Source organism: Camelus bactrianus, chromosome 15, assembly GCF_048773025.1.
Source record: "Camelus bactrianus isolate YW-2024 breed Bactrian camel chromosome 15, ASM4877302v1, whole genome shotgun sequence".
Lineage (NCBI taxonomy): Eukaryota > Metazoa > Chordata > Mammalia > Artiodactyla > Camelidae > Camelus > Camelus bactrianus.
In genome coordinates, this window is record NC_133553.1 from 63,037,411 (window position 1) to 63,181,589 (window position 144,179).

The window sequence follows — 144,179 nt, forward strand, 5'->3', positions numbered from 1 at the left end:
ATTTTGCCTAATTAATAATTAAAGAAAAATCCACTCACAAAAACAGAATCCACAATCAAATCTGTATTGATCATTCGTCAAGACAGGCAATATTCATAATAAAATTAAAAGGATTCAAATTACATAAAGTGTATTCTCCGAACAAATAAAAAAAAAACTTGTCTGAAATATCTTCATATAATCAAAAATTAAACAGTATAATTTACCTGTAATTTTCCTGTTTTTGTGATGTCTTTGTCTGGTTTTGGTATCAGGATAATGGAGACCTCATAGAATAAGGCTGGGAGTGTTCTGTCCTCTTCAGTTGTTTGAAAGAGTTTGAGAAGGATAGATATTAACTCTTTTTTACATTTTTTTTAAATAGTTTTACCTGTGAAGCCATCTGGTCCTGGACTTTTGTTTGCTGGGAGTTTTTTTGATTACAAATTCAACTTTATTATTAGTGTCTGGTCTGTTCAGATTGTGTATTTCTTCCTAATTCAGTCTTGGAAGATTGTATGTTTCTAGAAATGTATTCTTTTCTTTGGTGGTGTTCAGTTTGTTGGCATATATCTCTTCATAGTGTCCTCTTATGGTTATTTGTATCTCTGTGATATCAGTTCTTATTTCTCCTCTTTTACGTCTTATTTTGTTTATTTGGGTCCTCTCTCTCTTTTTTTCTTCTTCATGGGCCTGCCTAAACACGTATCAATTTAATCTGTCTTTTCAAATATCAGCTCTTGGTTTCATTGATCTTTTCTATTGTTTTTCTGTGTGTGTGTGTGTTGGTGGGGGGTGGTCTATATTTTATTTCCTCTCTGATTTTTATACTTTCCCTCTGCCGACTTTGAGCTTTGTTTTGCTTTTTCTAATTCCTTTAGGTTGTTTATCTGAGATTTTTCTTGTTTCTTGAGGTAGTCCTGTATCTCTATAAATTTCTGTCTTAGAACGGCTTTTGCTTCATCCCAATTTTTTTTAATATATTTTTATTGAAGCATAATCAGTTTACAATGTTGTGTCAATTTCTGGTGTACAGCACAATACTTCAGTCATATAGGTACATACATATATTTGTTTCCATATTCTTTTTAACCATAAATGACTACAAGATATTGAATATAGTTCCCTGTGCTGTACAGTAGAAACTTGTTGTTTACCAAATTTTGCGAGACTCCTGTATTTCAAAATGAGAGACACTTGGCCAGAGTCCAGTAGGTGTTCTGTGCAATTTTCTGGGTTTGTAGATGAAATTCTTGGTGTATTTGTGGGAGAGGGCGAGCTGTGAGTCTCTTTGCTCCACCATCCTGGCTCCTCCCCTCCATTCCATAGGTTTTGAAAGTTGTATTTTTACTTTCATTTGTCTTGATGTATTTTCTGATTTCCACTTTGATTTCTTCATTGAGCCACTGGTTTTTTTAGTAACATGTTGTATAGTTTCCACGTGCTTGTGTTTTTCCCATTTTTTTCTTCCCATAATTGATTTCTAGTTTCATACTGTTGTGATTGGAAAAAATGCTTGGGATCATTTCTATCCACTTAAATTTGTTGAAACTTGTTTTGTGGCCTGGTATGTGATCTATCCTGGAGAACATTCCATGTGCACTTGAAACGAATGTATGTTCTGCTCTTTTTGGATGGAATGTCTTCTAGGTATCTAGTAAGTCCAACTTGTCTAACGTGTCATTTAAAGCTAGTTTCCATATTGATTTGCTGCCTGAGGGATTTGTTTATTGATGTAAGTGGGGTATCAGAGTCCCCTACTATTATTGTATTATTGTCAATTTCTCCCTTTATGTATGTTAATATTTACTTTATATGTTTAGGTGCTCCTCTGTTAAGGTCACATATGTTAATGAGTGTTATAACCTTTTCTTGTATTGATCCCTTTATCATTATATAATGCCCTTCTTTGTCTTTTGTCACAGACTTTGTTTTAAAGTCTATTTTGTCTGATATGAGTATTGCAACTCCTGCTTTCTTGTCGCTTCCATTTGCATGAAATAACTTTTCTATCTCCTCACTTCCGGTTTGTGTGTGTCTTTAGCTGTGAAGGGAGTCTCTTGTAAGCAGCATAGAGATGGATCTTGTTTCTTTCTCCAATCAGCTACCCTCTGTGCTTTGATTGGAGCACTTAGTCCATTGACATTTAAAGAGATTACTGATAGGTGTGTACTGATTGCCCTTTTGTTACTTGATTTATGATTGTTTTTATAGTTCTTTCCTGTTAGTGTCGTCCCTTGGGGTTTGATGATTTTCGTTAGTGGTATGCTTGTGTACCTTTCTCTCTAGTTTTTGTGCATCTGTTGTAAGTTTTTGATTTGTGGCTACCATGGGATTTATATATGTTGACCTCTAACTATACATCCTATTTCAAACCGATAGTCATTAAAATTCAAACACATTCCGAAAAATCTGCCTTATACTCCTCTCGATGACATTTTGTGGTTTTGGTGTCATATTTTACATCTTCATGTTTATCCCTTTACTGATTATTATCATTATAGTTGATTTTACAAGTTTTTGTCTTTTACTATTTGTACTAGCTTATTTAAGTGGTTAATCTTCAGCCTTTACTATATATTTGCATTTACTAGTGGGATTTTTCCTTTCCTATGAGATACTTACTTTTCACTATAGACTTTTCTTTTCTACTTAGAGAAGACCCTTTAACATTTCTTACAGGGTCACTTTAATACTGATGAACTCTTCTAGTTTTTGCTTGTCTGAGAAATTCCTTATCTCTCCTTCAATTCTAAATAATAATCTTGCTGGGTAGATATCCTAGGTTGTAAGTTTTCCACTTTTAGCACTTTAAATATATCATGCCACTCCCTTCTGGCCTGAAAATTTTCTGCAGAAAAATCAGCTGACAGCCTTATGGGGGTGTCAGTGTGTATAACTCTTTGTTTTTCTCTTGTTGTCTTTAGAATTCTCTATCTTTTAATATTGCTATTTAAATTAAGTTTTGTCTTGATGTGAGTCTGTTTGGGTTCATCTTGTTTGGGATCTTCTGTGCTTCCTATACTTGTATATCTGTTTCCTTCTTCTGGTTCAGGAGATTTGCAGCCATAATTGCATCAAATATATCTTTAACCTTTTTTTCCCCTCTCTTCTTCTTCTCGGAACCTTATAATACAAATGCTGGTATGCTTGATGTTGTCCCACAGATCCCTTTTAATTTGTTTTTCTGTTTGCTATTTTGATTGGTTAATTTCCTTTATTCTACCTTCCAGCTCAATTTTGCCTTCTTTTTACCACCCAGTCTGCTGTTAGTTCCTTCTGCTGTATTTTTCATCTCAGTTATGTTACTCTTCAGTTCTGACTGGTCCTTTTTTATATTATGTGTGCATATTTTCCTAGATAGAGCAAATTATGGATGTGTTTTACTCTCTTGTCTTGTGTGTACTTTGACTAACTCATGGTTATTTGGACAGATTTTGAGTTATTTTCCTTGGTAGGAAACAACTAAGACCAAAATATAAGACCTGGTAGTTTGGGGACAAATGGTTTTCTGAAAGGCCAGTGGAGGGAGCTGAGAAACAAGTTTTCCTCTTGCCAAATATTCCCGTGGCTAAGGGTGTAGAAAAATAAACTATTCTCTACTAGGTTATAATTTGGACAGATTAAAGCAAGATCCTAACATCCCAGAATTTGGCAAGTGAGTGTGTGTGTTGTTTCAGTACCACTTTGCTTTTCTGAGCCTACTATGTGGTCCTTTGAGTGATGGGAGGACAAATACAACACTGTGTGCCGATGCGGAAGTTTATGCTTCATTATGGTCCTCTTCTGGGTGGAGACAAAGAGAGCAGACTCAAATTGGATTACAAAACAAAATGGTCAATACATTTCTCTCCAGATTTTTTTCTAATATAGGGTTAAAGAATGACTTTCCTTAAAGTAATAGTGTTATTTATTCTTTTTGAGAGATGCCACATTGAAGAGTCTGATGACAAGCCCTTCCATTTGATCCATTTAAAGAACAGCTAATTACTCAGGACAGATAGCATGACGTTGATTTTATGCTAGATCTGCAAATGAGCCAAATAGTTAATTTATAAATGAAAAGGACAATCAGCCATAGAAAGAGAGAAAACAATATTAATTCAACCTAGTCTTGCAATTACGAAGAGAAATGAAAATGCTTAAGAGAAAAAAAAAATTCAAACTTGAATTCTAAAAGACATGTATTGATGGATAGAGCCCATTAAGTCCTTGAGTGGATGGAATAATGACAGTAATTTTGTACTAGTGGCAGAACCTCAGATTATTTCCTGGATATTAGTGGGGAAAGATGACCAGAACCAAATGGAACGTAAGTATTATTTGAATCAGAGTCCCTATTCTTTAGATGGTGAATGAAATAATGACTATAGAGTAAAACAGGCTAAAACTAGCTCTAGGACTGTTACTTACTTATTTACTTAGAGAGGCCGTGTGGTAAGTTAGACTTGGCTTTTCTGGTGTCTGCCTAGATGAACACCAGCCTAGGAGCTCTAAGAGCTGTTCCATTTGAAGGACATGTTCGGTTTTTGGTCCTTTGCTCCCAGCCCAGGTGGCTCTGGATACTTCTGGACCGAAACACCACCGCCCTGTCCCTGCCTCTTTCAGGAAGATGCTTCTGCAGCAGGTGAGTGAGTTTGTTCTCAAGAGTTCAAAGCCCTCCGTCATCTTGTGATTTCACAGGGTTGAAATATTTGCCCCCTGATATGAACTTGGTGGCTTTTTCTAATTCTTATATAACTAAGGGATGTCACCTGGGGGCTGCCCTGCCCCTTGAGATGGAGGTGAGATTACCTTCCACTCTCTAATAACTGGGCCTGGGGGAAGTGAAACAAGATTCCTGCTACATTTCTCTAAGGCAGAGCAATCTCACATTGTTCTCTGATTCTCCTCTGCCTCTTTGGTTTTCTGCTTCCTCCTGGGTTGTCTGGGTGAACCCTTGTCAAATGTGAAACAAAGCCACTTCATTTCCACCACAAAAACTCACTCAAGCAAGCAGGTATGAGACTCCTTAACAGAAGAGGGTCCTGGGGAAATAAAGGATGTTCAGGTAAGAGGTTACAGCTCAAAATGCAGCTCTTCCCTCTCAAGGGCACCCATCTCTCTCTCTTTCTCCTCTCCTCACTCTCCTAAGAGGCGCAGTGACTTCTCCTTTTATTTGCACAGCACTTCTGTCCTTTTCTCTTGAACCTTGGCTCTGGCCTTCATGGTGGGCTGTGGTGGAGTTGGTGGCCGAGGCAGAGTGGAGGTGAACTTTTTCCCTGGGTTCTTTTCAAATTATTTTTCCAAAGGGGACAAGTGTTCTTCCTAAGATGAATTTTGGTGCCAGCCATAGGTTAGTATTTTGTCAACTTCATTATGATGATTTTAACTCAATTACTGGTATCCCTGAAAAAAGAGCTACTCCCACCTACGTTCAGCTCCATTCACCATCTTGATCTTGACACATAAAAACAGCTGGTTGGAAAAAGGAAGGAAGCTGAAAGTGTTCTTTAGTAAGAAAACTGCGCTACAAAAGCATTTGTATCAAAGCAATAACAGAGATGAAAAGAAAAATCCAATCCGTTCAGATGGGCACGTTATCATAATAAAATTTCTCATTACTTCCTTCCGCCCCCTGCTCTCCCACCTGCTCCCCAGAGGCAGCCACTTTTGACCATTTCTGCTTTTAGTTCTTCTGATGGTTACAATCATAACTTCCCTGAACGAGAGAGATGACTAAGCTCTGAGCACGAGGGTGGGCCCTGGGCCCTGGAAGGCTTTAACGTGAAACGTGTGGGCAGGAAGTCAGGTTAGAGCTACTTAAAATGCCGAAAGAGGATGGGCCCTTTCACTGTTGGTTGCCTCCTCAAACCCAGTGATCACCATCAGCACCTCCTGGGAGTCCTGCCGAAAAGCAGCTTCTCTGGCCCCGCCTGGAAACCTACTGAATCAGAACCTATGGGGTGGTGCCCAGTGATGGGTGTTTTAACAAATTCTCTGGGCAATTCTGACGCATTACTCAGCTTTGAGAAATGCTGCTCTAAATCCGCCCCAGAAATCCCATTTCTCTTGCCATTGATTGGTTTAGAGTGGACACGTGACTCTGTTCTGGCTAATGAGATGTGACGGGAGGTTTGTTGGGGGCATTTCTGGGAAAAGAGTTCTCACTCTTAAAAGAGATGCAAAGAAGAATGAGGGCCATTCTTGCTGCTTCCCCCAGATGTTGTCACGTCTAGGTGAGAGGATGGAGCTGCTGCGGCATCTTGTGGGGGTGGGATGAAGTGACACAGTGAGCAGGGTGGGACTGAGAGGTGGAAAGGATCTGGTGCCCAGGGGTATCCCAGAGCCCTGAAATTAACCACCCTGGAATCATCCTCCCATGGACTTCTTGTTGTGTGCATGGTTGAGGAGAGGGGATGAGACAGTGAACCTACCCCACTGTTGATACCGTAGGCATTTGTTCAGTCATTTTCACACCTGCATCCCTGAGTCCAGGGCCCCTGCCATCCCTGAGTCCTGCTGCAGCCTTCTCTTGGGCATGTGCTGAGCTGACGTCCCTTCTGCCAGTGTGTATCCCTCCGTGTCATTCTACCCATTGACTGGCTGCCAGAGAGTCATGAAAATCCTTCATCCGCTAATCTTCTATGAGCTCCATTCTTCCTTGTCTTTCTTTAGTGTCATTTACATGGGATTTGGGGAAGGCAGAGAGAGAAAGGCATATACGTAGTTTGCCAACTTGAATCAGAAGGCCCAGTTTGTTTGTTGGTTTGCTCTTATTGAGTCTTTGTTCCCATTGTCCCTTGTAACCCATTTCAAAAGAAGGAGTTCCCTTGTGTCCTTTTTTTTTTTTTTTAGATATCCACATATAAGTGATAGCATATGATATTTTTCTTTCTCTTTCCGGCTTCCTTCACTTAGTATGACTTCACATAGTATGACAATCTCCAGGTCCATCCAAGTTGCTGCACATGGATGTATTCCATTCTTTTTTATGGATGAAAAACATTTCATTGTACATATGTACAATGTGTGTGTTGTATATATATATATATAACACACACACACATATATACATACACACACATATATACATACACACACATATATACATAGCACAATTTCTTTATCAAACAGACTCACAGACAGACAAAGCAAAGTTACGGTTCCTGGTGGGGAAGGGGGTGGGGAGGGATAAATTGGGAGTTCGGGATTTGCAGATACTAACTACTGTATATAAAATAGATAAACAACTAGGTCCTACTGTATAGCACAGGGAACTATATTCCATACTTAGTAATAGGCTGTAATGAAAAAGAACATGAAAAGGAATCTATCTATCTATCTGTCTGTCTATCTATCTATCTATCTATCTATCTATCTATCTATCTTTCTATCTGAATCACTATGCTGTATACCAGAAACTAACACATTGTAAATCGACTATACTTCAATAAAAAATAAAAATAAACAAAAAAATTAAAAAAAGCAAAAGGAAAGATGAAATACATAGAAGAGGAGCAGAGCTGTTCAGCGAGGTCTCCTCTGGAACACCCACGGAACCTTGTGGGACATCTCCATACATGGAAATTGTGCTTAACTCTTATGTCCTGTGGCTTCTCCCCAGATGTACATCCTTTACGATGGACAGGAATACTGTGGTGAGTCAGTGTGGCTGGAGAGAAGGCTGGCAGGGGTCCTGGGCTTATTTGCTTCTGGAAGCCTTATTTGCATCTAGCCTTTCCTGGAGCTTAGGCCAACATCCTTCCTGCCCAGAAGTAACTTCATAATCATATGAAACTGCAGTTTCAACCATCGAGCACAAAAAGATCGAAAATGTATATATAGTTTTATTCAAACTCTCAACCACATGATGTCATCTTGAGGTAGCTCTTGCATTGATGAGAAACCACGCTAGGGTCAAGGACCATCTCAGATAGGCATCTATATCCTACGTTACAGAATAATTTTCCAACCCAGACTTCCTTCAACCTGGTGTGGTTTTGCCCCAGCTGATATTTCAATTTACTCTTTGATCCTGGTTGAATAATACATGTGGCTGTTTTCCTCTCTTTAAATGTCAGAACATGACATTCTGTTGTTCAGCAGAACGACCCTGGGTCGCTGAGGCTGGCCCAGGATGGAGAGGCTTTTCCTGCCTTTAGAACTGAGTCAATTCACCCCTTTCTTTTTGAGCTGCAGATTCATCCCCCGCGAAAGACAGAGATTAATCACAGCTTCTGACAGGCTTGTGGTGCTGATGCTTGACAGGGGTGGCAGGTAATACTGAAGTTTTGTGCAAGAAAGGCCAAAGGTCTGAAATGTCAGTAAGTATGCCATCACCGCCATTGAGAGTGACAGCATCACTGTCCTTTTAAGTTTCCACTGAAAAATCAGGTGCATATCCCCATAGCTTTTCTGGTCTAATCTTACCTGCAATGCCCTGGCAGGAAAGTTTTGGTTTTCTTACAATGGGAGTGAAATTTTAAAGGCATGGTTTAAAGCATTCTGAGTGCAGAGATTTTTATGATTCCCCCTTATTCTTACCCCCACGTTATTTGACATATTTTATAGCGATATACATTTATTCTCTCTTCCCAAAGCCATTAACTTAATTTTCAGAGAAAAAGCTCTTTTTTTTCCTTTGCATTCATATTGCATGGTTTAGGTAATCAGCTTCATCCTATAATTAGAATAATAAGGACAGATTTTATTACCGTGGGATGCATTCACTTGGGAACAGATCCAACTGAGTTATTATGTACAGCTCACTTGGTGGGAGTAAAAGTGAATGATGTGCTACCAGTCCTGGGTTCTCGGTGGACCTTGGAAGCCTACCAAGGATTTTTATAGGGACTGGACAGAGTTGGGAAGATGGTTAAAAGCAGGCCCATTAAAGGAGTCTCTTGTGTGACAATCAGATGTGTTCCCTCGCCTTCCTACACCGTCATTGGGAATTTATATTGGTGCAGCCATTGTGGAAAAAAGTATGGAGGTTCCTTAAAAAACTAATAATAGACTTACCATATGATCCAGCAATCCTACTCCTTGATATATATCCAGAAAAGACAAAAACTCTAATTTGAAAAGATACGTGCACTCAAATGGTCATAGCAGCACTATTTAAAATAGCTAAGACATGGAAGCAATAGATGATTGCTTAAGAAGGTATGTATATATTCATATACACACAATGGAATATTACTCGGCCATAAAAAAGAATGGAATCTTGCCATCTACAGAAACATGAATGGACCTACAGAATATTATACTTAGTGAAGTAAGTCAGAGAAAGACAAATATTGTATATCACTTGTATGTGGAATCTAAAAAAATAATACAAATGAATCTATACACAAAACAGAAACAGACTCAGACATAGAAAACAAATTTATAGTTACCAAAGGGGAAAAGGAGTGGGGAGGGATAAATTAGGAGTATGGGATTAACACATATAAACTACTATATATCAAAAAGATAAGCAATAAGGATTTACTGTACAGCACAGGAAACTATATTCAATATCTTGTAATAAACTATTAGAAAATAACCTGAAAAATATATATAACTGAATCGTTGTATACTTGAAACTAACACGGTATTGTAAATTCACTATACTTCAATTAAGAAAAAAGTGTGTTCCCTTTGAGTTGGTCCTCTAGAGCCTGGCTACTCAAAGAGTGATCTGGGGACCACCATTGAACCATCTGGAACAAGTTAGGGATGCACTGTCTCAGGCCTCAGCACAGACCTCCTGAATCAGAATGTTCATTTTAACAAGAACCCTAATAATTCAAAACCACAGAAGAGACTGAGAATCACCACCCCTGGGTCTGCTTTCTAGGGCCTCGTTCTTCCCACTCTACACCCTGGAATAGGCACGTCATGAATATGTGATAATCTTGTTCTGAAAAAATGGGAGAATTATTTTGTTGAGAATTGCCTCCAGAGCCAGCTCATGAACCACCCAAGAAAGTCAGTTTTATAACTTTTGTATGAGTTTTGACCTGCTACTGTAATGGAGCAGGACCCTGTGGGGCCTTCCCAGGACAGATCCCCCACCGCCATCCTCTGCTGTAGCTCCTCTCTGAAGTACCCAGATAATAGTATCTCATTATATTATCTCCTGAGTTGTTCAGATGCTAAAAGTCACCAGCAAAGGGAAGAAATTAACTACTAGATGATCATGAGCACGTGGCCCCAGACCTTCTGATGCTTATGGACTGATAGTTTTGACCACCCTGTTCCCTCAACATCAACCAATCAGAGGATTGTGCACGAGCTGATCGCATGCCTTGTGACCCCCCCTCACTTGGCCTTTAAATAAGCTTTGCTGAAACCCTTCAGGGGGTTCAGGGTTTTCTTGGGCATGAGCCACCCCGTCCTCCTTGCTGGGCCCTGCAATAAATCTTCCTCTGTTCCAAACTCTGACATTTTGGCTTCTTGGCCTCATGGTACATTGGGCACACAAACTTGAATTTGGTAACATGACTGTAACAAATTACCACAAACACAGTGGCTTGAAACAACCTGGATGTATTCTCCGATAGTACTGGAGATCAGAACTCCAAAACTGGTCTCACTGGGCGAAAGTCAAGGTGTCAGCAAGGCTGTTTCCTCTGGGGGCTCTGACGGGAGGATCTGACCCCTTACTTTTTCCAGCTTCTGGAGGTCATCTTCTCTCCTTGGCTCAAGGCCCCTTTCTTGTCTTATTCTGACCTCTGATTCCTCACTTACATCATTTCCCTCTGCTTCCTTCTTATCAGGACTGGTGTGATTACACTGAGCCCGCCTGGAATAGTCCAGGATGGTGCTCCCATCTCAAGATCCTTAACTTAATCACATCTGCAAAGTCCTTTTCCACATTCTCAAGTTCTGCAGATTAAGACGTGGACCTCTTTGCAGGGAGGGCAATATTCTGCCTTCCACATCCTTGTTGGATATTGTTTTAAGGAAAGTTAGCATTGTGTCCCAGCGCTGTACCCACATGAAACCTAATCCTCACAAGAATAGCTCATGGTGGATATTATCACCTGGTGCTTGTAGATGAGAAGCCTGAGCTTCAGAAATCACAGTGACACAGGGCAGGGATTGGTGTCCAGCCACCATCAGTCCGGGCCTACGGAGCACCCCTTGGCCCCTGGCTCACTGACTCAGCCCCAGTGAGGTCAGACAGTCCAGGGCTGACCTGTTAGGTCCGCTGATCTTAAGTCCATGCTTACTGTGAGAAGGCACCTTGAAATGTTATTCAAAGATCAAAGTGATGACTTTGGTGAAAAGCCCAAGTGACTTCCTGTGTGCTATCAGCTGACTGATCAGGACCCGTTTCTAGAAATCACCCACCTAGACAGGAAAGTTCCCATCATTAAAACTGCAGGAATCAGACAGAAATGCTGTCCCTTGGCCACTCTGATGAGCTTCCACAGTAAACTGGGGGTCCAGATTTGATGGGGCAGAGAAATGAAGCTGAGCCAGAACAGTTTGAAGACACGGACACATTTCAAACTGTTTTTGTTGGTTTGTTTGTTTAAATAAAAACAGCTCTTACACTGCTTTGGAAGCTTTGCTATGGACAGAGATCGAATTCCTCCCAGTAGGGGCCATAATCACCTCGTTATTGGAATCATGTAAAAAGGGCAAGTTCTTGGTGCATGAGGACCACAGTCTGCTCTCAGCATTGTCCCACCTCCCAGATTCAAATGTCCTTTAGCAAAATAGGTGAAATCTCTGTGGCTCTACAACACCTGGGCTATTTTCTGATACACTTACCTCGGTGCCCCACCAGACGTTTTGGATTATTTAGAGACGATCCCGCTAGACTCCTCTACCTCACCAACATTATCTTTCAAACCTGAAACAAGATTTTAGAGAAAGCCAGCTGTGCTCACAGACTTGAGTGCAGAAACGCTTAAGACATCCTGAGGCTCCAAAGTCTGGTTTTTTTTTCACTTGAAGTATAGTCGATTTACAATATTGTGTTAATTTCTGGTACATGCAAAGTCTTCTTGTGGATTAAAGTCTTCATTCTTTTTTCCTGCCCCAAATGTCACATGGAACTTCTCTGTGACAACTTTAACTACTACGAACTCTATATTTACTTCGGAAAAAGTTATATCTTCAAATGTGTACAAGTTTTACTTTGTACTGGATACTTAAATGTGTTTCAAAATGTGTACAAGTTTTACTTTGTAACCATTACTTAAATTTCCTAAACAAAACTTTTGTTTTGAGTAATATGTAAAGTGTGGCCTTTAGGAAACTGGCTAAAATTCATTTCCTCTATTCACCATCAGAATTAACAATCAGAAATTAATTCTTTGTTTTATTTTGAATTTTATACTTCATTTTAAGGATTATAGTGTATATTTTCAACTATTAAGGGTTGTAACATGGGCAGAAGATAGATTGCTGACCTGATCCTTATGTAAGTTACTTCTCCAGTCCATGCCTCAGTTTTCTTATCTGTAAAATGGGATGAGTAATACAAGGTTGTGATGAAAATCATGCGGGGAAAATGGAATTGCAATGTGTATGAAAGTCACATGTCCTCTTTGCCAACGTGTGGAATTGATTTAAAGTGCAGTTATGTGCTCGCACAAACTCTTCCCTTCCCCCAGCAGGGACTGGCTGTTTTATGTGTGAACACTCAACGTGAGGCGTGGGTTTCATATCACTGATGAAATCAGCTGCCTTTGTCGCTTCCTGGTCTGACTGTGCCCTGCTGAGCGTCTCGTGATTGTCAGGGAGTAGAAGCTGGCTGACAGAGCAGTCCAGGGTGGGCTTAACGACACAGTTCTAGGACCATCGGATTGGATTTCCTTGTAGCAAAACCCCAGGTAGACAGAAGACTACAAGTTTGCCTTTCTGCAGCTTGACTCCCTTTCTCTGGTCTCTGTGTCAGGATTGTAACACTACCCCTCCCACAATACCACTTCCTTCCCCCAGTTCGTCCAAGCTGATAAAATGGGCGTGTCATTGTTTGCCCACGTGCTGGGCCCCTGGCTGGGCAAGAGGGGCTCTTCCAACCACACCACACCACTGGTTTGTGGTCCCGAGTTCGTCACCGCCCTCAGCATCTCAGTCCTGCACTGCTTTGCGGACAGATAGCGCCCTTCCTTACTCCGGTCCATGCCCCTCCCCAGCCGGCCCAACTTTGCAGCCTCATAGGCCTTTTAAACAAAGAATGGCAGGTCCCTCCTGTTCCCCTAGTTGAAGCCGACATTGGCCACGTTAACTTATTAGCTATCTGCTTACTTTCTTATTAAGTCGTGTGAAATAGAGCATCAAGGGCTATTCAGGGCACATCATCTCACCGGTGAAAATTACATTCTTCTTGTAACTGAGCAGGATCCTTCTGTGGGGCCTTCCGGGGACAGACCCCTCCCCTGCATCCCCTGCGGCAGCTCCTCTCTGAAGCACCCAGATCATAGTATCTCATGTATATTTTCTGAGTTTTTCAGATGCTGAAAACCACCACCAAAGGGAAGACATTAACTACTTGATGATGGAGAGCACGTGGCTCCCAGACCTTCTGGCGCCTAGGGGTTGAGAGTATTGACCGCCCTGTTCCCTCAACATCAGCTAATCAGAGAACTGTGTACCTTGCTGATCACGGACCCTGTAACCCACCACCCCTCCCTTACCTGGTCTTTAAATACGCTTTGTTGAACTCATTTGAGGAGTTCAGGGTTTTCTCGGGCATGAGCCACCGCATCGTCCTTGCCTACCCATAAGGCTGTTGCTTCTGCAATGTGTCAACTGCAGAGCCGTGGGTGGTGTGCCGGCCGGTCCACACGGGTCCAACCCACCATCCCCTCTCGCTGGCACCGTTGCAGTCAGCCTCTGAAGTCTCTGTTCCTGCCCTTCCTTCTTCACCCTTCAGTTTGCCCTTTTTTTCTCCTTTCTGCCTACTTGAGCTGGGACCTCTTATCTCATCTTCCTTGGCCCTCAATGTGGATGCCAAAGTGATCTTTTATTTTTGCATTGAAGTATAGCTGATGTTCAATAATATGTAAGTTACAGTTGTGCAATACAGTGATTTACAATTTTTAAAAGTTATGCTCCATTTATAGTTATTATAAAATATTGGCTATTTTCCCTGTATTGTACCATATATCCTTGTAGCTTATTTTATACCTAATAGTTTGTACCTTTTAATCCCTTACTTCCCTACTGCCCGTCCCCAACCCCCTCTCCCACTGGCAACCACTAGTTTGTTCTCTACATCTGTGAGTCGTCTCCTTTTTGTTACATTCGCTAGTTGTATTTTTTAAATTCCACATATAAGTGATATCAAACAGTATTTGTGTTTCTCTGTCAGACTTGTTTCACTTAGTGTAATGCTGTCTAAGTCCATCTACGCTGCTGCGAATGGCAACATTTGGCTCGGAGCCTCTTTCCTCCAGGCCTGAGCCGGGAGGTGGACGTGCCCTGCTCATAACTGATCTCACTTCTGCCAGGTTCTCTGATGTTGGTTCTGATGGTTGGTCACAGTTTGAGAGTCTGCTAACTTGTATTTTTCCCATAGCCAAAGAAAAAAAAATTATCAGTAGATAGATGATAGATGGATAGATAGTTAGATAAGAGGAAGTCCTGAATCCCTTAGCCAAAGGGAAAAAAATTATCGGTAGACAGATAGATAGATAGATGGATGGACAGATGGATGGTGTTGGGGATGGTGTTGATATTTGCAGGTGGGTTGTGCAGTCAGTCAAAATACACAAGCCCCGGGCAGATTCCACAGCAAGGAGGGAATTCTTAGGTGGCTGAAGTGGGATCATAACCAGCAGGGGTTGCAAGGACGGACCAAGGTGGGGGCTGAAAGTAGTCCAGCTGAGGGGGGAGGAGTGTTTTAGCACAGACATTATTTAAAATTATCATGTGTGTTAATAATAATAATAATGATAATAATAATAATAATAATAAGAAGAAGAAGAAGAAGAAGAAGAAGAAGAAGAAGAAGAAGAAGAAGAAGAAGAAGAAGAAGAAGAAGAAGAAGAAGAAGAAGAAGGAGGAGAGGGAGGGAGGAGGGGGAGGAGGGGGAGGAGGGGGAGGAGGAGAGGGAGGGAGGAGGGGGAGGAGGGGGAGGAGGGGGAGGAGGGGGAGGAGAAGATGGCTTTTAGTTTTGTTATAGTTTTCAAATTCTTTACGGACAATGACTTTGATCGCCTACTTAGGAAAGGTCTCTCCCACTGCCCTCTTTCCTCCCTGACTCCTCACTCACTGCTGAGAAAAAAAGAGGTTAGATTCGGGGATCTGCCACCAGGGGCAACGCCTTCACATTTCAACAAGCAACTCTTCAAGGGTGGTGGGAGATGCAGCAGATGGAGGCCGATCCTCGGCCACCTCTCTATAACCTAAGATTTTCTTGTTGTTGTTGTTACACAGTGAAATGGAAAGCCTCTTTAGTTTCAGCTCCAATGCCAAGATGCTCCAGACTTCTCTTTGTTTATCTTCCGTCTTCCATCGTACAGTGAATTCTGTTAAGAACAACAACAGCAAAGCCATCTGGCCAACGCTAGCAGCAAAGCTCCGCTCTGTAACTCATAAGGAGACGCTTACTGATCAGCAGGGTTCTGTCCTGCTGCACAAGGACCTGGGTTCAGAGAAACCTCCCTGGCTTTGTCTCAGAGACAGAGACCTCACGACGTAGGTGGACACCCACGTTGTGTCTCTTCTGGAGTCTGTTCTTCACTCAGAGACTCGAACTGTGGAGAACCCAGAATCCCCCTTCTTCACCGTACGTTTCTCTGATGCTCATCAGTGAAGTAGCTAGTGTAGGGCAGAGCACTGCTATAAACCCCTGCAAAAAAGGTCTGCTACAGTAGTGATCATGATGTGGATGATGCTGGCCGCCACAACTTGGAGCATGCGATGGGGAAAGAGAGAGCGAGATCCGGCAGCAAATGATCCTCTCCAGCAGATCCGATCACTACTGGTAAGACGTGACTTAGGTTTTCCTGACCAGCATCAAGCAAACGTTTGCCACGCAGGGGATAGGAGAAGGTGGCATCAGTGGAGCAGAAGTATAGGGGAAAAAACTGCTGAAAAACTTGGAATGATATCTGGCACAATGTGACTCAGTTTCCCCTTAAAGAAGGGCTTAAAGGAACCAAAGCAAAGTAATAGAATTCAAGTTAAAATTGAAGGCTTAAGGTTTAGGTGAATGTGGTCTTGTAGAAATGCAGGTTCCCTGTGGCTACATCTTTGGATGTTTCAAGAAGCAGAACTTACGCTTTGGAAAACCAAACCAGCCATTAAGCACATGGAAAGATACTCAACATCATTAGCCATCAGGGGAATGCAAATCAAGACCACCATGAAGTACCCACTCCACACCCACTAGGATGGCTAAAATAAAAAAGTGAGATGATAACAAGTATTGGGGAGCATGCAGAAGAATGGAAACCTCCCACATTGCTGGGGGAATATAAAACGGTGTAGCCCCTTTGGAAAACATTCTGGTGGTTCCTCAGAAGTTTAAACATGAGTCACCATATGATCCAGAAATCCCACTGCTAAGTTCAGACCCAAGAGAAACAAAAGCATATGTCCACATAAAAACTGTGCATGAATGCTCATAGCAGCATTATCCCTAATAGCCAAAAAGCAGAAAAAATCCAAATGTCTGTCTACTGATGAATAGGTAAATAAAATGTGCTATCCCCACACAATGGAATATTATTTGGTGCTAAAAAGAAATAAAGTTCTGATATATGGTACCACATGGGTGAACCTTCAAAACAAGGGAAAGAAGCCAGTCACATAAGACCATATATTATAGGGTTCCATTTATATGAAATGTCTAGAATAGGCAAATATATAGAGTCAGAAAGTAGATTAATGGTTGCTTCGGCTTGGGTAGCGGGATGCGAAGGGACTGCCAAAAGGAATGGGGTTTCTTTTGGGGGTGATCAAAATGTTAACATTTGTGGTCGTGGTTGCACAACTTTGTAAGTAGAGTAAAAATCATTGAATTTTACACTTTAGATGGGTAAATTGTAGGGTATATAAATTATACCTCAATAAAGCTGTTTAAAAAAAAAGAAACAGTGAGATGAAGAACAAACATGAGAACTGTCTTGAAATGCAGAGGAGACGAAATGCAAGACAGAGAGGCAACAAACCAGGGAGCTCGCGGGCAGCTAACCGGAGCTTATGAAGGAGACCCTAGAGTGAGTGGGATGAAAGCCACAGATAAAGATATGCGATAACCCCCGTTTTGAACCCTCTTACAATATTGGTGGGAATGTAAATTGGTGCTGCCACTATGGAAAACAGTATGGACATTTCTTAAAAAACTAAAACTAGAGTTTTCATGTGATCCAGCAACCCCACTCCTGGGCATATATTTGGAGAAAACTTCAATTCAAAAAATACATGCACCCCAATCTTCATAGCAGCACTATTTACAACAGCCAAGACATGGGAACAACCTAAATGTCCATGGACAGATGACTAGATAAAGATGTGGTGTACGTACACAATGGGATACTACTCAGCCATAAAAAAGAATGAAATAATGCCATTTGCAGCAACATGGATGGACCTAGAGATTATCATAATAAGTGATGTAAGTTAGACAGAGAAAGACAAATATTATATGATATCCTTTATATGTGGAATCTAAAATAGGATACAAATGAACTTACTTATGAAACAGAAACAGACACACAGACATACATAGAAAACAAACTTGAGGTTGCCAAAAGGGAAAACGGGATGAGGGAGGGATAAATTAGGAGTTTGGGATTAGTGGATACAAATAACTACATACAAAACAAACAACAAGTTTCTGCTGTATAGCAGGGGGAACTATTCAATATCCTATAATAAACCATAGTGGAAAAGAATATACATATATATATTTATAACTGAATCACTTTGTTGTACACCAGAAACTAACATAACATTGTCCACTATACTTCAATTAAAAAAAAAAAATAACCCCGTTTGCAAGATCACTCAGACACATAGACACATCCAACCCCTGCAAACAGCCAATAAGCACATTCAAAACTAATTTGAGTTTCACTATTAATAAAAAAAACTTGTTTGTTTGAATAATTGGCAGTAATTAAAAAAAACAATACTAACTATTAGCGAGGCCATGAGGGAACTGGGAGCATCGACTGGCAGAACCTTCAGGAGGACAGTTCGGAAATACATTCAAGTCTTAATAGTCTCTTATCCATCCTCACAGCACATCCACCTCTGAGAATTCACCTGGGGGTGAAGGGTGAGGGTGGGAGAATGGATTTTCCTAGATATTTAGCTACAAGAAGATTATAAAAATGTGTGCCCATATCAACTGTTCTGTGAGACAGGGATTTGTTGAATAAATTTGGCTCTCACCATATAATTAAAAACTGTGAGGCCATTCATTAATAATGATGTTTTGGGAAAATGCTAAGGATAGATAACTGTTCTTTTTTTTTTTTTTTTTTTTTGGTCAGTGGATGATAGCAATTTATAAAGCAGCGTGCACACTAATTTTTTAATTAAATAAATATATATAATACATAAATACACAGGATCTAATGTACAGCATGGTGACTATAGCTAATAATACGATATTATAGATTTGAAAGTTGCTGAGAGTAGATCTTAAGCATTCTCACCACATACACACAAAAAGAGTAACCTTGTTGACTGTGTGATGTGATGGATGTGTTAATAATCTTAATCTTGGTAATCACACATCTCCGATGTATGTGTGTATCAAATCATCATGTTGTACACTTTTAATATATACAATGGTATTTGTCAATTTTTTCTTAATCAAGTTAAAAAGACATATATACATACACTACACACACAGAGAAAACAGGATGAGAAAAAGTCTCATTATATCTTAAATGGCACCAATGATTTTTATTTTCTTTTATGCTGATTTAAAACTTGCGTAGACTTCTATATGGTAAAAATAACCATAATAGGAATGTGGAAAAGGTCCTCCAATGGCTGTGACCTCAGGGTGGTGTCCAACCCCCTCCCCACCTCCCCCATCCCCACAGCGATCCTGCCCCCTCTGGCCATCCGTCTCCCCCTCCTCCAGCCTCACCCCCCGCAGCCGTGCACCATTCCTGGTACATCCCTAAGTGGGTTTCCTTTTTTCAGCAGCTATCTGCGGTTTCATCTGCCTGGAGCATCTGTCTCCCGCTCCACATGCCGGCTCTCTCTCGTGGGTCCCCTTTCCTGGGAAGCCGTCCCTGGCCACCCAAGCAGAGCTCACGCTGCCTGCTCTCACCCTACCCCATGTGTGCACTATTTTTATGCCTCAAGCAGCACTGCCCTTCTGTTTACACTTCTCTCTCATGAGTCATTTGAGGATTAGGCCAAGTTCTTAATCATCCTGTTTACTCAGCATCCATCCAGCACAGTCCTGGGTAAATGTTTATGGAGTGAATGAGGGAACGAGCGAATGTGAGCTCTAGGCTCCCACACCTGCAGGACGTCTGCGCTGAGTGCCCCGTAGGTTTCTAAATGCAACCTCCCCAGGTGGGGCGGAGCCCACCATCTTCTCCCTGGGGTACCTCAACTTCCCCAACTCATCAACAACCCTCACTCCTTCTGTCCCCTCCCCATCTCTGTGATTGGAGCCTCCACCTCCGCAAGGACTAGGTCCAGGACCAAGAGTATCTTTTCCTTGCATAACAGCTCCCTGGGGCCATCAATCCTACTAGCCGGTGGTTCTTGCATTGTGTGCCTTCTTCCCCGGAGCACTGTGGCTGACCACTCCCCTACTCTTACCTGGATGCCTGTCACAGCCTCATCCCAAGCCCAAGAAAAACCCCTCAATGGCTTCTGTTTCCTCCAGGGTAAAGTCAAAATGCTTTACCAAGGCTTCCCAGGGATCCAGCCCTGATCCAGCCCTCGTCTCTCTCTCCAGCTTTAACTCTCCTCCATACCCTCCCACAACATCTTTTTCAGGAGCAACCTGGTGAGTTCTTTCGTGGCTCTGTGCCTTCTGCAGGTTGCTTGTTTCATCTGGAAAGTTTTTCCAATCCTTTCCCTTCCTTAATTCACTCATGAAGCCTTAATTTAAGAGACACTTCCTCCAGGAAGCCTTCTGTCACCCCCCCCACGTCCCAGTTAGTCCCCTCCAATATAAAGTCCCATAGCTCCCCAAACTTCTCCCAGCAGTCCCCTTCTTGTGTCATATTTAATCAGTTACTTAACTGTTCTGTTTCAACAGCCTGTAAGTTAAATGGGGACGGAAACAAAGTCAGCTTGTTCAGGAACATCCCTCCAATGTCCAGTAAAAAAATTAAGTCCTTGCTCAATAAATGGTTAGCATTCAATAAGCAAATAGACAAGTGAATTTTTGCTTTTCCTTTTGCCATGGAAGATGCCGATTCAAACTCTGGAACCAGAGCAGACATCTAGTTCTTCAATTTCTGAAGCTCAGGAAGAGGGGAGCAGCCCTGCAGTGACACTGCCCCTTCCCAGGCTGCTGGCTGCCCCCGAGCAGCTCGTCGGGGGGAAGGCAGCTGTGCTGGGCCTTTCCAGGGGTGCTTTTCTTCTGACTGCCTTTCCAAGTATTCACAAGCAACTTCCCCATCAGTCATGAGTTTTTCCAAGACTTACAGGAACCTACTCTAAAGAGTAAAGGAAGTTCTCTGTATGTTGATAAAGGCTACCTTCAAGATGTTTTCAGAGTTCTTGAGTAAAGGTCCCAGAACTGAAACTTTAGATGATGTCAAGAGATGCTGCTGGGCTGGGGTCCGAGATGGCTACCCACCCCTTGCCCCCAAGTCAGGAGAGAAAAAAGAGTCGTCCGTTTGGGTTGGGAAGGGAGAAATGCAGAATGGGGGCTCCAAAGTCTTCAACTGGCTGAGTCAAGTTCAGAGGAATCCAGCACCCCTTGGGGAAGTTGGAGGATGGCCGGGCAAATTGGGTTGGTGTGATGGGCTGGAGTCTTTTTTTTTTTTTTGAGCCTATGATGAATCAGGTTTTTATTTTATAATTTTCCTTTTTTCTCCTAGAGCATGGTCAGTTTACAGTGTTGTGTTAATTTCTGGTGTACAGCCTAGTGAATCATACATATGTGTGTGTGTGTGTGTATATATATATATATATCTTTTCCCTATTCCTTTTCATTACAAGCTATTGAATATAGTTCCCTGTGCTATACAGTAGGACCCGGTTGTTCATCTATTTTTTTATATGGTAGTTAGTATCTGTCTTGCTCAGCAAACATTCACTCCCTTCTCCCTTCCCCCTCCCCCTCAGGGTTGTGTGTACTTCCTGTCTCGCTGACTTTGGACGTGGTCACGTGGTATGTGTTGGCCACTGGAGTGGGAGCGGATAAAATAAGAGCAGAGGCTTTAAATATACTTGTGTGGTTCTTCTCTCTAATGCCCTTCTCGCTCACAATGAGAAGAATATGCCCCAGGGCACCACTGCTCCCACAGCCTGGTCCTCTGATTATAAGTTTTGGCTGTATTTAGTTTGAGATGGCTATTTGTTATATAAGCAGAGATGTGTATGATTTGGGGCTCAGGGGACAGTCTGGGCTGGAAATCTCCATTGGAGGGATCAGCAGATGCATGGCATTGAAAGCTTGAAACAGCTGAGCTCACCAAGGTGTGGGTATCGATGGAAAAGACGTCCACTGAGCGAGTCCTGGTTTCCTCCAGTGTTTAGAGGTCAGGGAGACACAGAATCAGCGAGGAAATGGAGATGGGACAGGAAGGCAGGTAGACAATCAGGCCAGTGAGGGGGTCCTGAGAGCCAAGAGGAGACAGGGTTTGGAGTTGGAGAAAGTAATCAAACGTGTCCAACGTTAGAGGAGATGCATAATTAACCAGTGCGTTTCGTGACAGGGATGCTGTCAGTGTCCTCGATAAGAATATATTCAGTGGGGTCATGGCAGCAAAAAATCAACAGAAGAGACTTGGGAGAGAATTACAGGATGGGCATTTGCAAGTGTAGGTAATTCTTATGAAAGCTTGGCTCAGAAAAATGAAAGAGAGAGATGGAGCTGTAGCCAAAGGAGGAAGTGGCATCAAGAGAGATTTTTTTTTTTTAAACTATGGGATAAAAAATAGTAAGTCTGAGTACTTGTGGGAATGATCCAGGAGAGGGAAGACATGGAGGCTGCAGTAAAGATGGAGGAGTGATGACATGGTTCATTCATTGTAACTGGGAGAAGGTTGTGTGTTACATGCGTGGAGGTGAGCAGAGGCAGCGGTGGGAGCTTGCAGACATTCTCCTGCAGTTGCACCGACTTTCTCAATGAAACAGGAAGCCAGGTCATCAACAGAGTGAGCATGTGGGAGGCAAAGAAGAAAGTATGACAGAGTCATCCAGGAGAGTTGAAGGATGAATGGACCAAGGATGGGCAGCTTGTATGCCAGCCAGCACTGACTCTTGTGAGCACTCTTACCGACTCTCTTACTGGCCTCGTTACCTTATAGCCTCATTACTTACAATCTTTATTAAGCCTCATGACAGCCCTCTAAATTAGGGCCTATTATTTGCCTCATTTATGGATCAGGATATTAAAACACAGGGCAGTCAAGAAACTTGAGCATCCTCCTACACTGTTGGTAGGAATGTAAATTGATGCAGCCACTATGGAGGACAGTATGGAGGTTCCTTAGAAAACTAAAAATAGACTTACCATCTGATCCAGCAATCCTACTCATGGGCACATGTCTGGAGAAAACTACCATTTGAGAAAGACACATGCAACCCCATGTTCATAGCAGCACTGTTTACAATAGCCAAGACATGGAAACAACTAGATGCCCATCTACAGATGACTGGAGAAAGATGTGGTATACATACCCAATGAAATATTACTCAGCCACAGAAAAGAATGAAATAATGTCCTTTGCAGCAACATGGATGGACCTGGAGATCATCATACTAAGTGAAGTAAGTTAGACAGAGAAAGACAAATGTCATATGATATCACTTATATGTGGAATCTAAAAAAATGATACAAATTCTATTTACAAACCCAAACCAGATACACAGACATGAAAAATAAACTATGGTTACCAAAGGGGAAAGGGCCGGGGAGGAATAAATTAGGAGTTGGGGATTAACAGATACACACGACTGTATATAAAATAGATAAACAGCATGGGCCTACTGTAAAGCACAGGGAATTCATCATCTTGTAATAACCTATAATGGAAAAGAATCTGAAAAGAAAAAATATATATGTAGGTATATGTGTGACTGAATTGTTTTGATATACACCTGAAACTAACATTGCAAATCAACTACACTTCAATTTTTAAAAAATTTAAAAAAAGAAACTTGTCCAAAGTCACGCAGCGAAAAGGTGGTAGAGCCAGGGTTTGAACACAGGCAGGCTGGCTCTGAGGCCCAAACACTCAATCACTAGGTTAGTCCAGCCCAGCGGAACATACGGAAGCCTGTCACAGAACCGAACTAAATGGAATAAGGGTTGAATGAATGTTTGTGGTACAACCACTAGGTGCCAAGCTCTGTATTGGATGCCTTCACAACTCTGTGCAATCATGGTTATTATCCACACATTTCACTGCCGAGGAGACTGAGGCCCAGAGAGATTCAGTTGCTCGTTAACAGCTGCAGAGCTACGAAATGGAAGAATTGAGTTTTGGCTCCAAGCCCACGTCCTGTTCACAAGGCCAGAGAACCATCATAACCCGTGAGTGGCTCTACGCAGTGAAAGCTGCCTTACTAGCTCAGGACATCGGAACCCTCCTGACGTCAGGCTGAGATCACGTGGAACCGTTATCCTGAGCAGGTGCACAACTTACCATTGAGCCTTAGAGCCGGAAGAATTGAAAGAAGGTAACTTGGGGGGAATGCTGTTTGTCTGACTGACCATTTTTGGAAGCCTGATCCATTCAGCGAGAAGGGAGATTAGAGGTGTATGGCCGAAGCCTTGGAATTTTCTTTTTTCTTTTAATCAAAGCTATAGGCTTATATCACAAGAGCACCCACTCTCCTATATAAGCACTTCCAAAAAAGCATTTTCTCAAGAAAGAGCTCATAATGTATCATCTGCACTGAATAGCCACCCACTTCCTCAAATGCAAGGAAGCAGACAGTTAAAAAAAAAAAAAAGCCAAGAGGCAGTCGTTGTTTATCACGACCTCACCTCAGTGAGGCCTGAGATTCTCTCGAACAGGAGCTCTGCTTCCCATGACGCAGAGCGAAGTGTCAGCTGGGATATTTCTGGTAAGACTGAAAGCAAGAAAAGCAGGGGGCACGGTTCACGAGGCACCAGCCCCTCAGGGGACTGTGGGAGGATTTGGGCGCGATCCCCAGTGACAGATGGATGGACCTTTCATCTGCGAGAAAGGAGAAGATATGCCAGCAGATCAACCTCAAACCCAAGATTGCTTGTGAAGCAATCAGAAAGGGGAAAACACACACACACACACACACACACACACACAAGCTCGGGAGGCAAGGAGATCAAAAGACCAAGAAGGGCGCGAACTGTGACCGACTCCTCACTCCTGTAGCTTACTCACAGGAACCAGAAGCAAAATGTCCCTGAAGCTGCCAAGAAACTGGGATTTCAACCTGCGAGGCGAGGCCAGCAAAATCGGTAAGGTCAATGTCTTTCTGTTGCCTTTGTGGTTCTACTACATAAGTCCCCACCATTTGCATGTTGCTCTGCGACTTAAAAGTGAATCTCTGGGGCCAAGCTGGGTTTGGGGTCGAATTTGCATTCAAATTGACATGTTGGTTCAAAGTTCCCAAACGCCGGGGGAGGGGCTCTCTTTTACTGGGAGGTGGCACAGAATGGAGCTCCCTGCTGTGTGGTATCCGGGGTACTTCGGATGGACTAAAGCTACAGATCACATGAAACACTGTGAGTTTTTCTCTGTTTATCACGGAACGAGTCTTTGGACACTTGTCCACGTTTTGAGTGGTTTTGATAGGAGCGCCGACCGTAGTCTTTGGAAGTGCTTGATCTGTAAGCGAATGCAGGGTGTTCTGTCTTAATGAGCCCACTGGGTCTCCAGACCCTATTTGTGGACTCAGGGCTGAAAGGATGTTACTTATAGCAAAAGGTAAACAACGTGGACAAGACAGGAACATAGAGACATTTGAAGATATAATGAAGATACTTTTCATCAGGAACAGAATGGAAGTTTTTTAAACTCAGACGAGTTTAAAAAAAAAAGAGATGCATTTGAGGTTAAATATCTTAAGGGACTCTGGCATGTTTTCTGAGATATTCTGGCCCTTTATCCATTCCTTTTCTCATGAATGATGATGCTGATATACTGATTTTAATCTGTTTTATAACTGTTGCTATGAGTTTCTTTTCAATTGATCGCAGTAATAGTTGAGCAGTTGGGCTGAAAATGATTATACCTGTAATAGTGAGGTAACTTCCTTGATATTTGACATAGGGAAAGGAAGTGTGAAAGTGTTTCTAATGACTGGGGAAAGTTTTGCTTGGAACAAGGTTTAGACTTGGGCTTCTGACAGTGGTTACTGTGCTACTAAACTAAGGCGTCCATTGCAAAGTCGAATAACTGAGTATTAATGATGTAGGTCTGAGAAAGGATTTGAAACAGAACTGAGTAATCAGAGAAGCCATTTATCTTGGTAACCGGGGGAGGATTAGCGGTCCTGAATCAAGTCGGAAATCATCGCAGGCTGAGGTCGGTTCAGAGAGTAAGGAGTGTTGATACCTCTTACATAAGCAGAGATTTTCCTCCGAGCTACTGTTGATACCGGCGAACGTGGCTAATGCTCATTCCGTTGTATGTCATACAAATTTGTTTTCACAAGTAAAACTTCTGTCGTTCTGTTCCTCTGAAAGTGTCTTGCTTCTGTTCATGTGGGGTCATTCTACCCTCTCATCATCTGTTTGAATAGCTCTTACCCTCCTTCGGTTTACAAAAGGGAAGCCTGAGACAATTAATGGCAAAATGCTTAATTGATGAAATGGTCAAATGACTTTTTTTCAGGGGTATAGGACATTACCACATGAGAGCGCCGGCCTTCATATTCTCAGGCCTGGGATCGATTTCATGGTTTCTGCCAGCGTTTCTCAAACCATGATCCCATGGTTAGCTTGTCTCAGAGTCACCTCAAGTGCTTGTGAAAAACGCAGATTTCTGGGCATCACCCTGGCTTGTGAAGTCAGACTCTCCGGAGGGAGACCCAGGCACCTGCAGTTTCATAAGCCCCCAGCCCTCCACCCACCTGATGAGGAAGTCGCGCTGTAGGGACTGCGGTCTAAGTTAGCAGACTCGGAGAGCTGCTTACCATTCATCCAGTGTAGAGCATGGTGCTCGGTCCTCGTGGGCACACCACAGATATGTGTTGCCCAAATGAATGACTGACTACAAGTAGATGATATTATTTAGCATTATTTCATGAAAAACTCATAATTACATAATAAAATGTAGAGGAACCCTCGTCGTTACCCACACCATTTACAAGTTTGTCACCCCAAGAGGTTGGTCTGCAGACAGAACACCTTTCATGAGTGTCATGTTGAATTCAGATCACAAGCCGAGTCCTCTGAGGGCAGATTGTGACTGCCTCAGCCATGGGACCTCTGGTCCCCTCTCCGGCATCCTGCCTCCAGGTGTGACTGTAGGAACTGGCTGAACAATAACCAAAGAAGCTCACATCTAGGAAGAAGATGTACGGACCTAGGAGTCCTGTCAGGGAATCAATGCCTTGTGGTTCTTCCAGCCTGGGCTCATGAGGAGTAGGTCAGGGTTTCTCAGCCTGGACGCTATGGATATTCTGGGCCGGTTAATCCTTAGTGATGGGGCCCCCTGCGCATTACAGGATGTTAGCAGCATCTTCAGACTCTGTCCACTAGGTGATGGTAGTACCCCACCTCCCAACACCAGTTGTGATAACCAAAAATATCTCTAGACGTTACCGAATGTCTGGGAAGAGACATCTTTCCTAGTTGAGAACCACTAGAGTAGGTCATCACGGAAAGGGTGTGAATGACAAGGTCACTTGGGACTGGAACCCAAGTATTTCCTCATGACTGATTGCCTAGATCGATTTTCAGGAGGCTTTTATTAAGATGCAACTTCAGGGGGTGGGCAGCCCTTGCTTAGAGAAATAGGAAGACACTGACCCATGATGTGGTCCAGGAAGGGGCCCCAGTGTTTTTTCTGGTGAGTGACATTTCCAGTTCCTTCTAAATCTTGTGAGTGCTGAGCTGGGGCTGAGCGAAAGTGGAAGTCTCTGAGAGAGATGGTGGGCGCCTCGCCTCTGTTCATCCACTGCAGAGAGCTGGGGAGGGCCCCAGTGGACCGTGGGCCAACCGAGACCACACCATGTGCCTGGAAGTGATGGGAGAGCGTGACCCAGGCCACCCTGCATCTGACCCGGGGGGCCTGGTGGGAACAGAGTTTCGGGGAAAGGGAAATGCAGAGCAAACAGGCTTACCTTCAGGTGGAGCCAAGAGCAGAGCACACATTTCTTCCTTTGATCCTCCGTCATCTTCAGTTTCAGTCCAACAATTAAAATCGTGGCAACCTCCCATTGCTTTCAAGCAGCGTTGCTCACATCTTTCACTCTTCACCGTATTTGTCTTTCTAACTGAACAGCAAGTCCTGGAGGGCAGGTGCTAGGATGCAGTGACATTTCTCGTTTACTGTTGGGGTCTGGTGCCCGGCACACAGGTGCTCTACGGAGAGGATATGGACCATCCTGGGAAAGCCCCTTCGGCCCGGTGGTCAGCACGAGCTTAGTTAAAAGATGCTGAGTGAATTTCAGGACTTACCCATACTGCATCCAGCCGCAGGCTCATCTTATGTTTTTCTCAGTTTTCCTAAGCCAAACGAGGGGAGAATGCGCCCTAGAGAGCATATGACTCTGAGATACATTTAAAAAGTGACCGTGGAGGGGGGATTGTTTTCAACTTTTCTTTCCCCTCTGAAATGTAATGATGGAAAAAAAATTATCCAGAAGCAAAATTCATCGTTCTAATCTCCCAAGTAGTAACGTGAATAACGACAATGGTGGAGAGTTTCTTTTCCACGTGATAAATCATTATTTGTCTGATATGGGGTATAGTTTTGTCCTTTATAAAATCAGAGTAAACGGGATAAAAATATTTGTGACTTAAGACCCTTGCAATTGGTCCAATTTATAAAACCATAAGGCTTTATGCAATGTAGATTATTATTCTTGTTAAAAGAAGTCAGATTTGAAAGCATAGTTTTAGATACTTAGTTGCATAGATACAGAGATACATAGAGAGAGAGAATTGGATCTATAAAAAAGTCCTATAAATCCATAAACATGATTAAAAAATGAACAAACAACATGAATAGGCATTTTACAGGTTAGGAATAATAATGCCAATAAACAGATGGAAATACGCTTAATCACAATAATCAGGAAATGTAAAGCAAAAGCAAAATTAGCTAAAATGAAAAAAAAAATTCCCAAAACTCTGACAATACCAAGTGTTGTCTAGGTCATGGAGCAATAGGAACTCTCAGCCATGAAGAATATACCCATTTTGGAAAACAGTTTGGCATTGCTCAGTTGGCATAAATCTTTCGAAGCAGCCGTTTCGCTCTGGAAACTGTCCCGTGGAGAAGCTATTGTGTGTATGAACCAGAACAGATGTACACAAGTTCCATAGCAGGGTTGCTTGAAATAACCCAAATGCCCATCCCTAACAGAATGGAAAAATGAACTGGTATCTTCGTAAAACAAAACGCTACTCAAGAAGCGAGAAGTAATTAATTTTAGTTACCCATTCAAATGAGATTGAATAGAGAAAACTGACAATTGGCCAGAAAAGGGAAGTCCCAGAAGAGCAGAATGGGCTTCACTTATATTAAGGGTGAAAATCGTATTTGTACGTGGCCAAACTGTAAAGCCAAGCAAGGAGCTGACGAATATAAAATCCAAGGCAGCTGTGACATCTGGAGGGGAAAGCAAAAGAAATGCATTTGGGAAGGGCCGAAGGTTCTGACCAACAACCTTAGTTGTGGGTCCATGAGAGTTTGTTGTATTATTGTATGTAAAGTGAACGAAGAAATGAATATGTAAATAAACCCTCAGAAATTCGGAAGGATCTGGAAGGAGGCACATGGTTTGTTAATACAGGTGATCCTTGAACGGTGTCAGGGTCAGGGCCCCTCCGCCCTCCCCAGTCTGTGCAGCTGGAAATCTGAGCACGACTCTCTCTCCGCCTCCAAAACAAAGGAATTGTTAAATGACTCACCCAAGGGCAGGATGTTGAAATAGCAAAAGAATCCCCAGTTGAACACAAACTTTCCCCCGCGCCTAGTTAATTTACACATCTGTACCATGAAAATACAGGTACTGTAGTTCTCAAAAAAACCAAACCCTACTTAATAAGTAGACCTGTGCAGTTCAAACCTGTGTTATGCAAGGGCCAAATGCAGTAGTTAACAACAGGAGAAGGATTTATGGGTGAGATACACCCACACACGTTTGTATTATTACTTTATAAGTATTTCCCAGAGTTTCTATAGTGAACAGGTATTAGCTATGCTATTAAGGACACTCACAGCTAAAACCACTTCCAGAGCGCTTGGCCAGGCATGTTGGCGCAGGTCTCACAGGCGGCATGTCCTCCTTGGTGACTGGCAGTCAACTTGCAAAGCCCTCCTTCCAGCTGCAGAGGCTGGAACAAGCCGGGACCCACGGGTAGTCATCTGCAGACTTTCAGGACCTCTAGATCCGGGACGCAGGGTTTTCTTGGAAGAGCTACACAGCCGCACATGACCAGGCCAGCCTGCCGAAGCATATTTCTTGCTGAATCTGAACCTGGAAACGCTGGCTCCCCAGATGGGGACTCCCAGACCACGCAGATCTGTGTTTGTGCCGTTCAGCTCTGGTGAACACTTTCTTTACAATTCATTGCCAAACTTCCAAGGCGCTAATCCGGACCAGCCTGGGTTCTGGCTCAAAGGTACAAGGCTATTTGCTGTGGCTGATGCCTTTGCACACCCTGAGCCGCCTCCTGGCTACCTGAGGGAACAGGGACTGACATCATCCGAAACAGGAGCAAAGTGAGGACCAACTTGAGAGGCTTGAGAGGTGACGGGAAGTCAAAATCTTGTCTTCTGCTCGCTCATGGACAAAGTGCTCCCTGCAGACGCTAGGCAAGGTTGACTAAGGCTCTGTACTTTTGTTAGATCGGGAGCCAAGTGCACTTGGATTGGCAGAGGTGGGCTCAGTGGCTTTTGGTGCACGTGTCTCTGAAAATGGGTCTAGGGTGAGATGCGCCAGGGTCCCAGCATGGTGATAACCATAGGTACCTTTCAGGGGTGCTGCCGTCTCCGACTGCTGTTTATAAAGCAGCTGCAGGGGGCATCCAATGGGAGCGCTCTAGGGAGACTCCGCTTGTCCTCTTCAGAGCTGACGCGTGGTCCTTTGAGTAGAGGATGCCCACTGAGGGGCGTGTGTGGAACGATCCTGGGACTGACTGAGAAGAATAAGTTGGTGATGATGGTCCCATCACACACAAGACAGCTTGAAAGGAAAAAAAGGTGTAACCTCTCATGAGGCAGCTGTGGTTGATTGATTGGATCCAAGAGAAGAGAGTGTGGAAAAAGCTAATGTGCAGAGAAATGCAAATCCTTGAGTGTTTGCAAATGCGTTTCCCTGATAGATCCCTGAGTCTTTAAGGGTGCTGTTTGGGTTCAATGCTGTGGCCTCAGCTGGGGCTGCTCATTGGATCTTTCCACAAAACTACAATGAGGTGTCACCTCACACCAGTCAAAATGGCCATCACTCAAAAGTCCACAAATGATAAATGCTGGAGATGGTGTGGAGAAAAGGGAACCCTCCTACACTGTTAGTGGGAATGCAGTTTAGTGCAGCCATTGTGGAAAACAGTATGGAGATTTCTCAAAAGACTAAAAATAAATTTACCATATGATCCAGCAATCCCACTCTTGGGCATATGTCTAGAGGGATCCTTAATTCAAAGAGAACCTGCACCCAAGTGTTCATGGCAGCACTATTTACAGTAGCCAAGACATGGAAACAATTTAAATGTCCATTGACAGATAATTGGATAAAGAAGCTGTGGTATATTTATACAATGGAATACTACTCAGCCATAAAAATAATAAAATAATGCCATTTGCAGCAACACGGATGGCTCTGGAGAATGTCATTCTAAGTGAAATAAGCCAGAAAGAGAAAGAAAAATACCATATGATATCACTCATATGTGGAATCTAAAAAAAATGACAAATGAACTTATATATAAAACAGAAACAGACTCACAGACATAGAAAACAAATTTATGGTTACTGGGGGGAAGGGGAGAAGAAAGGATAAATTGGGAGTCTGAGATTTGCAGATACTGACTGGTATATATAAAATAGATAAACAAGTTTATACTGTATAGCACAGGGAACTATATTTGATAGTTTGTAGTAGCTTACAGTGAAAAAGAATATGAAAATGAATATATGTATATTCATATATGACGGAAGCACTGTGCTGTACACCAGAAATTGATACAACACTGTAAACTGACTATGCTTCAATAAAAAAAAATTAAATGGTTTAAAAAAAAAAAAAACTCAAGGAAACACCACAGGAAGAGCCAGGGTGAGGCTCAGGCCAAGTGGCCAAGTGGAGGGATTCCAGCTGGGGCTGGTATGTAAATTTTGCATAGTCCCCAGACGGGAACTGAGATGTGCAAGTTACAAAGAGAGACAATAATTTACATTTCTTGTCTTATGCTTTACTCATCACTGTTTTTCTCCCTGAAAGGCTTTTTTTTTTTTCCTTTGAAAATGTTCTGAAAAACCAAAATCACTTTACAAAAAAAAAAAAAAGTACCCATAGGTCTGGCAGCCAAATATAAAGGCAGTCCCGCTCTCTGCTCCTGCAGGGCTCATAGGCTAGTGGGGCACAGATAAGGAAACCATTACGGGCATTAAGACAAGTCTTGTGATGAGAGTAGCTGTGGGAACCATAGGAGGGCACCTCCCAGTCAGCATTCTGGTCCTGCCACCTCTCTCCCCATCATGGCTGTTCCTTTTCTTTAAGATGTAGAAGCATATGCTCTTCAGTGCGTCCCAGATTTGCCATCCTTCTCACACTGATTCTCCTGTACGTGGTCTCGGTTCCTTTGGAGAAGAAAAAAGCTCTATAATTTTGTATAGCCCCTCCTTGTGAAAGGATTAAACTGGGAGCCCTGACGATCTGACCCTGCTCACCTGCCCACTTGTCTCTTGCCACACCCACTTACCCAAGTGTGCCCATGCGTGTGCACAAACACACACACTGTAGACCCAACCCACATCCTTTTCAGTTCTCTGCCCTTTCTCATCTGCCTGGAGCCTTCTCTACTTGGGGGCCCCTTAATACCACCCGATTCCTGCCCAGGCTAAGGCTCATGCTTTGTCTCTTTTGAGGGACTGCTATGCTGCCTCCTTTCTATTAAGAAAGCTGTGAAACCTATTGTATTTCTCTTTTTGTCTTGGCTGCCAGGAAGCTCAGAGCTAAACTGAAGCTCAATTATGCTTTAGTCAAAGTGTAGACTTGTACCCTGGGAGACTCTGAGTCTGCAAATCACTGGAAGAAGGGTATAGAATCCCTTCCCAGGCCATTTAAACAGGGAGGCTTACAACTCTAGAAATTGTGGACTTCCTTTGTGGTGAGCTCAGTGAAGGCTCCCAAACTTGCATGAGTCAAATTACCAACTGATTGCTGGGTTTTTAAACAAAGAAATTTCTCTTTAATCACTAATATGCAACCCCATCACTCCAGGCTCTCCTTGGAGAGAATTAACTCGAATTGCCTGTAAAAAGTGGCATTGACAGAAGTTTGTCTAAGGGATGAACGGCCCATTGGCTCTTCTTGAAAGGGGTGTATGAGGGCAGGAGGTTGGGAGGCACAGGAAAAAGTACATGGGTTTGGAACCCCTCTGCTGATTTTCAATAAACCTGGTTAAAAACATTCACTTCATTATTAAACAGAATTAGTAGTATGTATGTTGAGAGGAAGAAAATATTTCATGCACATAACACGTTACATGTTCAGAAAACACCTGTTTCCTTTCTTTATAGATACTCTCCTTTCTAACCGCAACTCAAATTAGAGGACGTATTTGGGCTCCATTACCTTGGCACCCTCACAGGTGGGCTCACGGCCTTGTGCTTTAATGTCATACCGTCAGTTTTGATCATCACCCGGGTAACGATTTCATGAATCTGCTTTTGACGATTATTGTGAAAATGAGAACAAGAGATGAACAACGCAGGTGCCTCGTACGTGTAACTCTGTGTGAGAACATTTGCTCACACTTTGTCTTCTTTGAGGGACGGGCATGCTGCCTCCTTTCTGCTAAGACAGTTGTGAAACTTACTGTATTTCTCTTTTTGTCTTGGCTTCCAGGAAGCTCAGAGCTAAACTGAAGCTCAGTCACTACTTTCACCCATTAAATTAGCACACTGATATTTTCCTTTGTCTTTGTTATAAATTTATGTGCTCGCTGCAAATGAGTTTTCTATTTGAGTAGGAAAAACCCATTAAAGCTTTTAAGAAGAGAGTGTAGGCATATGCAGTATATCAGTACACAACTCCTCAGGTAGCCTGTGGGTAGATTTCATACTTAGAAATGACTACTGGGTATTATAATTTTTCTAGAAGCAATGTTCCAAGAACATCGGTGCTGAGAATTCTTTTAGTTCATAAATGAAAACACAACTCTATAACCACTCATATTTTTTTGCTGGTTATGTAAAACGATGGTATCTTTAGCACCTAGAGGCCAGTCATTTTCATTTCATTCATTCATTCATTTATACGTTTATTTTCTCACCTCTATATGATAGATCCTTTTCAAGGAGCGTTCTCAATGTCGTGCCTCTCACACCAACAGCACCCCCCTCACCCACACCTTCATCTTTCTTAAAAAAGTGTCTTTCAACTCTGATACCACCACTTACTCTCTGTAAATGATAGATGAAGTGTCCACCCAGGACTGTGACAGCCCAGGTCACGGCTGCTTCACTTCCTCGTTTCCTCCCTATGCTACCCACTCACCCCCAAAATGTGTCCACATGCATCTTAGTTCCAGATGGGGCTGGAGATATGTTACTGCTAGAACCCTGGCCTGTGGCTTCGAAGCCATCTGTATGCTTCCTTGTTGGCTTGGGAGTTTCAAAGTGAAAGAGGAAGTGGTACTGTGTGAAGTTTCTGATACTGATAGAAATTTTTTTTAATGTGTTAAAATAATTTTATAAAGTTTACCAAAAAACTTCTAAGAAAGTCTGAACTAGCCACAGTGAAAAGTGCCAACTGTGTACAGTATGGTAGTTAGAAAGTTACCGTGGAGTCACACTGTCTAAATTTAAATGCCACCATCACTAATTGCTAGTCATGTGACCTTGGTCCTCAGTTTCTTTATCTGTAAAATGGGCATAATCACAGTGCTAACCCATATGGCTATTTTGATGATTAAAGGAGACGGTCTTTGTAAAACCCTTGGCGTAATAGCAGGCATCGCCACGTGCTTCATAAATGTCACTTGTCATCACCATCGCCCAAGGGCTTTACTACAATGGAGATGTAATATCAACTCCTTCTGGGCAAGTCATTGGTCAGAGCCACAGCCAGCAGTGCTAGGGTCCAGTTTAGTTTGTCTTGGTCCAGTTTAGTTCTTCTGTCTTCTCTTTAGACAAATGGGCTTTACAACATGTGCTGATGCACTTTCCTGCCCAGTGTCGACCCCTGGCCCATCACACCCCTGCTGCTCTGGGGTTGCCTGGCACGCCTTGTCTCTGAGTCCTTCACCTTCAGTCTTTGCATCTGCAGCCCTTCCTTAAGGCATATAAATTTTATCTATTATGTTTACACAGCTAGATCAGTTTTCATCATTTTTCTTTTTCCCTTCTTCTTGCTTTTCTTTTTTATTTTGTTTATCTTTGCTGTTTCTTTCCCACGTCAGTAAAGTGCCCTAGTTGTGACATTCCCTTAAGGATGAGGAAGAGCTTCAGGTAAGTCTCCTGCAGGATGCCTGCTGTAGAAAGGTCACTGTCTCCGTGTTGTTGGGGTAGTGGCCGTTCCTCACCCTTCTCTTACTCTGGGTGGGAAAAGAGTGGCTCTGGGTCATGCACCACCTGGGACACCCTCCCCGACAACTGAAGAGCCACTCCCTCCCGAGCTGCAGCGGATCCCACTGTCTCAGGCACCCCTGGCTTCTGAGGTGAAGTTGTGAGTCATTTGTTTGGACCTCACTGGGGTCAGTGTTTAATGTCTGTGATCACTTACATGTGAGTTACAGCAGCGGCAGACTCGTTTCTCCAGTCCTGTAAGAACTGGTCTACTGTTCATTTCCAGATCACCATTTTTAGGTATAATTGTGAAGAAACAGCAGGACCTTCAAAATGAGATGCCGGTCTTCCTTGGCCTCCATCCTGCTGTTGCAATCCAACGGCTCTTGTTAGTGCTTTCCTCCTCAACTGTCCTTCTGTATTTCCCTCCGTGCACTTGGCCTTTAGAGCCCGGAAACCCATTTTTCTGGAAGGTGAGGAATCTCCCTGTGTCCACAGCCCAGAGTTATGATGACCACAGGTAAAAAGTGTAGTTATCACCTCCAGTCTCGTCTCTGTCCTGAGACCAAGGCATCAGTCTTCTCCATTCGAGCCATTCTGAGGTCTCCCGCTCAGTGAGGGTGACCAGCTGTCTGGATTTGCCCCAGACTCAGGGGGCTCCTGAGATATGAAGTGTTTAGTATGGAAACCAGGAAAGCCATCCTGGTCCCAGCATTCTGTGTATGAGAAAACAAGGTATTTTGAGAAAAGAATGCCATCATTGTGGCAGACGCTCTGTATATCTACTAACTTGAATTTCCAAGTGAGGTCACACAATTTAGGGGAAGAACAAAATTATGGGGAAACTTCTTTAAATCTTGAGTTGTTGTTCTTTTTTTTTTTTTTTTTTTTTTAGTACTCATGGTCAGAAGTTCTTCCAAAATCTGTCTTCAGCCAGCTTGAATCTGCTCTACTGCTAACTTCCTCCAAATGGTTTTATAAAAATTTAAAATTCTTGCCCATACATTCTGTGGAAGGATTGGGAACCACATCTGTCAGTCACACGGCAGGATATTTCTTTCCAGAATCACCCAAAAATCCCTGCTCTTGTGGAACCTATATCTGGCTCCTAGGTTTGCCATTCTGTTCCTTCTAGGTTGTCCAATTTGCCGACATCTAATTGTTCATAGTATTCTCTTATGGTTTTTTGTATTTCTGTGGCATTGATTGTGATTTATCCTTTTTCATTTCTTATTTTGGTTTTATTGGGTCCTCTCTTCTTTCTTCTTGGTGAGCTTGGCCAGAAGTTTGTTGATTTATTTATTTATTTTTTTACTCTTTCAAAACAACCAGCTCTTGGTTTTATTGATTTTTTTCTGTTGTTTTTTTTTAAATCTCTATTTTTGTTTATTTCCTCTCTGGTCTTTATTATTTATTTCCTCCTGCTAATTTTAGGTTTTATTTGTTCTTCTTTTTCTCATTTTTTAGGTGGTAGGTTAGGGTTTTTTATTTGAGATTTTTCTGGTTTTTTTGAGGAAGGCCTGTATTGTTATGAACTTCCCCCTTAGGACTGCTTTTGCTGAATCCCATAGATTTTATGTGGTTGTGTTTTCATTGTCATTTGTCTCAAGGTATTTTAAAATTTCTTCTTTGATTTCACTGTTGACCCATTGGTGTTTTGGTTTGTTTGTCACTCTACTTTCCGGATTTTTTTCAACTCCACCCCTCCTCCCCATCACCATGGCCACCACCTATTTCCTCCTGGAAGCCTTCTTGGATTGCCTAAATAGGATGAATCTTTCCGTCTTCTGTGAGATTGTACCACTTTGCTCATTTTCCTTCTATTCTGATTGACACATATTTATCAGACACCTACTATGTTTGGAGCACTGTACTAGGCTCAGGAAGTAAGAAAATAAAAATAGTAAGATCTTGACTTCAAGTAGCTCACCATCTCATGACACTCAGGGGGAAGCAGTGTTCTCCCACTAAAGAGAAGGTCATAAGTGACGTATCTGCGATTGTGACATTTAAAAGAGCTGACGTAGGGTTTGTTCTGTAACTAAAGTTTCCTTGAACCATAGCCCCTAAATATCTACAAGGAACAAGTTCTTACTCGTTAAACGCCCCCCTGCCCTTTGCCAAAATACTTCCAACCCCAGGTTGCTATTCTGATTAAATGCCAATAGAGGGCGCTCGAAGACAATGCAGTTAAATTTTTACCAATACACGGGCGTTTCCGTTGTTGTTCTCCAGAAAGCTTTGGATTTAACCAGACTCTGATCAGCACAAAGTTATCCCCATATCTCATCCTTCTGTGGCCTAAAATGCCCAGCATTACAATGAAAGCGACTGATGATTTAGTCACCTCTGTGTCTACAGATACAAAGTGAGGTTCCAGATAAAAAGTGTTTCTTGAGAGAAAAAACACACACAAACCGTCTCCACTTAACTAAGAAAACAAGCTTGAGTGTAGGGGAGAAGGGCAGGTGGTGGTGGAGTCTTTAAGAACACAGTCCATGAAGTCAGATAAGCTTGGGTTTGACTTCCAGCTCAGCCTTTTATCAAAGGTGACTCTTTGACTTTGGTCAAGTACCTTTTTTCTCTCTGTGCCTCCGTTTTCTCATCTGAAAAATGAGGGCATGTCCATCAACAGATGAGTGGATAAAGAAGACGTGGTATATAATATACAATGGAATATTACTCAGCCATAAAAAGAATGAAATGATGCCATTTGCAGCAATATGGATGGGCCCTAGAAATGATCATACTAAGTGAAATAAGTCAGAAAGAGAAAGACAAATATATGATATCACTTATGTGGAATCTTAAAAAATGACACAAATGAACTTATTTACAAAACAGAAGGAGACTCACAGACATAGAGAGCAAATTCTGGTTACCAAAGGGGAAGCAGGGGGAGGGATAAATTAGGAGCTGGGATTAGCAGATGAAAACTACTGTATATAAAATAGATAAACAATAATGTCTTAATACAGAGAACAGGGAACTACATTCAATATCTTGTAATAATCTATAATGGAAAAGAATATGAAAAAGAATATATACACACACATATATGTATATAACTGAATCATTATGCAGTACACCAGAAACTAACACAACATTGTAAATCAACTATACTTCAGTTAAAAAAAATGGGAGCATTAATCCTGCTCACTTTATAGAGTTGTTATAAGACTCAAATACTGTGTGTACAAGTCACTCAGCATAGTGTCTGACAGTAGGTTGTGAACACCATCATTTATTTCTTTTAAAAAAAAAATTTCTTTGGGGGGGTAATTAGGTTTATTTATTTATTTTTAGAGGAGGTGTTGGGGATTGAACCCAGGACCCTGTGCATAGTAAGTATGTGCTCTGTTACTTGAGCTATACCCTCCCCCCCCCATCATTTCTTGCCTAGTCTTCTGCCACTGTTTGCAGACCTAGTCTTCCTGCCTCCACGCTTGCCCTGAACCATGTATGCTCTGCACCATGGTCAGATTCGATATCTTTTAAACGCAGAAATCAAGTTATGTCATGTCTTTTTTAAAACCTTCGGTGTGTGTAGAATGAGATTCCGAGGCTAGCGATCCCTGCCGATGGGGTCTGACCCCAGCCCTTGTCCCCAGCCCGTCTGCCGGTCCCGCTCCTCTCACACCACCCCTCAGCCACTCCCACCTCCTGGTTCCGTAAACACTTGGTGCTCAAGGCTGCCTCAGGGCCCGGCTGCGGTTACCTCCCTGACGCATCCTTCCCCAGGTCTCACCACTCCATTCAGCTTCAGTTCGAATATTAGCTCTTCAGAGAGGTATTCCCTGACCACAGTATCTAGAATAGCCCCCACTACCCCAGTCTTCTTTTATCCCATGACCTTATTTTATTTTCTTGCATGTCTGTGGCCTCCAACCCCCACCTCCACCCCAGACCGGACGCTCCTTGAAGGCAGGGCTTGTCTGTCTCCTTCACTTTTAGGTCAGCGCTGCCAAGAACAGGGGCTGGCATACAGCTGGCGATCAAGATTTTTGTGGACTAGCTGGGGGTTGCCCTGTGGCCTCCGCAAACTTTCCTCCACCCCAGGGAAATCAGTAAGTTAAAATAAAACCAATGCTTGTTTTTCTCTGCTGCCCTTCCTGGTGTGGAGCCATGGTTTGATCCAGAGAGACACTGCTGACTTTCTTTTGGAGCAGGAAGTAGGACTTTTGGTTTCTGAAACTAATTTGGGACAGCATGTAGGTGACCGAGGGTTAGCTGTTCTCGGGGAAAGGTCAGGATTTAAGTCACAGGGCTGAGGCTGCTGAACAGGGTGATAAGGATGGCTTCTTGCCCCTATAATCAGAGTCTTTAAAAAAACTGAATTATAGTTGATGTACAATATGACATACATCGCCAGTGTACAGTATAATGATTCACAATTTTAAAAGTTTATACTCCATTTACAGTGACTATGAAGCACTGGCTACATTTCCCATGTTGTACAATATTTCCTTGTAACTTATTTTATACCTAGCCGTTTGCACCTCTTAATTCCCAGGGTCTTCCTGATGTCTGAGACTAACCTGTGGCCAAGAAATTAATTCCTCCACGTCAGACTCAGGGACTGGGGAGCCGTGTTCACCAGCCCCACTCCATTCACCTCCTCTCTTTAGCTGGACACCAGTCCCTTCTTCAGCATCCGGGGAGCTCCTAACTCAGGTGCAAAGCAGTTTTTCTCAGGAAATGGAAACATGAAGATTGCACATCCGTGTTGTCACAAGGTCAGTGAGTACAGGTGGGCAGCTGAGATGAGGGATGAGAGAGAGCAGGGGAGAGGAGAAAGGAGGACAGAGATTGGGAGCCACCCCATAAAGGCAGGTGGAGGGAGGAGCAGGAGGGGAAACTGGGGAATGTGAGGTGAGTGGAGGCTGTGGGGGAGGATGCTCTGCAAAGCCCCTCAAGCTGCCTTTCACCGGCCACCAACCAGCAGCCAGACTGAGCTTATCAGCCACAACTTCGGAAAGTAATTACGCTGTCAGGCAATTCCTGATAACAAAACAGGCTGTGATGGCTACTGTGGACTGTTGCACTGAAACGTTATTCAGCCTTCCCTCTCTTTGGAGAGACTGAAAAGCCCAAGCCAAGATTTCTCAGACTCCCTTGTAGCCAGGATTCTACAAATCGATTACATTCTGCCTGATGGATTCACTCGGAGATCTGGAAGATGGAAGTCAAGTGAGGGCGTCTCTCTGTGGCTCCCTCCCGGCTGTTACTGGCAACCAAGATAGGATCACATGAGGCTTGTGGGCAGATCTCCAGGGCCCGCTCTCCAGCGTCTTGGGCACAAAGGCAGGGGGAGGGACCTTACATGTGGAATTTCCCCAGAGATGGTAAGTCTCTGAGGGAATCAGGTCTGGTTTGCTCCGGGGCCTGGAGCCAGTTCCTCCAAATACTATGTAAGCACCTGAATCCTAATACGGCCGTTCCTACTTTGCACACTGCACGCTGATGGATACATTGTCGTGTGTCACCACTGTGGTTTGCACACAACTCTTATCATCTTATCCACCCAGAAATGCCCATTTCATAGACTCTTCTACCAAATACATCTCCCCAGTCCCCAGTGCCATTGACTTCCCAGCAGCTAATTAGTGCCCGAGCAAACTATAGCCCTCGGGACACTCCTGCCATTCAAAAAGTTACAAGAGGTTCACCGACCAGTAGGAAAATCACCTGCAGTATACCCAGCTAGCACTTCTGTGGGTCCTTCGGGGAGAGAGGGTCACCATCCAGTGGCCTTCCATTTCTAGATGTCTCTCTCCGTTCACTCCCGCCATTGTCCACGCCCCTCCCTGCTCTACCGAGTGGCCAAGATCCTCTACCCAGGGTTGGCTGCTTGGGTGTGTGGCCTGGGCAGCCACTCAGGGCCCTCAGCTCAGAAGGGTCCTGCACTTTGTTAAACCCTCTGCTGTCGCCATCTTGAAATTCTTAATTACTTTAGAACAAGGACACCACATTTTTATGCCGTACTGGGGGCCACAAATTATATAGTTGACTCTCGTGTTCTTCCATCTTGTGCCCCAGGACTGGGGTCGTTGTTGAGCCAGACCTTGACCTGTTGACCAGGACCTCTTCCTCCCCCGAGCAGAGCACATGAGTCCTGTCCGCTCTCTCTTCTACTTGCCTCTCAATTCCTCCTACTGGTCTTACCTCCATTTCATGCTCAGGTTACTGGGAACCTCCTCACCACTGTCCAGCCTCCAGTTCTCACTGTCTGTAACTTACTGTCCCCAGTGCTTGCACGTGTTGGTAGTTTCATCGATCAGGAGATCACCCCAGAGCTCCAGGGAATCCCAGGAAGGTGGCATTAGGTTCTTGAGCTGAAACGTCCCTACCCCTCTTCCAAATCATTGGTTCTCAACTTGGAATTTTTAAAGGTTTTAAAGGTTTGGGGTGTCCTAGAAGGGCTTACTTTTGGAATAAGTCTGTAGACTCCTGAATTTGAAGACCACGTCTCTTTCCATGTGTTTTACCTGTTCACATTGTCCATTTCATCCCCAAAGGGATTAAGGAAAGCTCATTGCCAGTGAGAGCCCAGAGACAGGTAGGATTTGCACATTCACTGGGTGAGGTGGGGCTGCTGACCTTGTCCCATCCCATCTTCTCCTCACTCCCAACTCAAGCCTCTTGGCTGGTCTGCCAGCGACTCTGGATGGAAACCAGAGGGGAAGGGGAAACTCTCAGGGACCCAGTGCTAAGGGCGAAAAGAGAAGACGAAAGGTGCATAGCATAAAGTGATCCTCACTGTCTTCTTTATCCAAAGTAGCCATCCGTACCCAGGTGTAGCCCAGATACAGCATAAAAATAGACAATTAGAAAGGATGGTTGTGAAGCAAGGACAAATTATTTTGTATTTTCCCTCCTTATTAATTTTTTTTTTTTTTTAGTTTAAGATCATTTTATTGAGAAGGGAGAGGCAGGGAGAGGTGGGGGGGGAGCTCCCCCAGCCCCACCAGGGGGAAAAGACCCCCTCCCCACCTCCCACCCCCCAAATGGCTCCCCCTGTACTACGGGGGAACTCTGTGCAAACTCTGCCCCGGGAGGGTAAAGGGTGGGTGTGAATTGGCAGCAGCTGGGGCTGGTGTTGGTGCTACTGGGCACTGGGGGGCTAGTAGGGCTCCAGGAGGAGAGCAGAGAAGGTGTTGACCTTGTCTGCCCCCCGAACCTCATGGGGCAGCAATGGCAGCTTCACAATGTGGAAGTCTTCGTACAGGTCCTCCATCTGGTCCAGGTACTTGGCCTGGATCTTGTGGCGAGCCTCACACATCTTGCAGGGTTTCTTGGGATCAGGGAAGACGAGCTGGTTGACGATGATGTTGTGTGTGTCAATCTTGCACTTGGCCAGCTCCTGGATCAGCCGCTCCGTCTCATACAGGGAGAGGAACTCGGCGATACACACACAGATGAAGGTTGTCTGCTCAGGGTCCTTGAACTGCTCGCTGACGGAACGGATGACAGGCAGCGTCTCCTCCAGCTTGGAGGCCAGCTGGTCTGCGTTCACGTCTCCCAGGCCCAGCATGTTGCACATCTGTGAGATGAATGGGCTGATCTGGTTCTTGATCTGCATGAGGCGGCCGAGTCCCCGCTCAACAATGGTGGGGAAGTTGAGCAGCCTTAGCGTGTGGCCTGTGGGCGCCGTGTCAAACACCACCACTGAGAAGTTCATGCCCTTCACCAGCCTCATGACCTCTGCATAGCTCATGGCCTCGTCGATGCCTGGGAAGGCGCTCATCGCTTCCTGCATCATCTTCTTGCCCATGCTCAGCATGTTGTCCTCCTCAAAGAACTCGTCTGTCAGCTCTGCCACGCCCAGGCTGGGGTCAATCTCCATGGCAAAGAGGTTGTCATAGCCTTTGACCTTGGTAGGCACCTTGGAGAACTTCTGGTCAAATGCATCGGAGATGTTGTGGGCTGGGTCGGTGGAGATGATCAGAACACTCTCCCGCCCCTTGGACAGCTGGACTGCTAGGCTGCAGCAGGGAGGTATAGCCACAGGGTACTCTCACTGCCATCAAAGTGTTGAAGATTAAACTGCAAAAAAGTTCAAAAAAAAAAAAAATACACAGCATGAATAACTATGAGTAAGGAGACATCCGGGCATTTGGCGCCTCCGGGAGGACAGTCAGGGACTTATGATCCTCGAATTGGCATAGATTTCCTCTTCCTTGTCTCTTGCCCACGTGGGCTTGATATTTTTCCTTCCTGTTCCAAATGGCTTCAGAGTGGCTCAGGGCTATACCTGTGTTACCCAACAAACATGTTTGTCAGGCTTTTATTCCGTGTCCTTCCCTTTGTGTCTCGTCCTGGGATGGCTTCCAGAAGCCCAATACCCTCCCAAAATTGTATGAAAAACTGTATGTGTACGTGCAGATTCTCAAAGGGGTCTGTAATCGTACAAAGGCGCCAACCGCTGCTTTATGTTTCGAAGCACAAAGGAACCCTCAATAAGGAGCCTGTGATCATTAGACACAACGGGTGGGCACAAGGCTCCCGTCATCGGTCCTGCCCAAACGTGTTTTCTGGGTGTCGTGTGTACAGAGAGGTGGCGTCAGAGGAGGCTGAATGGAGCAAAAACACTCCCAAGGCCCCTTAGTCCACAGCTTTTTCCTGGTCCAGTGTTCCTGGGACAATGTGAGGGTGACAAGGAGACGATTAAGTGGGAAATTCCTGGAATTGCTTCTTGTTGCTGACCCCCAGGCCCCGGCCAGGCACCGGACGGCAGTCCGGTCGTTGATGTGGAAGCTGACTGCGGCCACCAGAGGGCAGCACACTCAGCTGCCGCCGGGATGGGTCAGCGGGCCCCGCCAGACCTCTGATGCTTCGCCAGAGGCTGAGCAGGTGCCCTGGGGAGGCCATTTCATTAGCTTCAAAATAACATGAGCTTGTGCTGGAGATGCTTGATTTGGGCCCCCACTTACTGCATCCGGGTTAAGAATTTACTGCCCTTTTTTTTTTTATCTCACTTGGGCCTGATATCATCAAGTTCAGGGAGCCGAATTCCCTTGCACATCCTGCCAGCTCTAAGGGGGTAAAACGTAGGACCAACCTAAGTCCGCAAAACTCATTACAGTTCGTGGAATCAACAGTGCAAACCGTAGCCTGTATGTTATGGTTCCATTTGTTCTGTAGTCGTATAAAAGCCTCAAACTCTGGGGAGGGTACAGCTCAAGAGGTAGAGACATGCTTAGCATGCATGGGGCCCTGGGTTCAATCCCCAGTACCTCCTCTAAAAATAAAATAAGCAAATAAGCCTAATTACCTCCCCCCACCTCCCAAAACAAAAACAAATAAAAATCCCCACAGACTCTTCAAGCTAAAAAGGGAAGAAGAGAATTCCATTCTGAGGAGACACCTGCCATTATTTCCACCTCCAAGGGACTTGAGGCCCATGGTCATTTATTTAATGGTCATCACTTTACAGGTACGTTTATGACCCTCTTTGGGAGCAGTTTTCCCAGCTCCCCGCCTCAGAGGGCTTCCAGTCCATCTCCATGGGTGGCCACAGGCCTGGCCTCTGAAAGCCTGCCCCTGGACAGAGTTGCCTGGGGCAGGGTGAACAGCAGACTCGAGCTACAGCTCGCTGGTTTTCTCTCAGCCTGAGGTTCACAGAGAACGGGCACCTGGAACTGAGCCCTGCAAATCGCAGGGCACTAAGAGGGAGGCCCTTGAACTTCGTCAAGAGCTCAAAACTTGCAAAATCGACCTGGATTTCGAATTGTCCCGAGCCATGATAAGTTTCCCCTAGATTTCCTTAGTTTTTTGAAATAACATGTTAGCCTTAAGAATTACACACTCATGCACATATGCGCATTATTTTTACATAGGTACGTGTGTGTCTATATTTATAGCAGGGTTTCTCAGCCTCTGCACAATTGCAGTTTTGGGCCAGAAAACTGTGCTGTGGGCGCTGCCCTGTGCACCGTAGGGCATTTAGCCATGACCCTGGACTCCTCCACCTCATGGCCATAGCAGCCCTCCTAGCTGTAACAACCGAAATATCTTTAGATATTTGTGAATATCCCCGAAGGGGTTAAGAACCATTGATTGACGTACCTATTGGTCTATCTGTCTATGTGTCTGTCTATCTATCTATCTATCTGTTTTCTATCTATATTAAACCAGCTTGATCCAGAATCTGCTTTCTGCAGCTGCCCCCATTCGACTAAGACAATGAGAAAACATGGATGCGTTATGTAAATTGCTCAAATATGAACACAGCAAGTTAACAGCAGAATCAGGCCGGGGTAATTAGGTCTCCTGGACACCACCCAGTTGGCTTTGTACTACTTGCCACAGGAGAATTCCTTTTCGGGGTCTCTAACCCCATCAGCTTGCCTGTCATTGCCCTCTCCCTTGTGCTAAAACCCAGTACCATCGGAAGGAGGACGTTGCGCTGATGGAAGGAAACACCCTGGCGACATCCTCTTATTAGTCTGGGACTCCAAACTGAATCATCTGGGTGGGGGTCATGGCCAGACTTTTTTCATAGGCGTGTGGGCCTGTTGCTGCGGATGGCGTGCCACGAGGAAGACAGGCTTTGGAAGGGGCGCCACAGCCCACTCTGGGGCCCTGGTCCCCTGCCATCGGGGGGAGATTTAGCGAGGTGTTTTCATCTTCCTTACATTCCCATGTTTTCTGAGGGCACTCACCTCGCCCAAGTCACTGTGGGGTGGCAGAAGTCACTTTTATTTCCACTTAGAACTTACATTAGCTATGGAAAATTTCGAAGGTCAGGAGGAAGTGAGGATGTCAGATGGTTCTGTGTAACAAACGTGCAACACATGTGAGCAGATGAAAAAATTATTTTGAAATTGATGTCTAGTAAAATGTATTTGCTTTGGTCTTCAGTTATATGAGTTTTGGCAAATGCTGAGAGTCACGTGATAACCACAACACTCAAGATAGACAACAAGTCCATCGTCATCTTTTTTTTTTTTTTTTGAGTTTCATGTTTAAGAGCAGTTTTGGGTTCACAGCAAAATTGAGTAGAAGATTTCCCATATACTCCATGCCCCTACTCATGCATGGCCTACCCCATTATCAGTATCTTCACCAAAGTGGGATTCTTTTTTTTTGGCGTATGGTGGGGCTCCCAATTTCTTTTATTTATCTATTTATTTATTTTTATTGAGGTACAGTCAGTTTACAATGTTGTGTCAATTTCTCGTGTACAGCACAATGCTTCCATCCTACGTGAATATACATATATATTCATTTTCATGTTCTTTTTCACCATAAGCTACTACAAGATAACAGATATACTTCCCTGTGCTATACAGTATAAACTTGTTTATCTACTTCATCATCGTCTGTTTTTGTCAACCTCTCTTTGCCAACCCTAACCCTGGGCAACCCCTCATCTGTTCTCTGTCCATACAGTTTTGCTTATTCCAAAATGTCATATAAATGGAATTGTACAGTGTGAAACCTGTCGGGTTGGAGTCTGATTTATTTTATGCAGCAGAATACATTTGAGATTCATCCTTGTTACTGCCTGTGTCAACAGTTATGTCCTTTTCTTTTGCTGAGTAGTATTCCATTGTATGGATTAGCCATTCATCAGTCGAAAGAGACTGGGGCTGCTTCTGATTTTGGGAGATCATGAATCAGCTGCTCTAAATATGTGCTTACAGGTTTTGGTGTGGATATAATATCTTACTTCTCTTGGATAAATTTTGAGTAGGCAAGGGTAAGGGTACATTTAACTTTGTAAGAAACTGCCAAATTGTTTTCCAAAGTAGCTGCACCATTTTGTATTCCCATCTGCCATGTTCTAAAGTTCTCGTTGCTTCTCATCCTTACCAGTCCTGGATACTATCAGTTGGCTTTTAAGTTTCACTTTCAGTCCTTCTAATACGTTTGTAGAGGTACCTCATTGTGGTTTTATTGTACGTTTTCCTAAGGGTTGATGATGTTTGGCATCTATTCACTTGGCGAAGTTGCTGTTCAGTATTTTGCCCATTTAAAAAAAATTGATTTGTTTGTCTATTTGTAGCTGAGTTTTCAGAGGTTTTTTTTTTTTTTTTTTTTTTTTTTTTTATGGTCTGGGTACAATTCCTTTGTCAGATAGTGATTTTCAATGATTTTCTTCCAATCTGTGGCTTGCTTTTCATTCTCTGAGTGCCTTTCAAAGAGCAAAAAGGTTTAATTTTGACAAAAGCTAGTATCGGTTTCTTCTCTTATAGACTGTGCTTTTGGTGTAAGAGTAGTTTTTGATAATCCCAACCCAGGAGAGTCCCTGGATCTCAAATATGTTTTGTAAGTTTTGGAGACTCTCTGAGTCTCCCATTCAGCTCCTGCCCGCCGTGCTTCGCACACATTGTCTTTCATATTTCCTCTGCAGTGCTGCCCACGTGAACACACCCACACACCGAAGCCTTACAAACACAGATTTCCTGTGTCACCCTGAACCCTCAGCCCTCCCTCTCCAGGCCTCCTCCCAGAGATCACGGAAGTCACATTTTCCAAAGTATTTTGTATCATGAGGGGGAATGTGCTGCAACATTGGAACGGTCAGTGCTATTTTTATGGTCAAACACTCTGGAATGTCATTGTGGAGGCTCGCTCTCAAAATTTTGTGAGTAGAAGTGGTGCTCTGGAAACTCATCCCCCTCAAACACATCCATCCCTCATACGACAAAACTCATGCTATTTATCAATGGATTTCTAACGTTCAAGTGAATTAATTAGCGATGTTTATCCATTTGCACTTTGAAACATCTTTCCATATATAAAAAGGAACAGACGTTTCCCGGGGCTGTTCTTAAGTCTGGGTATGACTTCCTCCCACTTCTCTTAGGTCTGATTTGAAGCCCTCCCGTTTCGCAGTCGTTGCAATTAAAGACATGCCAGAAAAGTGAAGGAGAGGGGAAGGGTGGTGTGAAAGATTTGAAGGAGAAAAAAATATATATATGATCAGTTCTTGAGCATATGCAGTAAATCCTGTCTTCCAATTTTTAAATTCCATATTAAAATGTTTACTGTTTCTTTTCTGAGTGTGGCCCATGCTTGTTCATTAAACATGTCAGTGATTTTATGTCCATTTAGTGCATATGTTGAGTTTAGGGGAATTATTTCCTTTCGATAAAACCCAACACAAATATTATTAGTGATTTTTCATCTTAAAAAGGTCTTTTATGCTATAAGATGTGCCAGACCGCAGGGACTCGGAACCAGGAGCAAATCCTGCATGTCAGGGTATCGGTCACCAAGTCGCCCACGCGTAGTTCCCCTTCTTCCGCATCCTGTTTGTCCGTCCGTGCTTCCTGCCGCTTCAACTTCTGCACCGACGACTTCAAGCCTTCGTTTGTCCTTCAGCAGCCATCGGCTCAAAGCAAACAGGTGGATAAAGACCCAGGAAAGAAGAATGATTCTTCTCATTCTTCTATGAGCAACAGGAGACTCCGTGCAGAGGCTGCCAGGGGTGGCCGGCCACAAAGAGAGGTGTCAGGCAGAGGTCTGTGTCCGCCCGCCGAGACAGCCCCCTTCAGACAGAGGCACCGCGCTGCTCACAGATGCTTCCAAAAGAAATCCTAACATTTTTGCGACGACCTTGGGCGATAATAGGGAAACCCCCTAGAGCATTTTTTTTCAGATAGCTGATAAAGTTTGACAGCTTTGAAGAGCAAACAGACCTGCAGGATGTCAGTGGCAGAGTCACAGGGGAAATGCTGCCTTCTGCAAAGCCTCACTCGAGTACCATGAAGCAGTAGCCTGAAATGAGTAGAAATGTGGTAAATAACACTATTTTATGAAAAAATAAAATCTCAGTGATTTCCCCCATCAGTAGCTCTGAGCAAGACTTTTTTTTTTCTATTGATTTATGTTTCATGAATTTTATTTTAATTTTTTATTTTTGGTATTTCAAAATTTATTTTGATCTTATGTTTATACTTTTTCCTTATGAACAAGTAGAAAGGAATAGTATTTTTTCTTGCCAGCAAAGATGCAATTCCACTGTGATATAAAATGATGTATTTCACTCTAAAAATGTAGCTCCAGTTGTAAAACTAATTATGTTCTTTTTTCTAATCTTGTTTTTTTTTTTTTTTGATGAGAGGAAGGTAATTTGGTTTATTTATTTATATTTGGAAGGAGTACTGGGGATCGAACCCTGGACCTCGTGCATGCTAAGCATGCACTCTACCGCTTGAGCTATACCCTCCCCTAATTATGTTCTTTTTTTATGGATCATAGATCCATGGAAGACAGATGTTCATCAAACTTTTGGTTATGATTTGTGTTCACCAAACCTCAGGCTCACACATACTGAAAGGAGTTGATAAGTCACATTATGCAATGGGAATGTAAAATTCAGTTTTATCCATGTAAAAAGCACTCAAGGAATATTTGCTGGGTGAGAAAAATACAGACAGCAAATTTTTCTATACTGTTCGGGTGGTGTATCTGAATATCATAATACATTCTAATATGCTACATACATCACAAACCCAGCCATAAGAACACACTTAAGATCTCCAAAATCAACCTCTGAAGGGAACACCAAGGCCAAATACTTCTTAGACTTTCATTTCACTACATTAGTAAAAATGTCCTGTGGGAATGGAAAGTCCCCAGCTCATTTTGCATTTCCAATTGTTTCATGAATTTTGGAATGTTTTCTTCTGTCAGTCCTCAAAATATGTTTCACTGAATTGCAAAATGTCACAGCAACGGAAATTCTCACACGTTCCTCAGCCCTCAATTTTATCACACAGTAGAAGTGTCAGAAATTTTCTGCCGCATCATTTTCTGGTTTTTTTTTTGCAGCGTCTCACCCGTACTCCATCACTTTTCTTTACACAATGAGAACACCAAACACTTGACCTTGCTCCTAAGAACTTCTTTCTTGAAGTTTTCAATAGTTGAATTTTCAGCAACATAGAGCATTTTCTCAGTTCCCGCCCTTTGGTTTGAAACAGACATTCTTCACCACCTAAGAAAGTAGTCTGTCCTTGATAATTAATTTTGTGGTATAAATCGATACTGAAACTTATCAAACGTAAATCCTTTGAAAACGTATGGCTTTTCAATTCTTTCACCCATTGCTGTAATAAACCATTTAATAGTTTCCCTAATACGGAAGTATCCTTGACATTTCTGGAGTATTCTAGACACTTGAGCTACCTGAGTGACAAAACAGGAAAATCTCTAACTTTGTGGAGTTTATGATCTATTTAAAATGATCTTTATAAGATGAGTTAGGATTTGTTCCTTGCACAGCGATCAACACCATTTGGTTTTAGAACAATTTCATCTTTCCAGAAAGTTCCCTTCTGCCCATTTGCAGTCAACCCCTGTCCTCATCCTCAGCTCCAAGCAACCGCTGATCTGCTTTCTGTCTCTGTTATGTTGCCCTTTCTGGGTGCTTCTTATAAATGGATTTGCAATAGGCTGTCTTTTGCATTCAGCATCTTTCACTTAGCGTAACGTCCTTGAGGGTCACCATGTTGCAGCATCATTACTCCGTTCCTTCTTATTTGGGGGCAGTGTTGTGTTGTACGGCTTTGCCGCATTGTGTCCATCCATCCAGCGGCTGGTGGACTCTGGATCGTTTCCAGTTTGACCATTATGAAGAACGCTGCTGGGAACGCTTGCTTACAAAAATCTGTGGACATATGCTTTCGTTTCCCAGGAGTACATTCCTAGAACTGGGGTTGCTGGGTGGCACAGTGAGCTTACACCTAACTTTTAAAGAAGCATTCAATTTATGGAGCACAGATCCCCTTCTGTTATGGGGAGTCTCTTTTTTTCTCCTCAGGGCAGCCCCAGGTCAGCTGGGAAAGTGCCCCCTGCTCTCATTGGTTCGGTGGCCCAGGTTAGGAGCCAGCAAGACTGGACACCGACTGATCTTCCCGTGGGACTTCCAGCCCCTGGAGAAGGGTGGAGGTGGTGCCCAGCCAGGCCTCTGTCCTGGGAGCACTCTGGGCGCCTCCCTCTGTCCCCCCACGACCCCCAATGCTGCTGTTCTTCTGTAGGAGTTGGTCCAGGTTCTTTTGGCTTTCAGTCTCCCACCATGGATGACTGCTTCTCCACATACACGGAACTGAGGTTTGGTCGGCTCTACTCTCAGTTTAGCCCTGCGCAGCCTCCAGCTTATAGAAATCCTCCGCCCCACAAATAGCATGTACATAGCATCCTTCTTTACTTTCGCTTTCATTTTACATTTCCTCCTATTATTACTAGAGTAATTCTTTGATCATGTCCATGGAAATTTGGAAATGGGGCTGTTACATCATGGGATCAAACCAACCAGAATTCCAGGGGCTCTTTCCTTCTCAGGCTCCCTCAGGCATTCCCGCTGCCTCCTCTCTCTCCTCCGTCTGCCTCTTCTTCATCCCAAAGGGCTCATTCAGGTTCTATGGTTTCTGTGATGTCTTGGCTGATAGCTCCAAACCATACTGATCACTCCCACTTCCCTGAGCACTTGCTCTCTCATTTTGTTTCCCAAATAATGAGTCCCTCATTTCTGCTCCCCCTTACCCTAATTGTATACCTATGCGTACCTCATGCATTAGTAGAAACTATCCAACTGCAGAAAGTAGAAAAATTTGGGGGCTGAGAAGGACCTCAGCATGCATCTTGTTCAACCATCTTATTTTATGTATGTAGAAACTAAGACCTGTCGAAGTTATTCTTGTTAATGACAATAATATTATCTATACCTGCTTTATGTTTCATAAAGAACATTGTGATCCCATCAGATAGGGAAGGGCGATTTGCCCAAGATGACATAGCTAGCTTTGGAAATGCTCGATTTCAAAACGTCCGGAATTCACTTGGGTGTAGATTATGGAAATTCTTCCTTACATTGTTCCTAACAGGTTCCCCTCTGTCATTTCTTTCTTGATTGACTTAAGTCTTAAAAACTTTAAATTGGGAGACTCAGCCTGCAGATCCTTGAAGAAAAAGCTGACATAGAGCTTTTATAAATAACTTTTGTTTTCTTTATGAGAAAAAGCAGGTCGAAGACATAAAAATTACCCAGAATCCCACCTCTCAGGAGAATGACCTATAACCCTACACCAGTCTGGCGTGAATTTTGACATTATATTTTTCTTTGCAACACCACACATGATTTTCCTACGCTGGAATATGTGTGGATACATATGCATGTGCACTTTTTTTTTTTTAAAACAAAATGGAGTCACCCTGTATATATGATTTTAGAATAAACAGTTTTTAACCTAAATACATAAATTCAGTGTTTCGCCATGTCATTGTAACCCAGTAAAGCAACATCTTCAAGGCTACGTAAGTTTTGACTTTATGGGCATACCATACTTCATTCAACCAATTCCATGTTGTTGGACATTTATTTGTTTCTATTTTTGAAGCAATATGCTGCAGTGAATATCCTTGTAAATAAACTTAAGATACATACCTTATTATCTCCTTAACTAAATTAGTAGAAGGCTTCTTGGTCAAAAGGGCATGGATGTGTTTGCAGTTGTTGATATATAAAGCCTGGTTTAGAGTTAGAGAGATACATCCAGAAAGATGATGGGTCTGTCATGTCTGGGAGCTAAGGTATCATTCAGAATAAATTGACCATGCAGCCAGTTGAACTGTCAGCCCTTGAGTAAGAGTCATAGTGGCTTTTGCCTACCTCCGAGATGGGAGGGAAGGGGCGCAGGGTGCAACCATTCAAAGAATGACATAGTAATTGAGGATAGGACCTAACTAGTTAGAACCGACCCTGCCCAAGATGGTGGAAGATTCGACTTCCAGTAGACCTTGAGCCTCTTGCTAGGCTCATTGTAACACATCAGCTTCCTAAATGACACACCCACAGGGGCCATGACTGTTCCCAGGCTGACCATAAAAGGCCAAAAAGTGAGCAGGGCCCAGTTCCTGAAAATCCTTGCCCCTCTGCGAGAGACAAGAACCTATTCTCCGGCAACACCTCCAACCCCGTATTATCTGGGACTTCTCAGGGGATCTTCTCTAGCCTAATATTGAATTCACAATCTAACCAGGGTGTGCCAAACCATCCGTGTTTGATTAAAAGCACCCTGATTACGTCTTTTGCCAAATTCATTTTTCTTTATCAGTTAAGTAAACACATCACTAGAGACCTGTGGTCTTGGTATAGAACTGAAGTCCCACGTGAGTTGGCAAATTACGTTAGATGTGTCACACCCCAACAGGATAACACACAAGTGGTTGGCCGAAAGATGTTCAATAGGTCTTTCAAAAGAACTTAGTGTTGGAAATGCATTCAAGATGATTTATTTCCATTCTTTTATTTTACAAATGAGGAAATGAAGGCTTAGAAAGGCCAAGAGGATTACACAGCTGGTTTGTGTCTGAGCTGGAATTTGACCCATCTCTTGATGTCCATGCAGATACAGCTTCCACTGCTCCAGGCCGCCTGCCTGCCTGCCTACGTAATGCAGGGCTGGGGGGCTACCATCAGGTGTCGGCCATCTACCAGGGTCCAGCAGACCACAGACTAGCACTTCCTCCAACTTTTATCATCGTAAACGTTGATCGTCTGTCACTCTGTTCTTTCCATTGAGCTTGAACTAGGCTTCAGCCATACATTATTTCCGGTCAGAAAGAATTGCCACACAAGATGAAGCCTCTTTGCCTTCCTAGCAGCAGCTGTTTTTTCAAGATGGGGCTGTCCACTGCTCCTTTTCCGTCCCTGGGGGGGACTATATTGTGTGTGTGTGTGTGTGTGTGTGTGTATGTGTGTCTGGACATGTACACACACACATACACACACAGACCATCGCCACCACTAACAGTTGGAGTAAAAGCTGACTTTACAGGAAATATTATCCGTAACTGGAAGTGTCAGGAGTCCCCCAGTTCCTCCCCTTCATTAACTGATAAAGTGACAGCGCTGGGGAAATGGAAGGGCAGGCTCTGTCCGGGAGGGACTGTGTACGTGTGTGGTAAAGCATCTGTGGAACATCATTCCGCTGGGCTCAGAGGAATAACTAACAGGTCTGGAAATGCAGGCCTGGGAAAATGAGCAAGTTGAAGTTCAGGGCAAGAGCTGATGTGTGAAAAAAAAAATTAAGCCTAATAGAACTTATTTTTTAAAGCCAAGTAGAATTCTGAAAAATGTATTTTTTTATTACACATATATTTCAAACACCAACATGGAGAATGAGTGTAATGAACCACCATGTATATCCATTACTGAAATGCAAAATTATCAAGGTTTTTTTCACATTTGCTTTATCGATCCCTTCCTTTTTTTTTCTTTTCTTTCCGTTGCTAAAATATTTTAGAGCAAATCCCAGATGCTATGTAATTTTATTCTGCATACTTAACTATACATCTTTAGAAATATGGACATTTTATTTTCTAACCACATAGCCTGATCACACCTAAATGAAACTAATTAATAATTTATTGGTATCCTCTATCCATAATCTAATTGCCTCAATTTTTTTTTCAAAAAAGCAAAGTGAGATTTATTAAGCAATAGTACACTTTCAAGGGGAGAGCCGGCAGACTCAGGTGAGCAGCTGCTGTCTCAATTTTTAATAGAATCTTTTTATCAGGTTGTAGAGTAAGAGAAGCATATTATGACTTATACACGGGGCTCATCCCTCTTCAAGAATGATTCATTGTTCACACTCTTTTTCTTTATTGAAATATACAGTTTACAATATTGTGTCAATTTCTGGTGTACAGCCCAATGCTTCAGTCATACATGAATGTACATGTATTCATTTTCATATTCTTTTTCACCATAAGCCACCACTAGATATTGAATATATTTCCCTGTGCCATACAGTGTAAGCTTGTTTTTCTATTTTATGTGTACCTGTCAGTATCTGCAAATCTTGAACTCCCAGTTTACCCCTTCCCACCCCACTCCCTCCAGTAACCACAAGTCTGTATTCTAAGTCTGAGTCTGTTTCTGTTTTAGATATAAGTTCTTTGTCTTTTTTTTTTTTTTAATTCCACATATGAGTGATATCATACGGCATTTTTCTTTCTCTTTCTGGCTTACTTCACTTAGAATGACACTCTCCAGGGCCATCCATGTTGCTGCACATGTCGTTATTTTATCATTTTTTATGGCTGAGTAGTATTCCATTGTATAAATACACAACTCCTTTATCCAGTCATCTGTCGATGGACATTTAGGTTGTTTCCATGTCTTGGCTATTGTGAATAGTGCTGCTATGTGTTCACACTCTTGATAGAATTGTAAGGTTAACAATCACTCTTCCCGAGGACCAGAGAAGGCCCTGGGAACAGGCTGGAGTGACATCTGTCAGCTGGGTAACGGTTTGTAGCTGCATCAAAGCCCAGTGCTGGGTCACTAGTGCCAGCCCCGGAGCACTGGCTGGGTCACTGCTGTGAGATCCTGGAGCCACAGAATGTACCTGGGCTTATAAATACAAATACTTCGAGCATTCTAAGGCACTGTTTATTTATAAATACTAGTGATTAAGCAGAAGCCCTTCACCAAGAACAAATGATTGGCTTTGACAACAGAAGGGTCAACACTTCTTCGAATGCCGTCTGGCTTTAGCCCCCCATGTGAGCAGGGAGTGGAGCTCACTGTGCTAATGTCCCACCATCCTCTATGATGCACAGCCCGTCCTGACATCCATGTCTAGGAAGCCAGTTAGCTTTGTACAGCTAAGCAGCCAGAGCATCGACCCCAAGGGTCCACAGGCCGCCGATTGCCGAATCTTCACTTCACTGTGTGTGGGGAAGAGGCAGCCCAAGAGTGCTCGGTAGGAAGCACTCACAGTTCTGCGAGCTTCTTGTTTTTGTGCTTGGCTTCCTGTTATGCAAAGAGAGGCGGAGAGGGGCCGGTGAAGTGCTGCAACTGATGGAGACACACACCCACAGAAGGAACTGCTGTCAAAGTTCCTAAGAAACACGCAAGCTCCAGATTGTGAACACCGGCGGGGTGGCCCTGGAGAGGCAGGCTGGGTGCAGCAAATTCATAGACTGTAGACCCTGCAAGCTTGAAGGAGAAACAAAAAGCCAGCACCACCCCCACTTCATATGCTCCAGAGACCACATTTTTACTTCTTCCTGCAAAAGACGTAGCTACATGTGCCAAGTCCCTTTGCAACGCAGCATTTGCTCTTTTAGGTTGAAAGGCTCACTTGCCCAACAATGAATTTCTACGTATACAGAACAAGGCAAAATTAAACCTGCTCCATTCCTGGGTATGGAGGCAGGTATTCAAAGGGTAACTTTTGATACTTCTTTGAATGAGTTTCTTTGAATTTGTTTCATGGATGGTGTCCCGGGACTTTTGCCTGTGACTTAACTCTGGGTGCACAGAGTGTGCCCCGTGCTGTCCTCAGTCTTACATCTTGTTGACTTTTGTGGGGGGCAAATTTTCTCAAGCCAAAGTTAAAGATAAACCTTAGAATTAAAAAAAAGTTCAGGTTAATAATCACAAGATAAATATATCCTAAAGTCCAAATACCAGGTTTTGAAAGATTTTTCAAGTTCCCCACCCCGCTAAAGGGTGGGTGCTTTAAAATAGAGGGGAGTTTGCCTTGGAGAAGGAAAAGAGAAAAACGGTAGAGATAGTGGGCGTGGAGGTTCTGAAGTTAAAAGAGTGAATTTTCTTCTGGGAAGACCATCTTCCCACAGTCTGAGAGCTGGACAGGCTGAGGGTCTGCACGTGTGGGGCGGGTGGTGTATGTGTGTCAGTGTATGTAGGGGGTGTGTGTGTGTGGGTGTGTGGAGGGGAGGGATGTGTGTAGAGCTGTGTGGGGGGGTGTGGGTGTGTCTGGGTGCATCAGGGTATGTGTGTATGTGTGTGGGTGGTTATGTTGTGTGTGTTGGGGATGGGCGTGCAGGGTGTAGACAACAGTGTACATATCTTTGCTCGCCGTTTCTGGGGAGGCAGCCATAACGGGCCTGCTGTTTCCCAGGCTCCAGGGTGCGGGGCCCACTGTGGGCCGGGGGCTGGGTTGGCTCCATGCTCCTCCCTCCCACGCCTCGGCCACACCGGGCTTTGGTCAGGATCCTCAGGTCTCTTCTAAGGAGCTTGGACAGAGAGGCGTTGACATGTGGCAGGACCACCTAAGATGTCCACTTTCCTGTCGGGGTGTCAGCACAGCCTCGGTGGGGGCTGGAGGTTTCAGTACAACCTCTCTGCCAGTCTTTTCTCGAGGCCTGCCAAGCCCTTCAGAGCTTATGCTGGATGGAAAAATTAGCACGCAGTGGTTTACACATAAGGCGAAGTGGGTGGAGGCCGAGGCAGGTGTCTCCTGTGATGGGCTGCGAGTGGTGGCCTGTCTCTCCTTCACTCACTCTTACTGTCTAACCCTGTGAAGTCTTACACCCCGTTCCCCATCTAGGCCCCTCGCTTTACCACCAGGGTCAGTGCCTTTCTGGGGGCCCAGGGCCTAGGTATGGACACTGGGCTTGGAAATTAGAATTCTCTCTGTGTCACTGGGCAGATCACTTCACGTCCCTGAGCTCCAGTTCCTGGTCTGTAAAATAGATGACAGTGTGGAGCTCCCCGGGAAGAGTTAGCGTGAGTACTCAGCCAGACAGGACTGACAGCGTGCGCGCCTGGCGGCTGGTGCAGGGAAGTGTTCACCAGATAGATCGCCGTGGGTGTGGGTCATCCTACAGCGGGGACTCTCCCTTCCCTGGCCGCTCCGCGTGAGTGGGCACGAGTGAACGTATCTAGAAATGCCACCAAGGGGTAAATCCACCGTTTGCTGTGAATATCAGATGCCTGATGGTGACTCACATATCTCGCTGAACTATTTATTTTACTCAGTTAAGAAACATTTATTGAGGACCTTCAATTGGCCAAATGAACTTCTAGGAGGTGTGGTTAGATTGGTGAAAAAAATGTATACAACCATTATGGAAAACAGTATGGAGATTCCTTAAAAAACTAAAAACAGACTTACCATATGATCCAGCAGTCCCGCTCCTGGGCATATATCTAGAAGGAACTCTAATTCAAAAAGATACATGCACCCCAATGTTCACAGCAGCACTATTTACAACGGCCAAGACATGGAAACTACCTGAATGTCCATCGACAAATGACTGGATAAAGAAGTGTGGTATATTTACACAATGAAATACTACTCAGCCATAAAAATATTAAAATAATGCAATTTGCAGCAACATGGATGGAACTGGAGAATGTCATTCTAAGTGAAGTAAGCCAGACAGAGAAAGAAAAATACCATATGAGATCACTTAGATGTGGAACATTTTTTAAAAGGTATAAATGAACTTATTTACAAAACAGAACCAGACTCACAGACATAGAAAACACACTTATGGTTACCAGGTGGGAGAAAGGAGGGGAGAGATAAATTGGGAGTTTGGGATTTGCAGATAGTGACTACTATACATAAAATAGATAAACAACAAGTTTCTTCTGTACAGCACAGGGAACTATATTCGATATCTTATAGTAACCCATTATAAAAAAGAATATAAAAAGGAATATATGTATGTACAGATATGACTGAAACATTATGCTGTACACCAGAAATTGACACAACATTGTAAACTGGTGATACTTCAGTTAAAAAAAATAAATAATTTTTTAAAAAGAATATAAGGGAAAGCTGAGAGTTTGTTAAGGTTCTTTGTTAAAAAGAACCCATCCTAGGAGTCTTCTGTTTGAACTTTATTCAGCATTATTTTCTATCCATATCATACACACACACACACAACACACACATACATTTTCTTTCTCTTTGTTCCTTCCAATTAACTTTTCTGAGGCAGACACGGTAAGGGTCCTCAAGGTACTGAAATGAGTAAGGCATGGTCCTTGCCCTCAAGAACCTCTCCATGGCTCCAGCATCTTATAACCCGCTGACATGCAATAAAAACACAAAGATATTTATTCCTGAGGCCGTGGGACTTCTGCTCATCTACGTAGCCAAATATCCCTTTCTGGGAGAGAATACTGAGGTCAGAAACTCAAACACTTCTTGAAAAAGGATTTATTTTATTTTTTAAATTTAAAAAAATTTGTACAAGTATTAAAGGTTACACTCCATTTACAGTTATTACAAAATATTGGCTGTGTTCCTTGTGTTGTACAAGACATCCTTGAGCCTGTCTTACACCCAACAGTGTGTACCTCCCACCCCCCCCACCCCTATATTACCCCTCTCCCCTTCTCTCTCCCTACCAGGTAACCACTAGTTTGTTCTCTGTATCTGTGAGTCTGCTTCTCTTCTGTTAAATTCACTGGTTTGTTGTATTTTTCAGATTTCACGTAAAAGTGACATCATACAGTATTTGTCTTTGTCTGATTTATTTCACTTAGCATAGTGCCCTCCAAGTCCATCCATGTTGCTGCAAATGGCATTATTTCATTATTTTTTATGGCTGAGTAATATTCCATGGTATATTTACACCACATCTTCTTTATCTAGTCCTCTGTTGATGGACATTTAGGTTGTTTCCATGTCTTGGCTATTGTAAATAGTGCTGCTGTGAACATTGGAGTGCATGTATCTTTTTGAATCAGTGTTTTGAGGTTTTTGTTTTTGCTTTTGTTTTTGTATTTCGATATATATCCGGGGTGGAATTGCTGGATCATATGGTAGTTTTATTTTTAGTGTCTTAGAGAAACCTCCATACTGTTTTCTATAGGGGCTGAAACAATTTACACTCCCACCAACGATGTACAAGGATTCCCCTTTCTCCGTGTCCTCACCAACATTTGTTATTTATGGTCTTTCTGATGATAGCCATTCTGAGAGGTGTGAGGTGATATCTCATTGTGGTTTTGACTTGCATTTCCTAAAAAGGACCTCTTGCTTTTGAATGGTGCTTTAGATCCCTAAACCCTTTGACAGAACACCTAAGTTTGTGTAAGTGTGCACTGGTTAAGTTTTGGCAGAAAGGGTGAGTAGGGCTGAAACCCAGCCGGTGCTCCTCTCATGAAGCTGTTACCATGGTGAGTGGCTGTATCCATCCATCCCAGAGTGCGGTCTGCTCCCAGAGGACAGTTCCTGTTCTGAGGCTGTGAGACGGGCCAGAACTGGCCCTGGACCTTCGCTTAGCACAAGATGACAGCCTCTCTCCTTTCATTTCCCTTTCAGGCAGCAGCCCCTGCTCCATCGCCAAATTCTTGAGGATAATAGAATTTCTTGCATTTCCTTTCTCCCATGCTTACACCTAGTGCAAGTTCTCTGTGGAGTCCCAAGGGAACTGAGATGCTCTTGTATCTGAGATGTTCTCCAGTGCCTTGAGTTAAAAATGTTTCTCAGTGCTGGTCTCCTCTGGGCTCCGGCTTGTCTCTGGTTTCCAAACATCTATTTCGTTACTTCCCGGGTCTGAGAGTCTCATGTCCTGGCTTTCATTTGTGCCTCTTCTCTTCCCATAACCTCTTTCTTAACCCACAGTCCTTACCTGTCAAAACCAGAACTCTGGGGACCTCGAAAGTTCTCACCCCACCCTCATCTTCTCATCACGCCCAGAACAGGGCTTCCCTGCCTGTCCCAACCCACCATGTTTTCTGACTCCCTTCCATGCTTTGTGAACGGTTTCCCCAGTCTGTGAGCTATAACCATATCCATACTATGATAACGACGCTAATAATAACAGCCTCCATTTAACGCCCATGTTTTAAGAAGCAAACGTTGCCTGGGGCCTGTCCACTGACCACTATTCATCCTCATGGTCCGGCCTCCCCACAAGGTATGTGTTATTATCAGTTTCACAGAGGAGGAGACTGACCCCCAGGGACCGACATGACTCCCCCAGGGTGCGCATGAGAAGCCTGGGCCCTCCGCTACCTCACCCCGCCTTCTCTCCATCAGGCCCTGTGTTCGGGGCTGGGGGTACGTGGACGAACAAGGCCAAGCAGGAAGGCACAGCCGCTGTCTTCTTAGCGTTTAAGTGGAGAGGGAAGACAGGGTAGGAAAAAGGACCAGACAGGATGACAAGTGGCTTGAAGGACATGTGGTCCTGGTTAAGAGGGAACAGAGCCCAGGGAGTGACTCAGTCCGGCTGGACTGAGAAGGCTTGTCATGGAAGATGTGGCCTGAAGTCTTGAAGGACGAACAAGAACTTTCAAAGAGGTTGAACTGGGGGTGGACTGGGGTTGGTGGGGAGAATATTCCAGCGGAGGGAAGAGCATGTTGTCTTGGATGAAGTGCAGGGTGGGGACAGAGAAAGAGCAGGAAATGTAGTGGAAAACTCCCAAAGGACCCTAAACCCCGTGGGAGGGAGCTTAGCCTTCATCTTTTAGGACGAAGATGTTGGAGGGTCATTGAAGGCTTTTAGGAGGTAAGTAACACGATCGGATTTGTGTTTCGAAAGGACCAAGCCAATAAGCCATCAATGGGCTAGAAGTGAGACTGGTGGAGGGAGACAGGGAAATATGGCAGGAAGCCAGGGAGAGGACAGAAGGGCCCCCCAGACCATGTTGGGGTAGCGAGGAGGGCTGGATCAGAGAGAAAAAGACTTTGACTGTGATGACTGTGGGAATGGGGCAGCTTTCTGGCTTCGCTAGTCGGCTCGGAGGAGGTCACACACAGCACTCCGTGGGGATGAGTGGACTAGAGCAGGCTTGGGTGTGTATGTTGTACAAGGCTGGGGAACGGTGGGATGTGAGGAGGAGGAAGGTGGTAAGTTTAGCTAGCAACACGTGAGATTCCCACGGAGGTAGACGCAGACAGTTGGAGAGAAGGGTGTGTAGCTCAGGAGAGGGTTTCTGGGGGTGAAGCCGTGTAAATTCTGCTCCCTTTTCAAATCTGTTTAAACACGGTTCCCAGACTAACGCACTGCTCAGATAAACATGGCGAGAAGATGTCTGCAGTAGCTGTTCGGTTTGAATCAACTGTCCCCATCTTACCCACACAGGCAGAGCGTCTAAAATCGAATCTAAACTGATGCAGAGTTGAGAGCAGAGGGAAGAAATATCTCAGAAGATTTTGTGATTAATTATTTGGGGGGTTGAGGGGTCAGAAGATAAGAAGATGAGGAGAAGGAAGTGATGACACCTGCCCGGCTGACTTCTCTGTTCATTACTTCCTCCTTCAATTGTTTCTTGCTCTCACTTGCTAACTTCTGCTGCAGAAACAGCATCCCTGTGAACGTGGCCCATCTTCCACGTCTCTCCTTTTCTTTCCAGTGACTTCCCTCACCTGCAGACTAAGACGCAGCCAGTGCAGTTCAGTCACTTCACTTGTCTGTATTTTCTCGTGGACCTTCCTTGCTTAGGTACATGAGATGGCTCCCTATTACCTCTCAGATCAAAGTCTAACTTCTCTGAAGCTACTTTTAATCTGGGTCCTCCAACTTGATTTCTCTGACGAAATGCTGCGCCCACCTTTGTGACCCATTGCGTCTCGTGCTTCGTGAAGATAACACTCAGGTTCCGGGAAGTGCTGCCCACTAGAACTTTCTGTGATGATGGAAATACTCTCTTTCCATGTTGTCCATTACTGTGGCCATGAGCCACGTGGGCTGCCGAGCACTTGAAAGGTGGCTGGTGGGACGGAGGCACTGAAATTGACTTATTGTAATTCATTGTCACAGACAAAGCCACTCATGGCAGGTGGCTGCTATTTTGGACAGTGCAGTGCTAGGGGTTCGTCCTTCCTCTGTCTGCTGGAATGAGTGTGAGTCTCCCACTTCCCCAGAGTGTGCTACGAACTCTGAGCCACTGTCCTCCGACCTCCCGCTTGGCCTCCCCGGTCTGCCCGCAGCCCCCTCTGCAGCCCGCAGCCTGGCTCCGACCGCCTTCCCGAGGGCTGGGAGCGTGCGCACCCGGTGTGCGCTGGCTGGCTCAGAGGCCAGGCTTACCGTCGTGATTTCAGTAGGAGAAACAGCTCCATTAATAGCAACAGATTTCTTTGTTTACTTTATCCGGGAACGAGTCACACCCACAGGGAAGAGAGACCATTCCAAGGAACTCAGCAGGAAAGTTAGTCGAAACCAAGTCCAACTCAGGGTCCAACTCAGACTCTCTTCCCTGAGACCTGAATCATCTTATGACAGAGCTGGCTGATGGGCAAGACTGAAGTGGGAGGTGGCTCCCCTGTCTCATCTGAGCCCCAGCTCAGCTGTCGTCGCCCCAGTGCTGGGGCCGGGTTCCAGCAGTGCGGAGTTTGTACGGAGCCCTCCGCACGCATGGCCCAGTGCCCATAGTCACATCATGCATACAGTGGCTGCGTGGGGAAATGGGGTCCTTTCTGAAACATACAAGATGCTTAGCCAAGGCCTCGACCGTATGCGTACAGACAAAGGGATTGCCTCGTCACAGGGACATCAAGACCCCTCTTGGTCCAGGCTGAGAGCATCTGATTCTCAGATCTGCTCCCACCTCTGCCAGGCCATTCTGCAGTGCCCAGATTCTTCTAGGGGGAGTTTTGGGGGTTTGCATGTTTCTTTCTGTCATTGTTGTTTTGCCACTACAGAGCATAACAAATTTTGCCAGAGCTGACCACAGACTAGCGTCCCAGCTGCTCAGTTCTTCTGTGCTGAGCTACTTCTCTTCAGTCTACGGTTTCTGTGGGTCTCTGGGGGAAGCCTGGGTTGGGGGCAGGGGGCGCTGAGTCCTTATAGTCACCCTGTGACACCTGCCTGCTCTCCCCGTCTCCTGTCCTGGCTGCCTTTGGTGGCATCACCCTAGGAACCGTGTGAAGCCTCCTCACCATGCACTTGCTAGGAGGGGGGTCCTCCCTCCCAAGTCTGATGCTGCTTCACCTGGATGCTCACAGAAGTCCCACTGGGCTGGGCTACGCAGAGGCTACCGAGATGGGGGAGATGCTCCTGCAGCTGCCAGCATCCCTCACTCTTCTGTCTTCTTCAAAACTTCTGCGTGTGACCCATTCTTCTCATCTCTGCCTACTGTTTACCCTCTTTCTAGTACAAATCCGAGCCCTTCTTCCATGTTACAATCCCTGACCTAGAGAGACCCAGAGATGTATACACTTATTCCAATTCCTTCCTCCCCACTGTCTTCCTGCCCAAACCCTCCTATGGTTCCTTCAGATCATGTAAGCAGTCTGAGAGTCAGTGATCAGCCCCCATAGTGGCTGTTCTTTGAGTGACAGATGGACAACCTTGAAGATAGCAGTGAACCGAGGAGCGAGAGCAAAGATAACATTCTTAACCGGCGTGCCAGTTGATATAAAGCAAACCCTTTGCAAGCTCACTGCTAAATCATCATCAAAATGTCAAGTTACTTTTCACTCTTAGCATGTCTGTCCAATAGGAGGTTGAATTAAGTATGTCTTGTGCCCTGGGGTACAATCTATGACTTCTCCAGTCCCTGGTGAGAGGTGAGGGGTGACTGCAAGCTGGCACCTGGGAATGAGGGTCTGTGAGGATCAAGGGAGTCTCGTTAGGGCACAGTCCTCTCCAGCAATACAGGACGACGCATGTAAATAGGGTGATAACTCTGGATACAATCAGAGTCAGTGGAAGAAAGACTTTGTAATGCTCAATAAAATTCTGGGTTTTGTAACCGTATCGTGAACGTAAGTAAGGCTTGAAAACCACAGATCCAGAAGGAGATAGAAAGGATGGAAGCAAAAGCAATGGGAGAAGTTGTTGATTCAAGGCACTGGTGCCTGGGATGAAGGAAGAGAGAAAGCCTGCTGCCGGAGCAGCATTTTGAAACCAAGAGGGAAGTTTAGGAGGTTCTCAGAGATGATCGCTATCCTCGCAGCAGGAAGTCAAGTCATCTGCTGATAAAACAATGAGTCACATTTGCTGCCCTTGGAGCAGGGACTGTGCTCAGTGGTTTATACATGCTACTTTGTTTACTCCACTACAGTTCTGTAGAATGGGGGCTGTGATTCTCCCAGTTTCACAAGTGAGGAAACGGAGGCTCGGAGAAGTTGCGTAACGTACCCAGGGTCAAAGAGTCAGGAAAGAAAGAACTGGCCTCTCCTGGGTGAGATGAGACTAGAGAGTGGAGGGGAGAAAAGGAGAGAGTTGTTCTCGGTGGGAGTCTCCATGGAGACAAGCTGCAGACACCTGGACCTAATCCGATGACAGGCAGAGCTCTTGTGTGAAAACAAAAGCCACCTCTTCCATGCAGTGGGTTGACGGGTCTGGATTCAAATTCTGCTTCTGTGTCCCATTGGCAGATTTGTTTGCCCTTCAAATGCTTCAGTGCTGTCAGCCTCAAAGGAGGGACAGTCTGACTGTAAAGGTCATAGGAAGGCAGCTACAGGAAGGCTTTTGGTCCAGCAGAAAGGGCTGTAAACACTCTCAGGGGGCGGGGGACAGAGAGCGCCTGATGACGCTGGGCAGGAAGATTCAGGAGGTGCCAACATCCTGCGCGCTGGCTGCGTGGACAGGGGCCGGGGACTCGGGGGGCGGCTCTGCGGGGGCAGGGCTGTATGGGACAGCGAGGCGGGGGTGGGGGGGTGGACAGCAGCCGCCCTTCTGAGGAGCAAGCCCGGCAGCTTCTGCAGCTGCGTGGGGCTCCGCCTGAACCCTGAGGGCAGAGGCATTCTTTTCTCCCCTCTTGTCAGATATTGACTCCCACGCAGGAAAAAGGAAGCACCTTTTGTCAGATGCTGCGGCCACTTCCTCTTCAGAAGGCTCCAGCCAATCTCGGGCTTTGCAGAACGAGGGGGCCGACTCCAGCCGCCGGGCCGACTGCGGGGGTGTTGGGCCCCTGGGCCGGCGCTGTTGCGAGCAGCTCCCTCGGCCGGCCCGCCGGGTCCCGCGGCATCCCCCCCCCCCCCGCCGCACATCGGGACCCCCGAGCCCGGCCTGGCTGGGGCCCAGCGCTTCTCGGCCCCTCCCCGCACACGGCTCGCGTCCCCGGCCGGTCAGCCCGCCTGTCTGTCCCTCTCCACAGCTCGGTCAAGGAGCGTGATGACCGGCGAGCAGATGGCGGCCTTTCACCCCACGTCCACCCCCAACCCGCTGGAAAGACCCCTCAAGATGGGCTGGCTGAAGAAGCAGAGGTCCATCGTCAAGAACTGGCAGCAGAGGTACTTCGTGCTGAGGGCGCAGCAGCTCTACTACTACAAGGACGAAGAGGACGTGAAGCATCAGGTACCTGCCCGGCCATTTGCCCCCTTTCCAGGGCTGAACCCTCCCAGGTTCGGGAGGAGGTGGAGCCCCGGAGATCGCTGTAAACTCACAGGGGCTTTCCTACTAGGACCAGACCCCTGTCCTTCTGAGAGAACTTGGCTGTCTCCTTCTCGCCATTTCCTAGACACCGAGTTGCAGAGATGACAGGGAAGTCCCCCTCCCCGGAGCCCCAAGATGGGCCCTGTGGTGTTTCCCAAAAGCAGCTCTAAGTCAAGGCTGGTAACATGGTCTTGATGGGGATTCCGAGCCTATGGGCTCAGGGAGAGTGGATTCGGGTTCAAGGAAATTGATTTGGGGCTTTCATCTCTTTGTCTGTTCAGTCAGTATTTATTGAGCATCTACTCTGTGCCAGACACTGTTCTGGGTCCTTGAAATAACCCAGTGAGTAAAACAGATTAAAAGTCCCTGCCATGTGCAATTTAAAAGATGTTGAGGGGTGGGGGGAGACAGAAAATAAACATAGTAAATAAGAAAGGTATGTGATGTGGTAGAAAATGACTAGTTCTATGAGGAAAAAACATAGAATGGGCTGGGGGGGTCAAGTGTTTGTGGGGGGAGTTGGTACAACTTCAAGAAGGGCGATCAGAATGACCTCATGAAGAGGGTGACATTTGAGCAAAGATGAAAGGGGGGAAGCAATTAGCCAGGTGGATCTCTGGGGAAAGGGCACACCAAGCAGATGGGACAGCCAGTGCAAAGGCCCTGAGGCAGAGCATGTCTGACATGTGAGAAATAGCAAGGAAGTCACTATGGGGGCAGCAGAGTTAGGGAATGAGAGAATCAGAGGGGATAAGGTCAGAGAGGGGAGAGCAGGGGATCAGGATGCAAACTGCAAAGGACATTGCAGGCCATTGTAAGGACTTGAGTGTTTACATTGAGAGAGATGGGAGGCACTACAATGTTTTCAGCAGAAAGCGGACATTCTTAGGTTATGTTGTAAAAAAGATGGCTCTGGCTACCATGCTCAAAAATAAATCCAGGGAAGAGGCATAAAGGTAATTTAGATGAGAGGTTATAATGTTTAGAATCTCAGTGGGAGTTGTGGGCTGAAGGAAAATGATTAGTTTCCTGACAGACTTTGAAAGTACAGTAAACAGGATTTCCTGATGCAGTAGATGGGGCTAGAGAGGGCTTTGATCCTAAATCTGGGGCCTGGCTCCTTTCTTCCTGCCTCGTTGATTGCTCATGGCCATCACGGTGCCTGAGAGTGAAACAGGGTGCTATTAACAGTTACCCTGAGACCCCAGGTGGAACCTGTATGTCTCAAGGCAACCAGGTTGACTGGAAACCCTCTCTAGAGCTCACATCCTTGGAGGTGAAAGTGTGGGCTTGGCCAGAAGGAACTTGTTAGGGAAGGCAGATTCTAGAATCTTCTGGAGCCAGAAAGAAAGCCCCCAGAAGGGTAGGGATATTAGAGGTGGATGGCAGGGTCTGTAAAGCAATGAGAAGGTCACGGTGGGAGAAGACAGTTCTCAGTAAGGGCAGCCTCAAGGCTCTGTGACGCATCAGCAGCATTAACCAGACCCTCCACCCGAGGGCTGTGAGCGTCCGTCCCTGCAGAGGCTGAGAGGGGCCAGAGACCCCACCACTGACTGTTCTAGCCCAGCGTCCTGTGCATGGCAGCCAGACTTCCTTCGCTTTGTGAACAACCTGGACTCTATCAGAACCAAGCAGTTACTGGCTCAGCTGGGGGTCCTGGTGCATTCATAGCCAAGGCAGGAAATCTTCCCATCTGCAGAGAGTGAGGACGACGGCTATAGCGTATTGGCCTTCCCAAGTCAGCAGAAAGGGGAGCTCAGCGAGGCTCACTTCCGCGAGGGGTAGCAGGTGACCTCGTGTTCTTTTCCTGGTTCTTCTACCATCTGGCCATGTAATTATTTAATTCTTCCTGGACCCCTCTTTCTTCTTTCGTTAAATAAGATTATCTTACCTGGCCTACATTTGTCACAGGATTAAGTGATATGAAACACATGTTAAAAAAAACCATTGGTAAAAGCATAAACTGATGTCAAAGGATAAAATAAATTATTGGAGGTCGTGGCTTTCTCCCTTACTTCTGGAGGAGGAAACTCAGAGGCCTCTCAGGATTAAGTTAGTCTGGGATAATTAGGTGAAGCTTCTTCTAAGATGACAAGCTTGGTTTATTTTTTAGGAAACCTATTAATATATCAGATCAAGAAGTCAAAATCAAGAAGCAAATGAGAAAAACCACACAACCCCTAAATAGATGGCTGAAAAAAAGCACTTGACCAAATCCAAAACTCATTTCAGTGTAAAGACTCCTTTAAAAAAAGCTTTAAGTAATCAAATGATAATTTCTTAGAATATTTTACTTTATATAGATATGAATATTTTGGTTACAAAAGCTGTATGTGTGCATGGTAAGAAATTTGGAGGGTGCAGAAAAATCACAAGGTAGAAAATAAAAATTATCCCAGCAGTAAGAAATAGCCACCTAAATCCTCACTTCTTCCAGTTTCTCTAGACATACACATTTAAAAACTTGTCTATTCTAAATGCAAATTAGTATAATAATATTCTTTAATTAAAAATTACAGTGTGGTGGGTATAGCTCAGTGGTACAGCATGTGCTTAGCATGTGCAAGGTCCCGGGTTCAATCACCCGCACGTCCATTAAATAAAGTTAACAATATGTCATGAATATTGTCCCTTATGATTAAATATTCTTCCACAATATAATTCTTAATGGTGGCAAAATTTATTGTATGGACAGCCTATAATTTATTAAGCCAATTTTCTCCTAGAAATTAGTTGAGAATTTGGGCTGATGTTCCTATATTATCATAACAAACAGGAATTAAGTGGATGTAGACTTTTTATATATCCATCATTATTTCATTAAGATAAAGAAAAGTCTATTCAAACTGAAGTACTTTTTTAATGCTGTCATTTAAAATTATGCTGGGATTCATAGAGATTGCAAATATCTAGAAGTGAAATGAAAGACATGAACTAAATTCTTGGGAAAAAATAAAGGTCTATTTCCATGCTTTGTTTCACACCATTCATGATTCTGGATGGATTAAAGATTTATGTATGAAAACAAGTTCATTAAAATCCTAGAAGGAAGTGTAATTATCAGCATGATCTTTGGGAAGCAGGTGTTTCTTAAGTGTAGAAACAAAGACAGCACAAAGAAAAGATGAATTTAATTGCATTAATAACAATGTCTGTACCTTAATAACCAACAAAATAAAGGAAAAAGGCAAATAATAAGCAGGAAAACGTATGTTCATATACAAATGGTAAACAAATATTCGTAATATAAAGTAGTCTCAAATCTGTAAGAAACAGCAATTAAAAAAAATGAACAAATGACATAACTGGGCAATTTCCCAAAGAAATGCCATGGCCCAAAAAGCATATGTAAAAAAAGTTCAATCAGTCATAATTAAAGACATGCAATGGAAGCTAATGAGATTACTGCTGTCTCCTTATCAAATTGGTGAAGATTTTTTTCAGAAATTCCCATGTGGGTAAAGACTAGGGAACAGGAATCCTCATGTGCAGCTGGTGGAAAGGAAAAGCTGTACAACCTTCCAGGAGGATAATATGTCTCTTAAAAATGCAAATTTTTTGACCTTGTATTTCTATTTGAAAGGTTTACAACAGTCTTGTGGAAAAATGCCTGGTGATATGACTAAGTTATGCCAAGGAAATTTTATATGTCTGTACATTAGCATACAATTCAGCTGTTGATGCCCTAAGTTAGTAGTTTTTGAAACTGAAAGATATCCATAATATACTTGTTTGGAAAAAAAGAAGCAGTTAACAACAGAGGATGACGTATATACTAATTCCATTCTTGAGGGAAAAAAAATCCTGAATGTGTAATCTACGGGAAAAGACGTGGAAAGAAACACACAGAAGGGTTAACTGTATTTATTTCTGAGGACCGGAGTTACATACAACTTTTAATTTTCCTCTTTCTCTATGACTAAACGATAAATTAGGTGCAAATTTAAAGAGAACACAAATACACCCTGATCCCTAAACAACTCAAAAAAAAAATACCCCAATAATCTTGCAGCAATCAGATGAAAAAAACCTTCGTATCTACTGATGGTGTGTGCATTTGCTGCAGCCTTTCTAGAGAGCAATTTAGTCAGATTTCTAAGAGTCAGAAAAGATCGTTTTGGTTTTAAGAAACTCTCCCAAAGAATAAGATATATGCAGTGCTATGTGTAATGAGAAATTTTGGACCAAATGTCTGACAGAGGAGGATGATTAAATAAGTTATAGATGCTTGTAATATGCCCTTCTAGGGAAGCTTGGGGTTTGATAGAAGGCAGTCTGTGCATTTTTCTCTCTGAGTTCTCAGAAAGGTCTGTCCAGCTCTAACAGCATAATGCCCTGTAAGTCCATGACCTCGCTTTCTATGTAACTCATTCCAATTGTCCCATTGTCTCATCTGCTTTCTGTGAAATTACCACAGATGGTTGTCTCCCAGGGGCATGCAGGGAAATATTTCACAAATGGCCCTCTGGTAGGCGAGCTGATACTTTTCTTTTCTTTTATAGCTATATGAGATGGCAGATGTTCACCAAACTTATTGTGGTGCTCATTTCATGACGGATGTGGGTCAAATTGTTGTACTGGGCATCTCTGCTTGTGTGTGTGTGTGTGTGTGTGTGTGTGTGTTTAACTGAAGTATAGTCAGTTACAGTGTGTCAATTTCTGGTGCACAGCATAATGTTTCAGTCATACATATACATACATAGATTTATTTTCATATTCTTTTCCATTAAAGGTTATGTTACTATAAGATATTGAATATAGTTCCTGTGCTATTCAGAAGAAATTTGTTTTTTTAATCTATTTTTATATACAGTGGTTAACCTTTGCAAATCTCAAATTCCCAATTTACTCCTTCCCACTCCCTTTCCCCCCAGTAACCATAAGATTGTTTACTATGTCTGCCAGTCTGTTTCTGTTTTTTAGATGAGTTCATTAGTATCTTCTTTTAAATTTTTTTAGATTCCACATATGAGTGATATCATATGGTATTTTTCTTTCTCTTTCTGGCTTACTTCACTTAGAATGACATTCTCCAGGTCCATCCACATTGCTGCAAATGGCATTATTTTATTCTTTTTTATGGCTGAGTAGTATTCTACTGTATAAATATACCACAGCTTCTTTATCCAGTCATCTGTCGATGGACATTTAGGTTGTTTCCATGTCTTTACTATCGTATATACTGCTGCTATGAACGTTGGGGTGCATATATCTTTTTGAATTAGAGTTCCCTCCAGATACATGCCCAGGAGTGGGATTGCTGGATCATATGGTCAGTCTATTTTTAGTTTTTTGAGGAATCTCCATACTGTTTTCCATAATGGCTGCACCAAACTGCATTCTCTACTGGGGATCTTTAACTTGGACAAGGCAGTATGTCAATTGTATTTCAGGGGGACTGCAAGAAAAAAAAAGGAAAAATAATTTGAAAGTGAAGAAGTCTAAGTATTACTACCTTTATTTTTAATATAAAATATTTCATTGTAAGTTTCTATAACAGTTAATAATAGCTTTGAGTTATGGCACCAGAATAAAACGCCATGTTGTTTTTTAGACAGGAGGGAGCGTTACCTGGTAGGAAGAGAAAGAAAGTGTAATCTCAGAGGTACGTGCCTCTCCTAGGTACATCTCTAAACTATTATTTGATAGTTTCATCCCAAAATAGTAAAAATAAAATACAAAATATGTAAATACCCTTTACCGAACAGTTACTAGGTGCCAGGCTCTCTGCTAAATGTCCTCAATATGCTATCCAGCAGCAAATCTCAGGGTCTCTTTTTTTAAGAGGCTATTGATATTATCTAAAGATAGGACCACGTAAGTAGAGGTTACTTTTAAGTAATAAAATTAGAGAAGTGTAGATGGATATTTTTTTGTTTCTCTTGTCCTCCTCCCCCTCCTCCTCTTCCCCTTTCTCCCCCACCTCTTCCTCTTCTTCTTTTTCTTCTGCTCATTTTCTTACTCAGTCTTCGACATTTTCATTTCCAGACCCTCCAGAAACTTTTATTCTTTCAGGCTTCTAAGCTGATCTGAGAGTTCCTTAAGACTCTCGCCTTCATAGCTTCTCTGTTGATTGTTTGTTCTAGAATTAAGACATGCGTGTTTCCTCAGCCCAGAATCAGGCACACTAGCTCCGACAGCCAGTGAGATGTAAATTATGAGTAACTAACTCCAGGACGAATTGACTGTGTCATTTAGACTTTCAAAGTGCTGGTTTTCTCATCTGCAAAGTGGGAGTGGCCGTCTTGCCAGGCTTCTGATACGGGGCTGTGTGAGCGCTCAGGCGACATGGCATGTGACAGTGCCCTGACAGCGGTGAAGCACTGAGCACACCCACGGTGCAGGTGGCCTGCCCTTCTGATAACATATTCTTGTGTCAGGTTACAGATTCCACCCTCCCGCTCCCTCCCTGCCGTGAATGCATGATCCTCCTCCCCACTACCGGGGACATTAAGCTGACGGGTCCCAGCACCTCTGCTGTGATGGTGACGAGCACAGGCTTTGAACGCACTTCTGGGGTGAATTACCATTCTGCCGCTTTACTTGCTGTGTGATGTTGGGCAAGTTACAGAGCCATTCTGATCCCCAGTTTCTTCCCTTGTAAATGTGTGTCACGATACCTCACTTGGAGGATTACTGAAAGGACTAAGGGAATAATATGCATTCAAGGTGCTTAGCAAAGGGACAGACACCTGGAGTGTGCTTCTCAGAAGCTCTTGCTGCTACCAAGACCATATCCCCTTGATGAATCTTTGGATCAGTCCTCAGTGCCCCTCTCTGGCAGCCGGGCCAGTGGTATGGTCTTCCCGGGTCTTGGCATTGCCGCCACAAAGATCAGGTGTCTGGTTCAGCCAGGAAGTCAGGTCCTTGGAGAAGTAGGAAGGGGCAGGTGATGATGACGGCACCCTCTCAGCTCATTCTCAGGTCAGGACCTCGTTCTTGTCTCTCTGGGCACCTGGCTTGCTCTCAGGTAGCTGCCACTGAATTTGACCAAGGTCTGAATTCGAGACTGTGATGCTAGCTTTCCATCTGCCCCCTCCCCTGTCCCATCGTGGTCCTGTCTGTCCTCCAACCTGATTTCAGTTCATAAGTGATCACATTTCTCCTTATCTTAAAGGCTTCACTTTTGATCTTTCAGGGCTGCATGTATCTGCCCGGATGTACAGTCAAGGAGATCGCCACAAACCCAGAAGAAGCGGGGAAGTTTGTCTTTGAGGTCATTCCAGGTAAGTGACGAAAGGCGGGGTAGACGTGCCTTCCATCCCATTTTACTTCTGATCCCAGAAGTCAAGTTCCGTGAGTCTGTCAACCAACTAGCCAACCAACCTAGTAAGAACGCACACTAGTTCTGTATAGAGTTGATGAACTTATACAAGTTCATTATCTAGCATATGATCTAAGTGGATGTGCATCCAGTTCCACCTTATAAGCATTTCACAAGCGCCTGCTTGGAGCCAGGTATCCACCAGGCACTGGGACACTGATCTGAAAGTCCATCATCCCTGCTCACTGCAAGGAGCTCCGCTTTGAAGTTGAGTGGAACAAAGAAATTAACAGTATAAATGGAACCGTGTGAAATCACCATGTTGTTGAGTCACAAATGGTTGACAGTCAACAGTCATAAATGGCTCAACGAGACCTAATAAGAAATGACACCTCCAACTTACTGAGCACTTACCACGTGTCAGGTGCCATAATTCACCAGTTGCACAGGTTAGCAGCACACGGGAGGGTGCCTTTTCCTAATCGGGGGTTCCCTTCCTTGAATGCGTTTTGGGGGAAGGGGGAGGTTTGTCTCAGTTTGTCTCAAGGAGAGTTGGCTCATGTTTGTGTAAGTCTATCACACTGAGGCTGCTTCTCCCTGTCTCTTGCTCCTTCACCAGTCCCCTGGGACTGCTGGCCTGGCTGTGCCGCCAGGCTGCTGACACAGCAGGGGAGGCCACAAGTCCTCTCGGTGTCCCCTTCCTTTAACTCCCTTCTTACCACTCACACAAGGCAGCTATGTGCATAAGAAACCTGGTGGAGAAGACAATAGAGCAGAGAGGCAGACGTGCCCAGTCTGGAGCCAGCCTGCCCGGGTCCACGTCCTGGCCCTGCCACTTACTACGTGTGTCACTGTGATCAAGTTATTTAATTTCTCTCTGCCTCTGTTTCTTCACCTGTGAAATGGGGACAATGATGATCATAGTAAGGACTAAGTGATGACATATACATGAAACACTTGGTACAGTGCCTGGTATGTATTTAGTGCCATGTAATTGTTTAATATTTTGAGAATAACTATAGGAAATTATGTAGAACCCAATTCTAAAACTGGCTATGCCATTTATACAAAACAAAGAAAAACATTTTTTTTAAGTTCAGCTCTTCCTCAATGGCCCCCTTATGAACACCCCCTTGCTTTTTATCTGAAGGTCTACCCATCTCTTATCCTCTTTAGAGGAAAAGCCTACTTTCCCAGCCTCTTTGTTTGGAGACATCCCCACCCCCTTCCTTCTTCTATTCCTAGGATCCCTTCCCCAGCACAACTCGTGGGATGCAACCATCCATGATAGCACATGTCCCAAAGCCTGAACCTACTGAGAGCACCCATGGCAAATTCACTGTGGGCTTTGCACCAAAAGTCTGGTACCCTTGAAGGTTGCTAGGCTAGGGTAGGATGAAGATTTATCCTCTGATTATCACTCACACTTGCAGCTGTGTCCCAGGCTGCCGGGGGAATTCTTGAACAGATTCACAAATGTGCGAGTGTACGCACCCACACTCATCTCATTAAGGACAAACAACAATTCTAAAGCTGCAGTAAGGTAGGGAACCATTTTCCTAAAGACGCCATCGTTCCTGAGGCTCCACTCAACTTAAAATGAGACAGCCCTTTATGTTACAGTGTTGAGAATTTCCAGTTCCTCTTTTTGTCATCCTCTCGTGCAAGAAGGTTCTCAGGGACTAATGCTGTCTTCGTTTATCTGTGGAGCAGAAAGGATGCGAGAGCCCTATTCTGTTTCAGAGGGATGTTGTGATTCCTATGAGATTCTTTTGTTTTGCCCTGAGCACGCTTCACTGCCCATTTTACTTCTGGAAATACCCAGCTGTCAGAATGTTCCTGAATGGCCAGGGCTTTGATGGACTGAACCTTCTGGCAAGAGGAGCTGATGACCCAATGATAAGATGGATTCAGAAGCAAGTTGTCCCAAAGCATTAAAGAAGCTAAGGCTGGGTGATCATAAGATAGGATCAAGAGACTAGAAACAAAGGAAATTTGAAAATATGTTGTTGCTATGCAAGAAAATACAGGTTTGGGCACAACTGGGCAGCTAGAACAGACTCTTTTTTTTTAGCTTTTTAAAATTAAAGTATAGTTGATGTACAATATTATGTAAATTACAGGTGTACAATACCATGATTCACAATTATTAAAGGTTGTACTGCATTTAGTTATTATAAAATATTGGCTGTATTCCCCATGTGTACAATATATCCTTGTAGCTTATTTTATACCTAGTACCCCTAATCCCCTACCCTTATATTGCCTCTTCCCTCTTTTCCTCTCCCCACTGGCAACCACTAGCTTGTTCTCTATGTCTATGAGTCTGCTTCTTTTGCATTATATTCACTAACTTGTTGTATTATTTAAGTTCCACATATAAGTGATATCATTAGTATTTGTCCTTCTCTGTCTGACTTATTTCATTTAGCATAATACCCTCCAAGTCCATCCATGTTGCTGCATATGGCAAATTTTCATTCTTTTTCATGGCTGAGTAGTATTCCATTATGTTATATACTACGTCTTCTTTGTCCATTCATCCACTGTTGGATACGTAGGTGTCTTCCATGTCTTGGCTATTGTAAATAGTGCTGCTATGAACAATAGGGTGTGTATATCTTTTTGAATTAGTGTTTTTGTTTTTCTTTGGATACATACTCAGGAGTGGAATTGCTGGGTCATATGGTATTAGAACAGGCTCTTTGAAGGAATTATCCTGTTATTGTGAGAAGAATGGGGTTGATGTCTCCTAAAGGAATTTGAAGTTAATAGCATCCTGTAATTGAAAGGGATTGCTATTAATTTCTTGTCCTTCCTAAGATCTGTGTTTTTTCCCACTTGAAATTCTTTTTTTTCTTTTCTTGCAGTTTTATTGAGATATAATTGACATGCCCCATTTTTATAAGTTTAAGTTGTATGACATGTTAATTTGATATACTTATATAATGAAAATGATAATTGCTACAGAGTCAGCTAACATCTCCATCATATTACATCATTGCCAATATTTTTAAAAATTGAATTATAGTTGATTTACAATGCTGTGTTAATTTCTGGTGGACAGCATAGTGATTCAGTTACACATACATGTATATATATTCCTTTTCACATTCTTTTCCATTATAGGCCATTACAAAGTATTGAATATAGTTCCCTGTGCTATACAGTAGGACCTTGTTTATCTATTTTACATATAGTAGGTAGTATCTGCAAATCCCAAACTCCCAATTTACCCCTCCCACCCCCTTTCCCTTTGGTAACCATAAGTTTGTTTTCTATGTCTGCGAGCCCATCTCTGTTTTGTAAATAAGTTCATTTGTGCTAAGACTTATGTTTGATGCTCTCTTTCTCCCTCCCTTCTCCTTCTCTCTTCCAATTTTTCTCTATTTGTCACTTTCTCTCATTCTTTCTTAGTCTCCTCTCTCCACTCTGCTGCCTTGTCATTTCCTCCACCCTTTTGTCCACTTGATAACATCGAGCCAGGAGGCACTACAGATGTCTGTCTGTAATCTCGGGTTTAAAGTGCAAATGGTAAAAAAAAAAACAGTCCTAACACTTCATTTGTCCATCAACTGTGCCTGCCATTTGCAACGTCTTGTGCAGGCAGGAGAGCAGTCATCTTGAACAGGAGGTGCCATTTCGTGAGAAAGGCACACGTGTGCTCACTGTCCCTCCCTCCTGAGTTGCTGGTCCCTTCCTCACCCCCACAGCTGAGCTCAGGGGTAGCTCCATGGCTGATGTGATGGACTGAAGTTTCAAACTTATACAGGCTGAGCCTGTCTTCTCTGGTACTGACACTGCCCCTGAAACTTCCTCTTACTTTTCTGTAGGAAGTGGCTTTCGTCCTCCATGGGAGTAGATCTCAGCCTAAATCATCCCAATTGCAAACCACTGAGTTCAATGATTTGTCTATAGAATTAATTAGAGCTTTGGCAAAAACAGTAAAAGTGCGTAGATACTCAGTTCTGCTGAGGATGAGTAGATGATGCTTTTGTGTTATTTGACTGGTTGTTTAAATGGACCAAAGAAGCAATCCAGGTTTGGCTTCCCTTCGCTTCCCCTTGCTCTGGCCCCAGACCACTGGCAGACCTTCATTAGTGTTACTTTTTCCTCCAGCCTCATGTGACCAGAGTCGCACGGGACAGGACTCCTATGTCCTCATGGCCAGCTCCCAAGCGGAAATGGAGGAGTGGGTTAAATTCCTTAGGAGAGTCGCTGGCACACCCTCTGGAGGTAAGGACCTCTGCAGGCTTTCCTGGGCAGGTGTCGGTGACATCTCAGGGATGGGAAGGATGTAGTTCCAGACATGATCTTTCCTCGAGTAGCGTTCAAAGAAGACCACCAGGGGACGACTCTGAGGCCACGCTCATTGCCAAGGCTCTAACTTCCCTCCCTGGGGAATCACAAAGAGCTGATCCTAGATTAGCTGGAAGGACTGCAAGCCCTTTGCCCTTACCAGCAAATGTGTGTGATGCCCTGAAGTGGTCCTTTCTCCTCTCTGGACACAGTGCTCTCATCTGTAAAATGAACGGTCAGACCAGCTGATCCTGGTTCCTGGCAGCAGTAACCTTCAGCAGTACCAAGAGCCCGCCCGGTGATGCAGGGTGTGGAACCTAAGAGGGTTAATGGCAAGATCTGCGCTGGAAGCACAAGTTAGGCTGATGAGCACGGGACACCAAAGCTGCCGTCCGGAATCAGGCAGTCTGCCTGGGGAGAGGTTCAGGAACTGTGTCTGGAGCCCTGCAGGTCTGCAACGAATGCTCAGTTGAACGCTTTTCTGGGTTACAAGCGTTTGAGCTTACAAGCTCAAGTTCGAGGTTACAAGTTCTCAAGTGTTTGAGCTCTTTGAAAACACTGGTGTCGTGTCCACACTACAGGAGGGCTTCACCTATAAATAACTGATGTGAAAAAAAAATGAAATTAATGAACAGGTGAATCTAGTATGTGTTTTTCCCTTTCCTAAAAACAGGAAAGGACTGATGTGGATGAGATTTCAAGTGACCATTTTCCTTCAACATTTTAGGAACACACTTATTTGTGTCAACTCCAGGATAAATATGATTATTTTTCAGCCAAGCTGCCTGTTATTTAGGAAATCATTTAGGGGAGCTTTTAAATATTTCTTTGATTGCCCAGTAGTTTCTATCAAAAATTATGAGTACCTTAACAATTTTGTGGACATTTGAAAAAATATGGAAAATAATCACTTCTAAAACTATCAGAGGCATTTTTATATCTTCCCTCCAGCTGGTGTTTATACACACACACACACACACACACACACACACACATACACACACACACTTTTCTCCCCCAGGATGACAAACATAAGATATATGCAATTTAATATTTTTTACTTTATAGCTTAATTTTCCCAAACGACTGTATAATCTTAGTTGATAAATTTCATCCCAATGATGTTAAGCAACAAAGAGGGATTTATTGGGCAGGAGCAGGAGCTACTCAAGGAAACCAAGGGCAGGAATTTCCAGGAGGATTTGAGGGACTGGGACCAAGAACTAACCAGCATGAGCTTATCCTGTCAGCTTCCCTGGGGCCACGTGGCTTCTCTTTCTCCCTCTGCTTTCTCTGCCTGCCTGCCTGTTTCTGTCAGTTAGCAGCCCTCTTGTACTCATGCCTGTCCCAAATACAGCTGTGCCAGCCCCAGCTTTCCTCTGTTTCTCCCTTGATTGCCAGCGGAGGCAGAATTCATCCTCCCCCGCCACCCCATTCCAAACTCCTGGCTCAGCTGGGGTCACCTACAGACCCAGATCTGGGGCTGGGAGGCGGTCCTGTGGCCTGTGACCTGCCCAGGGTGGGGGTGGGGGGGCTGCGGGAAAAGAAGTGACCTGGATGGGACGGCCAGACTCAAGAGAGCCTGCCTCTTACACACAGTGGCAAATAATTACAAAGAAGAGTTACATAGTTTCATTAACCCTTCCCCAGTTCCTAAGCACAGTATTTTTATGGTGCTAATCAGGCTGAGATGAGGTGTTTTTTTAATGAAAGCTCCTGGATGGGCTGCTCAGCCTGGAGAGGCGGATCTGTGACTTCCCTTGTCGCTCGAGATTGTGAAATTGATGGTTTCCGTCTTCCCTGGTCCAGTGCTTTAGGCTGTCTGTGTGGACAAGGGTGGTTGATGTTGTCTCATTACGTACCTGCTCTGAGTCAAAACGCTGTGGATGCGCTGTGACCAGCATCTGTGCACCGTGTGATGCTCGGCTCAGCCTTGTCACGGTGAGCTGCTGCATCAGTCATAATCCACAAGGGGATTTCTCCCTCCCTCACCCCACCTGGAGGCCACCACCGTCAGAAGCAAGTCAAGCATAAGTCCTGTCGGCAGAGGAAAGTCCGAGGGAGGAGAAATAAGAACAAAACACTATTTATGTATTCAAAGAGCAAGGTTTGGATCTGATGTGGCATTTCAGATGCTTTTAAAGCCTCTCATAGAACTAAAATGATAGATCTCAGAAGGAGAAGGCATTTTAAGACAGCAGAGTCCAACCTGAGGCCACGAGACAAGTCAGACATTTGTCTTTCCTGTTTGTAAAGAAACCTCAGCTCTAAAGAAGTAGGTGCCTCTGTAGGTGGCCCTCCTGTGCCAAGGTATCATATTCCACTTGTAAAGTGCCTCTAATCTGGGTCTACAAAATCAGCAGGGCATGCCCCTGCAAACGTTGGAAAGTCACTGAGATATGTTGCTCTGCTGTCTTTCTCCAGCCCTTTGTAAATTTTCTATGACTTTTTACACCGAGAACCCACCCAGTTCTCATCACTATCGCTACTGCCATCCTGGTTGATGTGCCAGACTGTCTGTTCCAAATTGCAGCAGTGGTCTCCAAATACATCTCCACACATTCAGCCTTGCCTTCTTACAGTCTGTTTTCAATGGAGCAGAAGAGTAGATCTGTTAAACCTGTCATATCAAGACCCTTCTCTGCTCATCACTGTCCAATGACCTCCTTTCTCTCTCAGAGGAATAGTCAGAAGCCTTAACAGTGACTAAGCACACAATCTGCCCCCACCCCTAAGACCCCTCTGACTTTGTTTTCTAGAACCCTCTCCAGTGCTCATTTCACTCCAGCTTCACCAGCCTCCTTGTTCATCTCCAAATACCCTTGATACATTCCTGCCACAGGGCCTTTGCACTTGCTGCTTCCTCTGTTTAGAATCGTCCTTTCTTAGGTAGCTGTATGGCTTGGTCCCTTGCTTTCCTTGGTCTTTGCTCAAATATCACCTCAGTGAGCCTTCCTCTGATCATCCCACTTAACATTGAACCCCTTTCCCATCCTATCCCTTCTTTCCTCTCCATTTTTCTTTTTAGCACTTACCCACATCTAACATGCTAAATACTTGGCTCATTTGTTTTGTTCATAGTTGGTCTCCCCTGACTAGCATGAAAGCTTCAATCTCCTCATCAGGATTCTTTTTGCCTCTGTTTTCTTCAGTGTTGTATCCCAGGATCTAAGCAGTGCCTGATGTAGAAGATGCTCAAGAAATATTTATTAAATGAATGTGGGGGGAAATGGCCTCCTCCTCCCATAGCAGTGCTATGTCCTACTCCCCTAGGCTCTCCTCTCTCTTAAATGAAGATGAGCTTCTCTGGGAAGTCATTTCAGAAGTGGGTTGCTTCCTCTAGAATTATCTCCCTCCAAGCCTGTCAGTGGTGAGTTTTGGTGAAGCTCTTCATGGTTCGTAAACCCCTTAGAGAATCCAAAAAAGCTATGGGAACTGCCCCCAGAAAACTATCTAGACAAACAATTTTGCATTCAACTGCAGTCCGTCTGTATGCCCCAGGTAATGAACCCCCACTTTAAGTTTTCGAAATGATTCTCACGACTGTTCTGCAGGGCTGAGGCCTCTTCCTGCCCCAGTTTCTTTCCCGGTGCCCTTTCTTTCTCGACAGGAAAGATGGCCTGCAGGGTTCCCACGACACACCCAGCTCTCTCCCCTTGGCTCCTCCTGCCCCGTAGCTGGCTCGGAACAGTCCTTGCACCTTGTCTGACTCTGGGGTGTCGCGGAGGCGGGAGGAGGTGGTGAGGACTTCTCATACATCCAAGCAATTCTCAGACACCAGCTAGGTGTTCTACAATTTGACTCAGTTCTGACGCTGTCCACCCAGAGATAGCTTCAGATTTCACAGGTTAAGGGCTCAGCCCCACAGGACTGCCTCCAACCACACACACACTCCGTGTGCCTCTGGCAAGTCTTGATTATCACCTGTGTGTCTGACCAACCAGCTCTAGACTGGATGTTCTGATGACCCCTTCCTTGAGTTCAAATAATTTGCTAAAGCAGCTCACAGAACAGAGGAAACCAGTTTACTTACTAGATTACTGGTTTATTATAAAGGACATAACTCAGGAACCTCCAGGTGGAAGAGATACACAGGGCAAGAGAGAGCCATGTCTTCTCCCACTGCCTTCCTACCTGCATCTCCTTGTGTTCACCAACCCGGAAACTCTCAGAATGCAGCCTTTTGGGTCTCTCTGAAGGCTTCATCACATAGGCATGATGGATTAAATCACTGGCCATTGACTACTGAACTCAATCGCCAGCCCCTCTCGCCTCCCTGGTGGGTGGGACTGAAAGTTCCAAACCAATAATCATGTGGTTGATTGCACTGGCAACCAGCCTCCATCCTTAGGTGGGATCCAACAATTACCTCTTTAACATAACAAAAGACACTTTATCGCTCTCGGCACAGGAAATTCCAAGAGTTTTAGGAACTCCGTGCCAGGAAATGGGTGGAAGACCAAACATATAGGGCTGATGCTAAGTCTCGGTGGTGCACCTTGGGGAGAAGCACTTTGGTGCCCCTTGGTGTTTGTTCCAGACTTTTCCTTCCTAGACAGCTAATTGATCTCTTGGTTTTTGTTTTTGTTTTGTTTTGTTTTTAACTACCTTTTCCTAAGGGCCTAGCTGGAAAGGTTAGATTAAATTTTTCCCTGGAAGTTCCGGATGCATGTCTAGGTTTCCCTGATTTAAGTTGGAGAAAGAGAAGGAAGGCGGTCACATCCCAACTTCGGGTGACTTGTTTCCAGGCTCACAGATGCCCACATTCTCCAGACCACCCCCTCCTTTCCGTCCACGGGCTCTGCCTTCCCTGGATCTCCACGTTGAAACCTGGTCTCTGGCCCATCCCTAGGGAGCCGGCAGCCACTTTGCAAATTGTGACTCAGTCGGGACCTGTTTTGCCCTCTCCCTCTGGAGGGACTGGCCTGTGAGGTTTTCCTCAGGCCGTTGCTGGGCACAGAAACACAGGACTAAATTTCAAATGGTTCCGCTCCACCCTACCAGGTTGTAAGTCCCTGGGGCAGGTCCCACTTTTAAGCGCCTTTGTGTGTTTGCCAGCACTAGGCTTGGAGTGTATGAATACTGAATTGTTCTGTGCCTCGGGTTCCTTTTTTTGTGATCATTTCTTAAGCCTCTGCAGCCTTCAGGGCGTGATTTCACAACCCCCAGCTCAGTGTAGCCTGTGGGAGTGCGCTGTCTCTGTGACTCATTGTTATTCCATGTGTCCAGTTCTTTCTCTCTAGCTAAACAGAACATTGTGGTGGGGGCAGGTCATTAAGTTTACCTATGTATTTTTAGAGGAGGTACTGGGGATTGAACCCAGGACCTTGTGTATGCTGTACATGCGCTCTACCACTTGAGCTATAATTCTTCCCCACCCCGGGGGGGATGACTTTTGACTTATTTTCATTAATTCCCTCACCACCCTTCCCCTGAGATCCTAACATCAGCCAGCTACTTATTTATTCATTTACTCAACAAATATTCCTCGAGCAGGTGTCATGTGCCAGCTCTGGGGGTTAACAACAGTGAGAGAGAAAAGAGAGAGAAAAAGAAAAGACAAAGCCTCTGCTCTCAAGGAGCTCACAGTCTAGTAGAAGATGCAGAAAGGAAGCAAAACCCACCCCCAAGGAAGACCATAAAATTATAGAATTGAAAAACACCATGAAGAAAAGACTCGTGGTGTCAAGTGGGGAAAAAAATGTCTTTGTCAAGATGTTCAGGGCTTAAACTAGTGATGATTAAGCTTCAATCTGAAGGACCAGTAGAGGCCAACTAGGCAAAGAAGAGGGAAGAGGAATAGTGTCTCAGTCAGAGGAGTAGCATATGCAAAGGTCCTGGGGCAGTAAGGAGAACAGGCTCTGAGGTGTGAGGAAGATGAGAACAATAGAGATAGCCTTGTTAAAGATGTGAGCCTTCATCCCTAAGGTGGCTTGGACCATGGTAGGGGTGGTGGAGATGGAGAAGTAAATAGGTTTGCACAACGTTTCAGTGGTAACATTGCCAGGACATGGGAATGAATTTGACAGGGAAGGAGAATGTGGTGACAAAGATGAGTCCTCCACTCCTGGCCTATGAGAGCATGGAGGGATGAACGCTTAGCTGGCAGCATCACACTACCCAGGACTTTTCCTGGCCGTCTGTCCCTGCTCCTGCCTTCTCCCCCCACGATGCTGAGAATCCATTTCAAGTCTCCTGGGCGTGTCTAGTTGGCTTGCAGTACTCTTTGCTAAACCTTCTCAAAGAGAGGGGGAAATCATCTCCTTTTTTCCCCCAGCAACCCACCTCCAAGAAGGCTCTGAAGGCTCGGCTCAGCCATGTGCAATTTAGTAATTTCCAGAGAAGGGTGGGCTGGCTTCATCAACGCTAAGTGAAATCCTGTGTTCCTGCCAGATGCTTTGATATATGGAGCAATGCTGGTAAGGGCTGTGTGTGGGGTTTTTTTTTTAAACCCACCTCCATGGTATTCCTTGAATGGCAGTTGACAATTAGCTGCTAAGTAAAAGGAGGCACTTATTTTTATTGCAAGCCTTGACAGCTTTATGTTCACTCTTTAAAAGCCAAGAGTCATGTGTGCAAAGGTGAGTGGGGAGGAGAAGTAGTGTGGGAAGGAGGAAGGGAGGGCCGGGGCAGGTGCCGACAGATCCCACGGTTTCAGTGCCCGAGTCAGAACCTGAGCAGTATTCACAAGCATGTGCTGATCCGGAAGCAAGAGAGGATGGATCTTCCAGCCCGGGGAGGAGGGAAGGCCTGAGGCTGGCCCAGCAGAAACTACGATCCGCTGGCCCCCGCCATGCCTCATATTCCCAGGATGCCGCGGTGGGAACTGGGCTGCGGGTTTCCTGCCCTGGCACTGCTCTTTTGCTGGAATTTCAGGAGGAAAACCCCCAAGCTCCAAAAGAAAGGTATTTCTTTTCTCTTCTGTGAGTCCATTCTCCCCCAACAAGACACTTCACCCAGCTCCGGTTCCCTCTCCTGTCTGGGCTGGGGATGCTCTTGGGACTGAGTCTCTGGGGACAAGGTCAGTGTGGAGGGGGAGGGGCAGGGGGTGGGTTCTCGGCGACCTGGGCTGGACTGGAGGCTGGTGGGAGGGGCCCTTGTCCTGAATCCAGGAGTGCTTGAGTGACGATGGAGGAAGAGCCAGGTTAGAAAGGAGGGGACAGCTAATCCTTCTCCTTTCACTCACCCGAACCAGCACCATGTCCTGGGGTGTTCCAGCCAGTCTGAAGAGGGGACTTGAGAAGTTAAGGGTGGAGGATGTCTTCTGAGCAGAGACCGGGCAGCTACCCCCTTTCTCCCTCCCCTCGAGCCTTGAAGATGTCTGAAACTTCACCTGGACAATTTTATTCCACTGACTTTAAACATGAAAGATTAAAGCACTGATTTTAGAATCTCAGAGCAAATACGAACTTGGACAAATGCCTCATCTGAGTCTTGGTTTTCTCCTCTGTCAAATGGAACAATCATATCTACTTTGTAGGGTTCTTATGAGAACTAAAAGAGAGCATGCCTGAAAGCTTTTAGAGTAGGGAGTTTGTCATATAATTAGCTTAATTAATTAAATATATTAATAATTATAATCATATCATATATTATAATTAATTAGGACTGTATCTGTGTAGATGGAAAAGCATCTGTTGATGGTGACAGGTCCAAAGTGATGAGTAGTTATGAATGAATTGGGGGGGTGCTGGCAGAAGGTGGAAGGAGCAGTTAGGCATGGGTTCCCTAAAGGACTGAGTGCAGGCTAGGAGGGCAGCGCACAGAAAGTAGAGCCTGGGTTTTGCCTCTTGGTACCCTTGGGGTGGAAAATGAGTACCTCCCACTCACTGTCTGCTGTCTCCCTCCTTCACTGGTCCTTTCCCTGGTTTCCTGGGACTCCTCTGGTCATCTATTCCCTGATATCTAGGCTATTTCATGTCCATCCACGATCAAAGGGTAGCAGTTAGGACCCAGATGTCAGAGGAGGGTAGAACTCAGGACTGGATCTTTGGAGTTCCAGGGATGTTTTGGATTCCAAATTCCTCGTGTGTGATGTGAGATGAAGAATGACAAAGCCTAATCTAGACAAACTAAAGAAAGAGAATGCCCTGTCCCTCATGGAAGAAGGAACCTGTAGGTCCTATGTCTTCAGAGCAGGCTGTGGTCATTTCTTGTTGGTGGGAATAGCTCTGCCTGGTTTCTAGGCTGGAGATGGAAAGTTCAGAGTCTTCATCATGTGGGTGATATTTAAAGCCTTGAGGTTATGAAGTACATGCAGATGACGAAGGGTAAGTCTGGGACACTCCAGCCTTTGGATGACAGGTTGTAAGGAGGAATCATCTGAGGGGGCTGAGAATGAGAGGCCAATGAGATAAACGGAGAAGCGAAAGCCACGGAAGAAATTGTCTAAGGAAGGAGGGGTGATTGGCCACGTCGCATATGGCTGATGGATCAGTTAAGATCAAGACCGAGAATTTGATCCCTGGATTTTAAAAATGTAAAGGCCATCGATCTCCTTGACACGTGCAAGTTTGGAGAAGTGCTGACTGGGGTACATTCAGGAGAGAAGGGACGGGGAGGAAGTCTACAAGAGAAGCAGTGATTTGGGAATCCTGGGGCAGTAGGGTGGGATGCGAGTGAGGTTGGAGAAGACCCTGGGGGAACTGTCATTGGATGCTGGACCTAAGGGAATAGAGGAGAGAGAGAAAGAAATGATGGAGATAGACATAGAGATAGAAAGAGAAATCAAGATTGGACCAGACACGCAGATTTCCAAGTCATGATGTTATGGGCGCTATCTAAATGCATGGAGTTGTGTGAACTTTCCCAAGGACAATGTCTAGAGTGAGAGGAAGCCTGAGGTGGATGGCTGGGAAACGACACACTGAAGGAGCAGGTGGAGGAAGGGGCAAGTACAGGAGCCTGTAGAGGAGCCAGGAGGGAGATGAGACCAGCATGAGAGTGGATGGTTTCATAGTCATGCAGGGAGAAAGTCTTGCAGAAGAATGAGAATTGACACCATCAGAGTCTTCAGAGAAGATGGGTATAGTGTGGAATGAACTCAGACCAGATTCGGCCATTAGGAGGGCACAAGAAATCCTAGTGGGCAGGTTGGGTGGGAAGATGCAGCTGATGAAACCAGAGTAAGCTGGGTTGCGAGGTTAAGTAAATGATGAGGAAGAAGTAGAGCCTGTGAGGGTGGAGAACCCTTTTTACAAGTAGACATGTTTTTCTATGAGTCTATAGGTGAAGAGAAGAAAGGTGAGTGTTGGTTGATTGCATGAGAGCTGGGGTGGGAGATTATTCTTTAATAAATTGGTAAAAACTTAGACTCACATGCTCCTTCAATTTAAGATGGAAAAGAGGAGTGAAGTCCTGGAAGAGGTGGAAAGGGATGGAACACACAGTTCAAGAAAGCATCAGCTTAGAGGAAAGCACAGGGCACTTTTCTTCCTCCAAGAGAGGACAGGCAGACAGACAGAGAAGGGACAGGAGGAGCAGGGACTGGAGATGATGGGGTTCTCTCATGATGTCTTCCATTTGGGGAAGTAAGGGAAAGAGGAGATGGGGTCACTCGCTGAGACAGAGAGGAGGGAATGGGTGGTGAGCTCAAGGGAGTGGTGAAGTTTTTGACCCAAGATCTCATGGACATTGGGCTGCACTGTTCCTCAGTGGCTTGAAGACGGCATGGAGAGGGTAGCGGCAATGAGCAGAGTGGAGATGCTGGAAGGAAAAGGAATGTTGGGCAATGAGTGTCCTGGGGCGAATGACGTTGAAATGCCTGACTGTGGGCCATGGAAGAAAGAGGTGATGAGCACAGGATGAGGTTGATAGACTTGGAAGAGGAGAAAAGTTGGAGGACTCACTGTGCAGCGGGGTGTAAGGAGGAGCTTGATTCCAGATCATCTGCCTGGGGGCCTCAGAGATGGAGCTCACGTTCGGTTTCATGGCTCTGCCGTCTCTGAGAACACCATTCCATCATGTTTGGGACATCGTTCCCTATTGGGATCCGGAAGGCCCCTTGAGCCCAAGTTTCAGCTGCCCTGAAACACATCTGCCTCTCAGGACATTTTACAAATATCCTATTGTCTATGTTTATAGTTAGATCATTTCAATCATTTCCCTCCAATTTGGGGAGAATAGCTATTGAACTCTTTCACAGACAAATAGAAACCCAATTCTACATCGTTACTGACATGCTCTAATTGTTTCTCATTCTCTTGCATGAGGTCATTTCATGTTCATAACTTGATAATAAGCTTGTTGAAAGCCAGAGCCACATCTTGTTAGCAAAACGCAGGTCCGACTGCTTGCCGATCAAAAGCCAATACAAAGAGAGGCACGTGTGGGTAGAAAGGAAATCTGGCTTTATTCTGGAGACTGGCATCTGGAGGTGGGGAAGAGGAGGGCTCCTGTCCAAAGACCAGCTCCCTACCCTGACAATCAATGGGCAAGAGCTCTTAAAGAGTCTCAGGGTGTACAGGAGGTGGAGGGAGGGGGCTACATGCAGAGGAGCGCAGTCAGCTCTGACAGTCATCTCAAAGTTAGTCATGCTGATGGTCTGATCCGCAGCATCGTGATTCTTGCAAGTACAGTTAATCTTCAGTTCCAGGGTTGGTCTGTTCTCATTTCTTTGAGGCCAGTTCTCAAAATTGTGGCAGCTTATGCCACAGCTACAATCTAGTTACCACACAGTTAGCTTCTTCTGTCTGGTGGGGGTTTTACCAGCTCAAAGGATATGGTTCAAAATATTATTTATAGCCCTTGAGGAGGAACTACGGGTCCTTGACTCTGTTTAATGGCCAAACTATTATTATTTTGTTTTGCTTGACAATTTCCCTTTGTTTCTGTATTTTCTTATTTCTCAGATTAAACTTATTCTTTGACTAAAGTTTTTCTACAGACAAGAGGCAGGCAGAGGACGAGGAGGAGTGGGGATCCGCCCTGGGAAGGCCCCATAGGGTCCTGCTCTGTTTCAGTCTTACGGTCCTCTGTCTGTATAGCCATCCCGCCTGGCCGGCTGCTGGCACATACAGGGCACTCGATAGATAATAAGCGTGAAGTTGAATTCATTTCCTGAAGAGGTCCCTACTAGTGTTTAAATGAAAGAAGTGACAGGATTGTCATTAAGCATGGAAAGCACTTGCTTAAAGATGGCATAATTCGTTAAGTAATTCAGCAAAATTGGTTGACTGTCTGCCTTGGGCCAAGCTCCATGCTAAACGCGGGGATAGAACCAGACTGAGATGGTTGAGAGGTCACGTGACTGATGAGGGGAGAAGCAGAAGCAGGGAGGGCGGGGGAGCCTACAGTCTTGCAGAGAACACAGCACATATAGATAATAATAGCACAGTGGGAAAGAAAAGTGTGGAACACGAAAGGAATTGGGATATTACCGAAGGGATACGGATGCACAGAGTGGGGATGGAGTCCTTCAGGGTGGGTCAGGGAAGACTTGGCAGAGGTGATGATAGTGAGTCCGGCCAAGGAAGACATAGAACCTTAGACGGGGAAGGGACGGATGAACAGACTGAGGGCACGAAAACCCGAGAGCACTGTGGGCTTTCAGAACATCAGGCCAAGATGCCTTTGGGGGCATGGCCGGAAGTCAGGCCAGAAAGGTAGGTGGGGGCCAGGCCGAATGCCCCCTTAAGGAATGCTGGCCCTGGTTCTCACATTTCAACCACAGACATATTTAACCAAACAGTCTCACTGGAGTGCTGTAGGTAAAGCAGACAACAGTCCAGCGGGCACGCCGCGGGGGTGGGGAAATTGTCCAGCCAGGTGCTGGCAGGGCTGGGTGGAGCTGGTCCACGCACGCTTCGCTGGAGGCAGTGTCATCTGGCAAAATAGTTTTGGAAAGCAATTTGCATACCGTAGTCATCCAAACGTTCAAACCACTTGACCTCGTAATTTTCCACGTGGGAATTGGCCCTCAGGAAATAGTTCGAAAGAAGGAAAAGCCTGTCTTCATCCATCCAAATGTTAATGAATTAATTAAGCACTTAATCAGGCATTGTACATCGCACGATATACATTCCAGGAACTCGGCTAGCGAGTGACCACGTTCTCACCGGGGCAATGGTAATAATAATAGAGTGTAGAAAACAGTGTAAATTTTTTACAGTACTGCGGTGGTTTCATACAGTATGAGACATCCATGCAGTGGATCATTATGCCTTAATGCTACAAAACTCAAGCAGCATTCAGAATGACCCATGGCTAAGAGCGCATTCTCCTGAGTTTGCGGCCTGGGCTTGAGTTCTGACTGTGCCGTGCCCCTGACCTTAGCAAGTTCATTAGCACCTCTAAGGCTCGATGTCTTTAATAGTATGGTGGATATGACAACACCACGCCCTCAGGTGCTGCGGTCAAGGTTAAATGAGAAAAAGTGTGCAAAGTACTTAGCATAATTCCTAGCACACAAGCACTCCGTAAAAGGGAGCTGCTACTTTTTAATTTAATTTAATTTAATTTAATTTAATTTAATTTAATTTTATGTGTATATATTTATTGAAGTGTAGTCAGTTTACAATGCTGTGTAAACTTCTGGTGTACGGCACAATGCTTCAGTCATACATGAACATACATATATTCGTTTTCATATTCTTTTTCACCGTAAGTTACTAGAGTTGTTATTTTAAACACAGTAAATGTGGATAAACAGAAAAAGACTGACAGACTGCTACGAGTGTACAGCCCCCAATTTATAGCTCCAGGAAATATTATGTGTGATTTGTCCCCTGTATTTTGTTTAGAATCCCTGCAGTAAAACCCCTGAAGTCTCAGGCCACAAAGAAAATCGAGAAATGGATAAAGCACGTTGATCTATGAGTTCTTCCAAGGGGGGGTTAGAGTGATGGTCTGCTTTTTCCTCTTCCCAGCGGTGTTCGGCCAGCGCTTGGATGAGACAGTGGCCTATGAGCAGAAATTTGGCCCCCACCTGGTGCCCATCCTGGTGGAGAAGTGTGCAGAGTTCATCCTGGAGCACGGCCTGAACGAAGAGGGCATCTTCCGACTGCCTGGGCAGGACAACCTGGTGAAGCAGCTGAGAGATGCTTTTGACGCGGGGGAGCGGCCCTCCTTTGACAGGTATGCTGTCCTCGCCTCACCTCCCCTGGGCCTGGCTTGGCGGAGAGGACCTCTCTCTACCAGTTGAGCTGTGGGACTCGCACAGACGCTTCCAAACGCCCTGGCTGGCAACAGAAAGGGCCTTTTGTTTTGCTCAGAATTCAGTGTTTGGGAGCCTGGAGCTCAGTCCGAGGAGTGTGCTGATCATTTATGTGAGAGGTGATGTGAACTAGAACTTGAGCCTTGCTGGGTGGCCAAGAGGTGTTTTGGATATGGGGGGAAGGGGAGTAAGGGAGAAAGATGGGACTTAGATCAGGGCTGAGCTTGGGAGCAGGTGCGGGATGGGGAATCGCCAAGCTGGCTAAACAGACTGGGTGTGGGAGATACCGCACCACGTCTGTATCTGAGGGCTCCGATAGTCTTCCTCAGCTTTCCAGAAATGGCCAGAATCAGCAGGGAGGGTGTAGCTCAGTGGCAGGGTGCAGGCTTAGTATGCATGAGGTCCTGGGTTCAATCCCAGTACCTCCATTAAAAAAACGGAATGAATGAATGAATAAACAAATAAATAAATAAACCTAATTACCTCCCCCCACAGAAAATAAAAACAAAAAGCACTCACAGAAATGGCCAGAACCAGAACTTTTGGTTAGTTTGGGAGACCACAGTCCTGTGCAATTTTGAATTTGGTTCTAAGCCCAGGGGGTACATACTGACATCTTGGCAGCCTGGCGTTCCCCCAGTGCCCCTCTGAAGAGGTTGCCCAGCCCTGTTTGGGGCTTTTCAGGGGCAGTGACATTTCTTCCACCATCCCCCTCCCGCCCCACCTCCTGCAGCCACCCAGACAAGGTGTTCTGCTCTGCCATGCTAGCTCCGCCCCCACCAAAACCCGATATTGGACACTCTCTGCCTGTTGTGCAATGCTTGCCCTGGTGGCCTGCATATGCTTGTCTTGGTGGCAAGAAAGAGCCATTGTTCTTTCCAAATCAGCAGCCCGTAAACCAAGATTTAGTTAGGGCCTGAAATCTATCCAGTTTCCAAGGATTGAAATCCCACAAGAGCTTATTTAGGACCGAGGAGTAGGGCTGATCCTGGGAGAATCGTGAATCGCTAAGCGTCATGCTGTGTGGACGGTCTCACCCACCATCTCCCTCACCTCCCACTGCAATCACCACGGATGCCTGCTGTCCCTTCCTGCAAAGCATCCAAGCATCACTGAGACCCGTCTGTTTCTCTCCATTCTCACAGCCGCTGTCTTAGTTTGGAGCACTGTATGTCTGTCTTTGCTGTCCTTGGCATGCAATAGGTTAATTTACCCAGGTATTTGGACAGGAGAGCACCAGGGGCAATTGTTACTGGAACTGATGCAGGTTACGAGCATCAAACTGACAGAACATTCAGCGGCACCAGAAATCACATTTCATTATCGGGCACCTGTTCCATCAAGCCTACCATCTTCACACTCACTTTTCTTCTTATGTTTTTAATTAGCTTTGCGTTGATCAAAAGATACAGATGGGTGGTTGCTAAAGCAATGAGAATAGTCAGCCAGGAGGAAAAGAAGTGATTGACAGGTTTGCTGAACACCTGCCCGAAGGCTGAGCTTATGCACCTGTAAAGTCAACCTGGGTGGTGGAGTTGAAGTCTTTGATTCCTGTGAAATATTTGGGGCTGGAGGGAGGAAAGGGACCACGCTTTGTCAAGAAAGCTCCACTCCCAGAACCGAAGGGAAGGGTTTACACATCCAGAAGTAGAAAGGGTCACCTGGGGCTCTTCAGGGTCCTCCCAGGGCCGACTCTTGGGTCCACGTGGCCCCTGGGATTATCCATCTCGATCCTCTATCCTGGTCATGTGTGCAGTACCAGTAGGAGAGCACCTCAACTGCCTGATCAGAACGAATCAAGACAAAGATGCCCTTACTTGGTAGACGCTAGAGCAGGTGTACCTGGCTCTCATTAAATATATAAATATGAATTTAAAAATTGGAGTTGAATTGAGTTTCTACTGGGCAGGATACTGCCACTACACAAAGCGCATACACTTCCGATACGTATATTTCTGTGGAAAAGGACACGGACCCGCCACATGTTCAGGTCAGTGCTACAAGGGAGGGTCGGCAGGGCCACGTGAGGGACCTTGGCTAATTGATGGGGCAGGCGTTGAACTCAGAAGCCACCTGGCTCCCTACTTGCTCGTTGTCCTTGGTTAAAAAAAAAAAAAAATCATTTAACGATGTTCCATTAGGTTAGAGGTAAAGCAAACTCAGGAAAAATCATACTGGAAATTTGGACTGTAACCATGACATCTGAGTCAGCCTGTGTATAGTGGGGGCACAGACATTAAACGGGAAATTTAAAGAAATCACCGTATAGTTTCTGTTGTGCTAAGTGCTAAATAAACAAGTGTGAAAAAGCGATGGCACTATAAGAACTTAGAATAGGGGCTTTTAGCAGGTCTCCCCTCAAAATATATCATGTAGACTGAGACACAAAACACTAGCATGAGGAGTTAGTCGGGCCAACCGGTGTCATCGTCCCCCTGGCAAAATGAACGGGGAAGCTTTCCGTGGCTGTAAAATTCCAAGATGGCTAATTGGCCTTTTTTTTTTTTTTTGATGATAATTTTGAAATATCTATACTATATCTGTGGTTATAACCCTTTTCTCTTTTCCTTTCTTTTTTCTCTTTTCTTTTCTTTTTTCTCTTTTCTAATGTTGGCTTAGTTTCTCCTGATTGAACTTTCTTTAGCATTTGTCTTTTTTGTTGTTGTTGTTGTTTCTCTTGGAAAGTTTCCGATTCTTGACGAATCATCTCTACTGTTTTTCTCATTTTGAGTTCTCTATTTTCTACCTCGGTTCTGTGGCTATGTTTTGAGTATAGGGCGCCGTGCCAGGTCGGGGACAGTGAGTCAGAGAGTGGAGGCGGGAGGTCAGATGGGGCTGGGGCAGAATCCTGGCAAAAGATGATGGCCCTTGTGAAACAGGGCAGTGAAAGGAGGGGTGGGGCTTAGAGGGTTTAAGGGACGTTTTCATAGCAGGATGAGGGGATTTGCGTACTCAGATATGGGTAAGGGAGGAGCTTCAATCAAATCAAGACCCTGGATTCCGATTAAGCTCACTGGGTGGACCGCGATGCAGGGGCACCAGGACAAAGGAGATTTTAGGACATGAGGAGGATGCGGCTCCTGCAAAGTGTCAGCTGGTTGTCATCCTGCCATTTTCTGGGGAACTTCTCTTGCATTTTGATAAGGGGGCTTTGCTGGGGGTATTTTTAGGCAGTGATTCAGCAGAGAAGACTTTTCCAGAATGCCACCTCAAGTGAATGGTCCCCATCTCTGATTTCTGAGGGCAGCAGTGGAGCAGAGGCAGACTTCTGTGCCTGCTAGAGAGAGAGTTCACAGGCTGCAAAGGGGGAGCCTTTTCAGAAGACAGCTCTGATCACTCGCTGTCAAAAACAACCAAAAAGAAAACATTTACATGGAACATCAAGACAGAACTCCACAGTCAAGCCTTGCCGTTCTGGTTTCTGCTGCCTCAGATGCTTACCCTCTCCTCCCTTGCCCAGTCCCGCTCCAGGAGGTAATCCTCCTGCCAGCTGCTTCTGTATCTCCCAACACTGGAGCCCAGAAGACACTCAGATCATCTGAACTTCTTACGACATCACAGTGTTTCAAAATATTACTGCGTCTGTCTCTTATCAAAGACCAGTTTTTCTTGATATGAAATAAACAAATATTTCTTCACTGAGCTTCCAGTACATGGTATATTCAGACTCATTTTCTCTTATGGAGCTACAGAATAAATGCAATAGCTCCATCAGCCAGGGGTCAGCAGACTTTTCTTAAAAGCCCACGTATGAAATATTTACGCTTTGTGGGCAGACAATCTCTGCTGCATCTGCTCGACTCAGCTCATATAGCAAGAAATCAGCCAAAGACAATATAAAAGAACGAATGAAGCATGGCAGTGTTCCCACAGCACTTTATTTATGGATGCAGAAATTTGAATTTCAGATGATTTTCACATGCCATGCAATATTCTTTTGAGTTTTTTTCCCCAACCGTTTAAAAATGTAAAATCCATTCTTGGCTCACAGGCTGTACGACTAAAGGCAGTGGACCATGACTTACCCAGTCTTTCCTCTGTCCTCCAGGCAGTCACATGGTGCCAGCCTCAGGCTGTGACTCCTTGTCATTCTTCAGATCTTGTCTGAAGAGTCTCCTCGACCTCCCCAATTCTGCATCAAGTGTCCCTTTTTCTGCATTTCCATGCGGTCCCAGGTCTTGGACTTCCCTTGTCATCACAGTAACCAGATGGAATTGCGATGACTTCAAATCATGAGTCTGCACAGCTCTGTCACTCCATAAGGACAGGAGTCCTGTGTGTCCCTCAGGTTCCCTGGTGCAATTCCAGTGCCTGACATAGTATCTCGCACCTAATAGGTTCTCTCAACCCTTGTTAGTTGAATAAATGATTGTGTAAATACATGAATGAATCCCAGAACTATTTTAAGCTCTCTGAGAGATTAGAGAGGAATCAGTGGACCATAGATATAAAGGAGTTATCACATGAAAAATTAGAGACTAAGTAGAGAATGCTAAATTGTGATGTACTGAGTGGCTAGGAGAAAGAAGAAAGCAATGAAGACTAGAATAGTTTAATAGGTTTAATGGAAAAAGTAGACCCTGAACTTATCTTTGAGGCAGTTAGAAGAGATAAAGGAAAAGGTATTAGGGGTTATGATTCCAGAAGGGGGAGTAGCAAAAATCTATTGATTGTTACATCTGTATCGGAATCTACTCCTCTATAAAACCCCATTTGGAAACTGGGATTATATTCAGTAAATCACCAATGAGGAGGTGAGGAGGGTTCTGAAGTTCAGTTTTCAAAGCGCATTGCTTATTTTCTTCCAGAGATACAGATGTGCACACGGTGGCCTCACTGCTGAAGCTCTACCTCCGAGACCTCCCGGAACCAGTGGTTCCCTGGAACCAGTATGAGGGGTTCCTGCTATGCGGGCAGCTCATGAATGCAGATGAGGCAAAGGTTTGTATCTTAATAGGGTTAGTTGTCCTGCCTCAGAATAAGGTGATGGTTACTGAACACTATTCTAGTAGGCAAGCAGCAGTGGGTTAGGGACCCGCATCTTTCTATGAGATACTTTGTCAAACTGGAACTTTCTCAGCAACAAGAGGCCAACGATGCCAGTCATGATGACGGCCCTCATGGGATGTAGCACTCCAACAAAGAATTGGACTATCATCAAATACCCTCAGGTCACTTTAAAATCAGTAAGGGAAGGAGGATGTGTCTGAGAAGGGTTTCAAGCAATATGGCCCTGCTGAGTCCTGCTGGGACAGAAAGACAGAGTGACTAACCTGGAGGGCAGGTGAGAGGTCTGAATGTTCTAGCTCTGTGGTGACCATGGGTGTCAGGCGTGGCTATACAGGGAACACACGTACCAGGGAGAGGAAAGACAGGAGCTTTTCTTTGTTCCTATCAGCCGTGGCTGCTGCAGGGCTGCGGCATCATGCTTGTTAGAGTGCACCGGCTCACAAGGAGGAGTTTTGATCCTTAAATTAGTTGTTTCTTTGAAGGTCTTAGAGTCAACAGCCACCACACTGGGGTCATGTTAAACACACTAACCAACCAGCAAAAGAAACCAATAAAACTCAACTGACAACAGTAAAAGCTTTATGGTTTTTAACCAAGATTTGCAAAACTAAATGGCCCCTGAATGCATCTGTGTCACATTGCTAACGTAAGAGTCTAACTCCCCATTTTGGGGAAGTAAGTGTTTAGCGCTACTGTGTTTAAAGCTTTCTCTGGCAAAGTCGTGCACAGAAAAACTGAACAATGAAGACCCGAACTTAATTTTGATTTTTGCCATTAAGCCAATGATGTATCTTCTGTGAGACTCAGTTTATTTACTTAGGCTGAGAGAGCTTGCTACAGTGATGGAACTCTAACGCATCTGCACTGTCCAGTGTGGTGACCACTAGCCACATGTGGCCACTAGGCACTTGAAATGTGGCTGATGCAACCGAGGAACCAAATTTCTTACTTTATTTTATTTTATTTTATTTTATTTTATTTTATTTTATTTTATTTTACTTTACTTTACTTTACTTTACTTTACTTTATTCAAATAGCCACTTATGGCAAGTGGCTGTTGTATGAGACAGCACAAACTTAGACAAATTTCAGAATAACAGGGTCGTTTTGAGGACTAAGGGATACATGTCACAATTTTAAATTGCTGATTCAAAGGGAGGTTTATTGTCTGCTCTACTTCAGATTTTGTTATATAGTATGCTCCCAGAAAAAGTGTATATATATATTTTTCTTTTTTAAATAAATTATTGAAGAGTTTTTGCCCTTGCCCTGGAAGAAAGCCCAGCTGTGAGAACTTGCACCCTGAAAGTAAGGAGCCTCAGGATTTAAGCAGATCCAGGCACAAGAAAAAAGACAATTTCATATTTCAACATCAGGAAAGGAAGAGCACGAGGAAGAGGCAGCTAGTGCGCTATGGCCACTGTAGCTACTTTCCAACACACAGATTAGGTTGCACGATCTGCTACGGGATATTTTGTATATGGTTTATAAATTTTGAGGGGGGTTAAGAGAATAAGGAAAGTCTTCGTTTATCCAGGTGTATCAGTTCACCTTGGCAAAAGTAGGTGATTTTTTGGAATGAGGTTTAAAAATTGGCTAAAAAAGATGAATGTTACAGGTGGCATCTCACCTCCCCTCCTCCCAGCTTCAGGGAAAGGAAAGGAGGTCCATGGATCCCCACACTGGCAATCAGACTCCTGCCCCTGAACTTCCTCGTTTTAGACCCGCTTCTCACAATTGGTTTCAATCTCAACACATTTGAGAGTTTCTAATCTGTGGTAATGCACATCTGGACAGGGCAGGGGGATCAGAGCCTCTCTCACTGGTGAAAATGCGGCAGGGGTGGTAGCTGGGAGGAGCGAGTCTATAGCAACTTTTGCAAAGAATTTGCATGACTATACTGAAGAGGAAGGAGTCAGTATCTGGTCTGAGGCGGGACAGCGTGTCTCACGTGCCCGGTGCACTTTTATAATCATGACTCTGCAGACAGTGACTGCAGACCCTGCACGCAGCTGTGGGTGAAAAGAACAAAGAAAGCTCGCTGCGCTTCCTCTTCCTGGCACGTGTGTTCTTTGTATGCCTGTGTCTGACATTCATGGTCATCGTGGAGCTAGAACATTCGGGCCTCTCACCTGCCCTCCTGGTTGGTCAGCCTGTCCCTGGGTCCTCGCGGGTTCTAGCAAGACCAGGTTGCTTGAAACCCAAGTTCACAGAAACAGCCTCCTTCTCTCAATACTTTTAAAGTGACTTGTGGGTATTTGCTTCTGGCCCAGTTCTTTATTGGAGCTTCCATCTCAAGCATTTCTTAAGCAAACAATTATTGTGAGTATGGTTATCAAATAGTTCTGGCTCGGAGTAGCTCTGAGTCGGGGAGGAGGGCATAATTACAGACAAATAAAAAAAATACACTGTCCATGTATGTATGTTCATGTATAACTGAAAAATTGTGCTCTACACTGGAATTTGACACAACATTGTAAAATGAAGATAATTCAATAAAAAAAATGTTAAAAAAATAAATAGAGTATTTAACTTAAAAAAAAAAGTAAAATGTATCGGAAATCTTAGAACACACCAAAAAAAAAAAAAAATACACTGTCCAAAAAACAATGAGCCTCTCCGTGCTATTTTTGCAACTTCCTGTTATAGTTATTTCAAATAAATATAGTTATTTCAAAATAAAAAGGTTTTTTTAAAAAAACATACAATACTATGGGAACAGGAGAGACTGCCAAAGTGTTGCTTCTGCAGAGTTGCACCAATTATGTCGCAGGGTCCCCACTGCTGACAAATAAGCAGGCTCATTTACTGGTGTTGAACATCTCTTTCCAGGCTCAGCAGGAGCTGATGAAGCAGCTCTCCATCCTTCCTCGAGACAACTACAACCTCATGAGCTACCTCTGCAGGTAAGAGTCCCCTGGTATCAGCGTCACAATTTTCAGCCACATCAGAAAAATACTCCCTGTTAGAGGAGTGTCTTTGTGAACTCAGGAGATTCTGGTCCAGACCTTTGGAAGGTCAACACTGCTCACATAGCAATGAGGCAGTTTCCTGAGTCCATAGATAACTGAAAAGATCTCCTGAAAATCTGATTGGCACAAAAATTGAACATTCCCCCCCGCCCCCAATAAAACCTGCCCCAGGGCTGCCCAGAGTCCTGGGACATGCAGTGGAACCCAGAATTCTTCTGATGTTTTTAGAATTATCTCCCATCTTACTGACTCTGGACCATAACTTAGCAGCCCAGGGACATTTGTTCCACGTCAATTTTCTCATCCCTTTCTGAGGACCTGCTTTGTGCTGTCTCTGTGGCAACATGTAGTCTGTGATTGACCCAGATCTGGCTGAAGCAGGAAGCCCGAATCTCCATGCTGGATATAGCTGAAATTTATCTTTTTTTTTTAAAAACAAAACTTTCTGTAGTTTCCAGATTTGGAAACCAGGAAAATACAAAATACTGTACATAGATAAAAATTACCCCAAATTCTCTCACCCAGTAAAAATCACTACTAATGTTTGAGTGTGTTTCCCTCTGAATGTTTTTGTCTCTATGAGAGAGCTTTACATGCATCAATATAAATATAGGAAACAATTTTTACACCAAATTAGAAATGAAGTATATATTTGTATCTGCTTCCTTTGGCTAAATGCTACTTTATGAGCATTTTCTTATGTCATATAATAGGATTATAAATGACTCCATAATATTCTGTAATATTTCCTCATTTGGACAACCCATCACTTATTTAATAATTTCTCTGTATTTGGAATTTTATGTTGCTGCAGCCTGCTTATTTAAAAATGGTTTTTGGAGAGAGTATTTAGAAATTCATTTATTGAACTTTTTAGTTTGTTTTTTTAAAATAGCATATCTGAGAGTTTCATGCCTCAAGTGGGTGGAATTACAGCAAAAACTCATTGTTAGTTTTTGAGCACCTGCTGAAAATCTGAGATGCTTGATGCTGTAATCGGAGGATGAGAGCAAGGAGGCACCGTGAATTCCCATTTCTGAGATCTTCTCATGATTAAATTTTCTTGTCTAGAGACTCAGCTGGGACAGGTGCTGAGCATCTGAGAAAGAAGCCTATAGTCAGGACCGAGGGTAGTAAAACAACCATTTTAGTCCTTCTCATCTCCTCTTAGCTCCCAGAACTGGACCCTGTCTCCTGCCAGTGTGACTCTCCACCCCACCCCTGGCCCCAGTGCCACCACCAGAGGCTGGGCTGCTTGTTTCTCTTCTTCCCTGATCTTGAATCTTTCAGGGCAGAGCTAAATTCTTGTAGTTTGAGCAGACTGGTCCCACTCCTGAGACCAGGAGGAAAGAGTTGGGACCCACCTCTGAGATCTTGTTGGTCCCAGGAAGTGCTCCCTTCTGATAACTTCCTGTTTCCTACTGTGGGATTTCCTGGCTGCTCACAGGTTCCTGCATGAAATCCAGCTGAACTGTGGTGTTAACAAGATGAGTGTGGACAATCTGGCTACTGTGATTGGCGTGAACCTCATCAGGTCAAAGGTGGAAGACCCTGCTGTGATCATGAGAGGTAAGGCTGGTCCCGTGGTAGAGGCAGGCGCAGAGGAAATAACAACAGTGGCATCACTACCAAATCGCTCTGTAATTGGCCAAGCATTTTCGGTTGATTAGCTCATGTGAGTTGTAAAAGAGCCCTGTGAAATAAGCGAGCAGGCATTGTGTCCATTCTCCAGGTCACAGCGGGACAGAGAAGTTAAAAGATTTACCAATCGTCACACAGTGCAATAGGCTGGCACAAACACAGCTAATGTTTCTTAGTCTTTTATTGCTTTTTAATACCCTTAACCAGAGAGAGCAAACAAGTGTGGTTTTATGAGGCAGCTCATAAAAAGGCTACTTGTTAAGCTGTGCTAAAAAGGTTCCTGAGGCTGTGTCTTGGCTCAATGAACAAGAGTCCTGACACAGAGTACTGATGTCTGCCATGGTTTTGGGGAGGCAGGATGCCCAGCACACGTTCGCTCTGTGTGCAATAAGAAATCAGATGTCATACCGAGGACACATCAGGAGAGAAAGATGTCTTCATTTTCTTTCCTGTCATATTGCCTGTTTCCTGATCAAAGACCGATTCAGAGGACTGTAGGCTGAAAATAGCCCTCTTTCAGCCCACTCCCATATCCTTCATCTATTCCATCCCTTCCATCATAATCTCCTACCCCAAGCAATTAAGAAGGGTCCTGTGAGGAGCAAAATAAGGTCTTTTGGAACCATGTAGCTTTAGAGTCAAGTTTAGAGACATTCCATGGGTAGAGACCCTTGAGGAATGCCTGCCCCCTGCTTCATGGTCCAGCACTATAAATCTCTTCCTTCTTTCTTTTCAGGGACTCCTCAGATCCAAAGAGTGATGACCATGATGATCAGAGACCATGAAGTCCTCTTCCCCAAGTCTAAAGATGCACCCTTATCACCTCCTGCCCAAAAAAATGACCCCAAGAAACCTCCAGTGGCACGAAGTTCTGTGGGCTGGGATGCTACTGAGGACACTCTAATTTCTAGAACAGACAGCGTCAGTAACATGGTAAGGGGCAGAGAGCCTTCCTCCTTCCATTTGACTCCTCTTTAGTCCAGGTCATTCCATGTGAGAGCTTCTCTGGGGTGTCTTGAACGATGCTGTGGCCATGGCCACAGCCAGTACAGACCCATTGGAATGCAACTTGAAAGCCTGGCCTCTTCCAAAATCTACTTTCCATGGGCATCGTGGAGGTGGGGTTAGTGATGTGTGCCAGTCCCCCAGTGGCTAAGCAATGGGAGTCCTCCGCTGAAGCCTACTCTGAAAGGGAAACCCTTTCAAACACAGTCCAGGGAAGTTCAATGAGCAAATTTTAGACCACAGTGTAAATGTTCTAGTGAGAGCTGTTGAAAATTCCGGGTGAACGCCCAGAAAGAACTGGTTTCCTGCTAAGCCATGGAACGTGATTCCTTTCTCAGAGTATGTGGTATGTTTGTGTAATATTTCTCATTCCCTGATAAGCCGTCTCAAGCATCGTCAACCCCCTCATTTGTACTGAAGGGCTGGGTCTCACGTTCCCAATGTCCAAAAACTCTCCAGACTCTCAAATTTAGACTATTTAAGGGCAATCATTTGCAAAGCTCAAATATTTTGACATATTTGTAAAGACAAATATTTTTTAAAAGGATATGTGAACTTTATATAGCAGCTTGATTCTTTACATGTGACCAAGAAATGAATTTAAAATTTCTGGTTGGCCAGGTAATGTCAGTTGCCTACAGTACTGTTCATCCTGAGGACGATTAAGAAAACATTGGAAAAAAAAGTAGGTAGTGGTGACGGTTGTGGTTTTTCTGGAGTGATGCCTATCTGGACACAATGCATTTTACTAATACTCTAAAATTAAATCAATATTTAGAAATGCTCATACTTCATATAATGAAATCATCCTACCATTTTTTAAAAATTGAAGTATAGTCGGTTTACAATGTTGTGTTGGTTTCTGGTGTACAGCATAGTGATTCAGTTATATATATACATAAATATCCTTTTCCATATTCTTTTTCATTATAAGTTATTATAAGGTATTGAATATAGTTCCTTGTGCTATACAGTAGGACTTGCTACTTAGCTATTTTATATGTAGTAGTTAGTATCTGCAAATCCCAAACTCCTGATTTATCCCTCCCCCTTCTTCCATTATAGTAACCACAAGTTTGTTTTCTATGTCTGTGAGTCTGTTTCTGTTTTGTAAATAAGTTAATTTGTGTCATGTTTTTAGATTTCACATATAAGTGATAAATGATATTTGTCTTTCTCTGTCTGACTTACTTCACTTAGTTTGATAATCTCTAGGTCTATCCATGCTGCTGCAAATGGCATTATTTCATTCCTTTTTATGGTTGAGTAGTATTCCATTGTATAAATATACCATATCTTCTTTATCCAGTCATCTGTTGATGGACATTCAGATTGCTTCCATGTCTTGGCTATTGTAAATTATTCTGCTGTGAACACTGGGGTGCATGTATGTTTTCAAGTTAGAGTTTTCTCCCATCCTAACTATTCTTGAGAGTAGCCATTGTTATGCTCATTTGACAGGTTTCTACTATTTATTGTAACAGTATGGGTAGCAATGGGCAGGCACTGTGCTGGGGAACTTAAATAGATCACGTCTGGAGTCCTCACCATAACTGTAGGACAGAATTTAATTTATCATCCACATTTTACAGCTGAGGACCTGTAGCTCAGGGAGGTTGCCCAGATGGCCCAAGATGACAGCACTAGAGCGGTGGAGAGTGGGACTTAGACTTAGTTCTCACCTCAGGGCCCAGGTCCTTCTGACTCCAGGTGTGGTTGCTGAAGCAGGTGAGTAGCTAGAAGCATTGGACGGACAGTTTGAGCCCTGATTTCTTGATTTTACACTTAGGGCTCAATCTTTTTCTTTCTCTTTTTATTTTAATCTAAAAATATTTAATATGTATGCGTGATTTTTAAAAAATCAGGAAGTTGGAAAGAGATATACATTGAGAACTTCTACTCCCTCTGCTCTCTCCACCAACCTTAGTCCTCCCTGCCTTTATTAGTTTCTTATTTATCCTTCCAGTGTGCCTTTATGCAAATAAAAGAGTATATGAATGTAAATTATTTACCTCCCTTTTTATACAAAATGTAACACAATCTCTGGATCCCTCTCTCTCTAAACACACACACACACACACACACACACACACTCACTCACTCAAACACACACTACTCTGTATCTTGAATTTTTCTATGTAGCAGTTTACCCTGGAGAAATTTTCATGTCAATACGTAGACAGCTACATCATAGGACTTCGTGTTTTGGGAGGTGTGTACGGTGTTGCATTCTGCGCATGTACCATCATCTACTCAGCCAGCCCCTATGGATGAAAAGGTGGTTTTCCTAAACAAGGATGCAGTGAATAACTCGACTGTGCTTCATTTTGTGCTCAGGCAGATATATGTCTGGGATAAATTCCCAGAAGTGGGATTGCTGAGTCAGAGGGATTGTAATCTGTAATTTTGATTAAAATTGTTAAATAGAAGCTGTGCCATTTTGTCTTTCCACCAGCAATGCATGAAATAACCTGTTTCCCTCCAGTTTCGCACACACAGTGTGTTGTCAGATTGTGGGGGGTTGCCCATCTGAAAGATGAGAACGGTTATTTCAGTAATTTTAATTTGAGTCTTTCCTGTTACAAGAGAGTGCACACATTTTTCCTTGGCTGTAAGGGCCAGTTGCATTTTTTCTCCATCAAGTATCTGATCTTGTTCTTTGCCCATATTTGTATTGGTTATTGGTCTTCTTCTTCTCAATTTTCATGAACTTCATAGACTAGGGAGAGAAGCCTGTTGTCTGTGATACACACTGCAAATAATTCTGCCAGTTTGTCATTTCTTGTGTGATTTAGCATGCAGTAATTTCTTTGTTTTATTTTTAACTTGGGGGAGGGAGTCATGGAAACCTGTGTGGGTTGAATTTATCAAACTTTTCTTTTATGGCTTCTGGATTTTGGTCATAGGAAAACATCTCCATTCTAAGGTTATAAGAGAATCCCAGTTAAGGGCTCCTTACCACAAGGAAACAATTTATTTCAGTCAGTACTTCTCTAGAGCAAGAGTTCCTTCAAGTACAATATCCTTTTTTAAAAAATGCCATGCAGATATTCAAGTAATATGACAAATTAAGAGATGGTCTTCTGCTAAGTTATAGATTGCTACAAGATATTGAATATAGAATATAAAAAGGAATGTCTGTGTATATATACGTATGACTGAGAAATTATCCTGTACACCAGAAATTGACACAACATTGTAAACTAAGTATACTTCAATTAAAAAAAGAGAGAGAGATGGTCTTATAGAGTTTCATAGGTGTGCAGCCAGGAGACACTTCTTTCAAGTCTCTAATCCTTATCTTGGGAATGTGACACATGTGGGAAAAACTCATGTAACATTCATGGCCATTTTTCTCTAGGCGAGCGACTCAGAGACAACCAGCCCCACTGGACAACAGCCAGGTGATGGGTGTCTGGGAGACAGCAGCAAAGCATCCAGGGAAAAGCCAGGAGACTGGAAGACACAATCCCGGAAAAGGACTCAGACACTCCCTAACCGGAAATGCTTCTTGACGTCGGCTTTTCAAGGTGCCAACAGCTGCAAAGCGGAGATCTTTAAAAATGAGTTCTGGTCCCCTTCTTTGGAGGGGGCGGCAGGGGAAGGGCACAGGAGAACGATGTCTCAAGGTGTGCCGCAGTGTTTTGACTCCCAGAGGACTTCCACCTACGATAACGTCCCCTCCCAGCCCAGGTCCCCTGGGGATGCAGCAGCTGCACCGTTGTCTCTGGCTGATGACTCCAAGAGAGATGCTCTTGCCAGCCCAAACTCTGAAACCGGGCCTGGGAAAAAGAACTCTGGAGAAGAGGAACTTGAATCTTTGCAGAGGATGGTCCAGGAGCTGCAGAAGGAAATAGAAACGCAGAAGCACACGTATGAGGAACAGATTGAAAAGTAAGTCACAGACAGTGGAGCCTGGGCCACCACTCAGCTTCCATCTTAAAAGCAGTAAGGATTGTTCTGCTTTGCCAAAGAAGTGACATTCTAAAGCTCCAATTTATGGAAGACAGTATCTATAGCATTTGGGCCTAATAAGGAACAGGGTAAAAGAGAGAGGCGATGACTAAATTAGTAAAAACTCTAGGCTTTAGATTAAATTCATGAAAAGTTAAGGATGCAGCTTAAGTAGCTTAATCAGCTCTTTCCAAATAGTGGCTCTTTAAGCATCAACCTGTCTAAATGAATTAAGAGGAACTTTAAAACTTTTTTTGATATTAATGTCATTCATCAATTATGCAAATATTTACTGAGCACCTACTGTGTGCCAGGCACCATTCCATCCCAGCTTTTGGAGAACAGCACTGAACAAAACAGACAGAAGTCCCTTTGCTTACAGAGCATTCCTTCTAGCGGGGATAGACAGATCGTATGAATGGGTAATTAAAATCTGTGCTATGACGGATGGTGGGAAGTGTTATGGAGAGCCGTAAAGCAGGGCAGGAGGTTAGGGGGCTCACGAAGGGGGTTCCAGTGTTAAATAGGGCGGCTGGGGAGGGCTGCACTGAGAGGTGCCTGAAGGAGAGGAGGGAACAAGGGAGGTCCACACGGGGGTTGGGGGTGGGGATGGGGATGGAGGAGCAGGCCAGGGAGAGGGGACCAAAGCGCAGAGGCCACGGTAAGGGACCTGGTCCTGAGTGTTGATGCTGAGGAAGGGCGGTGGTGGGCGGACCCAGGGAGGAGCTGCCGGGAGAGGGCGGAGAATGCGGAGAATGCGGGAGGCCCGAGCACGGAGGGAGGGTCCGGTGAGCCACCTGAAGGCCCGAGTGAGGCATCGCTTCTGGGCCCCCCACCTGCCTGATGCTTCATCAGATCACATCACTGACGTCCCTCAAGCTCAGGTTGCCGGGGACAAACAAGACGCAGGGGCCGGTGACTCAGCTGTTGCCACAATTTCAGACAAACCCCTAAGATGCTCTGACGCAATTTACTCGCTTGAGTAGATCAATTTTCTTGAAATCTTTTCCACACCACTCATCTTACATGAGAGGAAACCTCAATCCAGATTTGCCCATGTTCACGCTATTCGAAAGGCAGTGAAATGTGAACCCAATGGGATTTTCAAATTACGGGGACTGTTCGGTCCATGGAGACTCAGGTACGTGGAAGTGTTGCTGATAGATGCAACCGGTGTTCCAGCTTCTTGTCCTGTCCCAGAAAGAATTCAGAGACAAGATGTAGTGTTTAAAAAAAGTAAAGTGAGGACTTATTAAAGGATGGATAGGACACTCTCAAGGGGAGAGCGGGCAGGCTCAGGTGAGCGGCTGCCCTGAGTTTCTTTGGCAAGTTAGCTACATAGGGTGTAAAAATGAATGGGCGGAATATTCACTGGGGAGGGAAGGGTTTGGGATCGTATTCCCTGATTATCATCCCAGCTCCACCTTCCCAAAGGGAGGAGGGACTTTTGTCCTTATTTAGTCTGGATCAGAAGTGTCATGGTGTCAGTGCATGATGGGTACTTCTGATCTGCAAGGCTGATTTTATTGAAATGAGGGCATAATGAGTAAAAGGTTACATTCGGACACTGGAAATTCCTGCCTTTTCTTACCTTTCTTTGTTCTTCTCCAGGCCACTTGTCATTCCCAAAAGCATGATCCCTTATCAGCCCAAAGGTTCTTTCTTTTCTTTCTCTGCCCAGGGGCCCCTGCTGCTTACATGATGTGTGGTTTCCTGCATTTGGCCTGTGCCCCTCCTTTCTGCCCAATTCCTGCCATTTGGTCTGTGTCCCCCTTTCTCTGCTCATATCTAGCTATCTGCCTGCTCTAACAGAAGGAAGACTTTGATGAGTCCTGATACTTTGTTCCCTACAGAAGGTGGCCATCTAGAAGCCACACGTAGCTCCTTTGTCTAAGAACCTGAAATCAATGGTTTGTAGTCTCCGAAACGTGGGTGATGTCTTGGCGGTGACCACAGCAGCTTGAGAAGACTTCTAGTTTCTAACTTGGGTGTCATTGACAGAGGGGGGGCCCATGAGGGTGCCCTCTCCTGCTGAAGGGTACAGAGTCTCTTGAATCCACCATCGGGGGCCTCCCATCCCATCCTCAGGAGAGTGGGGAGAATGAACAGTCTGCCATGCCTGCTCTAAGCTTCATGTTTCACACACACCTTCTCATACAGTCCTCTCAATAATCCTGTAGAACGGGTAATGCCCCCACTTTACAGAAGAAATAGGGGCTTGAGAAATATAAAAAGGTTCCTGAAGGTTGCACAACTGGTCACCGGTGGGGCTGGGATTTGAACCAGGGCTGGCCAGCCTCCCAAGCCCACCCAGATTCAACCACTCCACTTGAGGCCACGGACAAGGTCTAGCTCAGTGTCTCTTTGGAGATTTCCTCCAAAGCAAGAGGGATAGGGGGATCTCCGAGAAGAAAATTAGATTTGTAATGGGTGGGCCAGAAGGACTGCGACTAATTTGGCTTGAAGAAGAAATAGCGCAGGGAACTATATTCAATACCTTGGAATAGCCTATAATGAAAAGGAACATATACATAAAACTGAATCACTATGCTGTACACCAGAAATTAACACAACATTGTAAACTGATTATACTTCAATAAAAAAATTTAAAGAAAAGAAGACATAGGCTAGGGTAGGTGAGGCTTTAGGGAAAGGTCGTTATGTGCAGAATGGGCCAAGGCCGGTGAAGATAGAAGGCAGGGCTGGGCTCAAGCTGGAGCTCAAGTCTTCGTAGACAAATGAACAGGCTGTTGGGTAGCAGGGAGGCAGCATCTCACAGAGTGAAATTCTGAAGCAACTTTCCAAACACAACATCCTCACAGGCCTGGAATTCCCTCCTTTGGCTTAAAAAATGGCATATGCACTCTCATTCCTGAGGGTTAATCCAGCACCACCTTGGGGCACCTGGGCACCTGGGACTAGGCTAGGATTTGGGCCAGTAACAGTGAAAATCCTGGGAATTCAGGAATCCAACAGATCCTTCACTGGGAGTGGTATTCAGAAGTGAGGATGAGACAGGCAGGACCATTGCCCCCAACGGGCAGTTCCCTGTCCTCTAAATCTTTATCCCCAAGAGCCTGAAGTAGAGACGAGTCAATCTGTGCTCCCCATTGAAGCAGGATGAGAAGGCACTCGTGAGTGCACAGGTGCTGGGAATCTGGAATCTGGATGGGGTTCAGCAGGCCCTCAGTTTCCACTGAGCAGGACAGGTGCAAGGGCCGTGGGGGTGCAAATAGCAGGGGCGGTCTCTTCGTTCAAAGACTTTCTTGTGGTGGAGTCTACAAAACAGAAAATGACCTGAAAAACAGCACAAGAGATGTCATGAGACGGACGTTCCATGACAAAAGGGGTTCAGACAGGCTCTGGGAATTCAGGTTTAGCGGGCAGACCTCCTGGCCGTATAACCAAGAGATACGGGCTGGCGATGGGTCTTGTGATGTGGAAAGTGAAACAGACAAAGGAGGTTGTGGGCCAGGCCAGAGGGAGAGTCTAGCGGTTACGCCCTGTCCTCTCATTCTTTCCTTTCCTTCCTGTAGCCTCGAGAAGGAGAACTATGACGTCTGGGCCAAGGTGGTGAGGCTCAATGAAGAACTGGAGACGGAGAAGAAGAAGTCGGCAGCCCTGGAAATCAGCCTCTGCAATGTGGAGCGCTCCCGGGAGGACGTGGAGAGGCGGAACAAGGCCTTGGAAGAAGAAGTCAAGGAGTTTGTCAAATCGATGAAGGAGCCCAAGGCAGACGCTTGAGGGTCCCAGCAGCACCACAGAGACAGCCTGCGGGGACCCCGCACGGCGCACTTTCTTGGTGCCCGCTGATGACCAGGAGACATAATTGCTCCCCAGGAGGGAGAGGACGTTTGTGGGGAGAGCGTCCCACTTCCCAGTGAATGAACCAGTGGAGTTTGCAGGAGGATGAGGGTGAGCAGGGACTCGTGTGGACACCTCTGAGCCCCTGAGGCTGTATTTCAAAGGCTTGCATGATGGTGGTCTCAGGCCAAGTGGAAGGGACCCTCCAGGGCTGGATGGCTGTGTCCAATCGAGACTTTGAAGCAGGCCACATCCCAGGACCCAGGCCACAGACTGCCCCCAACAGAGGCTGGATGGAGGCGTTAGTTCTTTGTTTCCTGTGTGGAACAACTCATCTAGAAAGATGGCCTCTGAGACACAGGGGCAGCAAATGATACTCAGCTTTCGAGTGGGGTGCAGGGGTGGGCCATGTTTTGAGGGGCTGCACCTGCTGAAGTCAGGACCCCATTCTGCCACCCCCACTGTGATGCACACTCTCCAGGCTTGGAGACTCAGAACTAGTATCACACAAGGACAAAACAAGCAATAAACTGTATTTATGAATGCAGAATCAATTAGAAAATTATATTCGAATAAAGGGGGAAAAAAAAAAGAAGAAACAGGGCTGCTGTGAATCTGTACAATGCCTCTCTGACAGCAGAGGGCTCTCCTGCCTGGGGCAGGTGCACCCAGCTCTGGGCACAGGACCTGATGAGCAGGGCACGGGCCGCTTTCCAATTCCACTTGCCTTTCCAGTGGCCACGACCGCATAGGGCGGGCCCAAATGATACGACTTCCTTAGAGGCTGGTTGGGGGTTTAGATAGTGATGGTCCCAAAATGCAGGTGATTTTACCTTTTAAAGGGACCTGAGGCACTTAAAAAAATAGCTGGGAGAGGGGCTTCCTTAGCTGACAGCTGACTTTTCTTTCTACGTAAAGCCAGCTTGGCAGAGGTCCCTGGTGAGGCCCCCAGGCCTTGCTAGATGGGATGGTGGATCTTTAACGGTTTTTGTCATTGACAGGCAGTCTCCAAGCTCTTTTGGCCATTTGAAAATATTTGTGCACACCCTCTCCCATATAGGTATATTTATTTATTTATGACTTATATACGTGTGCTACTGTATCGCTAGATCACAGATATCATAAAACGTACACAGGGAAGAAACTGAATGATGATGAGATAAAAACAAATATAAGTTTTCAAATGTGCTTTCAGCTCTGGAGACCACTGCTGACCAAATTCTCAGCAGGTAGCACCTGTATTAATGTAACATATTTCATCCCATTGCTCCCACAAATTTACTGGAACTCTTGAAGTCACGTGGCTGAATTGGTGATTTGGAATCTCCAGTTACCACAAAAAGAAATGTGCCTTCCCCAGCATCTATGTCTCCTCCATTATTCCTTTTTCACCCTTTGTTTTCTTATTTTCTCTGTGTTTCTTCTCTCTGGTTAATCCCCGCTGCCCGTGGCCGTGATGCGCTATTCAGAGTGAAAGGGATGGACGGGGTGGGGGTGGGTGGTGGTCAGTGGCTCTCAGTCCTGCCACCCAGGCCCCGCACCACCCACCCCCAGCTTCCTGAGGACCAGACGGACAAGGACAAGGATGACACCTGGAGCTTTTCCTTAGAGACCTGCTTACAAAAGATTAGGGTGCCGGGAGACTGATTGGGAACATTACTAAGTAAAGCAATAAAGTATTTGATTTTCTGGAGTTTGCTTTTTTTTTCGATTACAGAATAACACAGAAACACTTCTGGAACACCTAGCGTACACTGATGAATGCCTCCAGTTCCGCAGGCTGGTGTTCCAGGTTCTCCCGAGGGTTCCTCACATTGACTCTTCGGATGCTAATACAGACTTGAGGATGGAAGTAGCCAGCTTCACAGTTCCAAAGGGAACATTTGTTTGAAGGTGCAAAGGAAAGGCCCCGAAGCTTGTTTGTTGAGGGGTCCACGTCGTGAGACCTTGCTGGGGCTGGGAGCGAGAGCACAGGCTGAGCGGAAGTCCCATGATTGAATCCCAAGCCCTTGCTGGTCAGGTGATGCTTCTCGTACTACGCCTTCCGCCAGTATCGCGAGATAACAGAGCCGCCAGAGTGTCAACTCATCATCCCAATCCAGAGGGGACCTGGCTTGCCTAAGCCACCACTGCCCTCTCCTGTGCCACCCTCCGTATAAGAAGAACACACCTTGATTGTGGTGATGGTTTTCATGGGTGTAGACATCTATCAAAATTCATCAAATTGTACATCTGAAATATGTGTAGTTTACTGTACAGGAGTCATACCATTTAAAAAAAAGGTGTTAAAAAATAAAGAACATAAGAAAGAGTTTTTCCAGGACTCCAGGTCCTCATGAATCCAAGGAAAGTTTAGGAAAGAAAATCTGGGGTCTGATGTCACTGTCCTCAGTGCCCTAAAAGGCCACCTAAGAGGTGCTTGGAGCATAGCTCCTGGCCTCACCTGGACCTGGGAGCCAGTTTCTGGAAGGCAGAACCAGACTGACCTATGCCACTGGAGCTCTGTTGGACCCTGGAGTTCCCACTGTTACTTTCAAAGCCCTTCCAAGGGCAGGATCTGCGGAACCTGCCTTTTCCCAGCCACCCACCGCCTTCACCTCACTCTCTCTTCTGCCTGCACAGGTACCAAGAACCTGAAAATGTCTACAACATGCACTTTAAAACTCCTGGCCCTCTTTCTACCAGCATTCTCCATTTCCTCATGGGCTGGCACATGTCAGAGCATTTTCTCCTAAGTATGAGGCAGATCGGATGGTTTTCCATGTCTGTGCACTGGACAGGACACTTTGTATTAGGGGGCTGGCTGGGATGAGTCCTGCCTTCCTGTTTGGGCAGCTCTAACAAAATACCACAGCCTGGGTGCTATTTATTTGTCTCAGTTCTGGAGGCTGGAGTCTGAGATGAGAGGTGGGGCAAAGATCCTCTTACGAGTTGCACACTTCTCTGTCTATCCACATGTGGCAGAAGCGGGTAAGGAGCTCTGTGGGGCCTTTTTTGTAAGACACCTTTATGACTGACTTACCTCCCAAAGGCACATCTCTTAACACCATCATCTTTGTCGGGGGGTAGGACTTTCACATACAAATTTGGAAGGAGGGCAGAGCACACATGTTCAGACCAGAGCAATTCCCTTCGAATGGATCTGGGTGCATCTGAGGACTGGAGGAATGGAGTGCATCTCTGGTACAGAGCCTGCTGCAGAGGATGTAAGCAATAAACGTTTTTGTTATTGTCATTTCAACCAATTCTTTTCAGTTCTGCTTAGAGGCCCATCCTCTCAGACCAGCATGGGGCAGGAGACTCCCAGGCAGCCTAGGGCTCTGGAGAAAGGGAGGACAAGGAGCCCCATGACAGTAGCTGATGGCTGGGTTCCCGGCTCGAGACAGGAGGATGTGTGTGCACTGATGTCATGTAAACTTCCACATTCCACCACTTCCTCTGCAGATGCCATCAGCGGTCAGGCCGTCTGCTTGCCGGGGAGCAGAGAGATCACTTAGAGGCTGTGTCTGCAATTCGCACGGGCTGCCTTTACAAGAATTAAATGAAAGCTTTCATCCCGACGGAGAAGGCTGGGTAAAGGGCGGCCCCAAGGATGGAGATTCAGCTGTTGCTCAAGGCTGGCATTTCGTCAGCAACAGGGAGAGTCACTGACTGACTTCAGACGAGGAGTGAGCAGAGCACACACCCAACTGCAACATCAACCTCTTTCCTCCGATGCCTGAAAACTATCTTAGGGTCACAGAACAATAGCACAGGAAGACACCCTTGAACTTGTCTAATCTATCCTGTTTATTTTATTTTTAATTTTTTTATTGAAGTATAATTAGTTTATAATGTTGTGTAAATTTCTGGTGTACAGCATAGTAATACATACATATATATATATATATATATATATATTCCTTTTAATATTCTTTTTCATTATACGCTATTACAAGGTATAGAATATAGTTCCCTGTGCTATACAGTAGGACCTTGCTGTTTATCCATTTTGTATATAGTAGTTAGTATCTGCAAATCCCAAACTCCCAATTTATTCCTCTACCCCTCGCTTTCCACCCCTGGTAACCACAAGTTTGTTTTCTATGTTTGTGAGTCTACTTCTGTTTTGTAAATAAATTCATTTGTCTCATTTTTTTAGATTCCACATACAAGTGCTATCGTATATTTTTCTTTCTCTTTCTGGCTTACTTCACTTAGAATGACAATCTCCAGGACCATCCACGTTGCTGCAAATGGCCTTTTATTCTTCTTTATGGCTGAGTAGTATTCCATTGTATAAATTTACTGCATCTTCTTTATCCAGTCATCTGTCTGTGGACATTTAGGTTGCTTCCATGCCTTGACTATTGTAAATAGCACTGCTATGAATATTGGGGTGCACGTATCTTTTTGAATTATAGTTTTTTTTTGGATATATGCCCAGGAGTGGGACTGCTGGATCATACGGCAAGTCTATTTTTGGTTTTTAAAGGAATCTCCATACTGTTTTCCATAATGGCTTCACCAAACTACATTCCCACCAACAGTGTAGAACTAACCTGTTCATTTAATGGATAGTGAAACCAAGGCTCAGAGACAAACTGAACTGCCAGTGTTCACACAGCGATAAGGAAGAGGATTAAAGTTAGATGATTTTTGAGGGCTTCTCTGATCCACTGTTCAGTGGTTCTTGTGAGCCTTGGCTTTTAAGAGTTCTCCCCCCTAGACCATGACCATGCTATGAACACCAGTTACTAAATGCTTCCATAATATGGAGCTGGGCCCTGCTATTGGTCACAACTAAGACCTGCCTAATATGGTACCATTTTCCACCTACTTTGTATTACCAGTGCTGTCCCAAGACAGTGGTTCTCTGTCTTGGCTACACAACAGAATCTCTTCCAGGATCTTCTTTAAAAATTCTGGTGCTCAAATCCCACCCCATACCAACTGAATCAGAATCTCAGAGGGTGGAGCCTAAGATTTTTTTTTCCTTAAAAAAACTTTCCAGTTAATTCTAATATGTAGACAGGATTATTAAACATGGTTCTAAATCTGCTAAGTTTGGCTCAAGTCATGACTAAGGATAATATTAAGTCTACCTTCTCCTCTCTCCTGTCTCCAGTCAACACCACTGCACTGTCTGTCCTCCCTACTTCCTGGTTGATCAGGTATTCACTCATTTAGGATAAGAGATGCCCAAGAGATAGAAACTGGATTTATGTTCTAAACCCATCTTTCAGATGGGGAAAACTCAGCCTGAAGATATTACCAAAAAAAAAAATCTCAATACAACAGTGGCTTAGTCATGAACAAATCTGAAGAGTTTAAGACTTCCTTAATCTATGGGGTCACTCTCAGCCTACTTTAAGGGCGGACTCTATACACAGGCAAAGAAGGTAAGCACTTGAGGGCTTGATTTAAAGAGTCCTGAGAACATCTCTGATTAAAACCATTGTAACTGACTATACTTTAATAAAATTTTTTTTAAAAAACTCCCTTTCAGACTCATAGAAGATTGAGGAATGTCCACCAGGAGCCTTTGGGATATGAACCACAAGTGTGACCCTACTAAGAGACATCCATGAAGCCTCCCACCATCAGTAACACCATCTTTATAGCATGTAGGTATCTGATTCCCAGCAGGGAGCTGTGTAATGAAGGAATGGGATCCTGGCCGGATAAGCCGTGCTGTGGGTGGAGGGATGGACCGAGTAGGGGATGTCACTGCAGAATAGTACAGTGAGGGGCCCTGGTCACCTGAGAGTACAGGTCTGGGATGGGTGAGGAGGCAGAGCCTTAAAAGGGGGCAGGGAGACTCCGGTAGCAGGATAGACATTTGCTGTCAGGCAAGCCTGACAACTGATCAAAGTTGGCCCTTTGACTTCCATTTCTGCTTTTATCTCCGATTTACTGATTGGTGTCCTCCCGTGCCGCCCAGGCCATCACATTCAACCATCATCCTGGATCCTTGATCAGTGTCATTATTAACATCATAACAGTAACCACCATTAATGAGCAACAAATACTATTTATTCTGTCAGGCACTGTGCCAAGCATTTTGTACCTGTGATCTCCTTTAAATCTTAAATCGGCTCTTGGATTAAGTACTATTCTATTGATTTTACAGATGAGGAAATCAAAGTTTCGATGCAGCAGGGCTGGGAACTAAAGCAAGTCTGTCCAATCTGCTCAGTGCTGTATTGGCCTTGCCCTCGTGTAGAGAAGGACTGAAATGAAGAAAGTGATCTCTAAATAATGGTGGATTAAAATAAAATTTCCAAGGAAAAAAATCACCAATTTTGCCTTTTCTGATTCAGTGTCAAAGTGGAGAAATATCTGCAGGTAGATGCCTCCCCCACAACCCTGAGTCGCACCCCACCTGCTTGCCCTGAGGACGCCTGGAGGTCACACATCACCTGGTCTTTGCCTGGAGTGAATTCAGGGTCCTCTGTCATCAACCCAACACGTAAAAGATCTCTTGGGAGTAACTTTGGGACTGGGGTCTCCTAAGAGTCTCCAGTTCCAGTGTGTTAAGGAGTGAATCTCCTTAGTCTGAATTTCCTCACTTATTTTTAACTCTCCTTTCTATTTAGAAAATCCTTTTCTCTTCCTAAGAGACTAGAAGGTCCCTCAGTGGGCATATTGGATACGTTTGAAGGATGTACTGCCGGTGAGATTGTTGAGAGAAAAACCTCCTCCTGTTCCATGTAGGGGTCTCTATGTGAATGGGGGGAAGGTCATAGGGTCACGCATTCCCCATCCTTTCATCTTACTTAAATGTATGCTCTGCCCTGTGGAACGTTAGCATAAAACTGCCCATTCTAGCTGGAAGCTTGCAGCTTCTGAGTGTCAGGCCCTGGAACGTCTTCAGCCTGTATCACATGGTCTGTTTCCAAAATACTCCTGGTAGATCAGCCAGCAGAGGAAATGTTGCCACGTGACTGCTCTAAACCGAGGCTTGACTAATGATGCATTTACCTGTACCTCTGCTTCTTACCTTTTTATCATTACTGCCTTTCGACGAGGATGCAAAGCCCTTATTTCTCTTAGAAGTCACTCCTTCGTGGCTGCAAAACAGAGCAGCCTTTTGCCTGTCAGCTAGCCTGGGGCTGACACCAAACACATTCAGCGGGAATTGGAGCTTGACCACCAGGAAGCAGGTGGTCTGGATTAATTATAGTGTCTATTTTAGGGCTGGATATGACCTTCAATGAAAAAAAAAAAACAAAACCCTAGTCAGAAAAAGCCACTACCATTCTCTTTAATACTGAGTTTACTCACCCGTGGAAATACTGGTTATGAAGCAAAACTAATACCTTAAGAATCCAGCTACCATCTCCAAGTTTCTCATGTAAGACTTCACAGTATTGGACTCAATTATATGCACATCAATTGTTTGGCTTTCTATCCGTGCTGCTTATTTAATCCTTGACAGTTGTTACTGCGTGTTTTCCTTGCTCTTCTGAGAATATTGGAACTCATCCCCCAGAGCATTTGAGGGTTACTGACAAAATAAAATACATAGAAATCATACGGCATCCAGCAGCTGGGTAGTTATGTTGTCAATGATACCGTTACTTAGCACAAGTGAATTGCACCCAAGACATAGCAAAATGTTACAATGCTGATTCTTCCTCCTGCTGCTGAGTGTTTTAGAAGAGCTACATTTGTAAGGGACATTTTTAAAAACATAATTCATTTATCGAGTGCTTTCTATTTCCTAAGCATGATAGACTGCTTTACCAGCAATATGTCAATTAAGTTTCACAATAAACTATAAGGTAGTTACTGGTATTATCTCCATTTTACAGATGAGGAAACTGAGGCTCCACAAGGTTAAGTCATTTGCTTAGGCTCACAATTAGTATTCTACCTCTAAGAGGCAACTTTTTTTTTTTTCATTTGAACACCTGAAATTAGAATGTCCAATGTGTGTTTTTCTTAACACCACAGAGCAGTTAATTCTGACACTCTACTGGGAGACAGCATCAGAACTCCATGTTCAGGGCTCAGTCCCACAAGACTGCTCCCTCCTCCACCACTTCAGATGCCAATTCCAAGTGCAGGTTGTCACCTGTGTCTCTGACCGACTGGCTATAGATCAGAGGTCCCCATCACCTTCTCCTTGGATTTGATTAATTTGCTAGAGTAGCTCACAGAATCCAGGGAAACATTTAACTTACTAGATCATCGGTTTATTAGAAAAGGATACAACTCAGCAACATCCAGGTGGAAGAGCTACATTGGGCAAGATACATGGGAAGAGACGGGGAATTTCCACGTTCCCCCAGCTCCAACACCTCCATGTGTTCACCAACCGGAAGCTCTCTGAGCCTCGTTCTTTTGGCTTTTATGGAGGCTTCATTTCATAACCACAGTTGATTAAATCAGTGGCCATTGGTGACTGAACTCAGTCTCCAGCCCCTCTTGCCTCCCCGAGTAAATGACGAAACCAAGGGTATGGACCTCTGAATCTTATCTTCTTCTTTTCCTGGCATTCTTGTTTAAATTGTTATTTTAATTTTTCATCTAATGTATGGTTTACTTTATATTATTTAAATGTGTGTGCGAAATTAAGAATAGTAATGATCAGAGTGGTTATAATCACTAGCATTTATTGGATGCTGAATATCGCCGGCCAGGCTGTTCTAAGTGCTTTTTTGTATTAAAGGAGTTAATCCTAACAAAGCCCCCAGAACGAGATAGCATTCTTCCCTTTTTACAGCAAAGTAACTTGCTTCTGCTTTTGCTCCTGCCTTTTACTGTGACTCTGCAAACTGTCTCGCGTCCAAGGAAATCATTTTTCTGACAGTTTCTGGGGGTAGAGATGGAGTTGGGGCACATTAGGGCAATGCTAACACTTCCAACAATCTTCAGTAATTGGGTGACTCGTTCATCTGACAAATTGACTTTCGGCAAATGTGTCTGCTTCACATACTAATAGCCAAGCTTGGCCAATTGGAAATAGAGAATTACTGGAAACCGGAGTGGAGTGAGGAGGGAACAAGCGTGAGTGAATTCACATCGGATAGGAAAAGAGTTAGTGGGTACAAGGCGAGGCAGAGGGTGCTTCCTGGACCACCGAACTGACGACAGGGGCTGGGGGCGAGGTGGGGTGGGGCAATGGTTAGAGACCCTGCAGAGAGGATCAGAAGGGGCAGAGAAAGCTCTCCATTTGGAACCCCGGGGGGTGAGTGCCTCCTGTCTCCGGGCTGCCTGAGCAGCTGGACCGCTGAAGGGGTGAACACAGCTCCCTCACTCTGCTGTCTTCCAGCTGCACCTTGCCCTCCAAGACTCCACCTGACTGCTCACCCCAGGGAAGGGCACCTTTTCCTCCGCACAGAGGCACACTCAGCTCGCTAAGCCCAGAGCCTGCAGGGATGCACCAGCCCACAGTGGACATGGTGTTTAGCTGACACCAAGGAGCCATACGGGCTGCCGATGACTTTCCAACAGGGATCTGGGTGGAGCAGAAATGGCAGCGAAGCCCATTAAAAATGAGGAAGTTCGGGTCTGCCACACTTGTTACAAGTAACTTGGTAAAACCTCAGAGACAGAAGGGAGAAGAGGATTCTGAGATCTCAACAGATTTGCCAAGAAGTTCATCTTAAGATGGCTCTTTATTCCTAACTGAAGCCATTCTTATTACCTATGGCAGATGGAAAGCTCTCTTGTAGATAAAAAAAAAAACTAAATCAATAGTGAAAAAATTTAGAAATGGAGAGACTCAGTAGGCTACAAATTTAGTAACAGTAGCCCAGATTTCCATTCTAAAATTACTTCCTTTCTCTAGTCTAGGTGGTGGGTGGCACCGGGTAACTGTAAACAGGGGTATTACCTTGGGAGACCTGTACCAAGTCTGGAATTATTAAGTCTACGTCGAGGTGCACTACGCATCTAATCGCATCATCGGACCATTCTGCCGCATTTATCTTTGCCTGCCAAGAGTACAGGATCAAATGTAGAGAACTGCCAGGCCAGCGCCCTTTTGGAGGACCTGCGCCCCGTCCCACCCTTCATGCGTGCACACAGCCCTGGTCCCTGGGTGACCCCAGGAACCGCTGTGTCAGCTGAACACGCTCCTCAGCCCAGCTTGGCTGTCTGGCTCTGGGGCCCAAGACAAATGCCGAGACAAGGCTGTCACAGGAACCTGTATGCTGCTGCTTTAAGGTGTCTGCTCAGTATGCATCGTCACATCATTCATGTGACTGGCAGTGCAGGTGTCCCCATGAGACATCACTTCCCTCACCCATAAACTGGGGTAACGGGCAGATCTAATAGGACCAAATAGGATGATGCTTGTAAAAAGTTTATATACAAACATGAGCCGTTGGCCTGAGGATTAAGGTACTCTGCCCTTCAAGACTCCCGAAATAAGGAATCCTCCTTAAAGCAGGCTTTGCACCCTATTTCCCTGTCTGCACTCTGGCTCCTTGAGCAGGGCACGGATTCTCCCCAGCCCCCTCTGACTGCCTGGATGAGAGGCCTTGCCTGCTGGAAGCGCATCTGGGTCTCTGGATGCAGCCCGGGAAAATGGGCTGTTATTACACACAAAGTCACAACAGGAAGTTTCAAGTCCTCGACCCAGTGTGCACACAGGGAGCTTCCCACACAAGAATGTGCTTATGCAGCTTGCAGAGCCCTGGGGACCCGGCTCCTCCACTTTGCCCTCCAGGAGCACTTGGTTTGGAGGAAACACCGGGAAGAGAAACAGAAGCCAGGCTTGTGCCTTCAGCCAAAGCCTTGGGTGCTAAGACAGAAGGATAAAGAGATGGATAAACGTAGAAGCTTCCTGCTCACCCCTCCACGACACCAAGAAAGCCATCTTTCTAAAAAACAAAATCCCAGAATGTTCTTTAATACCCTTTTGAGAGCCGAAACAGTTCAAGGTGGTGAACAATGAACATTTGCCATTTATATCGACTCCGGAGTGAGGGTTACCTGAATTTGAATCCCAGTTCTGTTCTATTCAATAATACCATTTGAATTCTGCATCACCATTAAAATCATTAGAAAAACTCCCAGCTTTGGTGTGTTAGCTTTCTAGGGCTTCCATAAACAACAGAAATTTACTCTCATGGTTCTGGAGGCTAGAAGTCCATGATCAAGGTGTGGGCGGGGGTGGCTCCATCTGCGGTCTCTCTCCCTGGCTTGTGGATGGCCGCCATCTGCCTGTATCTTCACGAGCTCTTTCCTCCGTGTGCATCTGCCCTGACCTCCTTTTCTCATAAGGACCCCAGTCACTGGAGGAGAGCCCATCCTAATGACCTCATTCTACCTAATTACCTCCTTCATTACGAAAATCTCTCCAAATACGGTCACATTTTCAGGTAGTGCAGGGTTAGGGCTTCAACAGATAAATTTTGGAGGCAGACACATTTCAGCCCATAACACCTGGTCACCTTTTCAGTATCGTCACTTCCATCTCCCGTGAAGACAGATCTCGACCTTTCAGAATTCCTTCTGCTCATCAGTAAAAGTTCTAATATCTTCATAACCAGAAGCCAGGGGCTATTGTTTTATTTTCTCTTAAATTTTCTATCATAAGAGATGAAGAAGATCAGAACTCTAAAATGTTGTTGACCCATGGATGCTGAAAAGGGCATTGGGTGAGGGCTAGGAAATCTAGCTTTTACTTGTAATACACAGTATTATAATTATATCCTTTATTAAACTAATAATAATAATAATAATAATAATAATAATAATAATAATAATAATAATAATAATAATAGTAATAATAATATTAGGAAGGTGTGATGAGGCACTATTGAACTTGACCCAGGAACCCTGAACGCCCCAACCTGTACTCACTCAGCTATTACTGTGGGGATATGCCAGACAATTGCATGCTCTTTATTACTATAAAGATTTTTGCCCGGAACTACAGTTTAATCCCTCAGTGATGTGGGCTGGACCTCGTGGCAGCACAGGGGCCCTTGGTACCTGGGAGAGAGGTGAGTTTGCTGCCTGCTCTTGGACTGAGCTGCCGCCTCCGCCCCTGTGTGCTGGGCACCCCCACCCCGACAGTGAGAAAAGGCAGACCTAGGCAGAAGCATCTTCAAGGAAAGGAGGGGAGGAGAGTACTTTCCTTAATCCTCATGGAGAGCTTTTCTAAGCCGCTCACTCCAGACTCCGCCCCTACCTGTGTCCCAGCTGGCAGAAGGCAGGACAAAGTAATCGTGTGTGTGTGTGTGTGTGTGTGTGTGTGTGTGTAAAATTCACATCTCTTGATTCTAAACAGTCCCCAAAAGAAAATAATCAGGGACGGGGAGGTGGTGGCAGCAATGCCGTGACTGTACCCTACCCACCCCGTAGCTGAGGCTTTGGGGTTAACAATAAGGAGACCTCCGTGAAGGTTTGGAGTATCCATTCCCTGCAGGTTCACGGAACACTGCTAGCATTTGGAGAAACGTCCCCATAAAGGTGAAGATGGCATTTCTGAATGCCTCCCGTGGACTATAGGCCTTTCTGTTAAACCCAGTGTGAATGAGGGAAGAAGCCACTGGAAAGTCAAGAAGTGTTGGTGACCCACTCCTGCCACTAGTGGGAGCTCTCAGCTCGCGCCTCCATCAACCAGAGGCCACGTTAGAATACCGGGTGAGGAGATTTTGATGGGGCTTTTGGACCAGGAGATGAGAGACTGAGGTCAAAACTCTCCCCTATGGTCTTATCTTCTGAGAGTCTTACTACTCCACATAGTTTGGCGAGAGAGGCCACCTCTTCAGTGCCTTGCACACTGTGAGATGAAGAGATGAAGGAGAGGGCCCAGGGTACAGAGGCCCCGGAGGCCAGACCACCTGCTTCCAGGGTGTCAGCTTCAGCTTGCCCAGAAACTAGACAGAAAGCGTTCATCTTAAAAGCCCCAGACATTCACCCTGGCCCAGCCTCTAGAATTTACAGCAAAAGCCTTATTGAAATAAAGTGGTCTTTCTTGGAGAGCCCCCTCTGTACATTGTCCCTAAAAACCAGGGGTAATAAGAAGATGATGAGGTGGGTACTGGCATCATCAACCCCATCTGGATACACCTCATTAAGATTCACATTCTTCACTATTTATAATAGCCAAGTCATGGAAACAACCCAAATGTCCATCAACAGATGACTGGATAAAGAAGTCGTGGTATATTTATACAATGGAATATTATTCAGCCATAAAGAAGAATAAAATAATGCCATTTGCAGCCACATGAATGGACCTGGAGATTGTCATTCTAAGTGAAGTAAGCCAGAAAGAGAAAAAAATTACCATATGATACCACTTATTTGTAGAATCTTAAAAAAAATACACAAATGAACTTATTTGTAAAACAGAAACAGACTCACAGACATAGAAAACAAACTTATGGTTACCAGGGAGGAAAGGGGGTGGGAAGGGATAATTTGGGAGTTCGAGATTTTCGGATATGAGCTACTATATATAAAACAGATAAACAAGTTTTTACTGTACAGCACAGGGAACTATATTCAATATCTTATAGTAATCTATAATGAAAAGAATATGAAAACGCATATATATATGTTCATGTATGACTGAAGCACTGTGCTGTACACCAGAAATTGATACAACACTGTAAGCTGACTATACTTCAATAAAAAATTAACATTGTTATTTTTAATTCCCCAATTTTGATCGTACCAGTTTTCTCCTCCATCCAAGTCATTGTTCTAGGAAGGATGGTGCTGAGTACAGCTGTAGATTTGTGGCTACCAATGGAAACGGCTGCTGAGAATCAAATGTGGATAGAGTCTTCCCTCAATACCGAGAACAAGGTCCCGCTGGCATCATGCTGGCTGGTTTCACTCCACTGCACTTATCGGAGTTTGTAGTAATGCATGTTGGGTAAGATAATTCGATTAATGTTGGTCTCATCCACTAACCTGTAGATCCGTGGGGCACAGACAGTGTCCATCTGGTTCATGCACGGGCCTCAGTGCTCAGCAGTGTTCCTGGTCCCCAGGTAACTGACTAGTCAGGGGGTGCCCAAACTGTGTGCGGAGGTACTCACCGTAGGAGCTGCAGCAAACTCACAAGGGCACCACGATATTTTACATTCTCAAGGGAAAGATAGTGACCCTCAACATTTGTGGGACCTGGACCAACTACCGGCTTGAGGTAGTTTATAGCTTCGACATTAGATCATCGGCATTCCTTTCAATGACATCAAACATTTTGGAGCCGGAAGTTTGGTTATTGCTGTAATAAAATGTGAGGGCTGCACAAAAATCAACATGGAACTGGAAACGAGAGAGATGGGGTCCAGTCTGATTCCAAGGTGTGGGAAATCATGCAGTCCCCGACACGAGCACATGTCCCATGAATAACTGTAATTATCGATGGTTTTTTAAGTAAAGTACACGCTTCACTATGTACATCATTGGAAAGGGAGGCCACTCGGGAGAAACTCTCACACTAACATTCTCATCTTGGAGATGTTGATTCTATGTTGTTTAAAAGTGAAATAAAAAACAGTATCATTTTCCTTTCCATGGATGTGTATTTTTTTTTCACACAACTACTAAATTTTGAAGACACAAATTTTAACTAAATTGTTTGAACCCAACTACTTAGTAAATGATGCCATTAGGTATTTCTTTTGGCCCAGGGACACCATGTACCACTTACAGAGAGACCACGGGCACCATGAACTGTGAAGGTTTGGGAACCTCTGGCTTATTCAATATTTGTTGATTGACTGACTGACGGCCTCAGAGCTGTAATTCTGCATCTCATCACTTTACCTACAAAGTGCTACAAAATGAAAAAAAAGAGAGAGAGAGGAAATAAAGTACGAACTGTAGCATCCAGAGTCATGGCAGGACAGGCATTTAGAAGATTTCTTTCTCTCTTGGACCGAGTATTAGTTGCAAGGAGTGCAGCTGAAACTACCCAAAGGAGGCATTATGCTTCCAGAAAAATCTCAAGGAGAAATATTGCAAGCAACAGGAGTAGCTGTTGGATTGGGCTCTAAAGGAAAGAGTGGAGAGATTCAACCAATGAGAGAGAACTTTGGAGATAAAGTTCTTCTCCCAGAATACAGAGTCACCAAAGTAGTTGTAGATGACAAGATTTATTTCTTATTTAGAGATGGTGACACCCTTGGAAAATACGTAGACAGAAATGTCACTGTTGAAATGGCATCACGTGAAGCTGTCCAGTCCACGGAAGTTCTGAAATCTTCTCATCAGGGAAATAATTTCCACGTCTCTCTTTTATAACCAACCACCGATATCCAAACTAATGACACCCAGTGTCTCTAAAATTTAGTTTCACTCTACTGACAGAAACATTTCTAAGTAAAAATATATAAATAAATGGTTAAACCAACCCCCCCCAAAAAAAACAAAAACAAAAAAAAGGGGGGGGGGAAGCGCACACTTGGAGAAAACTGAACTAAGCTGGTGCTTTTCCACACAGAGAAAAGTTCTGCTCCTGAATTCTCATTCTGAGTATTTATTGTTTACTGTACACTTACCGTTACCCGGCCCCAAGCTTCTATTTATTCGTTTTTTAACACAACCTCACTAAATCCTCCCAGCAATCTGATGAGGGAGATCGCTGCTCACATCTACACAGGAGGAGAGCAACCCAAAGAGGGTAAATGGTTAATAAAAGATCCAAAAGCAGATTTGCTTTATATTATCACTCATTCTCTTAATAATCATGATGATGATGACAATGATAACTTTAGATAATTTATCATGGTTCACTATAACTTTAGCTATTTACTCCTTTATTACTCTCTCTAAAATTTGAGCTTTAGCAATGTGCTAGGTATTGTGTAAGCAGTTTACACGGATCAGTCGCTTTCATGATAATAAAGTCCCAGGAAGGAGGTACTGTTAAAATGATGACTCCTGTTTCACTAAATAAATAATTATCATAAGCACACAAATGAAGGGCGGTTGGCAAAGTGACTGGACAAGCCCAGCATCTCACTGCTGTTGCCAGTGAAATCAGGTTTTGAATTCAGTCTGGGCTGCTGCTAATCAGGCTGGCAAAATACAAGAAACTGTAAGGGGAAAACCTGGTTACTAGACGGAGAAATTACTTAGGCAATTGAAGGCATGTATTGTCTCTCCCTGTGAGGGCTCTAGAGGCAGGTCCGGGAGGGCAGTTCCACAGTGTCTCAGGAGCTCAGGCTCTCCCAGGCTACCCCTGCCCTCGCCAGCCTCAGACTTTGGGCTTGGCTCGTGCTGGTCACCTCGTGTTTCCAAAGTGGCCGTTTCAGCGCCAGGCGGCTTGATCACATCCAAAGTCAGAGCAGAAGACAAAAGCCCTTCTCTTTTTGCTCTGCTGTCTTTCATCTGGAAAAAGAAACACCCCCAGAAGATGTGCCCTGACTTCCCATTGCTCAGAGCGGAGCCAAGTGGCCGCCCATCCCTGTAAAGGGGGGAAAGTGCGCTCTGGCCAAGTGGGCAGGACCCCTTGGTTTGTTCAGACCAGTGATGAGCCACACCATGGTGTGAGCTAAATTGGAGTTCTCTTAGCAAAGCAGTAGGAGTAAGCAAGGGATCTGTTTTTTACCTGCCATGAGCATTAAATAAGGTGATGCTCTTGGAACACTGACATTTAGTAAGAGCATAATAAACACGAGCTTTAAATAAATGTTTATTTCTATCTTAATCGTTTTTAGTCCTGTCTCATCACCCGCTGGCTGTAGCAACCCAGTGTCTCACGCATAGTCAGTTCACGCTCGCTCTTAGCAGCGCACACCTGTGCTCTCTGCGACACGGATGAAGGGACTGATTTTTACAGGTGAAGCTGCAGCGGAAGATGTGATCCACAGGAGGCGCAAGGGACCCAGAGCGTGAAAAGACAGTTAAGGGTTTGGAACACTTAACAAGTGGAAGATGGAGATGACTGATGACCCTTGGCAAGAGTGTTGGACAGTCATGTGGTCGGAGACTCTGAGGCTGTAGCAAGTCTGCCTCCATCTCCCGGCTGCATGGTTTCCTCAAAACAGCCCAAGAGCTGGAGTGAAGAAGGCAGAGAGTCATCTAAAGCCAGGCTTGGAGCTTTGCCTAGTGGATGAGCTTAAAGGACAAGGAGACGAGGTGACTTGAGGATGTAAGCCCAAGGGTGGATGGACTGATGGTCAGTGGACCCATGACACAGACATGGAAGTGAAACTTGAAGAGGCTGATCAATTAGGATAAGGTGGATAAGGGCAGGGGTGGGGTGGGCATCAAGGAATCTGGGGTCTTTGTAAGTCCAAGAAGAGGTACAGTCAGTGAGAGTGAGAAAGAGTTGGGAGAGCAGACGCCTGGCTGAGTGTCTAGCTGAGGCAAGCCAAGCAGTGTCCCTTACAAAATAAGGACTGAATAAACCTACTCCCGTCTACTTGAGGCACACACCACAGGTGGACCTCATTTGGCATATGTGTTTCTATAAAATTGTTTACAAGTTTTCATTTTTCTATCAAGCTATATAAGCTCCTAGCTGTATCTCTATTACATTTTCATTGATGTGTTCCACCTCCCAATGCATCACCAGCAGAGTGAAGACAGACAGTGTTGCAACCACGGCCTCCTCCTGGTGATACCCAGGGATGAATCTCTAACAGGGGCTGAGCTAAGTCCAGTACCTTTGACCTGTGTCTCCAACTGAGGCCACCACAGCCCACCTTTGTCACACTGACCCAAAGGCCCCAGGCATGGCAGTCACTTACTGAGAGAGAGGATGCATCCAGTAGGGGGTCCCTACCCCAGGGTCTTGGATAGAGAGACAGTAGTTGACTATGATCAGAACATCACCTGGTGGTGATTGCAGACCAAGACCATGGTCTAGTTTCTCATCATGGGTCTCCAGCCCTGAACTTTTCCCCATCTCCACATTTGTATTTCTAACTGCTGGACACGTCCACTGGCAGGGGTAGGCATCTCACACTGAGTATGTTCAAACTGGAACTCTTGTTTTCCCCTTCAGGCACCCTCCTGTCCATCATCTAGAGTGTCACCTTTCAACTAGTCATCCAAGCTGAATCACTGGGGTTCTCCACGCCCTGCTCTCTGTTCCCACCCCCTCCAAGCTCAGTAATTCTATTTCTGAAAATATCTCGTGACTCCATCCTCTCCCCACCTCAAGCATTTACACTGCCTCAGACTGGGCTTTTTTAATCAACTTCCTTGCTGGACTCCCTACAGTCAATAGCTCTCAGTTAGGAAATAGAGCCACCCTGGGAACAGTGATTCTGGTGGAACGGGACAGACAAACAGCCTGAGTCACAGTGAGTGGCCTCTGGGTCTGAAGAATCAGTGACCTGCAACTGTGTCAGCTCCTGAAACTTCGGGGCAGCAGGAGGCACTGTCTAGTATCGGGTCTGAAGTGAGTAGTGGCTGATACACTGGCCAGCCAAGCACCATGGTTTCTGGATTGGAGCAGGATAAGTCAGGCAATCACTACTATGATGAACTCAGGAAATTCAGTTCTGTCTTGATGAAACATTATTTATTGAATGCCTACTATGTTCAAGGTCCTGGGCAAGGCAAGAGGGCTCTCAGGCAATGAGTGAGATCAGCATGAGCCTTTTTGAGATATCGTCAAGTGTGTTAAATGTTACAAAGGAGATCGGCAGGATCCGGTGGACCATAAAACCGAAGGATTTAAGCCTTAACTCGGGGAAGTGATTAGAAAAGATAAGATTATGCAGGTAGGTGGAAAAGGGAGAAATTGTGTCCCACAGAAATGGACAAAGGAGGCAACTGCCTTATTTCTCCAGTTTCAAAAACACGAAACTTTGGTAAGGCATAGAAAGATTTTTCAAATGAAGCACGTGGCCACAATGTAGCTGCTTCTTTAAGACAGCTAATGTTAGTACTACTATAATTTCCTCAAATGTTACCACTGACATACGCCTACTGTCATTGTAAGCAAAAATTTTGGATGAAATATCATGTCTTATTTTTAGCATTCATTTATTAATTCACTCAACAAATATTTGTAGATTACCCACTATATCAGGCCCTGTTCCGGGTGCTGGGGAACACGTGATACGTGTGATCTGAATGGAGGTATATGTGATATGAAATGTGTTTTAAGTGTTGGCCTTAGGATAAAACTGGAGCTCTAGGAAAATACCCTAAGTAGTCTCTCATCAATTCTGTGTTTTTTGTCCACCCAGCTACACACCTCCAGGGGAGCACATGGACCCCAATTTCAAGAACCCTGGAGAGTAGGAGAAAAAGTTGTGGTTTGGGAGTTCTTGACCCAGTCCTACTATGAAAGTGAGTTCTGATCCCAGAAGTTGATTGAGCCTCTCTGGTTTCTGCTTCTGTGTTGAAAAACAGTTCAACAAGATGAAATCTGAAGCCATTTTCAGCTCTGCAAACAAGTGAATTTATATACTCATGGAGTTGGAAGAGACCCTAAACTCATCTTGCCCTTCAGGTACTTAAATTGGTCATTAGTAGAATCTTGGGGAAAGAGTGGCCAATTGTCCGGGCCACTTCAGAACAGAAACAAGAAACACAGACCAAGGAGCTCCACTGGAGAGTTTATCCAGAGACACACAAACATACAGAAGCTTTGCCATGAGGTCACCTTCCCCTTATCTCTGCGATGCTGATGGAATATACACATCTGTCAGAATTCTCCTGCCAGAGCTCCATGAGTCAGCCGGAAGCCAAGTCACAGAAAGGTCCACAATTAACCCAAGAGCTAGGTGCCTCTGCTTTCTTATCTCCCCACCACCCTCGTTTCTCTGGTGACGTGAAAGTGAAAATTCTCTGCAGCCTAGTGGAAGGTTCTGCAAGAAACAGAATGCATAAATGCAAATCAGTCTCTTGCCTTCCGGAGAAGGATGAGGAAGAAGACACAACCTTCCATCTCCGTGTGAGCTGCCAAGTCTAGAGAGGTAGCACCCCTCCAAAATTCGCCTCCCAACCCTTTCAAATGCTCCCTGTGGAAAAGTCCCGGCAAGGGGTGCTCTCTCTCTCTCTCCCTCCCTCTTTCTCTCTCTCTCTCTCTCTCTTTTTTTTTTTTTTTTTTTTTCATCTGGGATTTTCTTCTCAGTGGTCATTGCAAAACTGAAAATCTTGGGAATTCCATTTTGGCCTGTCTCTGTGGGACTTTCATTGCCAACAGAGACCATTTCAGATGAGCTTTATTTTTAAAATGTGTGTTTTGATCCCCCCAGATTCCGGTGCACCAGTTTTTATTGGGCTTTGGGACATTTCTTTGCCTGCCCTTAGAGTGGACATTGGGTGGTCTCCCTGAGAGCTCTGCGCTGAAGCCTTCCAGGGTTATAAGATGGTGCTTCTGAGACATGAGGGAAGAGGGCAGGGCACAACCATTGAAGGAGTGATACAGCAACTGAGGACCGGACACACTGGTTAGAACCAAGATGGAGGAATATTCAACTTCCAGTAGACTTTGAGCCTCATGGTGCACCCACAGGTGCCATGACAGCTCCTAAGCTGACAAAAAATGTCCAAAAGTGAGGGGGGGTGCATTTTCTGGAAATCCTCTTCCCTTCCCCAAAGTAGTTGGAATAATCCTACTTATTAGCATATGAAATTACCAAGCCCATAAAAACTGACAGCTCCATTCCTCGTGGTCACTCTCTCTCTTGCCGTCTGAGATGGCCCACACTCTGCCTATGGAGTTTGCATCTCCTAAGCCTCTTTCCCTTCTGAGTGGGACAGACTGCACTCTGTCCATGGAGTGTGTATCTCTCTAAATAAACTTACTTTCACTTTACCATGCCTTGCTCTTGAATTCTTTCCTGCAGGAGGCAAGAAGTTATTCTCCGACAACGCTTCCCTCTGTTATAACCAACCACGCACGTGTATACATAAAAGTGTGATAAACATTAGCTTTATGTTCAGCCTTACGGGGAGAGAATGCGAGAAAGCAATGGGAAAAGGTGAACAAAACTTCAAAGGTGGCCCAAGGTTGTCAGTGGAGGGGGTCGGGGCTCCCTGCCTTTACTTACTGCACTAGGAGTTGACATTTCCCGCTTCCTTACCCATTGGCACGCGCTGCTCCAAGTACTTTGCATGCATTAGCACATTTAATCCTCACAGTGTGTCTCTAAGGTAGGTGCTTCTATTCACTTGGCAAGTGAGGGAACGAAGGCACAGAGAGGTTAAGTAACAGGCAGGCTGGCTCCAGCACTCAAGCTTTTAGTCACTTGGCCATGCTGGTCCATCAGGAGCAGAAAGGAGGCAGGCCTGGCTGAGGGATGATTGCACGGCTATCTACAGGCTTCCTGAAGCTTAGTTATCTAGGGAGAACTGAGCTTTTCCTGTCCACACCTCTGCTCAAAGCACTGGCCACTATTAAAGATTCCACAAATCCTCAGTTTGTAAAAATGTGGCCTGGAGAACGTGAGATTTTGTTTTGTTTTTTCCTATTTCTATTTTCCCCTTCCTTTAGTGTTTTTAATTTTGTTAATTTCCGTGTCTCTAGACCAGAGTGGTTACAAACATTTGTTCAAATCAAGTATATTCAAGAATGTCTACAGCACCTAAGTAGATGTGTACACACACACACACAGAGCAAAAGAGAAATTTAAAATATGTTAAATTATGTTATGTCATTCTCCCACTTTTTAATAGAATTCACTTCAGAATTGGAAGGAAATGTAGGTTCATTTAGTCCAACAGGTCTCCGCTGGAGACAGTAACACCCTCCAAAGGATTCCTTTGAGGCTCTGGGCGTGTTACAATGATCGAGGGTGGGGTGTGGTACTACTTGTTTTTAGTTGAGGAGTCAGGGATGGCAAATGTCCTATAGCATGAGGGACAGTCCTTCATAACAACAGATTTTTCTGCCTTGAATGCCAGTGGGGCCCCACTGATAAACATTGACTTGAGTTCCAAACTTCCATTTTGCAGTTGACACACTGAGCCATAAGAAGATGAGGGAACTTTCTTAGCTAGTAAGGAACACAGCCTGTGGTAAAACCCGGATCTATGTATTTTTAGGAAAGGGCTGTTTTTGCTACACCAGAGGGTCCCGAGAGGTCCAAGCTATTTTTATAATAGTATTTGAAGGCATTATTTGCTTTTAGCACTCTCATTCAGTGGAGTTTCCAGAGGCTACAGGTATATGTTGATACTGAACATGAAACGTGTCAACATGCAGATCTGTGAACAAATACTTTCCAAATAACAAATGCATGGTATTATAGAATCACTCTTAGCTCAAAGATCCATTAGAAGTACAAGAAGATCAATGGATTTTAAGGTAACTAAAATACAAAGAGTTCACTGATATGATTTCAGATTTTACCTGGCAATGAAGCTAGAGGCATAACCCCCAACCCAGACTGCAGACAATATTATAAAGCTACAATATACAGAACAGTGTGGTAGTGGCACAAAAACAGACATGTGGATCAATGGAACAGAATAGAGAGCCCAGAAATAAGTCCACAGACTCATGGTCAATTAATCTTCAACAAAGGAAGCAAGAATATACAATGAAGTAAAGATAGTCTCTTCAGCAAGTGGTTTTGGGAAAACTGGACAGCTGCATTTAACCAAGGAAATTAAGACACTTCCTCATATTATACACAAAAGTAAACTCAAAATGTCTTAAAGACTTAAACATAAGACAGGACATCATAAAACTCCTAGAAGAGAACATAGGCACAACATTCTCTGACATGAATTGTAGTAATGTTTTCTCAAGTCAGTCTCCCAAGGCAATAGAAATAAAAGCAAAAAGAAACAAATGGGACCTAATTAAACTGAAAAGTTTTTGCACAGCAAAGGAAACCATAGCAAACATAAAAGACAACCTATGGACTGGGGGAAAATATTTGCAAACAATGTGCTGACAAGGGCTTAATTTCCAAAATATACAAAGAGCTCACATAACTCAATAACAGAAAAACAAACTCAATTAAAAAGAAATGGGCAGAAGACCTAAACAGACATTTCTCCAATGAAGATCTACAGATGGCCAACAGGCACATGAAAAGATGCTCAATATAACTAATTATCAGAGAAATGTAAATCAAAACAACAATGAGGTATCAGCTCACATGGGTCAGAATGGCCATCATTAAAAAAATCCACAAATAATAAATGCTGCAGAGGGTGCGGAGAAAAAGGAACCCTCCTACACTGCTGGTGAGAGTGTGATTTGGTGCAGCCATTATGGAAAACAGTATAGAGATTCCTTAAAAAACTAAAAAATATGATCCAGCAACCTAATTCCTGGGCATACATCCAGAGAAAACTCCATTTCCAAAAAATATATGTACCCCAGTGTTCTTAGCACTATTTACAATAGCCATGACAGGGAAGCAACCTAAGTGTCCATTGACAGAGGACTGGATAAAGAAGTGGTGGTATATATATATATATATATATATATATATATATATATATATATTACTCAGCCATAAAAAATAATAAAATAATGCCATTTGCAGCAACATGGATGGACCTGGAGATTATCATACTAAGTGAAGGACGTCAGACAGAGAAAGACAAATATCATATGATATCACTCATATGCGGAATCTTGAAAAAAAGATACAAATGAACTTATTTACAAAACAGAAACAGACTCATAGACAAAGAAAACAAACTATGGTTACCAGAGAGGAAGGGAGGGCATAACTTAGGAATCTGGGATTAGCAGATACAAGATACTACATATAAAGTAGCTAAAAAGACAAGGTCCTACTGTATAGCACAGGGAACTATAATCTGTATCTTATAATAACCTATAATGGAACAGAATATATATATATATGTGTATAACTGAATCACTATGCCAAAAAATTTACCTTGCACTTAACATTTAAGAAACTATCACTGTTTGTTTTTTTAAAACATTTTTTATTGATTTATAATCATTTTACAATGTTGTATCAAATTCCAGTGTTGAGCACAATTTTTCAGTTATACATGAACATACATATATTCATTGTCACTTTTTTTTCTCCGTGAGCTACCACAAGATCTTGTATATATTTTAATACTGCATCAAAGAAGACTATCCATAATCATCTGAACAAGCTGTGAAAATATGTCTCCCTTTTTCAATTACAAATATGTAGGAGGTCACATTTCCTTCATCTACTTCAATCAAAATAAAATATTGTAATAAATTAAATGCAGCAGCAAGTATGAGAATCCAGCTGCCTTCTAGTAAGCCAGACATGGAAGATTTTTGCAAAATTGTAAAGCAATGCTAATCTTCTCATGACATCAGCTTTGTCCTGGATAATATATTAGGCACAAAAATATGTTATTTCTATTAATGTACAATGACTTTATTAATTTTAAAATGAATTGATAAATAGGGGTTTTAACCTTCCAGTTTGAATTTGTAATATAGTAAATATCAAGAGCTCTAACCGACCCAAACACAAGCTGTTGGGGCCTTTAGCAATTTTTAAGGAAGTAAAGGGGTCCTGAGAATAAAATATTTGAGAACTGCTGCCTGAAGTTATAACCATTTGACTCAATGTGACTTTCTTAGCTAAGACCAGGGACCCTGTTTTAAAAATTATTCATGACATGATTCCAATGCACAAAACTAGCTTGAGGACCATTGAAGCAGATTGTCTCTTTATTAAATAAAGTCTCACTCTAATGGTGAGCTGTAGAAACAAAGCCAGGATCAACAGTCGGGATGCTGTTGGCTTTGCATCAGTAAGAGCAGAGGTCATTTCCCCAGAACTGCGGGGCAAGGAAGCTCCTGACCCAACTCCTGATCCACTTTGACCAAGAGAAGCAGCTGGGAGTCGAACAGAGAGAATGAGCCTCGAGAGACACACTTCCAGTTCCAGACACGATTACTAGGTTCAGTGGAAAGAGTCAGGGTCCCAGTCAGGAGGAATGCGATCCCAGTGTCCCAATGAACCTCAAGGCCAGAGAGGGCAGAGAATTATCTTATGGGCCAAATTAGTCTTGCAGATGTATTTTGTGTACTTCTCAGAATGGAGACACTTTCTGGAATTGGATGGAAGAATTCAAAAAATTTAAAATTCCAGATTTCAAGTTTATCTTAAAAATTGGAAGATCTGGTACATGTGGGCCCAAACTCTACTGTGGTAACAGTGGTTGGGAGCTGCTGTTGCCATCAGTGGGGGCCTGAGCTCTCCAGCGGTCCATGGCCTCCAGCCCCCTCACTTGTTTATGTCACTTGCCGGGCCTCTGGGGTTACCATCCCAGGTCTAGATAGCTCACAGAACGGTGGGGTCCTTTGATGGTCTAAGAAGAAGACAGGGAGTAGGGCTGTACCAGTACACAAGATGTCAATGCAGGCTCAGAATGACAACGGCAAAGTCTGAAGCCTGGCATTGGGACCTCAAGCTGGTACAAGAGTTAGAGGCAAATTTTCTGATCTTTCTGTTGTTGATTTTAAGTTATTTTGCTAGTAAGAGCACTAGTAATCGATCTAAACAGCTCAATTTAGCTGTACATGATTGATTAACTGTGTCTTATTGGTGAATATCAGAACTCAGAGTGACCAGTACTCTCCATTCAGTGTCTTTTTGACATCGCTTATATGTTGATGAAAAGGGCAGTTATAATAAACCCCTTAGTATCCTCCTCGTGAAAAGCTCTTGCTGTGTTGCTGAATTTTCAGTCTTTGTTTGTCAAACCTGTTAAGAAAAACCTCTTCCTCATGTGTCAGCTGTGGATCCAAAAACATCTACCAAAGATAAGCAGTTGTCATGGCAAAACACAACAAACCCAAAGGTGATGGGTCATGGGACTTGGTTACCGTACTTGCCGTGTGAATCCACCCTCCCTTCAACTTTTACTTAACGCCACATGTAGCTTTTCAACACATGTCCTGGGTTCTCTCAAAAGCACTTTGCTTCTCACTTTGCAACTCCTCAAGCCAATGGCATTCAACCACGTTACGTAGATCCCTACTGGCTAAATAATATTGCTTGGGGATATTTATTTGTTCAAATCTGGCTTTTGATCCAATACATCCATGAAAGTTTGGAAAATGCAGAAGAGAGTCTAGTAGGATCAGGAGTGTTTTGTTTGTTTTCTGCCCATTAAAACAAACAAGTATTGAGGCAAATCTCAGGCGATAGCTTCACTAAAAACATCTTGGTCACCCGAGGTTGCTATATATCCAGGTCTTGTGATTAAGTCTTCCACTGACTGCTTAGATGACTGTAGTGAAGTTACTTAATTTTTCTATGACTCCTTTGTCCAAAGATCAAGAATTCCACACAGAGCTTTAAAATCTAATAAACCAAGAGAACTGAAAGAGACCTCTAAGCTCTGGCTTAAACAAATCTAAAAAAACAAAAAGAGACAGAGACAAATGAACATAAATACAAAACAGAAACAGACCCATAGGCCTAGAATACAAACTTGTGGTTGCCGGGGGCGGGGGGGAGGGGGTGGGAAGGGACAGACTGGGAGTTCAAAATTTGTAGATACTGACAGGCATATATAGAACAGAAAAACAATATTATACTGTATAGCACAGGGAAATATGTACAGGATCTTGTGGTAGCTCACGGTGAAAAAGAATGCGACAATGAATGTATGTATGTTCATGTATAACTGAAAAATTGTGCTGTACACTGGAAATTGACACAACATTGTAAACTGACTATAACTCAATAAAATTAAATTTATAAATAAATAAATAAATAAATAAATAAATAAATAAATAAATAAATAAATAAATAAATAAATAAAACACTAGGGAACTTTCCAAAAAAAAAATTATGATTTGACTTAATTTAAGAAAAAAATTTCCTTTTAAGAAAGTATTTGCCATGCCTATACGTATTCTTCAAAACTTGATTTTAGTGATTATTAATTCATTTTGAATGTCTCTTTATTAACTGTGACTAGCTCTTATTGTTGGATTGAAGGGGAAGGGAAAGAATGCTTGCCCGTTACGTCAGGTGTAGTAAGAGTTACATCAGATTGTATCCTCCTGAGAGCCTGATATGTTTCCTGTGTTTGAAGGAAGAGCATGAATGACTCAAGTCTGAGCCCCATCCAATCTAAGCTCAAGAGATGAACCAGTGTCCCCTCTGATGGCGGAGTAATGAACAGTTACTGCTGAGCTGGGTTAGGGAGAGCGAGGAATGCATGTGTTTCCTGTGGTCCCAGGGCGGGCAGTGCACAAAAGAGAGAATTACCTTAGAGACTTCTTAGATATTAGCTATGGGGGTTTTAAAAGATGTTTGAAATTTTATCAGTACATCTTCCTCTGGAAGGTGGAGTCTAATTCCTATCCATTGGTTATGAGCTTGCTGGCCGCAAATGGAATATGGCAGAAGTGATGTTGCATGTCTCTCAAGGCTAGACACGTACCCTGGAAACCTTCTGCCAGCTTATAAGGAGTCTGGTTACCTTGAGGTAGCCACGTGGAGAGACCACATGGAGAGAACAGAGAGAGACCTAAGGGGTCCCAGGCCAGGTGTCACACGTGTAAGGGAGGAAGCCTTTGAGACGATGAAGCCCCAGCCACCATCTGACTGCCTAGGATGTCAAGGAAGAATCTACTCCTTGGGCCCAATCAATCCTTCAGATTCATGAGCGAAATAAATGACTGTTATTGTTCAAAGCATCATTTGGGTAGGGTTCATTATACAGTGATACAGCATCACAACCCCATCCAATAAGGTTGCCTAAAGACATGGTGAGACACTAGCACAAAGAACCCAGGGTGTGCTCCTGGTTCCCTGGGTGTTGTAGGAGCCAGTAACCAGCCCTTAGGAACTGTAGATTCAAAGGCAATTGCACAATTGGAGTTTTTTAAAGAACTCACAGGAGAAAATGAAGCTTTAAATCTGTTCCAGGCTCAGTGTGAAATTGGCTTACGATAGTCCTAGTCAGGAAAAGACTTTCCTAGTCTCTCTACCTCTTCTCCTTCCCTTGACTGTTTCCTTAACCCAGGCCAAACATTACTCTGCCAACAAAACATTTTAATAATTTTGAGACGAAGAAACCATTTCTAAGCATGACCCACAAAGCCAAGAACTCCAAAGGAAAAGACTAACAGATTTGACTGAATAAAAATGCAGGAGTTTTGAACAGCAAAATACAATATTTTTGAAAAGTCAGAGACAAACAACAAACTGGGGAACCTATCGGCAGCATAAAACAAAGGATTCATTTCACATCATACACAGATTCAAACAAATCAATTAGAAGAATATGAACAATGGGTAAAAGGTAGGCTAAGTCTATTGAGGGAATAAAGAGGATTAATCAAGAAATATGTAAATATATTCAAATATATTCAAATCATACTTACCAATCGTAAAAGAAATAAATTTCAATGTATTTAATTAAATTGATTTTACTTGGCATCTGTACTAGTTTCTCAGGGCTGCTGTAACAAAGTACAAACACTGAGTGGCTTAAACAACACAAACGTGTAGCCTCGCAATGCTGGAAGCTAAGTCTAAGATGACGGTGCCTGCAAAGTTGGTTCCATCTGAGGGCTGTGACGGAGTATCCATTCTATGCGCCTCCCTAGCTTCTGGTGCTCTACTGACAATTTTTGACCTTCCTGATCTTGGCGATGCATCCCCCTGAACTCTGCTTCATCTTTACATGGTCTGCTCCCTGTGTGCAGCTCTGTGTCTGTGTCCAGATTTGCCCTTTCTATAAGGACATCAGTCATTCTGGGTTAGGGACCATCCTAATGACCTTATTTTAACCTGATTACCTCTTTGAAGACCCAGTTTTAAAATAAGGTCCCATGCTGCGGTACTGGGGGTTAGGGCTTTAACATGTACTTTGAGGGGGGCACATTTTGATCAAAGCCACATATGCTAAGGAAAGCAATAGTATTGGATATTGGAAACTCAATGGGAACAGACCTCTTGTGCACAGCTGATGCGGTATGATGTGGACTGACTGTTTTGGGGAGTAACTCGGCAGTATCTCTCAGATTCAGATGGTCTAAATGTGCACTGCCTTTTTCTCTAGCAATTTCACTCTTATGAATATAACAAAATCCAAAAGAGGCAAAGCCATCATGAAACATAGAAAATCTGTAGGTAAGATTTCCAGGGAAATGAGGAGGGTGTTTTCAGGATTGCTACTGTTTTTAGTGTTAGGCAGTATCACGGTTAAGTGGATTCCAACCTGAAATCTTAAAGCTGTTCTTCAACAATGAACCCTAGTAGACTTGACCTGTGACCCTCTGAGTAGTCCTTCTGGGAGTCAGTGGGAGTAGGATTTCATTTCCCCTGGCTCCTTCCACTCATGTGAACTTCTGAGCAGTAGCCCATGAAGGCTGCCAAACTTAGCAAATAAAATACAAGATGCTCAATTAAATTTGAATTTCAGATAAACAACAAATACACTTTTTAAGGATAAGGATGTGCTATGCAATATTTGAGGCATACTAAACAAATTTTTCATTGTTTATCTTAGATTCAGATTTCACTGGACATCCTTTATCTCATCTAGCAACCTGACAGCTGACACCTGACCCCAAACGATACCAAGCAAGAGGGCCTGGTTTTGGGGAGCTAGGATGTGATGATGTGACTTCACTGTGTTGTGCTTTTGTAGGAATTTGAAAAAAAAAAAAAAAGAAAGAAAGAAAGGCAAAAACAACAACAAAATCTCAAAATTTAAAAAAAAAAACCTCAAAGAACAAAACATGTGACAGTTGCAGCAAAAGATGTAACAGGAGCTGGTCCCGTGTTAAATATCATGTTAATTAAAACAGATGGATCTGGAGCATAAACAAAATAACTGCAGGGGGCTGGTTTTCGTTCTGGCTGGGTTTCTTAATATAGTAACTCAGTTCCCATCCTGTTAGCACTCTTCCCTTATCAAACATTGAACTGGGGTATAAGGAAGTTTAAATTACCCGTGATTGGAGATCCGTTTTCTAAACACTTGAAGCAGATGGTTTACTGCCTAAAAAGCGTGCTTCTTTTCAGGGAATGGTGCGTTGAGCTTGGTTATTTCAGGAAAAGTTTGGCTCCAGCTCACGCACTGACATCACGTTGCCACGCTGAGGAACAGTTTCCCCTCGGCTCTGTTCCTTCTGTTGAGTTCACCTCCCAGGCCAAGGTCATGTTTTGAATGCTGCCTGCTTGATTTTTAGAGATTACATCGGGCAGAAGCCTGATTGCTCACAATTTCCCACAGCTTCAGAAAAAGAGCCATAATCACGCAGAAGATGTTCTAAAATGACTGTCATTTGAGGGTGTACAATTGAAGGAGTTGAGCTGAGCAGTCATGCTGGGCAGGAGTGAACATAACAAAAATATGATGTCCTTTTGCCCATTTTGGGCGGGAGGGACATCTGGGGTCCAATCCAGGGTCACACGTTGCATTTAGCTGTCCTGTCTTTTTAGCCTCTTTTAACCTCTAACAGTTCCTCAGTTTCTCTTTGCCTTTCATTGAGGATTTTAGGGAGTACAGCCTGGTTATTTTGTAGAATGTCCTTCAAATGTGTTCATCTGATAGTCCCTCATAATCGGTCAAGTGATGTTACGCATTTTAGGCAAAAATACTAATGAGGGGTTAGAACTGTGTTTTCTAACACCATTTCCATGCTGTACCAGAAGGCTGACCTTGTGTCCTGTGAGTGAAAATTTTCTCCTGGAGTCCCACCAAAGAATCTTAATTTGAACTAAGTGACCTGAATTTTTTTCTAAGGTTCTCAGAATCACATTTAAGAATAAAAATGGATTGGGGTGTCTGCGTGTTTCTGGGCTTGCTTCTCGGGACGCCAGGAGCTACTCTGGGTCTGTGTGAATGGTCCGAGGAAGGTTAAGAGAGGGCCGGAACTGGTTCTTGTAAACTGACAGTTCGGGAGAGTGAGTTGGAGATAATCTCATAATCCATTTATAACCACCCAAGTTAACAAGCTCTCACCTTCTCCAAATAGGCCCCTTATTTACAAATAGTCACTTCTGCACGAAAGTGGGCTCTCACCCACGTGACTGGAGTCACACGCGGACGGTCTCGTGGCATGGTTTTCCCCCAACACCACAAAGATCCATTTGCAATGGGAGCACTAGCCAAACCTGTGAGTATTAGTCAGTGTATAATCTAAGCTTTGGAAATAATTTTTTTCTCTTGCTTGGTAAACAAACCACCCCCCAAATCACTTGCTGCCCCATCTGCCCAACACGACCTCGGGCTGTATCAGTAGATGAGAAACTCCTACAACCCTGGTGGCTGGTCTCCTGCTGCCCAGCTCAGGTCAGATGGAATTATTCACAGAAGAGAAGGACTGCGCTGCTAAAGAATTCAAAATCAAGTCATAAGAAGGGCTTTTCAAGCTTTTTCATTCCAGCCCTGACCAGAGCCCCATCTTGTTTCTCAGCTCTCTTTCCTCCATGACTCAAACTCCTTGTCTCGCTCTTCCCTGTTCTGACACTGAGGGACAAAGGCCGTGCTCTCTGCGGAGGCACTTGCCAGATATAGTCTGCACGTGGGAGGATTCCCTCCCAAAGAGGTGCAGGATGACAGTCTGACGAAAGGAATTTCAGCCCCACCCCCACCCCGCAACTTCCTCTCTGTCCTTCATATCCCACGTTGTGACATAAGAATGCACTTCCTTCCAGGACAGGCGGCAGCCTCTGTTTGGCCACCAGGTCTATTAGCCCCTCAGGCCCAGGTCCCGCCCAAGTGCAGGCTTTCCTCGTGTTTCCATCCGGCTGAGGGAGTCCACTGTTTCGGGGCCACGTGTTCAAACACATCCTATTGCAGGGAAAGGGGGAACCGTGGATTCAGAAAGACAGGAGAGTTATTTGCAATTTGGAGGGATTGACATGAAAATGGATTAGATATTTGCAAGAGCTGGGAACTGGGAAGTTACGAAGTACACAGGAGAGACTTCAGTTCCATCTAAGGAACAACTTTGAGCTTATGTTCATCTCTCCTGCAGTGAGTTTTGTGCAAATGGGTTAGCGACTTAAAGCTATTCAAGGAAATGAGTTCAATCAAGGCAGCACCTCTAAAAATACACCAGGTGCTCTTAAGAAGGTAGTATGTTCACTTCTCACCAGTAATAGTTGCAGAAAAGATAAAAGGTGCTTTGGTGGGCTGCGGGATTGAATGGCCCTCAGATAACTTTAAAATTCTCTTCAAAGCCTGTCTCTTCCCAAGCCTGAACATCTCTATAGGCTCAATAATCAAATTTCAGTGAAATTTAGCCTGAACAGTCTACCCAAAGTAATTTTTTAAAAAGCTGCCTGGTTCCAAATTCAAAGAGGAAATATTTCTCAATTATTGACAAAAAGGAGCCAATTTCCATTTTCTGGGTGTGTCTCTGGCATTCCTGGGATTTACAGAAAGCTGTGGGAAATGGAAGAACCATAGAGTCACTCTCTGCTGAGACCACTTAGAGGCCACGCTCTTTTAAGAGAGCAGAAAGTTTTATTCCATCTGGATATACTATGAAACAGAAATGGGGTCGGGGGGAAGGGAGGCAGGGAATGCAGAAAAGATTTTACCTCAAGGAAAAATAAGCAGCACAGAATTGTTGTCAAAATAATTTTCCCATTTTATTGAACAGGATGAGTCTGCATGTACACAGGTTGCTTCTGAACACAGTGCGAAATATTCATGTCCATCTTCATTTCCGTCTAACAATTACTATGTAAATTTGGACATAGGTAATGAACAGGTGTTACAGGAGAACACGGACACACTTGATCTGATTCAGTGTAACTGTGGAATTAGCTGACTTCCTGTATTTGTGGAGGCTCGTTAGGTGGCCACGAGCACAGTGCGTCCACGTCTTCGCTGCAATCAGGACAGACACTCACAAAACAAGTGCTCGTGTGTGATAGAAATAACACGCTGATCACGACAAACGGTCACTCCTTGATGGGGCTATTAACTTACAAATACACGTCCACACCTAGAAACCACCTTTTACACTGCTATTATACAATGTTATCTATTCTCTTCCTATCTAATGTGTGACATCAAATGTCTTGCTGGAGTTCAAGAAAATGCACAGGGTCACAGAAGCATTGCTCTCTTAGCAGAACTGAAAAGGGCTACATAGGACCCGTGGTGACTCTGTGGAAAGATTCACAGTCTTTCAAAGGGGCAACGTCCCCTCAGTGTTACAGACAAATTGCAAATGGTTTTACTAAGACACTGTTGGACTCTGTGGTCTGTTGATGAGTCCAGTAAGATGTCATATGCAAAATTCCTTTCTGTGAAAATATCTTTTACTTAAAGAATACAGATTCCACAGAATCTCAAAATATTTACTAACAGTTCTGAGAAAAGTATTTGCCATTGATTTCACAGGCAAAAAAAACCATACACAGGGAGAGAATTAGGCACCATGAGCCTGATTCTTTTGCGACATCACTAAATTAATATTTTTACATTTATAGAGTAACTGGTCCAATTACAAATGAATTTGTCCAATCGGATCTCTGAATTGGTGGGTCGGTGAAGGCGATGGATACAGAGGGGAAACACCCCATTTGGGGGATGGGAGGCCCTAATTAAATACCGTCTCCATTCACTGAGCAGCAATCGGAGTCCCTTACAGCCTGAAATTTTCCTCTTGCAGCAAAATGGCAGTGTCCGCTCATTAGAACAACATGGCAATGTATTGGTTAAATATTTTCTGCAACACCTACACTTCGGTTAAAACTGTCCTATTTACAAATCAGAAAATATGTCAAGGGGCTCACAGCATGCCTACCAGATACAAATATACAAAGTTATGGCAAGCTTTTAGCAAGGCTCCTCCGAATAACAGGCAATTTTGCTGCCAAAAAGAGAGAGATGAAAACACAGGCCATCCATTGTAAAGGAGCCAAGCTCAGGAGGAGGCACTATTTGAAAAGCACAGAAAACTATGTGCTCCAAGAGGGAATCACAAACATAAAAATAAAATATTTGGTAATCTACACTATATTACAAAAATAAATATATCCATCAATAAATAGTAGGAAGCCTAGAAAGTTTTCCATGAATCTTTTGGTTGTTGGCTGCCGAAGTCCCTCTGCTATCTTTCTCCTCGAGAGTCATTGAGGTTTATCAACTTCAGGGATGATAAATCTGCCATAAAAGTGGGGAAAAGACTGGCGTGGGATAACAGCAAAGGTCTATGGCCAGAAAAGACATTAGGGAGTTCTACCTTCTTAAGGATCTGATGCCTTCCTGCCTTCTATTGATGCAGGATGCAGAGGACTTGTAAGCAGGCTTCAGGAGGCCTGGGGGGAGCTGCCAGAACTCTTTTACTTAACGGTTTGTGTGTTTTCATTTTTTGATGGGAAGAAAGAAAAAAAAATGCAACAAGCCACATTGGAATAACCAGTATGCGGCTTTCTGCACTCTCTTTCCATAGGGCTGAAGGAAATCGTAGAGGAGCGTGTTTACATCTGCCCTGCAGTAAAAGGAGAAGCATCTGGAATATGCAGCCTGATCGCCAACAGCCTAGATTGTCACATCTCTTTAACAGAAGAGTGATTCTAAGCGCTCACCACACGGCTTCTCCAGGAGCCTGGCAGAGCCGGCAGAGGGCATGAGGAAGGCAGGGCCTGGTGCATCACACTGTCCAGTGTTCTATCAGCATCTGAACGAACGGCAGCGGAACGCAAGAGCCGGCACGCATGGTCCCACAGAGCCCACTGTTAAGTTTTCAGGAATTTCACAAGCCAGTTGACATCATATCGGTAACTGGAAATGGGCTATGGAGGAAGTATTTACACCATTGAAATCCACAAATCAGAGCTATTCCCTGCCCTCCCACCCCCTCCCCGCCTCCATTGCTGGTTACAAAACCTTTACCAGCGTACCACTGTTTTATGTATTTTACATACAAAGAAATTTTTGCTTGATCTTTATCTAACTAGAACAATTCCCTTCAACCAAGGTTTTACTGTGTGTCTGTCACAGTGTCCTATAGAAAGGATAAGAGGTACCGTAGTGCACATGAGTGAACAGTATGCACCACGGATGTGAAGGCTGCACCCCATCCTGCTGAGAGTGCTATATAAAGCCAGTTACATTCACACACGTACACACAAGCACATCCTTTTCTATGGTGGTTATTCCATAGCTGAATGATTCTGAGTTGCATGGCTAGCTCGAATTGTCAATCACTCGATACCCACTGATGGCCAAAATACCACTCTTCTAGGGGCAATGAATTC

General features: G+C 44.3%; 3 protein-coding genes, 1 long non-coding RNA gene and 1 pseudogene across 9 annotated transcripts in view; 2 read left to right on the top strand and 3 right to left on the bottom strand.

The window, feature by feature from the left end:
- Window positions 1-24,078: 24,078 nt before the first annotated feature.
- ARHGAP25 (Rho GTPase activating protein 25) lies at window positions 24,079-110,824 on the top strand. Of its 6 annotated transcripts, none has more exons than XM_045523185.2 (11): window positions 24,079-24,520; window positions 65,752-65,951; window positions 73,168-73,255; window positions 77,413-77,529; window positions 90,459-90,666; window positions 95,554-95,686; window positions 98,588-98,661; window positions 100,175-100,296; window positions 101,105-101,301; window positions 104,735-105,267; window positions 108,864-110,824. In XM_045523185.2, the coding sequence occupies exons 1-11, from the start codon at window positions 24,460-24,462 to the stop codon at window positions 109,069-109,071; spliced, it is 1,941 nt and encodes a 646-aa protein (XP_045379141.2). In that variant the 5' UTR covers window positions 24,079-24,459; the 3' UTR covers window positions 109,072-110,824. The 6 variants fall into 6 exon arrangements, with proteins under 6 accessions (XP_045379141.2, XP_010962060.3, XP_074197363.1 ...); XM_010963758.3 differs by lacking the exon at window positions 24,079-24,520 and adding an exon at window positions 24,643-24,787; XM_010963759.3 differs by lacking the exon at window positions 24,079-24,520 and adding an exon at window positions 65,192-65,208.
- On the bottom strand, window positions 26,958-32,918 carry LOC141573339 (uncharacterized). Its single transcript, XR_012499001.1, has 2 exons — window positions 27,352-32,918; window positions 26,958-27,245 (listed from the first exon to the last, which is right to left on the bottom strand). It is a non-coding gene; the product is annotated as an uncharacterized LOC141573339 (long non-coding RNA).
- LOC105075821 (ATPase GET3-like) lies at window positions 41,994-65,644 on the bottom strand. The gene is made up of 2 exons (XM_074341514.1): window positions 65,452-65,644; window positions 41,994-42,986 (listed from the first exon to the last, which is right to left on the bottom strand). Exons 1-2 carry the CDS (start codon window positions 65,642-65,644, stop codon window positions 42,094-42,096), a joined length of 1,086 nt encoding a protein of 361 aa, XP_074197615.1. The 3' UTR covers window positions 41,994-42,093.
- Window positions 110,825-123,929: 13,105 nt separating the features above from the next.
- LOC141573372 (10 kDa heat shock protein, mitochondrial pseudogene) lies at window positions 123,930-124,335 on the top strand (annotated as a pseudogene).
- Window positions 124,336-143,793: 19,458 nt separating this feature from the next.
- The window catches only part of BMP10 (bone morphogenetic protein 10), an 8,237-nt gene continuing 7,851 nt past the window's right edge, over window positions 143,794-144,179 (bottom strand). The window contains exon 2 of the mRNA XM_010963756.3: window positions 143,794-144,179. This exon is cut by the window's right edge and continues 2,874 nt beyond it. The gene's annotated coding sequence lies outside the window, so the exon portion shown is untranslated.

Bases quoted from the DNA above. Each gene is read 5' to 3' on its own strand.
- ARHGAP25 (XM_010963758.3), top strand. From the start codon at position 24,655: ATGTTGGTTCAAAGTTCCCAAACGCCGGGGGAGGGGCTCTCTTTTACT. The intron at 98,662-100,174 runs GTAAGAGTCCCC...GGCTGCTCACAG, and splicing joins CTCATGAGCTACCTCTGCAG to GTTCCTGCATGAAATCCAGC. The intron at 100,297-101,104 runs GTAAGGCTGGTC...CTTTCTTTTCAG, and splicing joins CCCTGCTGTGATCATGAGAG to GGACTCCTCAGATCCAAAGA.
- LOC105075821 (XM_074341514.1), bottom strand. From the start codon at position 65,644: ATGTGCGGCGGGGGGGGGGGGGATGCCGCGGGACCCGGCGGGCCGGCC. The intron at 42,987-65,451 runs GTGCTTCCTTTT...GATGGCAGTGAG, and splicing joins GCCGCAGCATCTGACAAAAG to AGTACCCTGTGGCTATACCT.